Source organism: Prionailurus bengalensis, chromosome D4 (genome assembly GCF_016509475.1).
Source record: "Prionailurus bengalensis isolate Pbe53 chromosome D4, Fcat_Pben_1.1_paternal_pri, whole genome shotgun sequence".
NCBI lineage: Eukaryota > Metazoa > Chordata > Mammalia > Carnivora > Felidae > Prionailurus > Prionailurus bengalensis.
In genome coordinates this window covers 52,239,348-52,383,526 of record NC_057359.1, presented here as the reverse complement: position 1 = coordinate 52,383,526, position 144,179 = coordinate 52,239,348, and the positions used below count along the sequence as shown (strand labels likewise).

At 38.3% G+C, this 144,179-nt stretch overlaps 1 protein-coding gene across 1 annotated transcript; it reads right to left on the bottom strand.

Annotated features, from left to right (window-relative positions):
• Positions 1-55,350: 55,350 nt before the first annotated feature.
• Positions 55,351-123,596, bottom strand: LOC122474399. The gene is given in 10 exon segments (XM_043565279.1): positions 55,351-55,371; positions 65,115-65,578; positions 65,581-65,751; positions 65,754-67,055; positions 67,058-67,211; positions 67,214-69,084; positions 69,087-69,302; positions 69,305-69,524; positions 85,435-85,525; positions 123,526-123,596. Coding segments are annotated over 10 exon segments (4,581 nt in total).
• Between the last annotated feature and the right edge of the window lie 20,583 nt (positions 123,597-144,179).

Here is a 144,179-nt window from a genome sequence, read left to right as displayed (position 1 = left end):
TGCCCTGGAAGCAAAACTTTTGATTAAAGACCATCTAGAAAATGATGATTTCCTGGCTCCAGTCAGTTGTCTGGCAAACTAATCAGAGCATGTTGAATTTTTAATTTTTATAAAATAAATCTAAAATCCACAGAAATTCTGTATTTAAACATTTTAAGATATTAGAAAACTTTGCTTCCATGGACATAAGATGTGTACAGATGAGAACATTTATAGTATACACATACTATATTTTGTGTGCAATCACATAACTTACATTGTCTACACGATAATGATGGAAATGCTGTCTTCAAAAGAGCTCCATAACAATCGTTTCCTTAAAAGAAAGTATTATTAGCTGTTTCACTTATTAAAACATCAAAGTTACCTCAAATAGGTTAAGCAATTTCAGTTTTAAAAAATTATTAATAGGTTTAAAATTAAAGAGAACCGTTTGACAGAAATGAGCACTTTTTTTTTTTGAAAAAGAAAACTTGGGAATCCACATTATGTACAATAATCCTCCGAAGAATTTTGCCATGTGTTAATGAGTAAAGTTTGGACATCAAGAAGATTTTGATCGTCACTGCCCATCTTATTTCCAAAGATTTAGAAACACTCGATTATGTAAAGCATTGTTTTTAAAAAGCCATCTCAATAAAACTTCAGTAAAAGAGAAAACCTATTGTTTTAAATATTTATTTATTTGGACAGAAAGAGACAGCAGGGGAGGGACAGAAAGAGAGGGACAGAGGGACTCCCAAGCAGATTCCACGCTGTCAGCGCAGAGCCTGATGTGGGCTGGATCCCAGGACGGTAAGATCGTGACCTGAGCTGAAATCAAGATTTGGGCGCTTAACTGACTGAGCCAGCCAGGTGACCCAAGAGTAAACCTAGTTGTTTTTGTTTTTGTTTTTGTTTTTACATTTATTCATTTTTGAGAGGGGGAGAGAGAGAGAGAGAGAGAGAGAGAGAGCGCACAAGCAGGGGAGGGGCAGAGAGAGAAAGGGAGACACAGAATCCGAAGCAGGCTCCAGGCTCCGAGCTGTCAGCACAGAGCCTTACGTGAGGCTTGAACTCACAAACCGTGAGATCATGACCTGAGCTGAAGTCAGACACTTAACCTATTGAGTCACCCAGGCACCCCAACCTATTGTTTTTAAAGAAAGCCTGTGTTGAATGAACTGCAGTGCTTTAAAATATTCTGGAAATTGACAGAAGAGTATAGTGAAGCCATCTAGCAGTCCAGGTTTTCAAGCACCTGCTCTTTCCCAGAGAGCTCCCCCACCCTGTGTTCGCGCACCCTCTGACCCGAGTACCAGGGCAGTAATCCCTACAGAAAATGTCATTGAAATCTACCTTAACACTTTTGTAGACGAAGGTAAATCAAATCCTAATATTTTCACCATTAACACAATGCAATATTATCTTGTGACACCCCCCCCCCCCACACACACACACACCCAGTGTTTTCCTTTATCTGTCTTTGTAGACCAAGTAAAGGAAAGTCAGGGAAGTTGGAGGGCAAAAAGCAAGGTGAGTGAGAGATGTGGCTGGTTGAGAAGGCAGGGCAGAATGTGCCCTGGTAGGACCCATTCAAGATTATGTCAGGAGCAATAGGAGCAACAATCAACTTCTGTATTTGGTGAAATTTTTAGAGAATTAACATGTACCTACCAGATTGTCCTTTATTTTGTATTTGTAGTATTATTATTAATATTAGTATTTGGTGTTAAATTTTTTGGATCAGTTATAATGTATTTGCTTTTTAATCTTATTGTGGTAAGAACACAAAACATGAGATCTACCTCTTTTAAATGTACAATACATTATTGTTGGTGATAGGTATAAAGTTGTACAGCATATCTCTAGAATTTATTTACCTTGTTTAACTGAAACTTGGTACCCATTTCCCCCTTCCTTCAGCTCCTGGCAATCATTATTCCACTATTTGATTCTATGAATTTGACCATTTTAGACACTCCATATAAGTGAAATCATACAGTATTTGCCTTCTGTGAGAGACTTATTTCACTTAGCATAATGTCTTTAAGGTTAATCCATGTTGTTCCATATTACAGAATACTTTTGTCTTTTTAAAGGCTAAGTAGTATTCCATTGTATGTACACACCACATTTTCTTTTTTGTTTGTTTGTTTTTTAAAGTTTATATATTTATTTTGAGAGCAAAAGAGAGAGACAGAGAGACAGAGAGAGAGGGAAAGAGACAGAATCCCAAGCAGGCCCCGTACTGTCAGCACAAAGCCTGACATAGGGGCTGAACCCACCAACTGTGGGATCATGACCTGAGCCAAAGTCAAATGCTTAACTGACTGGGCTACCCAGGCACCCCAACACATTTTCTTTATTCAATCATCTCTGCTTAAAGTGATTCCATGAAAGACTGACCAGTCTTTGTTCTCTTCCACCTCAAATGTTTTTGCTGTTGTTTTAAAGTTTCAATCTTCGTAATCCAAATGTCTGAGAACCACTAGTCTACATAAAACCTATGATCCCTTTTACTCTCTAAAATTCTGGGTTTATATACTTGACGGAAAAGATTGAAGTCCATTGTGGAATAAACTATAGCATTTTTGCTATGGCTAAGAATAGGAATAAACTTTCCTTGTATAAAATGATTACTTATCATTAAAGATGCCATATAAAGCTATCTGTATATCCCAAGGGTTTGGACAACCCACAGACTACACAGCTCTTCCTGGTCAGCTTTCTAGCAACTATTACTCTGGATATATTTTTATGTATCCTTCATCAAGTGTGCTGATAATTACTTGAAGCTTTTAGAAAAGCGTAGAGTAACAATATAAAATATTCCAAGAAATTGAAATATTTGTGTACATTTTTCATGTCTCCAAAAATTGATTATTCTAGGAGTTAGAAATCTTGGGAATTGAGTGAAAGCCAGATTTTACTTTTTGCACGTTTATTGTCAGATAGGCATGTCCTAAAAGGTAATGACTCTGAAAAGTGGAAACGTGTTTGTAGAACTCATTCTCTTGCATTATCCATGAGAATAAAACCTCAAACTTGCATAACTTGTTTTTACAGTAACTGATAGTTGTCAAATTGTCAACAAAAGCAAGAAAACCCAAAAACAAAACAAACAAAAAACCAAAATATAATGTTTGATTGGGTTTTGTTTCAACAAATCCATGAATATGATACTTCTTAGAATGAACTTAGATTTTAATATTAGCATTAGTACTTGGTGTTAAATATTTCAGATTAGTTATAGTAGTGTAGTAACATAATAATCTCAGGTAGGAAGATTTCATTTACACATAGATAGAATGAGGTCTCATGCAACAAAGACCTCATTATTTTTTCCAACTTATCTGTGACAGGTCCTTATCTAAATGATATCAGAGATAATTAAAAGTAAACTTCACTTGTCAAAAAAAGATATTCAGAGTATAGTGTGTCATAGGAACAAATATAGGAACCACTGTGAATTGCATTTTTTACAGGTGCTTATGTTTATCTTAAACTGCCTTTCACCAAGCTTTTGCAGTTCCCGGCTAAGGTTGTCCAGAAACTGTGCCATGACTAAAATATAAACACTCAAATTTTTAAAAGGAGCACAAATTTGTGGTACAAAGAAATCTTAAAAACAATAAATGCATGTATTATTATTAGGTACAATAATAAGATATAATAGGGCTATATCTGGACAAATAGGTAAAAACAGAGTAAGCTGTGAGCCTTATTGATGCTTTCCATTTCAAATATCACTTTTTTAAAAAGTTACCAAAGAAAAAGTAATTTTTCCTTCTATATAATTATGGACTCAGAAGACATTGCTTTATTAGCTTGGAGTAATAAAATACTTTAAATATACTAAATAAGAATTCCTTTAAAATATCAAGCATTGTAGAAGTAGTAATGCATGTTTTATTGCTGGAGTCCATTCTTCAAAGCATACAGTTGGAAATCTCAAATTCTGTTATGAAAAAGCCCTTGAATATTCTAACTTTTCTAATGGAGAAGTCAATAGAACCAACAGTTTCTACTGGAAAATGAATAGATTTTATTCATAATTTCATTAATGCAACTGAATTTATAATTACCCAGTTCATGGGCTATACTCACTGTTATAGGTTCCATTTCCCAGGGAGATGAACCATTAGTCTACTCACTGGCAAACTCAATAGTTCCCTTTCACCTAAATTTCACTTTTAAAGTTTTTGTTTTTAATTTGAGAAAGAGAGAGAGAGCGCCCATGAGCAGGGGAGAGGGACAGAGAGAGAGAGAGAGAGAGAGAGAGAGAAAATCTTAAGCAGACTCCACACTCAGCACAGAACCCAATGTGGGGCTCAATCCTCTGACCCCCAGATCATGACCTGAGCCAAAATCAAGAGTTCAGTGCTCAACAGAGCCACCCGTGCACCCCTAAATTTCCCTTTTAAATTGAATATTTCAACATATTATAAACATATAGGTAAGTATGTGGTTACGGATAAGAATACCTGTGAAAAAGTATTTAATAAGCAAATCTCAAATTCTACAGCATTTGAGTCATTAGATTTTTTAAAAATTCATATCCACAATAGCAAAGGTCACTTTTTCTGAGGTTGGGTCTGGCCCTAACGAGGTTATGGAAACTAAGGAGAGGAAGTACATTCTACTAAGGAGAATGGACATTTAAATGCTGAGTTTTTAAATGTTCTTCTATAGTCTTAATATAAAATTGGTCTTGCCCTTGGATCATTGTATTTTTCCAAAATTTTAGGTACATTCTCCATCTAGTTCCACACAATACTGAAATTGTCCTTCTGTTTGGTCATATTGATCTTTGCGTCTTCTTAGTACAGTATTTTGAAGGACAATTGAGGGACCAATGCTGCTTGAGGACCAGAAGATTGCTTAGTAGTAAATTAGGTCTTTTTCAAAGTCAACAAAATATTAGCCATAAATAGGTTAAATTTCCACTCTTTTTTAAAAAAAAATTTTGTAAGGTTTATTTGTTTTTGAGAAAGACAGAGCATGAGTTGGAGAGGGGCAGAGAGAGAAGGAGACACAGAATCTGAAGGAGTCTTCAGGCTCTGAGCTGTCAGCACAGAGCCCATTGTGGAGCCCAAACCCACAAATCATGAGGTCATGACCTGAGTCAAAGTCGGATGCTTAACCAACTGAGCCACCCAGGTGCCCCTAAATTTCCATTCTTGATGATGCAGGCATTTGAACCAGTCAACTCTGATGTTTGTAAATATAGTATATCACCAGTAATTGTAAATTAAGGTGGACACGGAGTCTGTATAATTTATAATATAATCTGGGAATTCAGTCCCCAGAGAGAAATACTTAGGGCTCTTAACACCAGATATATGATACTCCCCTGGTTCTGAGAATATAAGAGCTTCTTAACTTTTGTCCATGTTTTAAGAAATAAATGTCATTGCTCAAATTGAACTGCCTTCTCTGGATTTTCTATTCTTTTCCATTGATCTCTGTATTTATTTTTGGGCCAGTACCATCCTATTTTGATCACTACAGCTTTGTAGTATAGCTTGAAGTCTGAAATTGTGATACCTCTAGTTTTGTTCTTTTTCAAAAATGTTTTATGGCAGTATTATTTACAACAGCCATATTATGAAAGCAACCAAAGTGTCCATCAATTGATGAATGGATAAAGAAGATTTGGTATATATATACAAGAGAATTTTATTCCGCCATAAAAAAGTATGTGACCTTGCCATTTACAATAAAATAGAAGGACCTAGAGATCATAATGCTAAATGAAATAAGTCAGTCAGAGAAAGAAAAATCCCATATGATCTCATTCATATGTGGAATTTGAGAAATAAAATAGATGAGCAAAAAGAAAGAAAAAGAGAGAAAGTCAAATCAAGAAACAGATTCTTAATTATAGAGAACAAACTGATGATTACCACATGGGAGTTGGATGGGGGGATGGGTTAAATAGGTGACAGGGATTAAGGAGGGCACCTGTGATGAGCACTGGATGATATATGGAAGTGTTGAATCACTATATCATACACCTGGAGATAATATAGCAGTTTATGTTAACTAACTAAAATAAAAACAAAGGTTTAATAATTTTTTTTAAAGTAACTGTCTTCTCAAAATTGAAAACAATTTTTTGATGGTTAAACCTAGTAACTTCTTACCAACATTCCTCTTTCTTGGTCTCTCTGAAGGCTCTGGCATTATTGATCACCTCATCTTTTGGAAACTCTCTTGGCTTACAGGATGTTACCATCTTCTATTCCTTTTTCTTCTTTGAACATTCTTCCTTACTTTCCTCTATTATCACCTTATTCTCTATATATCTATTGAATTATATTTTCCCCATTTTTCTGCATTAGACCTTAGTTTCTGCTAGCCCCATACATTCTCCCTGGGTGTGTACATAAATGCTGACAACTTTAAGTTATAGGTACACACATTTTATAGAATATACTACTTGAATATATTATAGGCACTTGTAATTCAATAGAACACAGACTTGGCACATTATTCTCTTTCTCAAAAGCTCTTCTTTCTGAAAATTCTTTGAAGACATTATCAAGCATCTAGCAGGTTTTCATGATCTTTTTTTTTTTCTAGTCAATACAAAAAAAATTACATGCTGTCTGTATCTCTAATCCTCCCGGACAATCTTATTCTCTGCAACCAGGGGGATTTTTCTAAAATATAAATCTAATCTTGTCACACATCTACTTAAAATTTTCAATTGGTCATCAGAATATAAAGATTTCTGAAATCTTTAGCATGGAATTCAAGGCTTTCATGATGAAGCTCTACTTCTCTTGATCACATTCATTCACTCATTCATTCATCAGTTTGGTTGCACCTGTCAATCTATTAGGCACTAAGAATATGAGGTCAAAAACATTACACACAGTCCTTTTCCCCCTAGATCTTTTAGACTTATCCACTTCCACTGTACCCATATGGACTTTTCTACCTCTAAGAATGTCTTGATCTTTTGCGCATCAGACCTTTGCCCCTGGAATTTTCACTTACTTGATTTTCTTTGTATTCTTTGGTCATCTCACAGTGTCCCACCCATCCTTGAAGTAACTAAAACTGCAACATCTTTCTTCAAGTTTTAAATAATTTCTCCTGTTGGAGACACCTCCTGTCCAATAAAATGTTCTCCAAACTGTCCATTAATTATAATTGTAATTATTTAATATTACACAGAAACTAATATATAATATTAAATTAATGTACACAACTATGTATTACAGGGACTAAAAGAAGGGCTTTGGAGTTAGTAAAATTCAGTCTCAAGAACCGATTCCATCATCTATTATCTGTGTGATTTATTCTAGGAAAATTACTTAGGCTGCCTGTGCTTCCCTTTCTTGGTATATGAAAAAGGCTTAATAGATCTAGTTATATATCTTAATCTAGATGCCTAAGTTTATGTCTCTCTCTCTAAAAACCCATTTACTGCTGTAATGTGTCTTTGATCAATGCATTTTATTTAAGGGCAGCGATTCTGATATGTAGATAATATATACACAGTTGATTCAATGCATCTTATAAAATGCATACCAATATCCACATATGAATATGCCCAAGTGCCTGTGCTCAACATTGTCCACTTTTCTTGATTAAGGTGCAGACATTAATAGGAATGGTTGTGTTAAATAAACAGCAGTGTTTATAACTAAACAGAACATGTGCTTATGTGGCATTTTAAGCAATGCCTATATGACATTAGGCAAGTCATTTAGCTACTCTGAACTTCAGTGTCTGAATTTATAGAATGAGAATGTAGTAGTATAGTTCTTTTTAGTTCCATATTCTCATTCTGATACTTAATTCCCTAATCTATGGAACTCTGGTTCTAAAAGTACTGTAATAATGATACCAGAAACTCTGTGCTTCATTGATTTAAATTTTTATATGATTTACCTATTTTATTCTAACAATTTTGTGAGATGAGCAAGTTGTTACTATTATCTTTTAAGATGAGAAAACCAATGATAGCACTCAAATGATGCAGACACATCAGATAGCTAGTTAAAATTATTTCTTTTGTAGGGGTGCCTGGGTGGCTCAGTTGGTTAAGCATCCGACTTCGGCTCAGGTCATGATCTCATGGTCCGTGTGTTTGAGCCCCGCATCGGGCTCTGTGCTCACCGCTCAGAGCCTGGAGCCTGTTTCAGATTCTGTGTCTCCCTCTCTTTCTGACCCTCCGCCATTCATGCTCTGTCTCTCTCTGTCTCAAAAATAAATAAACGTTAAAAAAATTATTTCTTTTGTTTTCCCTCTGTCATGCTAGCAGTTTCCAATAGGTGAACTCGGGACCCATTGGAGGTCTCAGGGATCTAAATTTTAGATTTCATAAGCCTTAGTAAAAGCAGTCTTTGCATTCATTCTTCTAGGACTTATTTTTAACACACTGGTTTATTCAATCATAAGAAAAATCTACCTATTCATCTATCTATCTACCACTGACATTTGCTTTATAATTTTATGACAAGTGACACAATGTAGTTTGAAAATGTAGAAAGAAAATCAACAGATGAAGCATCCAAGCCTTTGAGTTTCCATCTCTGTTCTTCCTCCTACTTACATAGGCTGCCTTTTATCTACATCAAATTCCCCATGTGTAGAACAGAAAATAGCAACCACTCAATGAATTCTCCATGATGATACATACATACATAACAGGAAATTAGAGCAATCCCAAAGTCCTATTTGGCCATTAATTTCAATCTTCTAACTTTTTTCCAAGACTTTTCTTAAGCAGCTTACAAGCAGTAAAGATGCTAATTTATTATGTAAATTAAGGTTCTTACCAATTCTGAAAATGCAAAACCAGACAAGGAACTACAGAGAAAAGCTGTGGCAGGAAATGGAGCAGCCTGGATTACAAACTGCAGAATGTGGCTGTGCCACCAGCACATCTAGTAGAGACATGGATGTCCTCATAAACAGGAGATTTCTGAGTTGTTGTTCCAATAGACCGTGATTTCCTTAAGTAAGAATCTTCTTTTAATTCATCTTTATGTCCACAATATTCCATTCTAGGAAACAGAATAGGTACCTAATTAATATTTTGTAAAAGTGGAAAGAATATGGGATGTGTGAACTTGGGTGAAATACTTAATTGTATCCATTGTAACATGGTACTAATAATAGTTAATTCACAGGATTATCTTAATTTTTAAATGCGCTTGGCATTTGTCTAATGCTCAGTAAATGTTAATTTCCCTTCCACTAATCTTTAATGAGTTAAAGAATAATTGCTATTTTAGTTAGGACATTTTTGAGCAAAGGCCGTAATCTATTAGTGTGCACAGAATATACTGGAAATAGCAAAAAATGTTTGTGATTACAGTGCAAAATAATTTAAAAGGGTCATTGATGTAAAGAAATAGGCTGAGGATAAAACTACATGAATTGAGTGAGGTCATGCTGTTAAAGACTTCAAATTCCGTACTCAATAATTTCAACTTTTCCTTTTAAAAAATGGGAAAGTATTGTAGTTGGCCAGTGCCATACTTAAATTTATGATTCAGAAATAATCCATGAGCAACAGTTTAAAGTTAGACTTCAGAGGTGTCTATGCTCAAACAGGTCCAGACAAGAAATGATGAGCTTTCTTGATGGAGGCACCGGTGTTGGGGACGGAGCAGAGTAGATGGAGGTAAAGCAAATTTAGGTACTATTCTGGTAGGACTTGGTAGGACTTACAGATTAGATGTAAGGAATGCAAGCGACAGATCTGAGGATGGCTCCAATATTTCCAATTTTAAAATTAGGTGAACAACTGTGGTTGATATTCTCCAAGATAGGAATAACCTCTATGACCATATAACTGGAAGAAGGGTCATTGGAAAACAGTGATAATAATTGCTGAAATACAACTGTCATTTATTAAGCACCTAAACTGTCTCATGCTTAAATTATTTAACCTTCATACTGCTTCTTTGAGATAGATATTATATTCAACATTCAACATGAAAGAAAAATGAGGCTCACACATACCAAGTGACTTGTCCAAATTCACCAAACTGCACAAGAATTTGAGTACATGTCTGATTCTAAAGATTATGTCTGTAAACTATATGCTACTTTGTGTGTCATTAAAGATTTGGAAAACTAGTTTAAAGAGGAAAAAGCAAAGCATTTGGCATTTTTTAGCCCAGAGAAGTAAGGACTGTTGTGCCCAGAATTCATGATCCCCAAAGACCACCAGGGAGCCAAGTCCGATGCAAAAGCAAAAGAGCCTTTATTCGAGCTAGCTCGAGCTCAGTCCCCTACCTGCACCGACGCAGCGGTGAGATACCAGGGAGAGAGAGCGAGTTTCAAAAGCACAAAGGTTTTATAGGGGTCTAGGGGCAGCTGATTGGCTGGGGAAGGGGCGTGGCCTCAGCCAATTGGCTGGGGAAGGGGCGTGTTTTGATCAGGAAGCTTGAATGGGTGAGCGGGAGGTCACTCAAAGGAAGGAGGCGTGGTCTAGGTGAAGGACACAGAACAAGATGGAGCCGGCAGGCCTAGGCCCGCCCTTTCAGGACATGTTAATAGCAGGAAACCTTTTTAAAGGGAAGATGGAAAACTGCCTTTTTTTATAGAACACCAAAAAAAAAAAAAAAAACCCACAAACAAAACAAAACAAAACAAAAAACAGTACTTTGTTGTTAGATTGAGCCCAAAGCAACACAGATAAGTTATTTAAAAGAATTCACTAAGTCAAAGAGATCTAAGACATTAGAATTGAAATGATAATTAAAAAGGTTGAAAATCACATCTTTGGGGAATGGTGTATACCAGTGTATGAAATGTCCTACTAGATTCACATCCTGAGAATAGTACTGTAGAAAATGTCTGAAGAAACGTTTGGCTATTTTTGTTTTGGAAATTGTTTAACATTGTATACATTTTGCTTAAAAACATGCCAGCAGTGATTGTCCTATTTGACAGGAAATAAGCAGCTCTTACACAGATTAATAAGTAAATTAAAAATTGCAGCAGCAAGGAGCACCTGGGTGGCTCAGTCGGTTAAGCGTCCAACTTCGGGTCAGGTCATGATCTCACGGTTGGTGGGTTCGAGCCCCACTTCAGGCTCTGTGCTGATAGCTCATAGCCTGGAGCCTGCTTGGGATTCTGTGTCTCCTTCTGTCTCTGCCACACCCCCACTCATGCTCTGTCTCTCTCATTCTCTCTCTCTCAAAAATAAACATTTAAAAACATAGCTACAGCAAAATAAGCCAAATAAACCAAGAGAACCTGTGACCAAGCAAGGCATAGGGAAAGAATACAAATGGCTAATACCCATATGGTAAACACCTTACTATTATTAATCAAATAAAGGAAAATTAAAAAATAATAATACAACATTATTCATGAAATTTTCAAATGTATCTGATACTATTTTCATATAGTGTAAGGGAAAATAGCTTTTGATGGGAATGTTCATTGGAAATAATAATGACAATAATAATACTAAACACTTCTAAGAGTTTCCTCTTTGGCAGATATTCTTATGATTATTTTGCCTACTTTATCTATTAAATCTTCACAGCCATCATATGGAGTATGATGATAAGGTATCCCACTGCACAGATAAGAAAACTCAGCCACAGAGAATCAGCCTGTTGTTACACAGGCAGCTTGACCTCAGAGCCTGCATTCTACTCTCCAAAAAGCTACATTCTAACTGAAGTTAATTTAAATAATTAGTTAAATGTGCAAACCCTTTAACTCAGCAATTCAAGAATTTCTTTTAAAGAAATTATTAAGGCTTTGACAAAAATTGATGTTCAAGAGTAGACAGTATAGCATTTTATATAATAGTAAGAAATCAGAAACAATCCAGTGCCCAGCAATTGAATTGAGAATGAATAATTATAAATCAATACTGCAGATGCAGGGTATTATAATACTTAGAAGATTATTTAATTTCATGGAAGATGATTGTAATATGTTTAGTAAGCAAATTGCAGAAGAGTCTATATACTATAATTACAATCTTTAAGAACACAAACCTATATAAACACATACACACACACCCCTGAAATATTGGGATGTTTCCTCATAGAAATGTTAACATGTTTTACCCTGAATAGTTAGTGATTTTTAATTGCATGTCTGTATGTTCCAACTTTTCCATGGTATGTTAAAACAGTCTCTTTTCACAATAACAAGCTCAACACATGTGACTCTTCATGATACACGGGAACTGAACAAATCCAGCAGAAACAGGAAGGGCAAAAAAAAATCCGTAACTCAATCAACAGAATCAAAATCTGCATCTTTCAACAAACATCGGAAACATATCTCAAGGACAAAGGAGACTTCCTCTAAGTTGTATTGACAGGAGTAAACAATGGAAAGGCCACTGTCTTCATTTCCCACTAATGTATCTGCTAACATTTGCTTTTAGTGGTTCTGAGAGTCTGTCTAATCCCTGTGTCCTAAATGATGGCACTTTCACAGCTTCCTGTGGTAGATAGATTATTCTAAAAACTTACAGTTTTTGTAGTCAGAGGACTCTTTCCTGAGAATCCACTCTAAAGGTTCTCTCCCTCAATTTCCTCTTGCTCAGTCTTCCTTGCCTCTTAGTAATTATTGATTGTTTCTAACTTCTGCACCCTGGCTCATCCTTCAGGTGTTTATGGCAGAAAACCTGTATTGTCAGATATTTCCTTTGTAGTATCATTCATTTGTATCCTCATCACCTTAGTGTGACTTCTCTGTATTTCCTACAATTGGAGTCAAAACCATATGGTTTTCCATCATGCTGAAAACTCATTTGTGGTGTCAAGAATTAAAAAATATCATTTTAGAAAACATAATAGCTAGTCAGACTATGATTTACACACTCCTAACTTTTTGGCACAGAGAAAATTTATCCAAAATATGAATATAATGAGTTAGCCTTCACTTTGTATAGTAAGCAGAAATATGAGCAATTTATTTTCCGTGGATGATTAGAACGCTTTACTGTGAAGCTTATTGACCTTTTAAGCTGATGTTCTGGCAGACACTGTGACATTCTGCCCAAGCCCTTGATCCATGAGTTTTTCCCCATAGGTTGCTGTTAGGAGGAGGAGGAAGGATAATGTGCTGATGGCACCCAGGGATTGTTTTGCCTACTTTTTGCTGGACTATGTGAAATCTGTCTTATTAGGAAATACAGCACAGGCTTTGGAACCAGACAAGCCTGGTGATAAAGCCAAATCTGCCCTTCAGAAGCTGTATGATCATAGGGGTGTTGGGTAAAGTCTCAAACCTTTGTTTCTTTATTTATAAGAAAAGGATACTAATATATACCATATAGTATTTCTCTGAAGATTAAAGTAATAAAGTATTTTTTTATTCAGAAGATCTTCCATGAAAGTTTTTTGAATAAATTAAGGATGCAATTAGCTTTTGCACTTCATAGTCTTTTGAAGGGTAAAATGACAGCCCTTAAACATGGATTCAGATCTTCTTGATAAGTGTTCCAGTGATGCTCAGTTTCTTTTTCAATTTTCCATGACTTTAAATGTTCACTTCAATCCAAACGAACAGTATTTCTCAACCAGAAATTACTTCATTTGTTACTAGAATTCATCACGACAACAGCTGCCATTCAATAAATCTTACTAAGAAAATGATTTCTTATAAACAAAAATAGAAGTACCCCTGGGGACTCAGCTATCTCTCTTAATTAGTGGGCACATGTCCCTGTTTATAGACCTGCCACCTGATATTCTCTCACTGTCCTTTAACACAGATTCATCTGTTTGCTTTCTAAATGTTGTCATTAATAAGTCAAATTATACAGAAGTATCTAACTTGACAGTATTCCTTCACTTTCCCTAGACTTTCTTTTTTTAAGTTTATTTATTTTGACAGAAAGAGAAAGAGACAGCAAGAGAGAGAGCACAAGTAGAGGAGGGGCAGAGAGAGAGGAAGAGTCCCAAGTAGGCTCCACGCTGCCAATGCAGAGCCCGATTTGGCGCTCAAATTGAAGAACCATGAGATCATGACCTGAGCCAAAACCAAAAGTCAGACGCTTAATGATGGAGTCACCTGGGCGCCCCTTCCTAGACTTTCTTATTTTAGATCATTGTTGACCATTTTGTGACTTTTTATAATATTTTATTCTAGTTACATCCATGGACTTTGTGTTAGGAATACTGGGGTATTTATTCCTAAAGTTATCATATATGTTGTACACATGGATAAGTTACTTAACCTGTCTATATTTAAATTCTTTATCCATGGGGCGCCTGGGTGGCGCAGTCGGTTAAGCGTCCAACTTCAGCTAGGTCACGATCTCGCGGTCCGTGAGTTCGAGCCCCGCGTCAGGCTCTGGGCTGATGGCTCGGAGCCTGGAGCCTGTTTCCGATTCTGTGTCTCCCTCTCTCTCTCTGCCCCTCCCCCATTCATGCTCTGTCTCTCTCTGTCCCCAAAATAAATAAACATTGAAAAAAAAATTTTTTTAAAATAAATAAATTCTTTATCCATAATAATAATATCTAAGTGATTATTTGAAGTATTTGTTTAGATAATGTTGAAAAAGCATTTAGTACAAACCTTGCCATATTTTAAGTCCTCAATTTAACTGTTGTAATATTATTAAAATTCAATTTAAAAAATCATTATATATATATATATATATATATATATATGTAATTTTGAGACTATGTCACTAAAAGCTCAGGAAATCCTGCCAATTGTGACAGTATCAATGGACCTGAAAGACATTATGCTAAGTAAAATAAGCCAGACATAGAAGGGCACATACTATATGATTGCACTTCTTTTTGGACTCTAAAATAGTCCAACTAAAAGAAACAGTAAAATGGTGGCTCCCAAGGGCTTGGAGGAAGTGGGTAGGGGAGATAATGATCAAAGGATACATGGTTTCAGTAATCTGGAGAGCTATTATAGAGCATAGTGCCTATAGCTAATGATAAGCTATTACACACTTAAAAGTTGCTTTACTCATGGGCCTCCTTAACAAAGCCTTAGCAGTGCCGATGTAATCTGCTAACCATACCAGTGTTTTTGCCAACTCTACGACATTCTCCACCTTAGACTGTTTCTCTTTCGCTTGTCTGCAATACAGGTTCCCAGCCTGATAGCATTTCCTCTCCCACTTTCTTTCTATTTGCTCTGAGTTTCAGCTGCATAGGTTTTTTTAATGGGAAAAAAAATGAAAACCATTTTTATTCCCAGTGATCTATTCAAGATTTTCATGAATGGCAGTTGCTCCCATAAATATGAGACAGTCTCGTCCCAGGTTCTCTTTTCCTTTCTTACCAGCTATTTGTCACAAATATTGACACATTCTCTTTTGTTGTGCATTTAGTTTTCTCTTCTCTCAGCAAATAATCTTGATTTTATGTAACAAAAGTGACAGTAGATAGCCAATCCAGGAAACAAAATTTTTTACCCTTGGAATCCTGGATAGGCTTGAAGAGACTGTATATATCCACTAATTAAAAATAGATATGTGTTATTTCTTGTCACATATACATCCATTCTGCTATGGGTGCTTTCCACTATCTTGTGATGATATCATTCCTCATGGAGGATCTTGCCCAGTGTCTCCTTCCTCCTCAAGCCTTCACTCTTCTCAAGTCTTCCATCACTTACTGATTCACAGAGAGTAAGGCTATTTAATATGATACTGTAATTTAATTTGTACATATTCTGACATATGATTACATGTATTTTTCAGTGCTTTCTCTAGCCTTAGAGAAAATGTATTTTCTTTAAACTTACATCCTCCCATAAATTATCTCTCAGCCTTAGCCTGAACCAAAAAGATGATTGCAAAGAGAAATAGAGAATTAACAGGATGAAGATGAAGAAGTCATCTTAAAGGATGAGCAAAAGTTAGCCAGGTTGCCTTAGTTTTAGATCCATCAAAAGCAGAGCCTGAGACTGAGGCTTATTTTCAGGTAGTTTGTTTGGGAACTGACCCTAAGCAGCACAGGTAAGGGAAAGCAGGAACAAAGCAGAGAAGGTAGGAAAGCCATATGTTATAAGCATTTGTTATTGGGTTGGACACAAAGACAAGTGACTCGTGTTTGATTATGTGGAACTTTCTCAGGAACTTTTTATAATATTCTCAAAACTATCCACCCAGTGGGTGAAAGAGGAAACATTTATTTTTGTCCCCTATTAATCAAGAATGGCTATTTACCCAAAATATACAAAAACACTAATTTAAAGGGATACATGCACCCCATGTTTATTGCAGCTTTATTTATGATAGCCAAGATATGGAAGCAGCCCAGGCGTCCATCAATTAATGAATGGATAAAGAACATATATTTTCATCAATTGATGAATGGATAAATGAACATAGTTAGTCATAGTAAAGAATGAAATTTTGACATCTGTGATGGCATGGACGGAGCTAGAGACTATTATGCTAAGCAAAATAAGTCAGTTGGAGAAAGACAGATATCATATGTTTTCACTCATGTGGAATATGAGAAACTTAACAGAAGACCATGGGAAGGGAAGGGGAAAAAGTAGTTTCAGAGAGGGAGGCAAACCATAAAAGACTTAAATACAGAGAACACTTCAGGAGGGCACTTATTGGGATGAACACTGGGTGTTGTATGTAAACAATGAATCATGGGAATCTACTCCCAAAGCCAAGAGCACTGTATATACACTGTATGTTACCTAACTTGACAATAATTTTTTTTTAAATGAGAGGAAAAAGAGAAATAGAGAAACAAAAACACAAAGCAGCTGCTTAATCGTAGGGAACAAACTAATGGTTAGCAGAGGGGAGAAAATAGGGGCATGGGTTAAATAGGTGACAGGTATTAAGGAGGGCATTTGTCTTGATGAGCACTGGGTGTTGTACTGAATTGTTGAATCACTATAGTTTACACCTGAAACTAATATAATACTGTGTGTTGACTAAGTGGAATTAAAAAGAAAAACTTAAGAAGCCAAAAAATGATGAAAAAGGAAAAAAAAGAAAAAAAAGAATGGTCTCATAGGCATCGATTTCTCCTGTACTAATTCATTACCATCAAGCAAATTTCCACAAGCATCTCACATGGTGACATCAGAGAAACCCATGGTAGGATATTAAAGGTACACAAACAACCCCACATTGGAGTCAAACTCCTTGAAGTCACAACAAAACTGTTGGCACACAGTGTCTCAAGTCAGAAGTGGAGCCAACAGGGTTTGAAGAGACACATAAGAAATATCTAATTCACAGGTCAAGGGAAGAAAGGTAGCAGAGACATAATGAAAAACAATACAGTGCTGTGGGCCAAGATTGATAAAAACAAACAAACAAAAAAGTAATGCAGAAAGAATACTCATCTGAAACAAGGTAAGGTGAAACAAGAAACTGGAGGGGTACATGGAGTTTTTATGCCATGCTAAGAAACTAAGAAATAATTCTATAATTAATGGGAAATAAATGAAAGATTTAAAGGGATATAATCATTGCAAGTGTTTCATTCTGTAATAAAGCAGTTGGCAAGAATCAAGATAAAAAATAAAGTTTAAAAACAATAAATGGAATGACAGGAAGAAAAATATTTGAGAACTTGGGGTTTTTTGTTTCAACAAATGATATGTCAGGTCAGTGTTTTTAAACTGGGGGAACTTTTGCTTTGTGAGGGACAGTTAGCAATGACTAGACATTCTTGTTTGTCACAACTTGGAGGTTGCTGCCATCTGGATGGAAGATAAGGACGCTGATACATATTCAACACACAGAACAGCCTCCAAAATCAAAAAATTATCCAGCCCCAGTGTCAATAATACCAAGGTGGAGAAGCCTTAGTTTAGGTACTTTATTTTAGTACAGCCAAAGGATTTAAGTATACATATACATACACATATACATATACATAGCTTGATGGCATTGAAGAAATAACAAAGTAATAAGGAATTATTAGAGCAAGATCCAATGGCAGAAGAAAAACCAAAGAAGGTAAGTTTTTGTTTTTCTTTTTATGATGCTGTTGAAGTAAATTTGGTGAGAACATGTATCTTAATAATACGAGTTTTTTCACCCAATGAACATGATAGATTTCTAACTTATTTATGCTTTTTGAAATCTCTGTTAAGAAATTATTTGCAGCTTTCAAGAGAGAAGGGTTTCATGTCTTTTACAAAATGTAGTCCTAAATATTTTGGGTTTTATGATGCTCTTATAAATACTTTTTTTATTTCATCTTCCAATTGTTTGTTATTCACATGTGAATAAAATTGACTTTTTGTATTGACCTTAGTAAATTCACCTATTAATTGTAGAATTAAAAACCTTATAAATTTAATTTTCTTCAGTAGATTATTTTTATAATTTTATAATTGGATAATTGAAAGCACTCTGTTGCATCATAAAATTACTTATTCTGATTGTCCAGTTATTTTCAGACATTTTTAGCGGCAAAAACCTTTATTCAAATGAAATTTTAACTGGTGCCCAAACAAACATATCAGTTACATCACAGTTTCTCTGGCTGAAATTGGTTTAAAGAGTTTTTGTGAGATGAGGGAAAGAATATCTTGCCCGCTGAGCCCAGCAACCACCAATGTGGATTATGTGGGAACTTGTCAGAGCCCCCAAGGGCTCCACAGAACATAGCTGGGAAAGCAATGCATTTTCTGGGGCCCTTACATATATAATAATAATTTAAACTTGAGGAAACAGTTCAAATTTATTGAATAATACATTTTTATTGAAAGACAATGTAACATAAACAGAGAAAGAGAAGCATAACTCTGCATATGGGGCTACTTTAAAAACTTGGAAAGTGGGGTAACTTTGAGTATAGGCAAACCCAGAATGGGAATCAGAGATCCAGAGATAGTCTGTTTCTGTTATCCCTAGAAAATCCAAATGTCAAATTAAAGGCGTGGAAAAGCAAAGAAAATAAGAAGGGAATACACCACACACACACACACACACACACACACACACACACACCTCTGTCCCTAGAGAGACAGAATAGTGGAAGGTTTTGAGCCCAGTGGTAAAAATTTGAATCCTTGCTCAAATTGATACTACCATCTGGCCTTGGCCAAGCTCCTTCGACTAACACTTAATTGGTTTATCTATAAAATAAGCTTTTTTGAAGTGATGGAAGTAAAGTACTTTCCACCAGCAAGAGCTTAATTATGGATTTCTTAAAAAAGAAAAGTCTTCCCCCACCCGTCCATTCAGCACCATTCTATATCAGGCCACCTCTTCCAAAAGTGTACATGTATAAACTAAATAGTAATGGTGACCTTGTGCACATTTGATTTTTAGAAATTATGGCATAATAGCAAGAGCATTCATGCCAAATAAAAAAATCAATTCCAGGTAGATTAAAAACCTAAATGTGAAAGGGAAAACCATAAAGCTCTTAGCAGATAATACTGAAGAATATATTAATATATTTGGTAGAATAGCATTTCTTAAACAAAACACAAAAAGCAGTAAGCATGAAGAAAAAGATTAATAAATTCAATGGTGTTAAAATTATGATCATAATTTCACCTTATTCAAAAAGATGTCATTTTTAAAAAATGAAGAAGCACCATAGAATGGAAAAAGGTATTTGCAATACATATAGCTGATAAAGGAATTTTATCCAGATTATTTATGATAAGGAAGAAAACTCTAAAAAGTCAAACGACCAGAGAGAAAAACAAGTAAAAGACTTAAAAGGGCATTTCACAAAAGAGGGAACCAAATTACTAATAAGCATGTATAAAGGCACTAAACTTCAGAAGTCAAGGAAATGCTAAATAATTTCATTTTGTTTAATATTAATCTATGTTAAGGATATAGAGCTACAAGAATTCTCATACATGACTGGAGGGATTGCAATTTGGCACCTCTTTGGTAAAGTTCTTTGTTTACCTCTTTGATAAACAGTATACTATAATCTAGAAATGTTGAAGGTATTATTCCTGGTAGTCAGACATTTCACCCTTGGAACCTGAGGGAGGAGCCAAGATGGCAGAGCAGCATGGAAAGTGTCTGTTTCTTTCATCCCTGAAATGCATCTAAATCAGCCCAAAACCATTTTGCACACCTAGAAAATTTATCTGAGGACTGACACAACAATCTGCACAACTTAAGCCTCAGAACTCAGCAAGTCTGCATGGAGAGGTGTACTGGGAGAGAGAGAAGGAACTGAATAAGAAAGGGAGAAAGGAGAAAGGAGAGAGTTCAATACCATTATAACAACGGGAGCACAGAGTCAGAAACTTCATAGCTTTGAACCTGGCAGACCTCTGGTGGGAAGGGCAAATCCCCAGGTGCAGAGAGCAAGGTCCTTGGGGTCTGCAGGCCACACAGGGAGAGGGGGTTCCTCTGCTGGGAGGACATTTGATAGAGGCCATGCAGCCTACACACAAGCAAAGGTCCCAGTGGACCCCAGATAACAGCCACATTTGCTGGCCTTGGAACAAAGACTCTAGGGTGAGGTGAAGCCTGGCACGAGATGTGTGTTGTGATTTACCATAGTCCCTGAATCCCTGCTAACACACGATCAGACAAAATTTTTCTGGGGTGGCCTGGCTGCCTGCCTCAGTCTCCAGGCCTTTGCAGCATGAGCATTCCCAGGGGAAGACGGGTACCCAGACATTGCTCAGAAAGATAATCCCTCAGAGGATCTGAGTGGGTTCAAGTCACAGGGCCCTCAGAAGAGAGGGGTTTGGAAATAACCCTATCTGAGATAAATATTCAGGAGGGAGGTGCCATTTGCCAGGCTGACAGCTTAGTTGCTGACAGTGTAGAAGTGGGGGGTTGATGGAAGCTAGAGACAAAGGAAGGGTACTGATTGTCAGTTGGCAAGAGCAGAGTTCTGAAGCTAGAGACTGGAAAGCTGGGTGATGCCATTTTCACCTCTCCCGTGCATGCACATACACATGCACTCGCCACACTGATCCATCACAGTAAGCCAAGCAGAACCAACTAGTGGAGAATGGAACCATTACACCAAGTCTCATCCAACTGCACAAACCAAGCCCTAGAGGACAACCATAAGTCTCCCACCACCCTCACATCTGATTAGTGTACAGATATAAAGTGATTCATATTTTGACTTCTAGAGTAAATTGGATGTAATTTCTGTTCACTGGTCCATCTGTCCATTTTTTATTGTCTTATTCTCGGATACAGAAAGAGAAAAAAATTATTTTTATTTTTTCTGTTTTTATAAAAAGATTTTTCTTTTAATTTTTTCTACTGTATTTTTTATTACTTTCTATAAATTTTTTGAGTCTATCTTACTTTCTTCATTTCATTTTATTCTATTTTATTATATACATTTTTTTAATTTTTAAACATTTTCTTAATTTTTTTATCTTTTCTTTTTCTTTTTCTTTTCTTTCCCTTTGTTCTGTATTCTATCAATTTTATTTCAACAACCAGACCAAACCACACCTAGGATCTAGCTTCCTTTATCTGAATTTTTTGTGTTACTTTTAATTTTTAAAATTTTATTTTTTAGTTATTATCTTTCTTCCTCAAAAATGGTGAAATGAAGGAATTCACCCCAAAAGAAAGAACAGGAAGAAATGACATCCAGGGACTTAATCAACACAGATATAAGCAACATGTCTGAACCAGAATTTAGAATGACCATAATAAGAATACTAACTGGGGTTGAAAAAAAAACATCGAACCCCTTTCTGTGGAGATAAAAGAGGTAAAATCTAGTCAGGACGAAATTAAAAATTCAATAACTGAGATGCCATCTAGAATGGATGCCATGCAGGCAAGGATGTATGAAGTAGAGCAGTGAATCAGCAATATAGAAGACAAAATTATTAAGAATAATGAAGCAGAAAAAAAAAGAGGGAAACTAAGGTAAAAGAGCATGATATAAGAATTAGAGGACTCTTGGGGCGCCTGGGTGGCGCAGTCGGTTAAGCGTCCGACTTCAGCCAGGTCACGATCTCGCGGTCCGGGAGTTCGAGCCCCGCGTCAGGCTCTGGGCTGATGGCTCAGAGCCTGGAGCCTGTTTCCGATTCTGTGTCTCCCTCTCTCTCTGCCCCTCCCCCGTTCATGCTCTGTCTCTCTCTGTCCCAAAAATAAATAAACGTTGAAAAAAAATTTTTTTTAAAAAAAAAAAGAATTAGAGGACTCAGTGGCTCATTAAAAATTTGTAGATCACAAATTGGGACACAAATCAATCATCAACAAGTACAAAAAGATCCATATCATACAGCACATATTTTCAGACCACAACACTATGAAACTCTAAATCAACCACAAGAAAACATTTGGAAAGACATCAAACACTTGGAGACTAAAGAATGAATGGATTAACTAAGAAGGTAAAGAGGAAATTAAAAAGTATATGGAATCCAATGAAAATGGTAACACTAAATCGCAAAACCTCTGGGATGCAGCAAAGGTGGTCATAGGAGGGAAGTATATAGCAATCCAGGCCTTCCAAAAGAATGAAAAAGTTCTCAGATACACAACCTAACCTTATACCTTAAACAGCTAGAGAAAGAACAGCAAAGAAAGCCCAAAACCAGCAGAAGAAGGGCAATAAAAGATTAGAATGGAAATCAATGCTATCGAAATAAAAGAAAGAAAAATAGTAGAACAGATCAATGAAACCAGGAGCTGGTTATTTGAAAGAATTAGCAAAATTGAAAACCCCCTTGCCAGTTTGATCAAAAAGAAAAAGGAAAGAACCCAAGTAAATAAAACCAAGAATGAAAGAGGAGAGATCACAACCAACACAGCAGAAATAAAAACAATAATAAGAGAATATCATGAGCAATTATACACCAATAAAATGAGCAATCTGGAAGAAAGGGAGAAATTCCTAGAAACATATACACTACCAAAACTGAAGCATGGAGAAATCAAAAATTTGAACAGACCCATAACAGTAAACAAATGGAATTAGTAATCAAAAGTCTTCCAAAAAACAATAGTCCAGGGCCAGATGGCTTTCCAGGGGAATTCTACCAAACATTTAAAGAAGAGTTAACACCCATTCTTTCAAAGCATTTCCAAAAAATAGAAGTGGAAGGAAAACTTCTAAACTCATTCTATAAGGCCAACATTACCTTGACTCCAAAACCAGATGAAGACCTCCCCCCACTAAAAAAGGAGAACTACAGAACAATTTCTCTGATGAACATGGATGCAAAAATTCTCAACAAGATACTAGGCAACCAGATCCAACAGTACATTAAAAGAATTATTCACCACGACCAAGAGGGATTTATACCCAGGATGCAGGGCTGGTTCAATATCTGCAAAACAATCAGTGTGATACATCACATCAATAAAAGAAGGGACAAGAACCACATAACCCACTCAATAGATGCAGGCAAAACATGTGACAAAATACAGCATCTTTTCTTGAAAAAAAAAACCCTCAAGAAAGCAGGGATAGAAGGATCATACCTCAAGATCGTAAAAGCCATATATGAAAGACCCACCACTAATATCATCTTCAATGGGGAAAAACTGAGAGCTTTTCCCCCTAAGGTCAAGAACACGACAAAGATGTCCATTCTCACCACTGTTATTTAACATAGTATTGGAAGTCTTAGCCTCAGCAATCAGATAACACAAAGAAATAAAAGGCACCCAGATCATTCATGAGGATTCACTCTTTCACTCTTCACAGATGAAATGATACTCTATATGGAAAACTCAAAAGATTCTACCAAAAAACTTCTAGAACTGATACATGAATTCAGCAAAGTCACAGGATATAAAATCAATGCACAGAAATCAGTTGCCTTTCTATACTCCAATAATGAAGACACATAAAGAGAAATCAAGGAATTGATCTGCTTACAATTGCACCAAAAACCATAAAATACCTAGGAATAAACCTAACCAATGAGGTGAAAAATCTATACACAGAAAACTAAAGAAAGCTTATGAAAGAAATTGAAGAAGTCACAAAAAAAGGAAAAATATCCCATGCTCCTGGATTGAAAGAACAAATATTGTTAAAATGTCTATACTACCTGAAGCAATCTACGTATTCAATGAAATCCCTGTCATAATAACACCAGCACTCTTCACAGAGCTAGAACAAACAGTCCTAAAATTTGTATGGGCCCAGAAAAGACCCCAAATAGCCAAAGCAATCCTGAAAAAGAAAACCATACCTGGAGGCATCACAATTCTGGGCTTCAAGTTGCATTGTAAAGCTGTAATCATCAAGACAGTATGGTACTGTCACAAAAACAGACACTCAGATCAATGGAACAGAATAGAGAACCCAGAAATGGACCCACAACTGTATGGCCAACTAATCTTTGACAATGCAGGAAAGAATATCCAATGGAATAAAATAATCTCCAGCAAACGGTGTTGGGAAAACTGGAGAGCAACATGCAGAAGAATGAACCCAGCCCACTTTCTTACACCATACAAAAATATAAATTCAAATGGATGAAAGACCTAAACGTAACACAGGATGCCTTCAAACTCCTACAGGAGAAAATAGGCAAAAACCTCTTTGATCTCAGCCTCAGCAACTTCTTACTCAACACGTCTCTGGAGGCAAGGGGAAAAAAAAGCAAAAAGTGAACTCTTGGGATCTCATCTAAATAAAAAGCTTCTGCACAGTGAATGAAACAATCAGCAAAACTAAAAGGCAACTAACAGAATGGGAGAAGATATTTACAAATGACATATCGGAAAAAGGGTTAGGATCCAAAATCTATAAAGAACTTACCAAACTCAACACACGAAAAACAAATAATCCAGTGAAGAAATGGGCAGAAGACATGAATATACACTTTTTCAAAGAAGACATCCATATGGCCAATAGACACATGAAAAGATGCTCAACATCATTCATCATCAGGGAAATGCAAATCAAAACCACATTGATATACCGCCTCATACCAGTCAGAGTGTATAAAATTAATAATTCAGGAAACAACAGATGTTGGTGAGGATGTGGAGAAAAGGAAACACTCTTGCACTGTAGGTGGGAATGCAAACTAGTACATCTTCTCTGGAAAACATTGTGGAGGTTCCTCAAAAAATTGAAAATAGAACTACCCTACAACCCAGTAGTTTCAGTACTAGGTATTTATCTAAAGGATAGAGGTGCTGGTTCAAAGGGACACATGCACCCCAATGTTTATAACAGTGCTATCGATATCCAAATTATGGAAAGGGCCCAAATGTCCATCAACAGATGAATGGATAAAGAAGATGTGGTATATATATATACGATGAAGTATTACGCGGCAATCACAAATAATGAAATCTTGCCATTTGCAACAACATGGATGTTACTAGAGTATATCACGCTAAGTGAAATTAGTCAGAAAAAGACAAGTATCATATGACTTCACCCATAAGTGGAATCTAAGATACAAAACAGGTGAACATAGGGGAAGGGAAGCAAAAATCATATGAAAACAGGGAAGGGGATGAAACATAAGAGACTCTTAAATATAGAGAACAAACTGCTAGAGGGGTTGTGGTTGGGAGGATGGGCTAAATGGGCAAAGGACATGAAGGAGACATTTGTTGGGATGAGCACTGGGTATTTTACATAGGGGATGAATCACTGTATTCTACTCCTGAAATCATTATTGTACTATATGCTAACTAACTGGGATATAAATTAAAAAATAAAAGTAAATAATAAAAAAGTTTTAAACACAGAAAAAATAAATAAATAAAAGAACCTGTGGAAACAAATAAACAAAAAAACAAAAACAAAAATAAAAACTTGTGCTAGGGACTATTGACAATAGCCAAATTATGGAAAGAGCCCAAATGTTCATTGACTGATGAATGCATAAAGAAGATTTGCTATATATACACAATGGAATATTACTCAGTGATCAAAAAGGATGAAATCTTGCCATTTGCAACAACATGGGTGGAACTAGAGTGTATTTAATCCTAAGTAAAATAAGTCAGAGAAATATAAATGTTCTATGATTTCACTCATATGTGGAATTTAAGAAACAAAACAGATGAAAATAGGGGAAAGAAGCAAACCATAAGAGACTTTTAAATATAGAAAACAAACTGAGGGTTCCTAAAGGGGTGTTGGGTGGAGAGATGGGCTAAATGGGTGATGGGCATTAAGGAGGGCACTTGTTGGGATTAGTACTGGATGTTATATGTAGGTGATGAATCACTAAATTGTATTCCTGAAATCATTATTACCCTATATGTTAACTAACTTGGATTTAAATTAAAAAAAAAATAAATTTCACCCCTGTGTATAGTCCATAGAGATAAACATACTTACTTGCAATATACAAGAATGTGAGAGTGTGATTGTTCATAATCGCCAAATATTATAAGCCATCCAATACCAAGAAACTTTAGATTGGGAAACACCCTAAGGATATATAAATGAAGCAGACCATAGGTACAGCAATATTATTGCTTTAAAAGATGTCTTTAAAAAAATTATTTAATCTTGAGAGAGTAAAACCTGGAGATGGGCAGAGAGAGGGAGAGAGAGAATCCCAAGCAGGCTATGCGCTGTCAGCATGGAGCCAGATGTGGGCTTAAACTCGAAAACCTTGAGATCATGACCTGAACCCAAATTAAGAGTCCAATGCTTAACAGACTGAGCCACCCAGGCACCCCTAAAAGGCCTCGTTTTGAATAAAAGAGAGCAAGTAACAAATGATTATAGACACTGTGTTTACATAAAGTTCTAAAAAATGAAACTATGTTTAAAAATGTGATGAAATCCAATACCCAGCCATCCCCACCAAGAGAAAGGAAACTCCTCACCTCACCATGCCTCAGCTGGAGTCAGTCTTTCCAGCTTAGGAGCTAGAGCTCCCTCTATAGAGATCCTCCTTGCTCCCATTCAGCCACACACCTGCACACACAGACACGTGTGCACAGTTACAACAAGGAAACACACCCATACCACACCGCAGTGCATGTGACCCCTAACAGTGCAAGTATAGGCAAGCTCAGTTGCCCTCTGTTTTGCAGGTGTCTACTCATGTGTAAACACATGTTCATTACCAGTATTGCCCATATGCATCCCTCCCACCCACTTGCACTGGCAGAGAATTTTTCAAACTTGTTCATCATTAAAAAAAAAAGTGTATACATGAGTAAAATTATAAATAGAACTCCAGGTAATCATTTAAAATGAATTAGGAGATGGGGCGCAAGGATGGCTCAGTGGGTTAATCATTGGACATCGGTTTAGGTCACAATCTCAGGGTCTGTGAGTTCGAACCGTATGTCAGGCTCTGTGCTGACAGCTCAGAGTCTGGAGCTTGCTTCAGATTCTGTGTCACTCCAAGCTCTCTGCCCCCCCCCCCCCACTCACGCTCTGTCTCTCAAAAATAATAAATGTGAAAAAGAAATTTAATAATAAAATAAAATGAATTAGAAGAGGGGCGCCGAGATGGCCTAGTCAGTTGAAGGTCCAACTCTTGATTCTGGCTCAGGTCAGGATTTCATGGTTCATGAGTTCAAGTCCCAAGTTGGGCTCCTTGCTGACAGTGCAGACCTGTATTGGGATTCTCTCTCTTTCCCTCTCTCTGTGCCCCTCCTCTGTTCGTGCTCTCTCGTGCTCTCTCTCTCAAAAGAAATAAATAAACTTAAAAAAATAAAATCAGTTTGCAGAGTAGCTGCCTCTGAGGAGGAGTGAAAAATCTCTGATTTGTAAGGTGTTTCACTCCCAGTCCCAAACAGAGAAATTGCAAACAGCATCACAAAGTTCACTTGGTTATCCTGGCCAAAGCTGGTTCACAGTCACTGGACAAGCAGGAAACATCTCTCTGGGGTGCAGGAGGGTGAAGGTTGACTGATAGACACAGATAAAGTTAGGACATCACCTCGTTGAGAATCCTGCATCAGCAATGGGACACATACTTACAGATCATACATGCCAAAGGCAACACATTGGAATCAGAGAACCCCTTCCTCTTGCAAAAGTCCCTCTATACGCCCCCTACTGACAACACTTAATACTGCATTGGCAGAAAAAAAAAAAGTGAGTTTCAAGGTGAGAGAGGCAATCAAGTGATAACTGGCACAGAGGAGATAGCCTTCTGTGATGCCAGTAATGTTTTAATACTTCATGGCTGTGACAATCACACAGGTGTTCTCATTACAACTATTTTTAAACTGAACAAATGTTATGCATGTTTCTATATGTATATTTCACAATAAGATGTTGATTTTAAAAATCGAATAAACATAGGATTAGCATTTAGCTAACTTAAATTGTACTATATCTCCTGTTGTTAGCTAACCACAACATCTTTGCTAAGCCATCTAATTTTTCTTCATATTGAATCGTTGTCCTTAAAATGGAGATGGTAACACTTGTCCAGTTATATATATCAAGTGATTCCCATTTTCTAACAAAAGACAAAAAAAGGAAAAAATAAGGTAATATGTACAAAAGTGTTTTTGAATGACATATAAACATGTATAATTAAAAATAAGAACTTTTAATTTGTCAATAATTTTGGAAACTCTACTTTTTGAAAAGGAAAGTGTATTGCTCAGGATTCTCCAGAAAAACAGAACCCATGAAATATATACCTGAAATAAGTGATTGGCTCACATGACTATGGAGGCTGAGGATTCCAATAACGTGTCTTCTTCAAGCTGGATACCCATGAAAGCCAGCAGGGTAATTTTAGTCCAAATCTGAAAGCCTGAGAGCCGGGAAAACCAATGGTGTAATCCCAGTTTAAGGGCAGGAAAAGACCACTGTGTCACCTCAATAGCCAAGCAAACCTTTCCGCCACCTCTTTGTTCTATACATTCTCTCAACTGATTAGGTGATGCCCACTACATCGGTGAGGACCATCTACTTTAGTCTGTTCACAAAGTCAAGTGCTAATCACTTCCAGAAGTTGCATCAATACCATAGAAGACACACCTAGAAATGTTTATCCAAATATCTGAGCACCTCAGTCAAGTTGGCACATAATATAAACCATCATAAAAAGCACATATTTATTTTAAAAGTGATATTACTACCAAAAAGACCAAGAAAAATTCTATTGCTATTCTTCTGATTGAGAATCAAGAGCATATAGACAATTATTTACACAAAAAGTAAATGTTTCTTATTGTCTGAAGCATATTTTTCAAGCTGAAAATGCAGTAGAAATTATCTAGTCCATTCCTTAGTTTGTAGAAATGAAAATATCAGTGTCCAAAATATTCATGTTTTCAGTTAATGAATTCCAGAGTTAGAATTAGAAACCAGTCTCCTAACATACAATTTATGTTCATCCCAGAATATTACACTGAGGGTCTTAACAAATCCCCTAAAGTTGCAGAAAATCTATGAGTATGAAAGGAAACAGCAGCTATGGTCTACTTCCTTCTTTACTCATTTGATTTCTCCTCTTTTGAGTAGGTTTGAAGCTGAGATTTATTACCAATCAGTAGCCTCCAGTGGTGTGAGGAGAAGATGAGCCTGCCATAATGGAATAAAAAATGAAAAGTGTGATAAGATGTAATGAAGTGAAATAGAATCTCTGCTCAATGCCCAAATAAGACCATCACTGTTTGGGTCCTGTAGCCTGTTGGGCTGTGCTTAGGTGGGCACACGTGAAATCAGGACTATGCTGAGTGAACATGCTGTCATTTGAGTCTCTGGAATCACACACTTCTATGAGTTGATGTGAAGAATGAATGGCAAAGCAATGTACATGTTACTATGATGTTCAATCTTGGTGGAAATCCAGTTCAAAGAAAATCATTGAAGCAAAGTTGGGCTCTGCCTTGTAATGACTGAGATATTTAAACAATAAGTTCTGAACCAATTCTACCACAGAGTTCATTAATAGGTTATAAAATACACCCACAGTTCTCATTGCAGAGGGGAGGCTGGCTATGGGGGGAACTGGGGCAGAGAAAGCGTTTCTTGCCTACAATCAGAAACCCTGAGTTTTTGTTAAGTTTTCACTTGTGTAAGAGTTGAAATAGCTCTGACATCTTCCATTACCTGTGGAATGTAAACTGCAGCCATTCTGCAGCCGGATGACAGTGATAAAGTGCAAACTAATGGTGTTCACCCTCTGCCCAGACCCTGATGTACCTGGCCTTTTCAAAACAGGGAGGCTAATGTCTAACAAGTCATGTAAAAGTCACAGTGAATGAACCCTAAAGTAAATGCAACATAACACCCCTTTGCATTTCAGTTTTCCTTGAAATATCATCACTTTCAGTTCAGAGTCAAAGCCAAAAGCCAACGATTCTGGGTGAGTTTTGAAATGTGTGTTAACTTAACCAGAAAACAATCCAGGAAAAAGAAGGTTGAATCACATGCTGTTGCTTGACAGTTTCAGCACTCACTTTTCGCTTTGGTAATCAAGGTGCTGGAATTGGATTCAAGATACTTTCCCTGAAATTAGAATTCAATCATTTTTTAGTCAAAACCTAAAACAGAAGATTTATGAAAGTATAAATTAGTTTCATCATAGAAAATACTGGAAACAGAGGCTTGCTTTTTGAATTCCTACTATTGGAATTGAATTCCTACTATTTGGAATTGTTTTTGCATATGTTATAAATATACATAACCTACTGGATATATATATATATATATATATATATATATATATATATATATATCTCGATGTGGCAACTGACTTCAGAAAGGTAAAAGAATTGTTCAGTCATGAATTCAGTAGGTGACAGATCATAACAAAGCCCCAGATTTGTTCACAATTTTTTTGTTTGTTTTAAATATATAACACAACTCCTGATGAAAATGAGATATTGTGTTAATCACTATATTTAGAGCCATAAGAACTGCATAGGATGTGTTTGGTTGATTAGTTTAACCTGTATGCATCCCCTTGTGTAGTAACATACTGGGCTTACATCACCCTTCTAAGACTAGATCAGGGATAGGAAGCAAGGATATCAGAGAGGAGGTATGAGAAAAGAAAAAGTGATTGAAAAAAATGGCGCACATGACCAGTGAAGTAGAAACTAAGGTGATTTGACTTCCAAGGCACACTACCATAAGAAAATAAAATTAAGAAAAAAAGATTAAGCCTTCAGAAAGAAAATAAAATGCTTCCTCAGCTCTGACCTAATCAGCCTAGGGGTTTTATAGTTGTGATTTGTGTCTCTCCACTTCCTCCTTTTAGAGATGTCTTAAATATTTAAAGGCTTGGTGCATTCTCCTTTAAGCAGAAACCTCAATAGAGAAAAGGTTATGGCTTGATCCTTCAATAATTATGAGTTACAGTTTGTGGCCCACATATTTTTCAAACTTTATTGAAATATGATTGACTCATAAAAATCACATATATTGAAGGTGTACGTGATACTTTAGTATGCATGTACATTGTGGAGTGATTACCACAATCAAGCTACATAACATATTCAACACCCCACTTCGTTACTGTGTGTGTGTGTGTGTGTGTGTGTGTGTAGCTAGAACACTTAAAATCTAAGAAGATAAGATCTAAGAAGGTCTAATAAGAAAGATAAGCCTACAGGCTTCTACTCCTCACTGGCACTGAGATTCAGCAAAAGTAAGAACAACTGAGAAGGTAATTGGTGTAATATAGATAGAGATTGTTGTCACAAGGTATACACCTGCCCTGACCAACTCATGGTCAAATTGAGATCGTATAAATTCAGAATGAAGGCTCCAATTTAATTTCAGGATAAGACTGTTTTAGAAAGCTGCCTTCGGGGCGCCTGGGTGGCGCAGTCGGTTAAGCGTCCGACTTCAGCCAGGTCACGATCTCACGGTCCGTGAGTTCGAGCCCCGCGTCGGGCTCTGGGCTGATGGCTCAGAGCCTGGAGCCTGTTTCCGATTCTGTGTCTCCCTCTCTCTCTGCCCCTCCCCTGTTCATGCTCTGTCTCTCTCTGTCCCAAAATAATAAATAAACGTTGAAAAAAAAATTTAAAAAAAAGAAAGCTGCCTTCATCTTGCTACTTCTCTAACATGAAAAATAAAGCAATATTCTCTTCTCATTGGAAGTACTCTGTACAATAAATAGGTAGTCTAATATGTATAAATATACACTTTCCCCTTGGGATTCAATAAAGTAAAATAGGATGAATGTGTTTTTGTTACCTGTTGAATGACACTCTCCTCTGGGTGTTAGTCATATTTTATTTAATTGTTTGGTGAGTTAAAATTACCATTTATCACCTTCTTAAAGATATATATTTTCAAAACTTTGTATTAAAAGTCAAAAAGTGGAGGTTGCGGCAAGATGGCGGCATAGGAGGACGCTGGGCTCACCGCACGTCCTGCTGATCACTTAGATTCCATCTACACCTGCCTAAATAACCCAGAAAACCGCCAGAGGATTAGCAGAACAGTGTCACCGGAGCAAAACGCAGACGAGAGGCCCACGGAAGAGGGTAGGAAGGGCGGCGAGGCGGTGTGCGCTCCACAGACTGGCGGGAGGGAGCCGGGGCGGAGGGGCGGCTCGCCGGCCAAGCAGAGCCCCCGAGTCTGGCTTGCAAAAGCGGAGGGGCCGGGCGGACTGTGTTCCGACAGCAAGCGCGACTTAGCGTCTGGGAGGTCATAAGTTAACAGCTCTGCTCGGAAAGCGGGAAGGCTGGAGGACAAAGGGAGGGAGAGCTGCTGAGCCCCCTGACAACAGAGCTCAGTTTGGTGGGGAACAAAGGCGCTCGCCAGCGCCATCTCCCCCGCCCATCCCCCAGCCGAAATCCCAAAGGGAACCGGTTCCTGCCAGGGAACTTGCTCGCTCCGGGCAAACACCCAACTCTGCGCTTCTGCGGAGCCAAACCTCCGGCAGCGGATCTGACTCCCTCCCGCTGCCACAGGGCCCCTCCTGAAGTGGATCACCTAAGGAGAAGTGATCTAAGCCTGCCCCTCCTGCCCCCGAGCACCTTGCCTACCCACCCCAGCTAATACGCCAGATCCCCAGCATCACAAGCCTGGCAGGGTGCAAGTAGCCCAGACGAGCCACACCACCCCACAGTGAATCCCGCCCCTAGGAGAGGGGAAGAGAAGGCACACACCAGTCTGACTGTGGCCCCAGCGGTGGGCTGGGGGCAGACATCAGGTCTGACTGCGGCCCCGCCCACCAACTCCAGTTATACACCACAGCACGGGGGAAGTGCCCTGCAGGTCCTCACCACGCCAGGGACTATCCAAAATGACCAAGCGGAAGAACTCCCCTCAGAAGAATCTCCAGGAAATAACAACAGCTAATGAGCTGATCAAAAAGGATTTAAATAATATAACAGAAAGTGAATTTAGAATAATAGTCGTAAAATTAATCGCTGGGCTTGAAAACAGTATACAGGACAGCAGAGAATCTCTTGCTACAGAGATCAAGGGACTAAGGAACAGTCACGAGGAGCTGAAAAACGCTTTAAACGAAATGCATAACAAAATGGAAACCACCACAGCTCGGCTTGAAGAGGCAGAGGAGAGAATAGGTGAACTAGAAGATAAAGTTATGGAAAAAGAGGAAGCTGAGAAAAAGAGAGATAAAAAAATCCAGGAGTATGAGGGAAAAATTAGAGAATTAAGTGATACACTAAAAAGAAATAATATACGCATAATTGGTATCCCAGAGGAGGAAGAGAGAGGGAAAGGTGCTGAAGGGGTACTTGAAGAAATAATAGCTGAGAACTTCCCTGAACTGGGGAAGGAAAAAGGCATTGAAATCCAAGAGGCACAGAGAACTCCCTTCAGACGTAACTTGAATCGATCTTCTGCACGACATATCATAGTGAAACTGGCAAAATACAAGGATAGGGAGAAAATTCTGAAAGCAGCAAGGGGTAAACGTGCCCTCACATATAAAGGGAGACCTATAAGACTCGTGACTGATCTCTCTTTTGAAACTTGGCAGGCCAGAAAGAATTGGCACGAGATTTTCAGGGTGCTAGACAGAAAAAATATGCAGCCAAGAATCCTTTATCCAGCAAGTCTGTCATTTAGAATAGAAGGAGAGATAAAGGTCTTCCCAAACAAACAAAAACTGAAGGAATTTGTCACCACTAAACCAGCCCTACAAGAGATCCTAAGGGGGACCCTGTGAGACAAAGTCCCAGAGACATCACTATAAGCATAAAACATACAGACATCACAATGACTCTAAACCCGTATCTTTCTATAATAACACTGAATGTAAATGGATTAAATGCGCCAACCAAAAGACATAGGGTATCAGAATGGATAAAAAAACAAGACCCATCTATTTGCTGTCTACAAGAGACTCATTTTAGACCTGAGGACACCTTTAGATTGAGAGTGAGGGGATGGAGAACTATTTATCATGCGACTGGAAGCCAAAAGAAAGCTGGAGTAGCCATACTTATATCAGACAAACTAGACTTTAAATTAAAGGCTGTAACAAGAGATGAAGAAGGACATTATATAATAGTTACAGGGTCTATCCATCAGGAAGAGCTAACAATTATAAATGTCTATGCACCGAATACCGGAGCCCCCAAATATATAAAACAATTACTCATAAACATAAGCAACCTTATTGATAAGAATGTGGTAATTGCAGGGGATTTTAATACACCACTTACAGAAATGGATAGATCATCTAGACACACGGTCAATAAAGAAACAAGGGCCCTGAATGAGACATTGGATCAGATGGACTTGACAGATATATTTAGAACTCTGCATCCCAAAGCAACAGAATATACTTTCTTCTCGAGTGCACATGAAACATTCTCCAAGATAGATCATATACTGGGTCACAAAACAGCCCTTCATAAGTTTACAAGAATTGAAATTATACCATGCTTACTTTCAGACCACAATGCTATGAAGCTTGAAATCAACCACAGAAAAAAGTCTGGAAAACCTCCAAAAGCATGGAGGTTAAAGAACACCCTACTAACGAATGAGTGGGTCAACCAGGCAATTAGAGAAGAAATTAAAAAATATATGGAAACAAACGAAAATGAAAATACAACAATCCAAACGCTTTGGGACGCAGCAAAGGCAGTCCTGAGAGGAAAATACATTGCAATCCAGGCCTATCTCAAGAAACAAGAAAAATCCCAAATACAAAATCTAACAGCACACCTAAAGGAACTAGAAGCAGAACAGCAAAGGCAGCCTAAGCCCAGCAGAAGAAGAGAAATAATAAAGATCAGAGCAGAAATAAACAATATAGAAACTAAAAAAACTGTAGAGCAGATCAACGAAACCAAGAGTTGTTTTTTTGAAAAAATAAACAAAATTGACAAACCTCTAGCCAGGCTTCTCAAAAAGAAAAGGGAGATGACCCAAATAGATAAAATCATGAATGAAAATGGAATTATTACAACCAATCCCTCAGAGATACAAACAATTATCAGGGAATACTATGAAAACTTATATGCCAACAAATTGGACAACCTGGAAGAAATGGACAAATTCCTGAACACCCACACTCTTCCAAAACTCAATCAGGAGGAAATAGAAAGCTTGAACAGACCCATAACCAGCGAAGAAATTGAATCGGTTATCAAAAATCTCCCAACAAATAAGAGTCCAGGACCCGATGGCTTCCCAGGGGAGTTCTACCAGACGTTTAAAGCAGAGATAATACCTATCCTTCTCAAGCTATTCCAAGAAAGAGAAAGGGAAGGAAAACTTCCAGACTCATTCTATGAAGCCAGTATTACTTTGATTCCTAAACCAGACAGAGACCCAGTAAAAAAAGAGAACTACAGGCCAATATCCCTGATGAATATGGATGCAAAAATTCTCAATAAGATACTAGCAAATCGAATTCAACGGCATATAAAAAGAATTATTCACCATGATCAAGTGGGATTCATTCCTGGGATGCAGGGCTGGTTCAACATTCGCAAATCAATCAACGTGATACATCACATTAACAAAAAAAAGAGAGAAGAACCATATGATCCTGTCAATCGATGCAGAAAAGGCCTTCGACAAAATCCAGCACCCTTTCTTAATAAAAACCCTTGAGAAAGTCGGGATAGAAGGAACATACTTAAAGATCATAAAAGCCATTTATGAAAAGCCCACAGCTAACATCATCCTCAACGGGGAAAAACTGAAAGCTTTTTCCCTGAGATCAGGAACACGACAAGGATGCCCACTCTCACCGCTGCTGTTTAACATAGTGCTGGAAGTTCTAGCATCAGCAATCAGACAACAAAAGGAAATCAAAGGCATCAAAATTGGCAAAGATGAAGTCAAGCTTTCGCTTTTTGCAGATGACATGATATTATACATGGAAAATCCAATAGACTCCACCAAAAGTCTGCTAGAACTGATACAGGAATTCAGCAAAGTTGCAGGATACAAAATCAATGTACAGAAATCAGTTGCATTCTTATACACTAACAATGAAGCAACAGAAAGACAAATAAAGAAACTGATCCCATTCACAATTGCACCAAGAAGCATAAAATACCTAGGAATAAATCTAACCAAAGATGTAAAGGATCTGTATGCTGAAAACTATAGAAAGCTTATGAAGGAAATTGAAGAAGATTTAAAGAAATGGAAAGACATTCCCTGCTCATGGATTGGAAAAATAAATATTGTCAAAATGTCAATACTACCCAAAGCTATCTACACATTCAATGCAATCCCAATCAAAATTGCACCAGCATTCTTCTCGAAACTAGAACAAGCAATCCTAAAATTCATATGGAACCACAAAAGGCCCCGAATAGCCAAAGGAATTTTGAAGAAGAAGCCCAAAGCAGGAGGCATCACAATCCCAGACTTTAGCCTCTACTACAAAGCTGTCATCATCAAGACAGCATGGTATTGGCACCAAAACAGACACATAGACCAATGGAATAGAATAGAAACCCCAGAACTAGACCCACAAACGTATGGCCAACTCATCTTTGACAAAGCAGGAAAGAACATCCAATGGAAAAAAGACAGCCTCTTTAACAAATGGTGCTGGGAGAACTGGACAGCAACATGCAGAAGGTTGAAACTAGACCACTTTCTCACACCATTCACAAAAATAAACTCAAAATGGATAAAGGACCTGAATGTGAGACAGGAAACCATCAAAACCTTAGAGGAGAAAGCAGGAAAAGACCTCTCTGACCTCAGCCGTAGCAATCTCTTCCTCGACACATCCCCAAAGGCAAGGGAATTAAAAGCAAAAGTGAATTACTGGGACCTTATGAAGATAAAAAGCTTCTGCACAGCAAAGGAAACAACCAACAAAACTAAAAGGCAACCAACGGAATGGGAAAAGATATTCGCAAATGACATATCGGACAAAGGGCTAGTATCCAAAATCTATAAAGAGCTCACCAAACTCCACACCCAAAAAACAAATAACCCAGTGAAGAAATGGGCAGAAAACATGAATAGACACTTCTCTAAAGAAGACATCCGGATGGCCAACAGGCACATGAAAAGATGTTCAGCGTCGCTCCTTATCAGGGAAATACAAATCAAAACCACACTCAGGTATCACCTCACGCCAGTCAGAGTGGCCAAAATGAACAAATCAGGAGATTATAGATGCTGGAGAGGATGTGGAGAAACGGGAACCCTCTTGCACTGTTGGTGGGAATGCAAACTGGTGCAGCCGCTCTGGAAAGCAGTGTGGAGGTTCCTCAGAAAATTAAAAATAGACCTACCCTATGACCCAGCAATAGCACTGCTAGGAATTTATCCAAGGGATACAGGAGCACTGATGCATAGGGCCACTTGTACCCCAATGTTCATAGCAGCACTCTCAACAATAGCCAAATTATGGAAAGAGCCTAAATGTCCATCAACTGATGAATGGATAAAGAAATTGTGGTTTATATACACAATGGAATATTACGTGGCAATGAGAAAAAATGAATTATGGCCTTTTGTAGCAACGTGGATGGGACTGGAGAGTGTGATGCTAAGTGAAATAAGCCATACAGAGAAAGACAGATACCATATGGTTTCACTCTTATGTGGATCCTGAGAAACTTAACAGGAACCCATGGGGGAGGGGAAGGAACAAAAAAAAAAAGAGGTTAGAATGGGAGAGAGCCAAAGTATAAGAGACTGTTAAAAACTGAGAACAAACTGAGGGTTGATGGGGGGTGGGAGGGAGGAGAGGGTGGGTGATGGGTATTGAGGAGGGCACCTTTTGGGATGAGCACTGGGTGTTGTATGGAAACCAATTTGTCAATAAATTTCAGAAAAAAAAAAACACTAAAATAAAGTTTTCCTAAGGAAAAAGTTAAAAATAAATAAATAAATAAAATAAAAGTCAAAAAGTTAGGGGAATCTAGGTGGCTCAGTCAGTTAAGCATCTGACTCTTGATTTCAGCTCAGGTCATGATCTCAGCGTGGTGAGATGCCCATGTCAGGCTCCTCATGGAACATGGAACCTGCTTAAGATTCTCTCTCTTTCCCACTACTGATTGGGCTCTCTCTCTCTCTCTCTCTCTCTCTCTCTCTCTATATATATATATAGTCACTAAATATCTCTAGTTTCCATAAATCGGTTCACATGCAAAATAAAAATACTAAGTAAGTGGGGCACCTGGGTGGCTCAGTCGGTTGAGTGTCTGACTTTGGCTCATATCATGATCTCACAGTTTGTGAGTTCAAGCCCCACGTCAGGCTCTGTGCTGACAGCTCAGAGCCTGAAGCCTGCTTCAGATTCTGTGTCTCCTTCTCTTTCTGTCCCTCTCCCACTTGTGCTCTGTCTCTCTCAAAGAAATAAATAAACAAATGTAAAAAAAAAATAAAACTACTAAATAAGAGTATAAATAATTAAGTGGGCCATTTAGGAGGGCGGGCCACTCCAGATCTGGATAATAAATTAATCCAGTTTAGTGATAGTCATAAATTAGCATTTCCTGGAAAGTTCCAACATCTTCATAGCATTTTTGTAATGTTTCCTAACTTTTGATCAATGCTATTTTTCTTTAGAATTACAGATACTGCTATGGAGGAACAGCTTCAGGTTATATCATGATACAAAGTACATATTCCAAGGTGGTTTTATTTCAGAGAGAAGTGTTTGAATTGTTCTGTTTAGTTAGCTTAGTTTAGTTGAGTTTTATTTGTTTTCAATTGAAGAGAAAGAAAATATATAGATTGCTGTTCCAAAAAAGCACAGGGAAAAAAATACAGAGAGATAGTAACAAGTGCTTGTCAATGGAGGTTTGAGGGATCCAAGTGAATCACCAGCCACAGCCACAGCCTAGCACGTTTTCTACTGCTTTGACAGGGATAGACAAAGCATTAGTGAAAAGGATCACACAGTTACACTCAGGGTTGTTGATACCTCTTCAAGAAATAAAAATAAACTTATTCTTTGTTTCCTCAGTTAATCATTTTCAGTTTGATGTATTGGCTTCCAAACACATACAGGTCCACTGAGAATCTGTTTCTACAGGTTGTTTTCTAGAGTAAAGAGGATCTTGAATCCAGCCTATCGTAGGTAGAAAATTAGGTTTTCAAAGCTCAGAACAAAACTGAATTTGACAATTACAATTGTCAAATGTTGATTTCTTACTTTGGGCTAAGTGCCTTGTATTATTTCATTTAATACCGTAAGCATATTAAAACTATTAGATTTGTACTGTTGCTATTATTTTATTGATTTTACATAAGAGGAAGCCAAGACATAGAAAATTTAGGCTACTTGCTTTGCACCAAATAGCTACTAAGTTACAGACCTAGAATATGAACCCAGGCCCAACTGATTGCTAAACTTACACCTTCCAATGTTTGCTTTCTACTACCTCTCAAGCAACAAGCATGACCATGGATTTCAGTACAAGAAAATAGTCTGGATGATATCTAACAGCTAATGAATTCATTGGAGCAGTAGTTTAGTTTTAATCTTTATTAATCAATTCTATCAAAGAAATTATAGTGATTGCTATGTGAAATTCTTAGGAAATGATGTCTATATAATTGTATTATCAAAGAAGCAAACAATTTCAAGTTAAAACTGGGTTCTGTGTATATTAGGGCAAATTTATCTGCTATAAAAAGCTTTAGGCAAAGCTAGAATCAAAGATTATCTATCTAAATTGTTAGATAAATAAATGGAATCTAACCAGTGAAAGTTAGTTACATTAATTGGCATTCTGACTTTTTTCTGCTTTGGCCCTTTGGTATACCAAACTTTCTGCTTTACCCTGGATTCTGACAAAGTGAACATCAGGAGGAAGAATAAAGAATATTCTGTCCCTTCAAAATCCTTTTGGCTGGACCAACCATCAGACTGACTGAGACAGATTAACAGGAGAAAATCAAATGCAATAGTATATATACAGGGAATCCACACAGACATGGAAATTCCAAAGACAGACAGCAAAATGAAGAATGAAGTAGGAGAATGAAGTAGGGGTCTGGGACATTAAAGGGAAAGATTGCAATTCACAGGAAAATGAAAAATACTAAAGGTTTGATAAACAAATGTTGGCAGGGACACTCAGAAACAATGGGACAGAGGCGTGCCTGGGTGTCTCAGTCTGTTAAGCATCCGACTTCGGCTCAGGTCATGATCTTACAGTTTGTGGGTTCGAGCCCCGCATCAGGCTATGTGCTGACTGCTCCGAGCCTGGAGCCTGCTTTGGATTCTATGTCTCCCTCTCTCTCTGCTTCTCCCCCACTCATGCTCTGTCTCTCTCTGTCTCTCAAAAATAAATAAACGTTAAGAAAGAAAGAAAGAAAGAAAGAAAGAAAGAAAGAAAGAAAGAAAGAAAGAAAGAAAGAAAGGGACAGAGAGGATTTTGATCAAACAGACCTTGCTAGGTTCCTCTCTGTCTGTCATGCCTACTATCATAATGTAGTTACCTATGGTGATAATTCTCTTCCTGGAGCAAATCTTTCATCTAAAGAGCTTTTTCTGATTCTGCTGGGTTTTTATTGCTTTTTAACTCAAAATAATCTTCATGCGAAGAGGCCCATTTTGGGCAGCCTGACCCTGTCCCCTACAAGAATATCTGTTCCTACTCTGCACTTCTTTCTTCCTCCACCCCTTAGTCTGTCTTAGAACCCCCAGAAACTACAAACAGATATTACTCCTATCTGCAAGCATCCCCATGTACACCATGAAAATTCCAGATTATCTGTTATTTTCTCACTATGTATTAACAGTAAATAGCAGGCAAAAAGTCACATAAATCTCTTTATTTGTCTGATAAACTTTCACATATCATGGCAATAGTAATGCATGTCTCCACTGAAAATATTATAAATACACACTAGTGTTAGGACATGCCAATAAAGCTTCATCTAGATTTTGTAGGAGGCATAGAGCCTTAGCATAGAAAGACATGTGACTTTTGAAATTTTAAATGATATCAAGGGATCAGACATGAATAGATCATCATCCATCTGGTCTACTTGTGGCCTTCTTTTGTGTATTGTCTAAATTTATGTCCCTGGATTGTATGTTTACTTTAATTTAATAAACATATGTGAATATACCACTCAAAATGAAAGCCAGATTATTTTTTAAAAAAAATTTTTGGGGGCGCCTGGGTGGCGCAGTCGGTTAAGCGTCCGACTTCAGCCAGGTCACGATCTCGCGGTCCATGAGTTCGAGCCCCGCGTCGGGCTCTGGGCTGACGGCTCAGAGCCTGGAGCCTGTTTCCGATTCTGTGTCTCCCTCTCTATCTGCCCCTCCCCCGTTCATGCTCTGTCTCTCTCTGTCCCAAAAATAAATAAACGTAAAAAAAAAAAAATTTTGGGGGGCGCCTGGGTGGCTCAGTCAGTTAAGCGTCCGACTTCAGCTCAGGTCATGATCTTGAGGTTTGTGAGTTCCAACCCCGCGTTGGACTCTATGCTGACAGCTCAGAGCCTGGAGGCTGCTCCCAATTCTGTGTCTCCCTCTTTCTCTCTCCCTCCCCTGTTCATGCTCTGTATCTCTAATAAATAAACATTAAAAATTTTTTTTAAATTTTTTTGCCAATTTTATTGAGGTATGTTTCATACAAAATAAAGTGTATCCACTCTAAACATACAGTTGGATAAATTTTGACAAACACATGGTCTTGGGTAACTACCTCCACAATCTAGAAATAGAACACAGCCTCAAACCTGAATAGTTCCTCAGAGCTCCTTTGCAAGATAAAACACTTTGCTCAACCCACCCTGCGCTCTGACTTATCTGCTTCTCTCACTACAGTTTAGACTCTTTTAAGAGTTTCATGTAAATGGAATCACATACTAGGTACTTTTTCCCATTTTTTTAAGTTTATTTATTTATTGTGTGTGTGTGTGTGTGTGTGTGTGTGAGAGAGAGAGAGAGAGAGAGACAGAGAGAGAGAGAGAGAGAGAGAGAGAGAGAGCATACATGAGTGGAAGGAGCAGAGGGGCAGAGAGAGAGAATCCTGAGCAGGTTCCACGCTGTCAGCACAGAGCCTGACACAGAGGCTTGAACTCACGAACCAGGAGCTCATGACCTGAGTTGTAATCAACAGTCAGATGCTTGGATGCTCAACTGACTGAGCCACCCAGGAGCCCCTCTAGGAACTTGTTTTAATTTATTTCCTGTACCGCAATTTTTTTCTAGATCTAATCATTCTGTTACAGGTATCAGTGATTCTAGGTTTCACACCCCTACCAGCAATATATAAGAGATATAAGGTGTGTGTCACTTCCAACACTGGGCACAAACTGTCTTAAAATTTTGCCAGTTTTGCTTTACATGGCCCTGACAATAAATGATATCAAACATCTTCTAATATATTGACTAGCTATATGTATTTGTTTCATTGTGAAATGCATTTCCATGTGCATTGCTGCATTGTTTTCTTTAAGTTGTTGTTACTACCTACTAATTTTAAAGGAGTTTGTAAGCTAATCTTGATAAAAATTTTGTTGACTGGGTCTACTACCGATAACATTTTCCCTTTTACAACACATGATTTTACATAGGAGTATTTTTTTGCTGAACCAAGAATTAAATTTTTATATTGTCAAATATTGTTAATTTCTCTGCCTAATATATGTTCACCAATATGTTCTACTAAGATGTTCACAGCTTTGTGGTTCTTTTGTTTTTTGTTTTTTGTTTTTTAATATATGAAATTTATTATCAAATTGGTTTCCATACAACACCCAGTGCTCGTCCCAAAAGAAGCCCTCTTCAATACCCATCACCTGCCATCCCCACCCTCCCACCCCCCATCAACCCTCAGTTTGTTCTCAGTTTTTAACAGTCTCTTATGCTTTGGCTCTCTTCCACTCTAACTTCTTTTTTTTTTCTTTCCTCTCCCCCATGGGTTTCTGTTAAGTTTCTCAGGATCCACATAAGAGTGAAAACATATGCTATCTGTCTTTCTCTGTATGGCTTATTTCACTTAGCATCACACTCTCCAGTCCCATCCACGTTGCTACAAAGGGCCATATTTCATTTTTTCTCATTGCCATGTAGTACTCCATTGTGTATATAAACCAAAACTTCTTTATCCATTCATCAGTTGATGGACATTTAGGCTCTTTCCATAATTTGGCTATTGTTGAGAGTGCTGCTATAAACATTGGGGTACAAGTGCCCCTATGCATCAGTACTCCTGTATCCCTTGGGTAAATTATTAGCAGTGCTACTGCTGGGTCATAGGTTAGGTCTATTTTTAATTTTTTGGGGAACCTCCACACTGTTTTCCAGAGCGGCTGTACCAGTTTGCATTCCCACCAACAGTACAAGAGGGTTCCCGTTTCTCCACATCCTCTCCAGCATCTATAGTCTCCTGATTTGTTCATTTTGGCCACTCTGACTGGCGTGAGGTGATATCTGAGTGTGGTTTTGATTTGTATTTCCCTGATGAGGAGCGACGTTGAGCATCTTTTCATGTGTCTGTTGGCCATCCAATGTCTTCCTTAGAGAAGTGTCTATTCATGTTGTCAGCCCATTTCTTCACTGGGTTAATTGTTTTTAATGTATGGAGTTTGGTAAGCTCTTTATAGATTTTTGGATACTAGCCCTTTGTCTGATATGTCATTTGCAAATCTCTTTTCCCATTCCGTTGGTTGCCTTTTAGTTTTGTTGGTTGTTTCCTTTGCTGTGTGGAAGCTTTTTATCTTCATGAGGTCCCAATAGTTCATTTTTGCTTTTAATTCCCTTGACTTTAGGGATGTGTCAAGTAAGAAATTGCTGCGGCTGAGGTCGGAGAGGCCTTTTCCTGCTTTCTCCTCTAGGGTTTTGATGGTTTCCTGTCTCACATTCAGGTCCTTTATCCATTTTGAGTTTATTTTTGTGAATGGTGTGAGAAAGTGGTCTAGTTTCCACCTTCTGCATGTTGCTGTCCAGTTCTCCCAGCACCATTTGTTAAAGAGACTGTCTTTTTCCCACTGGATATTCTTTCCTGCTTTGTCAAAGATGAGTTGGCCATACGTTTGTGGGTCTAGTTCTGGGGTTTCTATTCTATTCCATTGGTCTATGTGTCTGTGTTTGTGCCAATACCATGCTGTCTTGATGATGACAGCTTTGTAGTAGAGGCTAAAGTCTGGGATTGTGATGCCTCCCACTTTGGTCTTCTTCTTCAAAATTCCTTTGGCTATTCGGGGCCTTTTGTGGTTCCATATGAATTTTAGGATTGCTTGTTCTAGCTTCGAGAAGAATGCTGGTGCAATTTTGATTGGGATTGCATTGAATGTGTAGATACCTGTGGGTAGTATTTTTTATTTTTTTTATTTTTTAAAGAATTTTTTTTTCCAACGTTTATTTATTTTTGGGACAGAGAGAGACAGATCATGAACGGGGGAGGGGCAGAGAGAGAGGGAGACACAGAATCGGAAACAGGCTCTAGGCTCTGAGCCATCAGCCCAGAGCCTGACACGGGGCTCGAACTCATGGACCGCGAGATCGTGACCTGGCTGAAGTCGGACGCTTAACCGACTGCGCCACCCAGGCGCCCCCCTGTGGGTAGTATTGACATTTTGACAATATTTATTTTTCCAACCCATGAGCATGGAATGTTTTTCCATTTCTTTATATCTTCTTCAATTCCTTCATAAGCTTTCTGTAATTTTGAGCATACAGATCTTTTACATTTTTGGTCAGGTTTATTCCTAGGTATTTTATGCTTCTTGGTGCAATTGTGAATGGGATCAGTTTCTTTATTTGTCTTTCTGTTGCTTCATTATTAGTGTATAAGAATGCAACTGATTTCTGTACATTGATTTTGTATCCTGCAACTTTGCTGAATTCATGTATCAGTTCGAGCAGACTTCTGGTGGAGTCTATTGGATTTTCCATGTATAATATCATGTCATCTGCAAAAAGTGAAAGCTTGACTTCATCTTTGCCAATTTTGATGAGTTTCATTTCCCTTTGTTGTCTGATTGCTGATGCTAGCACTTCCAACACTATGTTAAACAACAGCGGTGAGAGTGGACATCCCTGTCGCGTTCCTGATCTCAGGGAGAAAGCTCTCAGTTTTTCCCCATTGAGGATGATGTTAGCTGTGGGCTTTTCATAAATGGCTTTTAGGATTTTAAGTATGTTCCTTCTATTCCGACTTTCTCGAGGGTTTTTATTAAGAAAGGATGCTGAATTTTGTCAAATGCTTTTTCTGCATCGATTGACAGGATCATATGGTTCTTATATTTTCTTTTATTAGTGTGATATATCACATTGATTGATTTGCAAATGTTGAACCCGCCCTGCATCCCAGGAATGAATCCCACTTGATCATGGTGAATAATTCTTTGTATATGCTGTTGAATTCCATTTGCTAGTATCTTTGAGAATTTTTGCATCCATATTAATCAGGGATATTGGCCTATAGTTCTCTTTTTTTACTGGGTCTCTGTCTGGTTTAGGAATCAAAGTAATACTGGCTTCATAGAATGAGTCTGGTAGTTTTCCTTCCCTTTCTATTTTTGGAATAGCTTGAGAAGGTTAGGTATTATCTCTGCTATAAATGTCTGGTAGAATTCCCCAGGGAAGCCATGTGGTCCTGGACTCTTATTTGTTGGGAGATTTTTGAAAACTGATTTAATATCTTCACTGGTTATGGTCTGTTCAAGCTTTCTATTCCCTCCTGATCGAGTTTTGGAAGTGTGTAGGTATTTAGGCATTTGTCTTTTTCTTCCAGGTTGTCCATTTTGTTGGCATATAATTTTTCATAGTATTCCCTGATAATTGCTTGTATTTCCGAGGGATTGGTTGTAATAATTCCCTTTTCATTCATGATTTCATCTATTTGGGTCATCTCCCTTTTCTTTTTGAGAAGCCTGGCTAGAGGTTTATCAATTTTGTTTATTTTTTCAAAAAACCAACTCTGGGCTTCATTGATCTGCTCTACAGTTTTTTTAGATTCTATATTGTTTATTTATGCTCTGATATCTATTATTTCTCTTCTTCTGCTGGGTTTGGGGTGTCTTTGCTGCTCTGCTTCTATTTCCTTTAGGTGTGCTGTTAGATTTTGTATTGAGATTTTTCTTGTTTCTTGAGATAGGCCTGGATTGCAATGTATTTTCCTCTCAAGACTGCCTTCGCTGCATCCCAAAGCATTTGGATTGCTGTATTTTCATTTTCACTTGTTTCCATATATTTTTTAATTTCTATTCTAACTGCCTGGTTGACCCATTCATTCTTAAGTAGGGTGTTCTTTAACCTCCACACTTTTGGAGGTTTTCCAGACTTTTTCCTGTGGTTGATTTCAAGCTTCATAGCATTGTGGTCCAAAAGTATGCATGGTATGATCTCAATTCTTGTATACTTATGAAGAGCTGTTTGTGACCCAGTATGTGATCTCTCCTCGAAAATGTTTCATGTGCACTCGAGAAGAACGTATATTCTGTTGCTTTAGGATGCAGAGTTCTAAATATATCTGTCAAGTCCATCTGATCCAATGTGTCATTCAGGGCCCTTGTTTCTTTATTGACAATGTGTCTAGGTGATCTATCCATTGTTGTAAGTGGGGTATTAAAGTCCCCTGCAATTACCACATTCTTGTCATAAGGTTGCTTATGTTTGTGAGTAATTTTCTAAATTTGGGGGCTTCCGTATTCGGTGCATAGACATTATAATTATTAGTTCTTCTTGATGGATAGACCCTGTAATTATTATATATGCCTTTCTTCATCTCTTGTTATAGACTTTAATTTAAAGTCTAGTTTGTCTGATATAAGTATGGTTAGTCCAGCTTTCTTTTGATTTCCAGTGGCATGATAAATAGTTCTCCATCCCCTCACTTTCAATCTGAAAGTGTCCTCAGGTCTAAAAAGAGTATTGTAGACAGAAAATAGATGGGTCTTGCTTTTTTATCCATTCTGTTACCCTATGTCTTTTGGTTGGCACATTTAGTACATTTACATTCAGTGTTATTATAGAAAGATATGGGTTTAGAGTCATTTGATGTCTGTAGGTTTCATGCTTGTAGCAATGTCTCAGGTACTTTGTCTCACAGGATCCCCCTTAGGATCTCTTGTAAGGCTGGTTTAGTGGTCATGAATTCCTTCAGTTTTTGTTTTTTGGGAAGACCTTTATCTGTCCTTCTATTCTAAATGACAGATTTGTTGGATAAAGGATTCTCAGCTGCATATTTTTTCTGTTCATCACATTGAAGATTTCCTGCCATTCCTTTCTGGCCTGCCAAGTTTCAGTAGAGAGATCGGTCAGGAGTCTTGTAGGTCTCCCTTTATATGTTAGAGCGTGTTTATCTCTAGCTGCTTTCAGAATTTTCTCTTTATCCTTGTATTTTGCCAGTTTCACTATGATATGTTGTGCAGAAGATCAATTCAAGTTACGTCTGAAGGGAGTTCTCTGTGCCTCTTGGATTTCAGTGCCTTTTTCCTTCCCCAGATCAGGGAAGTTCTCAGCTATTATTTCTTCAAGTACACCTTCAGCACCTTTCCCTCTCTCTTCCTCTTCTGGAATACCCATATGCGTAGATTATTTCTCTTAATGCATCACTTAGTTCTCTGATTTTCCCCTCATGCTCCTGGAATTTTTTATCTCTCTTTTTCTCAGCTTCTTTTTTCCATAATTTTATCTTCTAGTTCACCTATTCTCTCCTCTGCCTCTTCAATCTGATCTGTGGTCATCTCCATTTTGTTTTGCAGCTCATTAATAGCATTTTTAGCTCCTCCTGACTGTTCGTTAGTCCTTTGATCTCTGTAGCAATAGGTTCTCTACTGTCCTTTAAACTGTTTTCAAGCCCAGCAATTAATTTTATGACTATTATTCTAAATTCACTTTCTGTTATATTGTTTAAATCATTTTTGATCAGTTCACTAGCTGTCGTTATTTCCTGGAGATTCTTTTGAGGGGAATTCTTCCGTTTCGTCATTTTGGATAGTCCCTGGAGTGGTGCGGGACTGCGGTACACTTCCCCTGTGCTGTCTTGAATAACTTGCGTTGGTGGGCTGGGCCGCAGTCAGACCTGATGTCTGCCCCCAGCCCACCGCTGGGGCCACAGTCAGACTGGTGTGTGCCTTCTCTTCCCCTCTCCTAGGGGCAGGATTCACTGTGGAGTGGCGTGGCCCGTCTGGGCTACTTGCACACTGCCAGGCTTTTAGTGCTGGGGATCTGGCGTATTAGCTGGGGTGGATCGGCAAGGTGCACAGGGGTGGGAGGGGCAGGCTCAACTCTCTTTTCCTTTGGAGATCTGCTTTGGGAGGGGCCCTGCAGCACAAGGAGGGAGTCAGACCCGCCAGAGGGATGGATCCGCAGAAGCACAGCATTGGGTGTTTTGCGGTGCAAGCAAGCTCCCTGGCAGGAACTGGTTCCCTTTGGGATTTTGTCTGGGGGATGGGCGAGAAGGATGGCGCTGGTAGCGCCTTTGTTCCCCGCCAAGCTGAGCTCTGTTGTCCAGGGCTCAACCACTTTCCCTCCCGTTGTCCTCCAGCCCTCCCGTTCTCCGAGCAGAAATGTTAGCTTATAACCTTTCAGATGTCAAGTCCCGCTTGCTGTCGGAACATACTCCATCCGGCCCCTCCGCTTTTGCAAGCCAGACTCGGGGGTTCTGCTTTGCCAGAGGGCCGCCCCTCCGCCCCGTCTACCTCCCGCCAGTCTGTGGAGCGTGCACCGCCTCTCCGCCCTTCCTACCCTCTTCCGTGGGCCTCTCATTTGCGCTTGGCTCCGGAGACTCTGTTCTGGTAGTCTTCCGGTGGTTTTCTGGGTTATTTAGGCAGGTGTAGGTGGAATCTAAGTGATCAGCAGGTCGCGCAGTGAGCCCAGCATCCTCCTACGCTGCCATCTTTGGTCGAGACCCACAGTTTTTTCTTTTTTAAATAATAAAATCTTTAATCTATCTGGTGATGATTTTATTTTTGTGGATATCCAATTTTCCAGTTTCATTTATCAAATCTTAACACCCCTCCTTAGTTTTGAGACAGGCCACCTCTGATGTACCTAAATTTCTATGAATTTATGAGTCTAGTTCTTGGTTCTCTGTTTGATTCCATTGGTTAATTTTCTATCCCTGTGCCAGTTACAGACTGTCTTAATTATTATGGCTTATAAAAAGTCTCAATAATAGATATGAATAAGCAGATAATAAATTTTTTATTTTCAAAGTGAAATATGAATCAATGGTCAAAATGAATGAATTATAGCTAACTACAGTAATATGTGTGAACATTAACAATAGATTATTTACAGAAAAAAAAACATAAATTATTGCATATAGCATCATATACTTCTTAATAAAGTTAAAAACAATGGAGAAATATTTCTTTATGGATAAATATAACAATTAAAATAAATTATATAAAAAGAAAATGTGTAAGACTCTTCTTCAGTATTATATCAGAAAATCCATAACTATAATTCACCACATTAAGACATTTAAGAGAAAAACAATATGACTATTCAAATAGACACAGGGAAAGCATCTGATAAAATTCAATCTAAATTCATGATTAAAAAAAAAAACTCTTATTAATTCAGAAATGGAGGAGAACACCATTGATCTGATGAAAATATTTTTGAAAGAAAAAAAAGGAAGAGATTACTAAGCCCCGTCCATCTTCTACCAGCCACTTTAGACAAAAAGGAAAAAACTTAGGCTGAAATAAAAGCAAAATTGACCAAGTGGACTAAGCAATATAATGACACAGCATCCTGCATCCTGTCTGTAATTGAGCAAGGAGCTGAATTATCTCCAATGAGGAGAGTAATCTTTTCTCAGTTACTTGTAAAAAAATGTTATAAGAAGCCATATATCATTTTGGAGAGTCATTTCAAGTCCTGAACTAAAGACAAGATGCTGGGGGCGTAGGGGGGAAGATTTTTCATTGTACAGAGAGAAACCAAGCTTAGAATACATCTGCAATAATGCACTATCTCTTTTCGAGAAATTCTTGATCACAGTGCTTCACAAGCATAGAGCAAAGTCTTCTATTTGAAAGTGAATAGAGACTATTATGGTTATGTGGCTGAGGTTTCTGTTGGTGTCTACAGGAGAGGGATTGTGGATCAGTCACCATAAGCATAGCAACAAACTTTGAAATCAGCAGAAAGGAAATGTCAGTGGACTCATCCTATCAGATGGAGTCTTGTCCTTAACTTTCTTGTATTCCACTATGAGTTCTGAACTCTTCTGAGAAAGCCTGCTCTCTTACGAAGAAAACATGAAATGAAACTATTGCTGACCTTGAAATACTGAGTGAGGGGTCATACAAAGACATTGGGCTTTGTATGTATGACTAAGAGGCAATTTGACCTTGCAGACAGACATTGGATACCCAAGAAGACAAGCACGAGAAAGGGGGAGGAAACCAACTAGCCTTCCAACTTTCATATACCTCATTCTAAAATTTACACAGTAGACTGTTTGACATCCATGCTATCCCACAGATTGTTTTTTGTTTATGATTTGCAAAATGTTTATGTTACTTCTATTTGAATTTTTATCTTTCTCAATATTAGAGGAGCAGAACCAGTTAACTTTTAGGGAGTTGTCTCTTTTTGGTTTGTATTTATTTATTTTTAATTAAGTTTTTATTTTAATTCTAGTTTACTTGACATAGGGAGTTCTATTAGTTTCAGGTGTACAATATACTGATTCAACAATTCCATACATCACCCTGGGCTCATCATGACAAGTGCGCTCCTTGGGAGGTATTTGTTTTTATTCTGAGGTGCTCACTATAAGGATGTGCAATTTTTTTATACAACTTATGTTTGGCATAGTATACAGTGACTTCATAGGGGCCAGTGTTAAATCTGCCTCCATTTCTAAACATACTGCCTAGTGATTTGTTTGCTGACAGATGTTGTGGCTGTCATAGAAATAGATATCTCAAGAGATATTACATGCTGAATGGAGTGTATTTGTGGAATACACAATCTCAGTGTGCACACTCTTCTTGAGTACAGTTGACACACAATGCTACAGTTGTGTCAGGTATACAGCATAGTGACAACTCCAGACATTATACTACGTTCATCACAAGTGTTGCTACCATCTGTTGCCATCCAACTCTATTACAATACCATTGACTATATTCCCCATGCGGTACCTTTTTTTCAATGTGCACACTTTTGACTACAGCTACAGAAGTGTTCCTCTACAGAAAGTTGTGACCCATTTTGCTCTGGATAAGGGCAGAAAAGGTTCATATTTCATACTTTGTAAAGTTACCTGCTGTATACCTTCATTATTTTTGCTACACTTACATGCATCCAAAAATTTTAAACAACCTGAGAACAAATGTAGAAGAAAAGAGGGTGTAAAATTGAATTTCCTGATATCCATTATTTCATGTATGTCAACCACCAGTAAAACTAACAAACCACATGTTTAACTTAGGGCTTTTTCTTTTTTGTGCTGTACATGCATGACTATAAAAAATAGTTAAGAGAGAAATAACTTAAGATGATGGATAGGTGTGTTTAATTTTTCATGAAATTTTCCATATCAGTTCAAGCGTAATTGTTAAGAACATGTATATTAAGATGATGTAAGTGGACTAAAAGTTTTATGACTTGACTCTAAAAAAAGAAAGGATGGCCCACCATCATCCCTTTATTCACTTTTATTTGACATCACAGCCAATATAATAAGATGAATAATTATGGGGATAAGAGAGGAGGATAAAACTGTGTTTCTTTACAAATGATGTTACTGTCACACAAAAAACTCAAAACAATCTAAAAATGATTAGAAAGCATTAAAGTGTTGTCAGGATAACTGGATAATGGTTAGTATGTAAAAGCCAATTGCATTTCCAAACACCTTCCACAAATAAGTCGGATTGTAATTAAGGTTTCTAACAATAATGTTAAAAATATTTAATAACTTAGAGATAATTTTAGTAAAGCCAGGCAGGCCTTTTACTGTGAAAAATATACAGCTTTATTAGGAAATGTCAAAGAAGAGCCTACAAAAATGGAGAGATGCAGCATATTCACAGATAGAAAGACAAATTCATTTGTAGATTCAATGTAACTTCAATAATAATCTGATTTTTTTCTTCAGAGAACTTGATACACTTATTCCAACATTTAGTTTGGAAAAGTAACATGCCAAGAACAGCCTGAGCACTCATATTCTGCTAGGGAGATTTACTACTTTGTCAGGCAAAAATGATCTGGCTAATAGGGCCAGATTCTATTGTGTGTCAAGCCTGTGAGTTCATGGATGGCAAAGATAGAGGGGTCCTAGGTTGAAGAGACTGAAGCCCCAAAATACCCACCAAAAGAATTTTCAGCCCAAGGCTTTACCCTCACCGCCCAGGAGAAGCAGCCTTCGCTAAGAGGAGTTGCTTCTTAGGTTGTAATTCACCAGCCATGGGAATTTAGTAGTGGGAAGTAGGAAAGGGACTTTCTGACACTAATTAATCTCTACCTATTTTTCTCCACTCTTCGTTTACTCCTGAAAACATCTAAACCAGCAAATGTGTCACCAGGTGAGGGAGTAGGCATTTATTGTCTCAAGACAACTAATGGCAGAAGCACCAGCAGAATTCTAAGGACCCTTTATTTTATCTTGTCCATGCTTCCTTCCCTCCTCAGGATTTGAAAGATAAATAGGTTATGGCTTATGGGCATTTAAGAGATTCCTAAATCAAGAGGAATAATAATTCTTCATTATGTTCCTAATGGCAAATGATATAGAGTACAATACACAAAATTATGGGGACTTCCTGGAGTGGGAACAATTCCCAATAAATTGCCTGCAACCCTCCCTCCTACTTCCTCTCAATCAAGAAGGCTTATCAGAATACAAAAAAAAAAAAAAGAACAAGAAGAAGAAGAAGAAGAAGAAGAAAGTATTTAAGGGAGAATCTTGATTCCAGTCCATTCTTACAAAGTAACTCACAGACAAAGTCAAGTATTTTAATTATTTTTAATGTGATAGGGTCATAATATACACACAACTCAGGAGAAAAATTGCTTATTTTCAATCACTTCAATTTCATCTTCATTCTGGAGCTCCCATTCTCATTTGGTAATGAAAAAGAAAACTTAAATTTCCATTTGAGATAACGTCACTTCTTCCAGTTTGAAACACCTCAATGTTTTACTTAAACAGTCCACCAACAGTAATGGGATTTCATCTCTTTGACTCTTTTTTCTTATTGTGATATAATACAACAGAAGTATGAATATGTATGTGAGTGTGTATATAGATAGATATAATATACAGATATATGGATATAGGTATATTCAGATAGATTTAGCCATCGATAATAAAATTGAACCTCAATTTCACCAAACAACATATACCGCTATGTGGAAAGCACTTGCATATTTTTATGTTATGCTATAGTTAACCCCCAAACTGATTTCAAGATACACTAGTATCTTATGACCAGCTGTTTAAAAGACAGTGATAATGAAACCCTGATATACAGCAATTTATTTTAATGTAAATTAATTCTGGATTTCTATTTCCCTTTTCTCTCGTCTTTTTTTCTTTCCTGGAATAAATTCACATTCTCAAGATGTGGTAACAGCGAGACATAAGTACTAAGCCTTGTTACAGTTGTTAACAGACTACACCTGAGAAGCGAGGTATTACCCCCAAACTTAGAACTATACTTCTACCCCTCCATCCCCCAAATTTAACACCAAGGAATGGTGGAAGATCAATTCGCTAAGACACTGGGTCCAGCTACTTGGCACCCTCTCTCATTCTCTCTCCTCTAATTTCTTCCCCCAGCACAAAAAAGAGCATTCTACTTCCCATTTTTATCCAGGAGAAATTTCCCTTAAGTCTTATCTTTTATCCTATCTTGGTAGTATTTGGTCTTCCCATTGCTGAGTCAACAAGTCCTATGCTCAAAAACCAGTCATCATGGCGGAGACAAAATATTAATAAGGAAAAAATCTTATAATATTTCAAAAGGTGATCCCACTACTGCGAAAATACATTTTTTTGCAATACATATAACAACTGCTTATGATATGGTCTATGCAAAAAGCTTATAATTGAAAATCACTAAAATCCAACACCTTCATTTTCTAATGAGTTAATTAGGAGCCTCAGAGGGAGTGATTTTCCCAAGCCTGCTTAATTGATTCTGTATTGTCTACCTTCCCCTCTGAGAGGTGTGTCCAGATATGTGTCTCTGGGCCAATTAGAGGCAAAACAATAAGATAGATAAAATAAAATGTAAATATGACCAGTCTTCCCACTCCATCAGCTCTCCATCCCTTCTACTTTTTCATCTCTACCAGTGACTTGTGCTCTCAACCTCTGACAACACTTCCCATCACTTTGCCTTCAAAGCATCACGCTAGGGTTAATTCAGTCTTACCATATCACTCCCACAAACCGGAATATATTTGTCAACACCCTGTATCCTAAAAATTCACATTAAATATCCAGGCCTGGCTTAAAACTGAAGGTAGTGAAAAAATATTTACTGAAGCACAGAGATTTTTGTATTCATTTTCTGGTTGTACTCACTTTTCTAACATGATACATTAGCACCACAGATTCAACATAGCCAATTCTAATAAAATAGGAAGTTTCATAATATATTTAATTACATTAATTAAATTGATACTGCCCCAATTAAAATAATATTATTCTTGAAATATGAGAAAGTTCATTTAGAAAACAAATATATCTGATTTGGAGATAATAGAAAGTACTGTGAATGCTTATAAATTATCTTTTTAATTAATAAATATCTATAAACAAGAAAGTAAGTGGATCTGATTTTACAATAATTACACTAATGAACAAAGCATCTCTACCCTCTTAGACACCCACATGTTTAGGAAATAATTGTTTTTGTGAATGGCTGTGTGTTAATGAAAGAACTAGAGAGCACATTAAATGTGGTGCCTTATAAACATACATTTTAATTTCTCCTTTTCTCACTTTGTCATGTTAATATGATAATCACCAGAAGGAGTCACATAAAAAGCTTAGTCTAATAGCCAAAGTCAAATCAGGCTAAATCAAATATACCCATAATTCCTTAAAAACCTGATTTATGCTGTCTCATATGTAAAAAAGAAGAGTTAAAAAACACTTGCCCATTGCTTTTTCACCCTTCTCTTTCCATCATTAGAAATCAGGACCAGTCACGGTGATTGCACTTGTGATTGCACTTCTGAAAGTTGCAGGGGATAAAAGCACTTGACCTACATTTTCCTTTAGGTTCTTTTTTCTGTAACCTGGAAGAAAAAAAATCAGAGTTCACAGTGAGAACAATAATCTTTCCTGCACCACCTACACCTTTATTCGCAGGGTTCTATAATCAACTGTGACAGCATTTGAAGACACTAATCAGTCAGACTCTAAGATTATTGATCTCAGAAAAAAAAAGCGCATGAATGACTTCCTTTCCGATTCTTCATATCTGTGAGTAGCTCCAAACAGAAAACTCAGTAACATTAATGACTCAAAACCTCCTACAAATCGATGTGCTAAGTCATAATACATAATAAAAGTAAAAGGCATAATGGGATTTGTGTGATACTATTAACATTTACGTTTGCTTTTGAGAGCGGTTCTGGTTCAAGGCTTATTGTGTACAACTGCTCTTCCCTACAAAGGACTAAACAGAATGAGGACTGGAAAGGGTTTAGCTATAAACACTGCAATGCCTTCTTCTGGTTAGATTCTTCAATATGTCATATCTTGAGCCCTACAAGCACCAATCTTTAGCTCTAAAGAGACAACAGGAATTCATGTTTGATTATGTAGATGAGGATAATGTACCCAAATAAATATAAGATACAAAGAATCCAGATAATGAGGTTTTGTTGCTTCCATATGCATGCTAAAAGCCCAGCTTAATTTCAAACACTGCATCCCCATAAGTAGCTAATAATGTGTTATTCACATGTCTCATTTATCTGTGTATCTCCAGCCCCTAATATAAGCCTGTCACACTGAAAGGACATTAAAATATGGGCTGAACTGAACAAAATAGAGATGGTTTCACATTCTATTGAACTGTGGAGAGTTAAAAATCACAAATATTTCTGCATTACAAAATGCCACCCAATCAATGTAATTATATTTCTAAAACTCAATGTAAAAAATTCTTGACACCAGCATCCTCCCTAAGGGCAGAATGGGTTATGATTTTTGAGATACTTGTAAGTTAATATCAAACATGAAACAATAATACATAGTATCTGAGACTAAAGTCTAAAATAGAAAGAAAGGAAACCACATGGAAATTCATACAGTCTACCATTTTAAGTTAATTTATTTTTGGTTCTTTGACCTTTTCTCTGCACAGAATCTGTGTTCCATTTGGTAGGGTTGTTACCTATCTTTAAGGCAGGAACTTCATGGTGTTTTTAAAAGAAAGATTATCTGTAGGCGTTTCTAGTGCTTGGCTTGCCAAGATGGTTGACCTAATAATAAAAGTCTTGTGAATTACACTCATCATGCATTCAGTCATATAATTTTCTGCATCATCAGGGAGGAAAAATAAGTGTTTTCAGAATGGCTTTTCAAAAACGTTGTTTCTTTCTACCTAGCATAGTTTTAGCCAGCACAGTTTTGAAATAAAAGGTAATAGGAAGGCTTGGAATTTCCTTTTTTTAAAAGTTTATTTATTTATTTTGAGAGAGAGCAAGAAAGAGAGAGAGAGGGAGAGAGAGAATCCCAAGCATTGATCCAGGGCTGACAGCATGGAGCCCGACAGGAGGCTCGATCTCAGGAACCATTAGATCATGACCTGAGCCAAAATCAAGAAACAGATGCTTAACCTACTGAGCCACCCAGGCATTTCTAGAATTTCCTTTATTAAGGTCCTTTAGAGTTAAGATAGTCTCTCATCTATCTGGCTTTTTTTGAAGAAGAAAAGTGATATTTCCTTTAGAAAAACCTTTCTACCCCCATAGTAGACATGAAACTGTACCACCCAGATCCCCCTTCCACATAACATTGCTCAGGTACAGAGTACAGTGTGCAGATAGTTTCCAGGTGTCAGTTCCTTCAGGGTCTACTTTAGCTGCAGTGAGCCACTTCAGCGTGAGGGGGAGCAACTCAAACAGGCTCTACTCAATCCAAAGTTCCCTACTCGATTAGCCAAGTCTTTCCTGGGCACTTCCAATGCAATTCCTCCCTCTGTCCAACACACTTCCTTCCTCCTTCCTTTCATGGGTCTCAATCAACAATAAACTTATACCCTACTTTATCTTAGAATCTACTTCAGAGGAATCCAGACTGAGGCAATACATACTAAGACTGGTCCAAGAATGTGGGAAATTAAATAGAGTTCTGGATTACTTACTGTCCTAGTAGAGGAGGCCTCAGTTACTAGGGGTTTGGGTGGGGAGGGTGAGAACACACAAACTGTCCTTGACACAAGGTGGAAGTCCAATTGTTAAGACATGAAGTGGAATGGTATACCAATAGGAGGGGACTAATGAGTTTGAGTATTGGGTTATTATTGCTGAAGGCCACTGATGCATTACAGAAGGATAAAGAACAGCTAAAGATGAGTATCAGGCAATTGAAAAACAAATGTGAAAAACATGATTTCCTTGGTTTCATTACAAAGCTCTCATCTTCTACAGCAGAAGGACAGAGGAAGTTAAGGAGCAGGCCCATTATTTAATGGTCTGAGTGACTTAACTACAAAGAAAATTAAATGCCAGGCCAAAGCAGGTCTGTTATGACATAGTCAGGGCCTTAGCTGGGAAAATTTGAGACTGACATCTAGGTGGATGCCCCTGCATGGGATGATGGTATTTGGGTGGATACTCCTATGTATTCTGACCTTCCACCCTACTCTCAAACTTCTGAGCCTAAAGAAGTGCCCTGTTTTTTATCATACACAACCCTCTATAGACATAGACACACAAAAACAGTATCTCCTGTTTCCATGGTAGAGAAAAATGCTGAGGGTTCTATCTTAAAAGCTAATAGGTCACTTTATCAGAATTTGACCTCATCTCTTGTCTTGGTCACTATGCCAATAACTGGGATTAATTTACAATGTAATTTTCCTGGGGCATTGCTAGTTCTGATATGAAGAAAGGAGATTATATCTCAAAGTAGCTGCAAGACCTAACCAGCACATAATGGCAGGAGCCAAGAGAGTAAAGACACAGCCAGATTCTGAAGGTGCTTGATAACAGTTATTAGAACACACACTTGGGTAGGAAAGAAATTGGGAGTGCACTCACAGGACAGCAGATTTAGCACTGGCAAAGAGCAGATGCTGCAACTTGCTGCTAGGATGATACTTAGAAACTTAAAAGAAGTGGTGCCTGCATTGTAGCAAGTAGAAAGGATAGAATTGCTATGGTAAATGGTGAAAGAAGGGATTAAAAGGTTTGGGGAAGTGGCTATTTGGGAATGGGTATGCAATATATGCTCTAAACATCCTCCAGATGATAACATTCCCCAGGAAAGCCCAGAGGACACACTACCCACCAAGACCATAAGGAATGGTGTGGCTTATGGCTTAAGCACCAGGGGGCAAGGGGTTGCTATTGTAATGACCTGGAAGTCGGGAGTTGCAGCCAATGGGAGCCTGATCTGTAGAAAGCTACCGACATGATGAAAAGAAAACATTCTACCTAAGAGAAAAATCGGTGTGTACCTTTCTCTTCAGAAGAAATAAGGATGGGTGACTCAGTAGCTGATGTCAGTCACCCCAATTTAAAAAAAAAAGTCATGATTCCTTGCCTTATTTTAGAAGACAACCAGATTTCAGATGTGGAAATCATTGACTGAAAATGTATCCAAGTTCCTAGGAAGAAGGACATCATGGCAAGTACACCAGTAATGATTTTTATGATACTTTCCAAAGTGATTTATGGCCATTTGCTCAAGTAACTGTAAAGTCTGAAAAAGAGAGATACTCAGAAATTTTGAGAAATGTTTGACACAGTGTCTGAGTTGGCATTGGTAACCAGAACCCTGTCTATCATTAGGGCTCCTATAATAAAGGTATCATATACAAACCAAACAGTAAATGAAGTCAGCCTTGTGATCCCATTGGGTCTACAGACCTACCCAGTGGCACTTCCCTGGTCACCCACCGTATGTGTATTTTGGAGTGACATGTTTGGCAGCTGGTACAAGCCCCACATTGATATTACAGAGAATGGAAGATAATCCTATAAAAGTGAAAATCTCAACAACATCTATGCAAATTTTTTAATGTTTATTTATTTTTGAGAGAGACAGAGTGGAAGTGGGAGAGAGAGGGAGACATAGAATCCGAAGCAGGCTCCAGGCTCCAAGCTTTCAGCAAAGAGCTCTACATGGGGCTTGAACCCATGACCCATGAGATCATGACCTGAGTGGAAGATAGCTGCTTAACCAACTGAGCCACCCAGGGGCCCCTCTTGCAACCTTTAAAGACCCAGTGGTCAGGTGCATGCTGGATTATCTCCTTCACAAGTAGGAGACAGATAATTGCATTTTTCATATCCTACCATCTAAAAAAATTACAGTGCATTTTTTCAGATTCTGGTAGCATTTCTCCGTATGTTTCTTCAGATTATGGTAGCAGCATGTTCCACACCTAAGCATATTCCACTAAGAATACTTCTCAGGCCCATATACTGAATAAAGTGAAAAGCTTCCTGCTTTGAAAGAATCCCAGAACAGAAAGGGCTCTGCAGCTGATCCATGTTACAGTGCAAGAAGCTCTGATACTCAAGCCACATGATTTTACAGGCCCTATGGTGTTGGAGATATCATGGTTAAAAAAGATGAAATGTACAATATGTGGCAAATCCCAGTGTAAAATTCACAATTCAGGACCCTGGGATTCTGCAACAAGGCCATGCCATTCACCAGACAAAATCATGTTTTCTGAAAAACCCCAAGGGTTCTGGAGCAAGATCATGCTAAATAAGGCAGACAATTATACACCTTAAAAAACAGCCTGTGGAATTCTTGTGGTCTAGTAGAGACGGAACACTTGGCCATGGTCATTAAGTGAGCATGGATCTGGAACTACCCATTCAGAACAGGATCTGTCAGCCAACAAATCATAAGTTTAAGTGGTCTCAGCAGCAATTTGACATAATATAGAAGAGGCACATCCCAAATTGACCATAAAATGGACCAAAGGGCACAAAAAAAGCTGCATAGACAGGAAACCCAGACTACAATGGCATCCATCACTGTTGCACTACTGCCTACCCTTAAGCTTACAACTGTGGTCATATCATGTTCCCCATATGACCTGCTAAAGGAGAAAAAAGTCCAAACTTGCATCATGAGTATGTTGGCTCAATGTATGGGTCCAAGCCCAAATTAAATATTAGTTGCATTATAACCTCACTTAGGATGGCCTTGTAAGATTGCTATGAGGAAAAAGCCTTCTAATGGGCAGAGTTTGGGGCAGTACCACTGGTCATCCACTTTGTGTTGAAAATAAATGACATGAGATTAGAATATTTAAAGCCTATGGGGTAAGTAAATGGACTGGACAACTTATTAGGGTTGACAAAGGGGAAAATGCAAGGTTAGGGATAGGCAGATTTTGTGTAGAGGAATGTGATTAAACATAGGGAAATGGACATAAAGCTTGACGATCTTTATATTACATACTGATGCCACCAGAAAACATTCACCATGGAAAAACTAAATAAGCACCTGACAATGTCAATGATTTCTGTCAACAGCCACCTCAAAGTAGATATGATGGGCATTTCATGAAGTTGCCATCATGGCAGATATAGAAGGCTCCATTCAGGCTGATATAGCAAAAGGCCATGGACTGGGTGACTTACAACAGCAAAAAATTATTTCTCACTGTTCTGGAGACTGAAAGTCTGAGATCAGGGTGCCAAGATTGTCAATTGAGAGCTCTCTTCTATGTCACAGACTTCTCATTGTATTTTCACAGAGCAAGTTAATTCTCTGGAGCCTCTTTTATAAGGGCACTGATCCCATTCATGAGATCTCTACCTTCATTATCCAACCACCATTCAAAGACCCCACTTCTAATGCCATAACATTGGGTGTTATATTTTTAAATTATTAATTTTGAGGGGACACAAACATTCAGAAGGTATGCATACACCCAAAAATATAGACTTCCATTTATCAAGGCTTATCTAGCTATTGCCAGAACCTAATGGTCAACCTACTGGCAATAGAAAACAGCTCAGTTCCCACTATGGCACTATTTTTCAAGGACACCAATTGGGCTCCTTGTACACTGGAAGGCCGAGATATTTGCTCTCAAGGAAACAGATACATATTCTGATTTTTTCTCATTTGTCCCAGAACTTAGCACAACTCTGTAAGGTCTTACAAAGTGTATTTATATTGGCATGGAATCCCACAGCATCTCATCAGACCAGGGAATCATTACAGCAAACAAGGTATGAAAGTGGGTTCGTGACCACAGGATTCACTGGATGATTCACTGGATGTATCATTTACCCCACTCCCCAGAACCTGTTGGCCTGATAGAGCATTGGAATGGCTATGAAGGTAGAGATGAAGAGCCATTATTCTTTAAGGATAAAGTATCCTCCCCCACAAGGCATTGAAAGAAAGAACTGCATATGGAATGATGTCACCAAACAGAATGAATATATAAGCCCAGAAATCAAGTGATAGAAGTATGAGTGGTCTCACTTACCTTCTACTCCCAATAACTCACTGGTGGACTTTGTGCTCTCTGTAACTGTAATTCACACTATGAAGGGTTAAAAATCCCACACTACAAAGAGAGCGCACTTTCACCAGCAAATACAGCAAGAGCCCCATTGAGTATAAACTAGATGCTCTGATTCTGTCAATACATTTATTTCTATCAGAGTCTGAAAAGAAGCATACATATTGATCTCTCTGTTTCCAAAGACCACCACTTTCTCCTCAGGAAGAGAAGCTCACAGAAATCCTGGAGAAGCTGTGCTCTGGATGTATATGAAGAAGTGGAACTTAGCACCAGTGAGGAGTATGGTAGATATCGGGGACAACTACCAAAATTCCTATTCAAGGAAGGGCTTGCTGTCCAGCTATAAGGAGACAGTCAATAGGCAGACACCAGCTGTCATCTCCTTCAAGGTCTGCCTCTGCTAGAGAAGACATTTGAGGTCACACCATTTTCACTAGTAGCCATCTGGTAACTAAGCTAGGTGGATATATAAAGACCTAGCAATTCTGACACACTTCTCATATTTCTCCATCAGGACTCTCCATCAAAGCCAAGGCTTTGTCAGACCTGCTTCACAATTCAACTGCTCCCTTGGTCCATTTCTTCTTTCTCTCCCTTCTTTCACAGGCAATGATAACCTAATAGATATCTAGCACCCCAAACTCTGTCTCATCTTCTGCTTACCAAGATTCAATCTTCAAAATGCCAACCCCAATCCTCCATTTCTGGTAACTAGCATTACCATTCTTCCATTTGCTGACTCATCATTTCCCAAAATATCATCCTAAGAAATAAAATCTTATCAAGATATTAACTTTCATTCTACCATAGTAGAAATGCATGATCAAATGCTGGGTAAGACTAAGTTAAATGTTTTCTTACTGCATGACCAGACCAGACAGTTTAACCTGCAAAGGAACTTATAAATATATATATATATATATATATATATATATATATATATATATTTTTTTTTTTTTTTTTCCATCTTGCGAATCCCTAAGACATCAATCTCCCACCCATTGCCAATAATAAAATCTATGGAAAATAAGTAGCCATGTGGTGACCTTTTTCATATATTTTTCCAGGAGCAGAAATAAGACATCATAAGTACTGTAAATCATCAAACATAAAATTAAAAACATCATTTGTAACAAGACTTATAAGGTTCCTTATGGCAGCTGTGATTTTTTACCCTTTGGAAACTGAACAGAGAGAATCAATGAGCATACAGAAAGTTTGAAGGATACATGAACGTTTAGTTTTTCACAATTTTTAATATCATCTATCTTCATTAATATTATTAGATCATTTTTGAAACATGTTTGAGATATTTAATCAAATCTAATTTACTCAAGGATTTTAAAATCACATCTTAAAAAATAAAATCATGTTTGAGAATGTGCGTAACAGTAATTTTTCGGTGGAAGATTACCATTTTTCATATGCTCATTAAAAAAATGGAAATGAGATAATTTGTATGTTACTTTTTTCTCAAGTGAAATTGACCTCTCTCCTTTAGCTTTAAAAGAGTATAAGATAGAAATTTTTACTTAAAAAAATCTAGCTCTTTGTATACATTTTTCTGCCAAAATAGTCTTGGTTGACTAAATGATTAGTCTAAACCAATTACATTCCCCTTGCCACTATATATTTAGAAAAGGGCATGCAATGGGGGCATCTGGGTTGCCCAGTTGCTTAAGCGTCTTGATCTCAGGGGCCTGAGGTCAAACTCTGCATTGGGCCCTGCATTGAGCTCCACCCTGGGCATGAAGCCTACTTAAAAACAAAACAAACGAAACTAAACGATAGTACATGTAACCAAATCCAGGACAATGAGAAGTGAGAGAAGTTTTCTGTGAATCTTCTGTGAGTAGGTTCCTGCTGCTTAGAAGTCACAAGAAAGGATGAACACCTCCTTCCAATGGACACTCCCAACCCTATATACAATGCCTGGAAGTTCTAGAGTTGTCTTTCCACTAATTAGCATGAGTATAAAGTCAAGACCTGGAGGGTAGAGCCAAGAGAAACTGAGCCACAGCCTACCTATGTCACACCTTGATTCCATCCTGCACCTAGACTTGCTTTTATGTGAGATAAAACTTATTAAGATTGTTTGCATTGCTTTAAATTACATGAAGTGTACAACATCCTTACTTATAGAAGATTTCTAATTCCTCTAGGAAAAAAAATCATAATAACCAAACGCTATTTAATTTCCCACTATGGGGATCCTGGGAAGATGGCGGCGTAGGAGGACGCTGGGCTCACCGCGCATCCTGCTGATCACTTAGATTCCACCTACACCTGCCTAAATAACCCAGAAAACCACCAGAAGACTAGCAGAACGGAGTTTCCAGAGCCAAGCGCAAACGAGAGGCCCACGGAAGAGGGTAGGAAGGGCGGAGAGGCGGTGCACACTCCACAGACTGGCGGGAGGTAGACGGGGTGGAGGGGCGGCCCTCCGGCAAAGCAGAACCCCCGAGTCTGGCTTGCAAAAGCGGAGGGGCCTGATGGAGTGTGTTCTGACAGCAAGCAGTGTTATGCCCAGAATTCGTGATCCCCAAAGACCACTAGGGAGCCGAGTCTGATGCAAAAGCAAAAGAGCCTTTATTCAAGCTAGCTCGAGCTCAATCCCCTACCCGCACCGACGCAGCGGTGAGATACCAGGGAGAGAGAGCGAGTTTCAAAAGCACAAAGGTTTTATAGGGGTCTAGGGGCAGTTGGTGAGGTAATGGCTGTGGCCTCAGCCGATTGGCTGGGGAAGGGTCGGAGTCCTGTTACACAGGTCTCTGGGCGTGTTTTGATCAGGAAGTTTGAACAGGTGAGCGGGAGGTTACTCAAGGGGAGGAGGCGCGGTCTGAGGTTTCTGCGATTTTCCCGGGAAAGGGGTCATGTCGGGGACATAGTCACTCAAGGTGGAGGACACAGAACAAGATGGAGTCGGCTGGCATAGCCTTGCCCTTTCATCCCCCCCTTGTCATGTAGCTTACAGACCCAATCATGGGACCGGCTGCATTTATGGTGACAAGGGGAACAGAGTTTGGAGGTTTACGCTAAGTTCTGGGAAGCATGCGTCCCTGGGGTGGCTCTGGGAGGTCTGATTAAGTATTGTCCCCGAGCTGGTGTCTATGATCTGCCAGGTGATGTTTTGGGGGGCGTGGGGACTCCCGGCAGCATGAGCAATGACAAGCAGAGTTAACAGAATTACCAATATTAGGTGGGTCGAATGCGCTGTAGCTTGAGCTTGAGCGGGTTGTGTTGGTTCCGACTGATGGCCCATCGCGTGATGAAGTCCTTCCGGATCGAGGAGGGATCTGCTGGCCGAACATGGGTGTGATGGACCCAGGTCGCGATGCCATCTACTTTGAGAGCGGTGGGGGTTGTCAGCACCACGATGTAGGGTCCCTTCCAGCGCGGCTCGAGGGTCTCTCAGTGGTGCCTCTTGACATAGACCCAGTCTCCCGGCCTGTACTGATGAGGTGTCGGGGTCGGGCCAGCCTCCTAGATGGCACGGAGGCGCAGCCAAATGTCCTCATGCGCCCTCTGGAGGCCTCTCAAGGAAAGAAAAAGTTCTTGATCTTTAAACTCAGCAATAAGTTCAGCTCGAAGGCTGGGAATAACAGGGGGTGGCCTGCCAAACATGATCTCGTAGGGAGTAAAACCCAGAGTGTAAGGAGTGTTTCTAACCTGGTAAAGGGTGTACAGTAGGAGAGTCACCCAGTCCCCGCCAGTCTCCATGGTTAATTTGGTAAGGGTCTCTTTTAGGGTTCTATTCATTCTACCTGTCCTGAGCTCTGGGGCCTATAAGCACAATGTAATTTCCAGTTTACCCCCACTGCCTTGGCTACTGCCTGTATTACCTGCGAGATAAAAGCTGGTCCATTGTCTGATCCTACCATGGCAGGAAAACCATACCTGGGTAAAATGTCTTCTAGTAGCTTCTTAGCCACCGTCTGGCCGTTTCATGCTTGGTTGGGTATGCCTCCACCCAGCCAGAGAAGGTGTCTGTAAATACTAAAAGATATTTATAACCATACTTTCCTGGTTTGACTTCAGTGAAGTCGACTTCCCATTGGGCTCCCGGTCTGGTGCCTCTGAGCCTGGTTCCTTTTTTATTTGATGTGGCTCTCGCGTTGGTGAGTTGGCAGGTCTTGCAGGCAGATACAACTTGCTCTATTTTGGTGTCCTGTTGGTGAATCTTGATTCTGGCATGTCGGATTAAGTCTTTTAATTTTCGGGCCCCCATGTGAGTAGACGGATGCATGTGCTCTAATATTGAGACTCCGAGCCGGTCTGGCAGCACGAGCTCCTTGTTAGGTGTATACCACCATCCCTTTATCTCCTGGGCCATTCGGAGTTTCTTGATCTGCTGTAAGTCCTCCTGGGAGTATTTGGGCTGGTCTGGTAAAACTGGGTCTCCCGGGTCCGGTAGTTGTATGGTCATGGTGGGGACTGGAGTAAGGGCGACTGCCTTGGCTTCCTGGTCAGCCTTTCGATTGCCTCTAGCTAGTGGGTTATCAGCTTTTTGGTGCCCTTGGCAGTGGGTAATGGCTAGCTTGGCAGGAAGCCGTAAGGCCGTAAGCAGGTTAAGTATCTCCTGCTTATTTTTTATAGTCCGTCCTTCTGCCGCCAGGAATCCCCTCTCCTGATAAATTGCCCCATGAATATGAGCTGTGGCAAACGCATGACAGCTGTCTGTGTAGATGTTAAGCCGTTTTCCAGCTCCCAGCATCAGCGCCTTGGTGAGGGCTATGAGCTCTGCTCGTTGGGCTGACGTTCCGGAGGGTAGAGCCTCCGCCCATACGGTGTCCGTTTCAGTGACCACCGCTGCACCCGCATACCTGTGTCCGTCTCGCACAAAGCTGCTGCCATCAGCGAACCAAGTAGCCTCGGCATCGGGGAGGGGCCGGTCGGTCAGGTCCGTCTGGAATCCATGTACTTGTTCCAGGATTCCCGCACAGTCATGTAATGGAACACCTAGGTCAGGGTCGGGCAGCAGGGTTGCAGGATTGAGGGCTGCACTGGGGTGGAACCACACTCGTGGAGGGTTGAATAGGAGGCTCTGGTAATGAGTCACACGTGTGTTGCTCATCCATCTATCAGGAGGCTGTTCCAGGACCCCTTCAATGGCGTGTGGGGTCGTGATCCAGATCTCCTGTCCTAGGGTCAGCTTGTCTGCATCCTTGACTAGGAGTGCTGTTGCCGCAATAATTCTTAGGCATGGCGGCCAGCCGGCAGCCACTGGGTTTAATTTCTTAGGTAAGCCACTGGGCAGTTCCAGGGGCCTAAGGCTTGAGTTAGAACCCCTTTTGCTATTCCCTTATGTTCGTCTACAAAGAGGTGGAAGGGTTTCGTAATGTCTGGTAGGCCCAGGGCTGGGGCACTTAGGAGGGCCTTTTTTAACTGATTAAAGGCAATTTTTTTTCTTTTTCAGTCCATTTAAATGTTTTCCCCTCTTTGGTAGCTTCATATAGGGGCCTGGCAATCTCAGCAAAACCTGGAACCCAGAGGCGGCAGTAGCCTGCTGATCCTAGGAATTCCCTCACTTCTCTTCGGGAGGTGGGAGTAGGGATCTTTAGGACAGTTTCTTTTCTGGCATCTGATAACCGCCGCTGTCCGCCCTCCAGGATATATCCCAGGTAACTTACCCTCTCCCTGCATATCTGAGCCTTCTTCGCGGATGCCCGGTACCCTAAGGCCCCCAGGGTAGCCAGCAGGTCCTGGGTCCCTCGCTCACAGTCTTTGGCCATGTCGGCAGCAATCAGGATGTCATCTACGTACTGTAGAAGGGTGAGGCCAGGGTGCTCCCTTCTGTACTCACCCAGGTCCTCGTGTAGTGCCTCGTCGAAGATGGTGGGTGAATTTTTGAATCCCTGAGGTAGCCGTGTCCAGGTGAGTTGCCCACTGTAGCCCTCCTCCGGATCATGCCACTCGAAGGCGAACAAGGGTTGGCTCTGGGGTGCCAGCGGCAGACTGAAGAAGGCATCCTTTAAATCTAGTACAATATACCAGACCCTGGAGGGCGCCAAGGAGCTCAAGAGAGTGTACGTGTTGGGAACAGTTGGGTGTATGTCCGCGACCCTCTTATTTACTTCCCGGAGGTCTTGTACTGGTCGGTAGTCATTTGTGTGAGGCTTTTTGACCGTCAGTAGAGGGGTGTTCCAGGGAGACTGGCAAGGAACTAGTACCCCTAAGCTTAGTAGTCTCCGGATGTGTGGCTGGATCCCCTTCCGAGCCTCCTGAGACATGGGGTATTGTTTGATCCTTACCGGACTCTCTCCTGGCTTGAGCTCTACAAGGACTGGGGTCCTCTGTGCGGCTAGTCCCATTCCCCCCGTCTCTGCCCAAACCCAGGGGAATTCTTGTAGCCATCTGTCTATATTATCCTCTCTCGGGAGCGCCTCCTGGTGGAGGCAGTATTCATCCTCCAGTTTCATGGTCAGTACCTGGATGGGGTGGCCCTTGCCATCGGTAACCTGAGGCCCCCCTTGTCTGAAAGTTATCTGAGCTCCAATTTTGGTCAGTAAGTCCCATCCTAACAGCGGGTAGGGGCATTCTGGTATTACCATAAAGGAGTGGGATACCCGGCCCATTCCCAAATCTACTGTTCTTCGGGTAGTCCATGAATACTGGCTCATACCAGTTGCCCCTTGTACCCAGGACTTCTTGCTGGCTAGTTTTCCTTGTGGGGTGCAGAGGACCGAATGTTGTGCTCCGGTGTCGACAAGGAAGTCAACAGGGGTCCCCTCCACTTTAAGAGTTACCCTGGGTTCGGGGAGAGGGTCCGAACCCCGACTCCCCTAATCACTTAGTTCATCTAGCTCTAGGACTTTTACTCGATCAGTCTTGCTTCCCTTCCCGCCGGCCCCTTTTGGACAATCTCGGGGCCAATGCCCTATCTCCTTGCAGTATGCGCACTGATCCTTCTGCAGCCTCTGCTTCCCCACCTTGGTGGTTCTTTTACCTTTTCTTGCGTCGTCTGCCAGCTGCCGGAGACGGCAGTCTCGTTCCTCGGGGGAGTTAGCAGTGGTAGCTAGTAGTATTCTGGCCAGGTCTCGAGTCTGCTTACTGCTGGCAGCCACCATGGTGCAAGCCTGCTTGTCCTCAGGAAGCTCCCGGTTATTATATACCTTTTCGGCTACCACCAGTAAGTCCTGCAGACTTTTTTCCCCTAGTCTATCTATTTTCTGTAATTTTCTCCTAATGTCTATGGCCGATTGGTTTACAAAGGCCATGATAACAGCTGCCTTGCTTTCCGGAGCCTCTGGATCCATGGGGGTATAGGCACGAATACCTCCATGATCTGTTCTAAAAAGGCAGCCGGAGATTCATCTTTTTCCTGTTGCACATTTCCTACCTTGGCCAAATTGGTTGGCTTCCTAGCAGCCATTCGGAGACCCCCCATTAGAGTCCGGCGGTAGACCCGGAGCCTCTCCTTACCTTCTGCCGTGTTGAAATCCCACTGGGGCTGAGTTAAGGGGAAGGAGGCATCTGAGCCTAGTTGGTGGTGGGATTCCCGTCTGCACCTGGAACTAGTTTTCGGGCCCCATTGAGGATTCTTTCTCTTTCTTCAGTTGTGAACAGGACCTGCAAAAGCTGCTGGCAATCGTCCCACGTGGGCTGATGGGTAAAAAGAACAGAGTCTAATAAATCAATAAGCCCTGCCGGTTTCTCGGAAAACTTAGGATTCTGAGCTTTCCAATTGTAGAGGTCACTAGTGGCGAAAAGCCAATAGTGATGGGGCTGATTCCCCTCCGTGTCTGGGTGTCCAGTGGCTTGCAGGGGCAGAATAGTGGAGTCGGCGGCAGAGGCGGATTGCTCCCTCTGAGCCCTTTGTCTGGTAAAGGGCGGGCTTCCCACTGGAGTGTTTCCGCCTCCAGCTCTCAGAACAGCGTCTGCCTCCCCTGGATGGGGAGGATGGTGTTCTTCCGGCATCCTAGAGGGGTTAAATGGGGGAGGAAAAATTAATTCTTCTTCAGTACCCCCCTGTAAGAAAGTACCCTTTCAGGGGTGCTGAAGGCTGGATAAGACTTTTCTTCTTCTTTGTCCCCTGCAAAGCAAGAATGGGTTTTGGCTCCGGAGGGAGCGGGGCTAGGAAGGGCTTAAGCCAAGAGGGTGGTAGAGGGGTAGTCTGAGCCTGTCCCATAACGTCCGTCCAGTAAGTCCACAGAGCAAAACAGAGAAACACAAAAACAGACAAACAGAGGGCCCCTAGAAAGTCTTCCAGCTCCATGGAAGCAAAACTGAAAGCTAGCTTAGACCTTTGAGGGGATTCCACGTCCCTCCAGAAGGGAGAATCGGAACGTCTTCTGAAACTCCCAGCCCGTGGTCCTCCTGCGCGTCCACTTAGACCGCGTCGGGCACTACCAGAATTCCAGAAATGAGCTTACACAGAAAAGACAGAACAAACTGACAGACACTAACCGTGGCCAGTCGGACTCTCCGGGTCGGGGGTCCCTCGGGGGTCTTGGGGATCCCAGGACGAGCCCCCAAATGTTATGCCCAGAATTCATGATCCCCAAAGACCACTAGGGAGCCGAGTCTGATGCAAAAGCAAAAGAGCCTTTATTCGAGCTAGCTCGAGCTCAATCCCCTACCTGCACCGACGCAGCGGTGAGATACCAGGGAGAGAGAGCGAGTTTCAAAAGCACAAAGGTTTTATAGGGGTCTAGGAGCAGTTGGTGAGGTAATGGCTGTGGCCTCAGCCGATTGGCTGGGGAAGCGTCGTTGGCTGGGGAAGGGTCGGAGTCCTGTTACGCAGGTCGCTGGGCATGTTTTGATCAGGAAGTTTGAATGGGTGAGCGGGAGGTTACTCAAGGGGAGGAGGCGCGGTCTGAGGTTTCTGCGATTTTCCCGGGAAAGGGGTCATGTCGGGGACATAGTCACTCAAGGTGGAGGACACAGAACAAGATGGAGTCGGCTGGCATAGGCTCGCCCTTTCAAGCAGGACGTGACATCTGGAAGGTTATATGCTAACATTTCTGCTCCGAGAATGGGAGGGCTGGAGGACAACAGGAGGGAGAGTTGTTGAGCCCTGGACAACAGAGCTCAGCTTGGCGGGGAACAAAGGCGCTCGCCAGCGCCATCTCCCTCACCCATCCCCCAGCCAAAATCCCAAAGGGAACCGGTTCCTGCCAGGGAGCTTGCTTGCACCGCACAAACACCCAACGCTGTGCTTCTGCGGATCCATCCCTCCTGTGGGTCTGACTCCATCCTGGTGCCGCAGGGCCCCTCCCAAAGCGGATCTCCGGATCTCCGAAGGAAAAGCGAGGTGAGCCTGCCCCTCCCACCCCTGTGCACCTTGCCGATCCACCCCAGCTAATATGCCAGATCCCCAGCACCAAAAGCCTGGCAGTGTGCAAGTAGCCCAGATGGGCCACACCACCCCACAGTGAATCCCGCCCCTAGGAGAGGGGAAGAGAAGACACACACCAGTCTGACTGTGGCCCCAGCGGTGGGCTGGGGGCAGATATCAGGTCTGACTGCGGCCCCTCCCACCAACGCAAGTTATTCAAGACAGCACAGGGGAAGTGCCCCACAGTCCCGCACCACTCCAGGGACTATCCAAAATGACGAAACGGAAGAATTCCCCTCAGAAAAATGTCCAGGAAATAACAACAGCTAAAGAACTGATCAAAAATATTTTAAACAATATAACAGAAAGTGAATTTAGAATAATAGTCATAAAATGAATTGCTGGGCTTGAAAACAGTATAAAGGACAGCAGAGAACTCTTGCTACAGAGATCAAGAGACTAAGGAACAGCCAGGAGGAGCTAAAAAATGCTATCATTGAACTGCAAAATAAAATGGAGACAACTACGGCTTGGATTGAAGAGGCAGAGGAGAGAATAGGTGAACTAGAAGATAAAATTATGGAAAAAGAAGAAGCTGAGAAGAAGAGAGATAAAAAAAATTCAGGAGTATGAGAAGAAAATTAGAGAACTAAGTGATGCACTAAAGAGAAATACTCTACGCATAAGTGGTATTCCAGAGGAGAAAGAGAGAGGGAAAGGTGCTGAAGGTGTACTTGAAGAAATAATAGCTGAGATCTTCCCAGATCTGGGGAAAGAAAAAGGCATTGAAATCCAAGAGGCACAGAGAATTCCCTTCAGACCCAACTTGAATTGATCTTTTGCATGACATAGTGAAACTGGCAAAATACAGGATAAAGAGAAAATTCTGAAAGCAGCTAGAGATAAACGTGCTCTAACATATAAAGGGAGACTATAAGACTTGTGACTGATCTCTCTTCTGAAACTTGGCAGGCCAGAAAGGAATGGCAGGAGATCTTCAATGTGATGAACAGAAAAAATATGCAGCCAAGAATCCTTTATCCAGCAAGTCTGTCATTTAGAATAGAAGGAGAGATAAAGGTCTTCCCAAACAAACAAAAACTGAAGGAATTTGCCACCACTAAACCAGCCCTACAAGAGATCCTAACGGGGATCCTGTGAGACAAAGTACCAGAGACATCACTACAAGTATATATCATACAGACATCACAATGACTCTAAACCCATATCTTTCTATAATAACACTGAATGTAAATGGACTAAATGCGCCAACCAAAAGACATAGGGTATCAGAATGGATAAAAAAACAAGACCCAGTTATTTTCTGTCTACAAGAGACTCATTTTAGACCTGAGGAAACTTTCAGATTGAAAGTGAGGGAATGGAGAACTATTTATCATGCCACTGGAAGTTAAAAGAAAGCTGGAATAGCCATACTTACATCAGACAAACTAGATTTTAAATTAAAGGCTGTAACAAGAGATGTAGAAGGGCATTATATAATAATTACAGGATCTATCCATCAGGAAGAGCTAACAATTATAAATGTCTATGCGCCGAATACAGGAGTATTCTTCATAAGTGTACAAGAATTGAAATCATACCATGCATACTTTCAGACCACAATGCTATGAAGTTTGAAATCAACCACAGGAAAACGTCTGGAAAACCTCCAAAAGCATGGAGGTTAAAGAACACCCTACTTAAGAATGAATGGGTCAACCAGGCAATGAGAAGAAATTTAAAAAATATATGGAAACAAATGAAAATGAAAATACAACAATCCAAACGCTTTCGGATGCAGCGAAGGCAGTCCTGAGAGGAAAATACATTGCAATCCAGGCCTATCTCAAGAAACAAGAAAAATCCCCAATACAAAATCTAACAGCAAACCTAAAGGAAATAGAAGCAGAACAGCAAAGACAGCCTAAATCCAGCAGAAGAAGAGAAATAATAAAGATCAGAGCAGAAATAAACAATATAGAATCTAAAAAAACTGTAGATGAGATCAACGAAACCAAGAGTTGGTTTTTTGAAAAAATAAACAAAATTGACAAACCTCTAGCCAGGCTTCTCAAAAAGAAAAGGGAGATGACCCAAATAGATAAAATCATGAATGAAAATGGAATTACAACAACCAATCCCTCAGAAATACAAGCAATTATCAGGGAATACTATGAAAAATTATATGCCAACAAACTGCACAACCTGGAAGAAATGGACAAATTCCTAAACACCCACACTCTTCCAAAACTCAATCAGGAGGAAATAGAAAGCTTGAACAGACCCATAACCAGCGAAGAAATTGAATCGGTTATCAAAAATCTCCCAACAAATAAGAGTCCAGGACCAGATGGGTTCCCAGGGGAGTTCTAACAGACATTTAAAGCAGAGATAATACCTATCCTTCTCAAGCTATTCCAAAAAATAGAAAGGGAAGGAAAACTTACTCATTCTATGAAGCCAGTATTACTTTGATTGCTAAACCAGACAGAGACCCAGTAAAAAAAGAGAACTATAGGCCAATATCCCTGATGAATATGGATGCAAAAATTCTCAATAAGATACTAGCAAATCGAATTCAACAGCATATAAAAAGAATTATTCACCATGATCAAGTGGGATTCATTCCTGGGATGCAGGGCTGGTTCAACATTCGCAAATCAATCAATGTGATACATCACATTAATAAAAGAAAAGATAAGAACCCTATGATCCTGTCAATCGATGCAGAAAAAGCATTTGACAAAATTCAGCACCCTTTCTTAATAAAAACCCTCAAGAAAGTCGGAATAGAAGGAACATACTTAAAGATCATCAGCTAACAACATCCTCAATGGGGAGAAACTGAGAGCTTTTTCCCTGAGATCAGGAACACGACAGGGATGTCCACTCTCACCGCTGTTGTTTAACATAGTGTTGGAAGTGCTAGCACCAGCAATCAGACAACAAAAGGAAATCAAAGGCACCAAAATTGGCAAAGATGAGGTCAAGCTTTCACTTTTTGCAGATGACATGATATTATACATGGAAAATCCAATAGACTCCACCAGAAGTCTGCTAGAACTGATACATGAATTCAGCAAAGTCGCAGGATACAAAATCAATGTACAGAAATCAGTTGCATTCTTATACACTAATAATGAAGCAACAGAAAGACAAATAAAGAAACTGATCCCATTCACAATTGCACCAAGAAGCATAAAATACCTAGGAATAAACCTGACCAAAGATGTAAAAGATCTGTATGCTGAAAACTATAGAAATCTTATGAAGGAAATTGAAGAAGATATAAGGAAATGGAAAAACATTCCGTGCTCATGGGTTGGAAAAATAAATATTATCAAAATGTCAATACTACCCAAAGGTATCTACACCTTCAATGCAATCCCAATCAAAATTGCACCAGCATTCTTCTCGAAACTAGAACAAGCAATCCTAAAATTCATATGGAACCACAAAAAGCCCCGAATAGCCAAAGGAATTTTGAAGAAGAAAACCAAAGCAGAAGACATCACAATCCCAGACTTTAGCCTCTACTACAAAGCTGTCATCATCAAGACAGCATGGTATTGGCACCAAAACAGACACATAGACCAATGGAATAGAATAGAAACCCCAGAACTAGACCCACAAACGTATGGCCAACTAATCTTTGACAAAGCAGGAAAGAACATCCAATGGAAAAAAGACAGTCTCTTTAACAAATGGTGCTGGGAGAACTGGACAGCAACATACAGAAGATTGAAACTAGACCACTTTCTCACACCATTCACAAAAATAAACTCAAAATGGATAAAGGACCTAAATGTGAGACAGGAAACCATCAAAATCCTAGAGGAGAAAGCAGGAAAAGACCTCTCTGACCTCAGCCGTAGCAATTACTTACTTGACACATCCCCAAAGGCAACTACTGGGACTACTTTTTATGAAGATAAAAAGCTTCCACACAGCAAAGGAAACAAGCAACAAAACTATAAGGTAACCAACGGAATGGGAAAAGAGATTTGCAAATGACATATCAGACAAAGGGCTAGTATCCAAAATCTATAAAGAGCTCACCAAACTCCACACACGAAAAACAAATAATCCAGTGAAGAAATGGGCAGAAAACATGAATAGACACTTCTCTAAAGAAGACATCCGGATGGCCAACAGGCACATGAAAAGATGCTCAACGTTGCTTCTCATCAGGGATATACAAATCAATACCACACTCAGATATCACCTCACACCAGTCAGAGTGGCCAAAATGAACAAATCAGGAGACTATAGATGCTGGAGAGGATGTGGAGAAACGGGAACCCTCTTGCACTGTTGGTGGGAATGCAAACCGGTACAGCCGCTCTGGAAAACAGTGTGGAGTTTCCTCAAAAAATTAAAAATTGACCTACCCTATGACCCAGCAATAGCACTGCTAGGAATTTACCCAAGGGATACAGGAGTACTGATGCATAGGGGTACTTATACCCCAATGTTTAGAGCAGCACTTTCAACAATAGCCTAATTATGGAAAGAACCTAAATGTCCATCAACTGATGAATGGATAAAGAAATTGTGGCTTATATACACAATGGAGTACTACTTGGCAATGAGAAAGAATGAAATATGGCCCTTTGTAGCAATGTGGATGGAACTGGAGAGTGTGATGCTACGTGAAATAAGCCATACAGAGAAAGACAGATAGCATATGTTTTCACTCTTATGTGGATCCTGAGAAACTTAACAGAAACCCATGTAGGAGGGGAAGGAAAAAAAACCAAAAAGAGGTTAAAGTTGAAGAGAGCCAAAGCATAAGAGACTTCTAAAAACTGAGAACAAACTGAGGGTTGATGGGGGGTGGTAGGGAGGGGACGGTGGGTGATGGGTATTGAGGTGGGCACCTTTTGGGATGAGCACTGGGTGTTGTATGGAAACCAATTTGACAATAAACTTCATATACTGAAAAAAAATAAAAATAAAAAAAATAAAAGAAAATAATTTCCCACTATGAAAATTGATATATTCCATTATAAAGAATAGAATTATTGAATTTTGATGTAAACATATGACATAAATTACTGATTAAAAAGTACAGCTTTCATAAGAAGTAATCAAACTTAAATAAGTGACCTGTTGTTGTTCTTCCCTTACAAAAAAAACAAAAAAGTAGATAGATAGATGAACAGAACAAATTTGGGATATTTATCATTTTAAGAAGCCCTTGGTGACATCTTATTTAAAGTGTGCTATTGTCTTGCTTCATGTATGAAGCATATATTTCTTTCATATATCATAAAGGTAGGGTTGATCCAGCTTCTGAGCTAGTGTCGTGACAAATTGTGGATGATTTAAAACTAGTGATTGTTACTTGAAGATGACAGAATAGGGATTTCAAAGTGGTCAGTAGCACCACCCCTGACTTTCTAATACAATTCTGCATCCTATTTCTGAACTACAGATCTTCATTCTGATTTAAGAAAGAAAAGACAGGGGCACCTGGGTGGCTCAATCTGTTGAGCATCCAATCGGCTCAGGTCATGATCTCGCTGTCCATGAGTTCAAGCCCCATGTCGGGCTCTGTGCTGACAGCTCAGAGCCTGGAGCTTGTTTCAGATTCTGTGTCTCCCTCTCTCTCTGCCCCTCCCCCACTCATGCTCTGTATCTCTCTCTGTCAATAATAAATAAACATTTAAAAAATAAAAAAAAGAAAGAACGAAAAGACACAATACAGAACAAAAGGGGAAAATGTTATATATAAAATTTTCTTCTCCAAATGGAAGAATGTGATTTGCCATTGCCCTAGAATACATTTAACCTAGACTATAGTGGATCTGAATAAAGAGTGTGGATGTTGAAATCTTCAATTAGTAGAAGGCTGTAGGTTCTTTGACTAGTGAAATGTCAGACTGACTGGTGAAAGTCCTCAAGAGACTGTATAGGTAGTCAGAAGTATTATACTAGAGATAGTTCAAAGTAATGTATTAATATAGAAGTAATCAAAAATTTTATAGGAGAAAATAGTCTTGGTTTATCCACTAAAAACACGGGAAATAGATTCTACTGTTATGATTTGGCAATGCTCCTTGAAGAGCAGGTGGACAGAGCAATCACTGAGTCTGACATGAATCTAAAAGCCAGCACCTTCAGTAAAAAACAAAAACAAGCAAACAAAAAACAAATAGCAAATAACAACTACTGGAACCACTTCAGCAGTCCAACAATTGAAATTAACTTTGTAAAGGAGGCAATGAGACCTTCAAAGTAGACATCTCTAAAAGCATCATTATGGCCAGAGATGCATTGTAGATAATTCTACAAATCCAGCTGATTTGTTAAGACAAGAATGTTCTTTATGAGTTTGTGTGCTCCAAACATACTCTGAAGTGGGCCTCTGGCATATCTAGGATGATCAGAGCATGCTGTGTTACCATTAATAAAGAAGGCTTTGCAGTTAAATCAATAGATCCATTCCATCAGTAGTTCTTGGAAATGCTCTTGGTCTAAACCTGTGGTCTTCATTAAGTTCTTATAATTGAATACCCCCTGGAGGGATGTGTGTGTGTGTGTGTGTGTGTGTGTGTGTGTGTGTTCATGTGTGTGTGTGTGTGTGTTCATGTGTAAGTAATCTTTGAATAAGTATATAGTGTGTTCAGCTAATTTCCATTGTTAGAAATAGAAGTGCTGGATCCAGTTTCATGATTTTTATATTGATTTTCTCTCCTCTCACCTTCTCCTTTGAAAATAAGCTAAGAGGGGCGCCTGGGTGGCACAGTCGGTTAAGCGTCCGACTTCAACCAGGTCACGATCTCGCGGTCCGTGAGTTCGAGCCCCGCATCAGGCTCTGGGCCGATGGCTCAGAGCCTGGAGCCTGTTTCCGATTCTGTGTCTCCCTCTCTCTCTGCCCCTCCCCCATTCATGCTCTGTCTCTCTCTGTCCCAAAAATAAATAAACGTTGAAAAAAAATTTAAAGAAAATAAGCTAAGAATGTTAGCCATCAGCCAAGACTTATTGGCCACCTATATCAGGACTACATCATGCAAAAGTACAAGAGGGCATACTATCATATTTCTTACTCTGTGTAATCCTCCTAAAATGGGGGAGTAAACCCCCTCAACTTTGTGTCTGTTGTCCCTGGCATACAGAGGTATTTCACACATGCAGAAACTAATGAAACATTTCCTTTTCTCTGTATGCGGTATAGGTCAATTGAGAAGGACGTATGTGTTCTGTAAGGTTATTATATATATGTCCAGTCATCCAGCTACTAATAAATATCCTTATTGTTCTCCTGCATTGATGTGATCTCACATTCTCTCCTCACTCTTTATTTCTGAAGATGGTTATAGGCACACAGAACAAATAGGCTGCAGAATTTCAAAGGCATACTAGGTTGGTAAGACACAGAAATGGGTGACCTAGGTCCTGAAGGAAGGATGGGATCTTGACCGAGAATATAGGAGCAGAGGCCATTAGGTCTCCTGGAGGTGTCAGCTGATGTTGAATTGGAGAATTATGAGAAATTCGTGGAGGACCAGCTACAGATGTCAGCAGAAATTATTAAATCTGAAGAAATATCTGGTGAAGATTTTCTTCACTGGACATTTCTGCACTCATGTGTTCCTTCATTTTTGTGAGCAACCTAATAAAAGACATATTCATATTCCCGTTTAAAAGAGTACAAGGAATAAAAATATATATTCCATTTTTCCCCAAATTAGAATTCCCTTCCTAAATTTCATATTAAATTCAGATAATTAAATCTCTATACTTGGAGATAATTAAATCAAATACTTGGAGACTGAAGAACATCCCACTAAAGAATGAATGGGCTAACCAAGAAGTTAAAGAGTAAATTAAAAGTATATGGAAGCCAATGAAAATGATAATACCACAAACCAAAACCTCTGGGACAAGCAAAGGTGGTCGTAAGAGGAAAGTATATAGCAATCCAGGCCTTCCTAAAGAAGGAAGAAAGACCTCAGATATACAACCTAACCTTACGCCTTAAGGAGCTGGAAAAGGAACAGCAAATAAAACCCAAAACCAGCAGAAGATAGGGAATAATAAAGATTAGAGCAGAAATTAATGCTATCGAAACCAAAAAAACCAGTAGAACAGATCAACGAAACCAGAAGCTGGTTCTTTGAAAAAATTAACAAAATTGATAAACCACTAGCCAGTTTGATCACAATGAAAAAGGAAAGGACCCAAATAAATAAAATCAAGAATGAAAGAGGAGAGATCACAACCAACACAGCAGAAATAAAAACAATAATAAGAGAATATTATAAGCTATTATATGCCAATAAAATGGGCAATCTGGAAAAAAGGGACGAATACCTAGAAACATATACACTACCAAAACTGAAACAGGAAGAAATATAAAATTTGAACAGACCCATAACAAGTAAGGGAATCGAATTAGTAACCAAAAATCTGCCAAAAACAAGAAGCCAGGGCCAGATTGCTTTCCAGGGGAATTCTACCAAACATTTAAGGAAGAGTTAACACCTATTCTCTAGAAGCTGTTCCGAAAAATAGAAATGGAGGGAAAACTTCCAAACTCTTTCTACGAGGCCAGCATTCCAAACCAGACAGAGGCCCCACTAAAAGGGAGAACTATAGACCAATTTCCCTGATGAACATGGATGCAAAAATCCTCAACAAGATATTAGCCAACTGGGTCCAACAATACGTTAAAAAAATTATTCACCACGACCAAGTGGGATTTATGCTTGGGATGCAGGGCTGGTTCAATATCCACAAAACAATCAATGTGATTCATCACATCAGTGAAAGAAAGGACAAGAACCATATGATCCTCAATAGATGCGGAGAAAGCATTTGACAAAATACAGCATCTTTCTTGATAAAAACCCTCAAGAAAGTAGGGTTAGAAGGATCATACCTCACGGTCATAAAAGCCATATGCAAAAGACCCAACGCTAATATCATCCTCAATAGGGAAAAATTGAGAGCTTTCCCCCTAAGGTCAGGAACAAGACAGGGGTGTCCACTCTTGCCACTGTTACTTAACATAGTATTGGAAGTCTTAGCTTCTGCAATCAGACAACACACAGAAATAAAATGCATCTAAATCAGCCAGGAGGAGGTCAAATTTTCACTTTTCACAGATGCCATGATACTCTTTATGGAAAACCAAAAGATTCCACCAAAAAACTGCTCGAACTGATTCACGATTTCAGCAAAGTTGCAGGATATAAAATCAATGCACAGAAATCGGTTGCATTCCTATACACCAACAATGAAGCAACAGAAAGAGAAATCAAGGAATCAATCCCACTTACGGTTTCACAAAAAACTATAAAATACCTAGGAATAAATCTAACCAAAGAAGTAAAAAATCTATACACTGAAAACTATACAAAGCTTATGAAAGAAATTGAAGAAGACACACAAAAAAAGGAAAAATATTCCATGCTCCTGGATAGGAAGAACAAATATTGTTAAAATGTCAATACTCCCAAAACAATCTACATATTCAATGCAATCCCTATCAAGATAATGCCAGCATTCTTCACAGAGCTAGAACAAATAATCCTAAAATTTGTATGGAACCAGAAAACACCTCGAATAGCCAAAGCAATCTTGAAAAAGAAAACCAAATCAGGAGGCATCACAATCCCAGACTTCAACCTATACTACAAATCTGTAATCATCAAAACAGTATGCTACTGGCACAAAAACAGACACTCAGATCAATGAAACAAAATAGACAACCCAAAAATGGACCCATAAACAGATGGCCAACTAATCTTTGACAAAGCAGGAAAGAATATCCAGTGGAATAAAGACAGTCTCTTCAAGTGTTGCTGGGAAAACTGGACAGCGACATGCAGAAAAATGAACCTGGACTACTTTCTTACACCATACACAAAAATAAACTCAAAATGGATGAAAGCCCTCAAAGTAAGACAGGAAGCCATCAAAATCCTCGAGGAGAAAACAGGCAAAAACCTCTTTGATCTTGGCCGCAGCAACTTCTTACTCAACATGTCTCCGGAGGCAAGGGAAACAAAAGCAAAAATGAACTATTGGGACCTTATTAAAATAAAAAGCTTCTGCACAATGAAGGAGATAATCAGCAAAACTAAAAGGCAACCAACGGAATAGGAGAGGATATTCACAAACGACACATCAGACAAAGGGTTAGTATCCAAAATCTATAAAGAACTGATCAAACACAACACTCAAAAAACAAATAATCCACTGAAGAAATGGGAAAAAGACATGAATAGACATTTCTCCAAAGAAGACATCCAGACGGCCAACCAACACATGAAAAAATGTTTAACTTCACTCATAATCAGGGAAATACAAATCCTAACCACAATGAGATACCACCTCACCCCTGTCAGAATGGCTAACATTGACAACTCAGGCAAGAACAGATCTTGGTGAGGATGCAGAAAAAGAGGATCTCTTTTGCATTGTTGGTGGGAATGCAAGCTGGTACTGCCACTCTGGAAAATGGTATTAATGAAAAAATTAAAAATAGAACTACCCTATGACCCAGCAATTGCACTACTAGGTATTTATCCAAGGGATACAGGGATTCTGTTTCAAAGGGGCATATGCACCCCAATGTTTATAGCAGCACTATCAACAATAGCCACAGTATGGGAAGAGCACAAATGTCCATCGATAGATGAATGGATAAAGACACACACAATGGAGTATTACTCAGCAATCAAAAAAAATGAAATCTTGCCATTTGCAACTACATGGATGGAACTAGAGGGTATTATGCTAAGTGAAATTAGTCAGTCAGAGAAAGACAAATATCATATGACTTCACTCACATGAGGACTTTAAGACACAGAACAAACATAGTGAAGGGAAGCAAAAATAATATAAAAACAGGGAGGAGAACAAAACATAAGAGACTCTTAAATATGGAGAACAAACAGAGGGTTAATGGAGGGGTTGTGGGAGGGGGAATGGGCTAAATGGGTAAGGAGCATTAAGGAATCTACTCTTGAAATCATTGTTGGACTATATGCTAGCTAATTTGGATGTAAATTTAAAAAATAAAGTTAAAAAAATAAACAAACATTAAGAAAATAATAAAACTTCTAGTCCTTTCATATTACAACTTTTGGTATTTTTTTATTACATGGAGAATCCAATAAATTGCTTCTTAAGAACTTGGAGATGTTATGGTCTACAATACATATTTGGTTAGAACATAAAGATATAGATTCACTTAACACACTTAAATCTGTACAACTAGACTAAAATGTCATTAAATGTATTTGCAGACAATGTAACAATCACAAGGGGATTTTACCATGCAGTGCAGGTCTGACCATCAAAGAGAGAGGCAAGAAAGATTAACAGGAAAATGATCATGCAGGTGTAAGAAAGTTTTGTCCAGGCCAATGAAAGATCTGTCAGAAGAATCTTTCATGTCATGGGAATTGCCCTAGTATCCTTCACACTGATTCAATGACTCCTCAGAGTGGATTAATATATACAAGGTGATGGAATCAGAGTGTTGCAGCTAGAGTCGTCAGTCAACTACAGTCTCCCAAATAGGAGCTCTGAAAGGTACATTTTCATGGCCACCATGCCAAGTCATGTGGACTTTGAGTATATACATGTGATGTTTGCTTTTCAATTTAAATGAATATATTGGCATTCTTAAGTTAATACAAAGGACGAGAATGAATTAGCCATGTACTCCTCAGTAATCTGGTTTTTCTTATATGCATCAATGATAATTAATTAATTTTATATTTGTCATTTGAAATTGTTCAAATGTGTGCTTTCAAAAGATCCAGGGGCACCTGTGTGTCTCAGTCAGTTGAGTGTCCGACTGGCTCAGGTCATGATCTCACGGCTTTGAACTCGAGCCCCGCATCAGGCTCTGTGCTGACAGCTCAGAATCTGGAGCCTCTTCAGATTCTATGTCTTTCTCTCTCTTTCTCTGCCCCTCTCCTGCTTGCACTCTGTCTCTATTTGTCTCTCAAAAATAAATAAACATTAAAAAAATTTTAAAAATATAAAAGATCCATTCTACCTGAACTTTGACAAAATGTAATATCTGGGCGTGAAAAGCTAAGGAATAGATTGTAGATAATGATTTACCAGGATTACTGTTAGTACCCTGTGAGCCCTCCTAGAAGAGATGATGATGATAACCTTTTCATGGTGCATATCTTTGCTGTGATATTGACCAATTGTGAAGATTGCTTGTTTTTCTTGTTAGAATTTTTATACCCCAGACTGCCATAGAATCATTGTATCAACTTTAGAAAAAGCCAACGATATAATTGAGCCTGGCCTTCTAGTTGTAGGGGAGAGACCCAAAGAGCTTCACTTATTAAATCAGTTATACAGTGAATTGGGGGCAGAAGTGTCACTAAAACTCATAACTCCTATTTCCTGGCCTGATACCCTTTCTGGTACAGACCTTACTGTAATTCCTTTGTCATTCTAGTTAACCTTCTCAAATTTATGAGTTTTGAATACTGTTTCCTCATAATTCTTATACTTTTATTCTTCATTGATGCATTCATTTAACAAGATTCCCAATTATCAGTTATTTGTGACAGTTCTTTACTGCCACTGAAGCAGCCATAAGCCATGTGTGGTTTTTTATGCTTTCAAAATGTGACTCATTAAAATTAAGATGTATTCTAAGTGTTTAATGTTAAGAATGAAGGCTTAGCTCCCCCTAAAATGTAAAATATCTAAAAATACTATAGATTACTCAAATGATAATATTTTTTATATATTGGATTAAACAAAATGGATTCTTAAAATTATGGGGCTCCTAGGTGGCTCAGTTGGCTAAGTGTCCGACTTTGGCTCAGGTCACGATCTCACAGTCCATGGGTTTGAGCTCTGCGTCCAGCTCTGTGCTGGCATCTCAGAGCCTGGAGCCTGCTTTGGATTCTGGGTCTCCCTCTCTTTTTGTTCTTCCCCTACTCATGCTCTGTCTCTCTCTGTCTCTCAAAAATAAATAAAAGTTAAAAAAATTTTAAATTAAGTTTACCTGCTTATTTTTAATGTTTAATGTGACTACTAGAAAATTTAAAAATAAATATGTGGAGCACCTGGGTGGCTCAGTTCGTTGATATCAACTCAGATCTTGATCTCAGGGTCGTGAGTTCAGGCCCCGCATTGGGCTCTGCACTGGGCATGAGGCCCACTTAAAATAATAATAACAATTAATAATAATAATAATGATAAATATGTGCCTCACATTTTTATTGAACAGAGCTAGTATAGAATATTGCCATGGGTCATTTATTCATTGATTCAGTGAGTATGCAGTAAAGCCCCCCAAGTTGTTAAGTACTGTGCATACACAAAATGTCTTCTATTGTATAAATGTGATGTTTTGTTCTTCTCATTTTAGGTGAGATGATTTAAGATATTTTAGAATGGGAAAATTATTCTCATCATCATTAATTTTACGTAGTTTTAGATAAGGTTGGAACTCAAAGGCATGCTATCATCCCTCTTGGAGCTAAAGTTATCTGAGAAATTAGATCAGGTTTACACAATACTATTGAATTTCTTTTCTTGAGGAAAGTATGGGTCGGCCAGGTCTACAAATGCCTGACTTTTTATTTGTGGACTAAAAATAGTTTCCTTGCTTCTCTGATACCAAGTCAAGCTATGAGCGCGATTTTGGATTATTGTCTTGTTTGTGGCTGCTATGTCACTTGTTCTAGTTCTTTCCTTCCTTTTCAGTGAAGGTTTCCCTCTTCCAGAGATATCACTTTTAGGAAGAGTAAACAGGGATGAACTAAGGACAACTAAGTTGCCCAGATGGAGGAGATAATAGAAAACTGTTCTACTATATTTTTATCATCTGGATTTTTCCATAATATTTTTATGATGGCATATATGAAATCACAGTCATATAGTTATCCTTAGGAGGACATTAAACTTTTAAGAACAGTTAATAAAAAAATGCCTGATGTAGAAATCCATAATAAACTATGAATTGTTGAAATTAAGCACCTTGCAAAGGGAAAAACGTTGAGGAAAAAAATGAAGAACATATAATGCAATTCTCTCCATAAAATTAGAGAAAAGCCTATTAGATTTTGAAACTGAATTAAAGAAATTGTCACTTCAAGAGGAAAGACCCCTATGTAGCAAGTCTTCTTACTCTTTTTGAACTTATGACATAGAGCTTATAAAAAGCTAGCAGATGACATGACAAAATACTCTATTTACTTGTTTCAAATATATATGGTGATGGAAGAAGAATCCAGAAACTTTGTGCTCCTAAATAGGATAAATCAGAAGACTAAATAAGCTGACCACAAAAAATGAATATTAAAAAAGTGATTGAGTGCTTTACTTAGTCATATGGCTCACCTCGGTGACACTTGAAGAGACAATCTCACTTTTGAAACAACGGGTTAATTGAATTTCTCTGTTATGAGCGTTTTGTAACTCAAGTAGCTCCCTGTGACAGATAAAACCAAAAGTCATAAGTCTCTTAAGATAAATTCCATGGTTATTCTGTTTATTATGTACCTTAAGGGGTTAGAAATATTTCTCTGTGATAGCTTTACATTTAAAAAAAAAGAAGGAAATGGAAAGGTATGCTGCTAGTTTTGTGGTCATAGTAATATGAATCATACAAAGTTTTTTGATTTCCCCTTACTTCTTTGGAAAGTTATTCACGGTGCTACTTTACTTGTAGGCTAGTCTGCCTTATGCTAGAAGATTGTCCCGCAAAAGTGATAACAGACTAGTTTGTTTGTTCAGTGCACATATGGTATTGAGGGCATGTTTTAAGTCTATGAAAATCAATATAGTTTCTTCTTGTCTTACCAGCACTGCTAAGAACAAAACATTGGAATGAGTCACCATGATCAGAGGTGCTGCCACCTAGTGAATGGAGTCTGAAGTGAGGAAGGTCCTATTTCTTGAACAAATGGTGATAGAAATCTGGACAATGATATGCAAAAAATAAAATAAAATAAAATAAAATAAAATAAAATAAAATAAAATAAAATCTAAGCACAGACCTTATACTCTTTCCAAAGTTAACTTAAAATGATTCATAGATCTGACTGCAAAATGCAAACTTTAAAATTCCTACAAAATAATAATGGGGAGCAGAATATACTGCCCCCAAATATGTCATTTTGACATATTGATTATTTTAAATTAAAGTTACCTGAGAAACAGCTGGTGGAAGAAGGACATTCTGACTCCCCTCCTTTGTTCCCTTGAAAGCAGGAAATAAATGTCTGTGAAAGGTGCCCTCTGTAACAGGAGAGTAAAAGGTATTCTTATCGCTAGAGATAGGGAATTCAAGTTTGTGAAGGCTATATAAACAAACCTTGTTACTTCTTCATTAATTTGCTACCCCAAGCCCAAAGCCCTTTGTTCTTTCAATTTTTCATAAGTGTATTCTTTATTTGTCTAAGAAGTATAAAAGCTTCCTGCTTTGGTCACTTCTTTGAGCCTCATATACATATGAAATGAAATTTGTTTTTCTCTTGTTAGTCTGTCTTATGTCAACTTAATAAATAGACCAGCCAAAGAACATAAAAAAGAAGAAAGGAAATGTTTTCCTTCTCTACAGTGACATAGGAGAAAATCTAGATGATTTTGGTATGTTGATGCATTTTTACATACAATACTAAAGACATGCTCCATGAGAGAAATAATTGATAAACAGGCCACCATTAAAATAAAAAAACTTCTCTGCAAAAGACAATATTGAGAGAATTTGAAGACAAGTCATAGACAGGGAGAAGATATTTGCAAAACTCGTATCTGAAGAACTGTTACCCAAAATATACAAATAAATCTTAAAACTCAACAATAAGAAAGCAAAAAATTTAATTAAAAAATAAGCCAAAGGCTGTACAGACGCCTCATCAAAGAAGATATCGACATGGCAACATGCAGAAGAGAACATGCTCCCCAAAAAATGTCACTAGGAAAATGATAGCTAAAACAATAAGATACCATTATACAGATTTTAGAATGCCCCAAATCTGGAACACTGACAGCACCAAATGCTGGCGAGGATGTACAACAATACAAACTCTCATTCATTGCAGGTGGGAATATGAAATGGTAGAGCCACTTTGGAAAACAGCCTGGCAGTTGTTTTTACAAAACTGAACATACTCTTACCATACATTCCAGCAATCATGCTCTTTGGTATTTACACAAAGGAGCTGAAAGCTTATGCCCACACAAAATCTACACCAGGCAGCTTTATTCATTATTGCCAAAACTTGGAAGCAACCAAGATGTCCTTCAGTAAACAAATGGATAAATAAACTGTGGTAACTTCAGACAATGAAATATCATTTAGCACTAAAAATAAATGAGCTATTAAGACATGAAAAGAAGCTTAAACACATATTACTAAGTGAAAGAAATCAATCTGAAAAGGCTACATGCTGTGTGATTCCAACTATATGACATTCTGAGAAAGGCATAAATACGGAGACAATAAAAATAACAATTGTTGCCAGGGGTAGGGAGGAGGTGAGAGAGATGAACAGGCAGAACACAGAGAATTTTCAGGACAATTAAAATATTCTGTATGATATTATAATAATGACTGTATGTCATACATTTGTCCAATCCATAGAATGTAGGAGTGAAACATAAGGTAAAAGCTATGGACTTTAGGTGATTATGATGTATCACTGTAGATTCATCTTTGGTTAAAAAAAAATAAAGGCAGTTCTAGGGAGTGATGTTGATAATAGAGGAGATTATGCATATGTGGAGTCAGAGGGCATATGGAAAATCTTTTTACTGCCTTCCCAATTTTGTTGTAAACCTAAAACTACTCTAAAAAATAGTTTGAAAATATAATAAAAATAAAATAACAAATATATAAAATAAGAAGGAACCATCAAAGCCCTAAAGCCCAATTTTCAAAGTTAACCCATTCTCCAACATCAAGCCCATTAAAAAAACTAATAATGAAGATACAGATCTCCCACTATTAAACTTTCCCTTCAAGTTCCAGAAAAGTCTTTTTAATTCCTGGGGGGCAGGGGGAGGTCATGTTGAGAAAAATCATAAAGAAATATCCTCTAAATTGGCATAGTTAATAAAGATGGACCTTGCTGCAAACTAATGGGGCCCTCCTTTATGAAGAAAATATAAATTCCCTTCTTTTTGCTCATTAATGGAAATTGAGCTATGCCAATTTTTTTTGTCAGGGGAATCAAGATTTTATTATTTCTGTCATACCAAGGATTTATTTCTCCAAAGTATAGGATAGTTTCCTCCAAAGCAACTCATTTCTGAAGTGCTGGGTGTAGCTTGGCAAGGTTTTGGCTTTTGCTCAGAACATGTTGCCTCACTGCTCAAATTAAGGCACCAAGGGATGAAAGGGAGGGTTTGAAGTGGGAAGAGAAGCCCAGTTACATGCCATATCCTATCTGGCACATAAATACTGAAATTCAGTTTGGCTACTGTAGTTAATCTGACCAATACAATAATTTGAACACATAGTTGGTACAATAGCTTTTATGCCCTACTCTTCCAACAATCTGAGATCTTGCCAACAAGCTAAGGGAAACTTTTGGAAAATTCACTTATCTGTAAATTGGGGCCCACCTGTAATCTTAGTACGGACATGCACTATGCTGGCATTGACATAGCTGTGGCGTGGACCCTAGTGTCAAACAGAGCTAACTGGCTTCAAGTCTCAGCAATGCCACTCTAGGATTTGCCAACTAGCCAAGTTTATGTAACTTCTAAACACTAGTTTGTTCATCTGATAATTAATCATAAGAACAGATACACAATCTAATGAGTCACTGTGAGGACAAAATCAGGTATTTGTTATTTAAGCCCCTCTATAAAAAGTAGTTATCCTGGGGCACCTGGGTGGCTTAGTCAGTTAAGCATCTGACTTTTGTTCAGGTCATGATCTCATAGTTCATGAGTCCGAGCCCCACATTGGGCTCTCTGCTGTCAGCACAGAGCTTGCTTCAGATCCTCTCGCTCCACCTCTCTATGCCCCTCCTCTGCTCGTTCTCTCTCTCTCTCAAAAATAAATGTTAAAAAAGTAGTTTTTCTAAAAGGAAAAGACAGTGTCTGTTTTTTATTATTATTTATCTTGAATATAGCTGTATTCTGTATAAGAAAGATATTCAATGAACATTTGTTTCGTGTCAGCTACTCTTTAATCCATGTATCCACAAAGGCAGTCACAGTAGTCACATCATTGCTCTGACTTTGAGGAATCTATTTTTGAGGAAATAGGTAGCATGGTCTTCTTCATAGACATGAAAATATCTTAAATTAAATAATCTGGCAGCAACATAAAGCTCACTAATGACAAGTTTATATGGTTATAGTGTCAATATGAGATTGCAAGCAGAAGCATTTAATTTTTGAACTTGTCATCAAAAGAGGTGTTGATGAAAATATTGAATAGTTAGATTTTATAACAATACTTCCCTGATAGAAGACAACCCAAATAAAATGCTTATTGTCTGCCAAAATTTCAAAATAGTTTAGGTGAAAAGAGTGAATAAAATTAAATGCCCTGGGATTGCAGATGCTATTTTTCAAACTGAATGTAGGTCATATTGCCTCTGTCTGTGTTGATGCTGTGACTCTAAGGGCAACTTGGTAATCAGAGATGGAGATAGAGGAAGGTGCTTTTAACTGGTCCCAACTACCTGCCACACTTCAAAAATGCAGTAAGCCTGTTCTGGAACCTACAAGTAATTCGTTCTGCTGAGTTCTCCCACACATCGTTTTGTAAAGCATTTCATGGGAAAACAAAATAAGAATTTTTTTTAATATTGCTTTTTTTTAAACTGAGAGGGCAAAAAAATAAAAATAAAAATAAATTTTTAAAAAAGAGAAAAAAATTAAAAATAAACTGAAAGGGCATAGACAAAATTTTGATATGTTTCATATTTTTTTCTTTGTATTCTTAGAGATGAGATGGTCATACTTTTCTCTTGCCTTTTTAGGTACCAAGAACTGTGCCCCCACCAATGGAAAAAAATGTGAATTTTCTTTCCATATTCCTGATTGAAGTGCAAAGGGCTTTACTGAAGGGATTCCAAGGGATAAATCATGGTCTTAAACTTTATCTAAGGTAATCAATTTGCATGTGTTATCCTAGAAAAAAAGTGCCTGTCGATGGATATAACCATATGCCATCCATCCTTGTGGGGGCATGGGGGTGAAATGCCTAGAAGTCTATCTTGGTAATATAGCAGGCTTTTATAGGTACACTTTAATTGTTTTAGCCTAGAGAAATTTCAGTGCTGCTTCATCTTGAAAGAAAAGATATAATAAAACCTTATACTTTAGAGTGCTTTCTTCTCATAATATTGGATGATATGGCACAAATATGACCTGGTTGTGCTTCACAGAGTCATTGAGCTTTAAGTATCAAATACTTTATTCCCCTATTATAGATGGTGAAAAATCATAACTGTAATAACCTCTCATAAGGGGACACAATAAGTTGATAGAGAAACTTAAAACTGAACTCAGATAAGACCAGACATTCTGACTTTTCTTCCATGTGTCAAAAAATGCCTTAATGTATATTTCAGAATTCAGCTTTAAATAATTGGTGTTATTGATTCCTTTGCTTTCTTTTGTGAATAAGAGAGAGAAGGGGGGGGGAGGACAGGGAGAGGGAAAGAGAAATAGACAAAGAGAAATCTAGTTCCATAAGAAATTAAGTACAATTATTATATACATATTTCATCATTCTACAATTGTGCAAATTCTATTTACTTAGATTTTCAATTATGAGAACTGAGTTACCTTAGTTACAAATGCCTCTCATTCCACAAGGCTTTTGCGGGGGTGTGTGCAGGGATGGAGAAGAAATACATTCAGTTGAATATAACTTAGTTTTGTTTAACTGGTAGTTGCACCGATATCTCATAATTATTATAATAAACTTTGAAATATATGAAAATCACCTTATATAAGGGAATTTCCATTAAATGAGCTCATTTATATTACTGTACCAAACAATCACAAAATTGTGAATGTGTGGGAGAGAGAAAATAATTTTTGTAGGTTTAACACTTAAAACATCATTTATTGTATGTTACTTTGTGTGTAAATATACATATTCAATTCACACTGTTTAAGTAGGTTTGTCTTCATGAACTTGACCAAATTCTACATATGGCAGTATTTCTGATTCCTGACTTTGGAAAGGAGGTGAGTGTAAGGAAAGTAGCCCAAATCTCTATGATTTACAGTTAGTCTTGGAATCAGTTTCCAGGGAGGGACTAGGATTAGTTTCTTTAATCCAATGAGCAGCAGGTTATACATTCCTGAAGGCCTCTTGGGAAAAGAGCTGGTTCAGAGAAACTCAAAACTAAGGATTGCTAATGAATTTCTCTTAGTTTTGATGTTCTAAAAGTATTACCTTATTTGTATAATAATGTTGAAAAATAGTCCCCACGACTGAGTGGCTCAGTCGGTTAAGCGTCCGACTTCAGCTCAGGTCACGATCTCGCGGTCCGTTGAGTTTGAGCCCCGCGTTGGGCTCTGGGCTGATGGCTCAGAGCCTGGAGCCTGCTTCGGATTCTGTGTCTCCCTTTCTCTCTGCCCCTCCCCCATTCACGCTCTGTCTCTGTCTCAAAAATAAATAAAACGTTAAAAAAATGTTTAAAAAAAAGAAAAATAGTCCCCATTATATTTGATTCATTAAGACCTTGTTAAGTTATAAATGTCTATATTTTCAAATACTATTCTGAATGCAAAGTTTCTGGAGTACAACAGGTAATTATTTACTAACAGTAAATCCTTACTCCAGTTCCTTATGCACCAATTTCCTCCTTTTAGGACACTACAATGAGATCCAGATGAGACATCATGCTACCCGCAATGAGGTTTTTACTGCAGGCAAGGAACTCCAGAAATATAAATTTGGGTGCTTATAAAAGAAAGGGGCAGGGAGAGCTATCCCTTCTCCCTTATTGCATCCAATTTGAAAAGTTCAAAGACATAATAAAATACAATTACTAAATGGAGGACACTAAAACCAGTACTTTTTGATTAATTCTAGGTATAACAAAGCATTATCGATTTTTTTTTATCTTCCTTCCTTCCTTCCTTCCTTCCTTCCTTCCTTCCTTCCTCCCTTCCTCTTTACCTTTTTCCCCTCCTTTCCTTCCTACCTTTTCTCATCCCTTCCTTCCTTCTTTCCTTCCTCCCTTCCTTCTTTTCTTCCTTCCTTTATTTTTCTTTCTTTCCTTCCTACTTACCTTTTTTTTCCTTCCTTCCTTCCTTCTTTCCTTCCTTCCTTCCTTCCTTCCTTCCTTCCTTCCTTCCTTCCTTCTCTCCTCCCTTCTTTTGCTTGCTCTCTCTTTCTCTCTACTTTCTCTCTACTTTCTCTCTACATTTCTTCTCTCTACTCTCTTTTTTATAGAAGTAAATATGTGTTTACTGCAACTTAAATATTCTCGAATGAAAATTCAGTTATGTCACTAAAGATATGGATAAGCATTCCTGAACATAAACATCATAAGTTTCAAACCAATTTGAGGTGCTATAAAGTAGTTTCAAATATAGTATACCAATTCATAGAAGATATTCATGATATTATTCATCCCTACCATTACCACAAAATATGGAGTCATAGATGAGATCCCAAGTTTTATGCATTAATATTTGTGACCTGAGGAAAATTGAATGTTCCTTGTGATTTTTGATTTTGATCTGAGTTTTCCTGTCTAAACATAACTTCCCCCAAGGTTTTTATTTCATTCACCCAAAGGACCCCGCTGCTTCTCCTGTAGGAACAATTCTCTAAACCAACCAATAAACTGTTCCAATTACACTCTCAATTCCTAGGCTGTTAAAATAGAAACCAATTTATTTGGGGTGCAGCAGTCAAACAGTGCAACATAGTCACCTCCTCACTATATTTTTTCCAAAGTAGGATATTTTTAACCAACTAAACAGCATGGGACCCTGGATTCTCTGAAGCAGAAAAGAGCAAATGTGAAGGCATCTGCTCCTTACCAGACACATCCAGGATTTCTGTACTTCCCAAGTCAGCAACTATTGTCTCAGTGAAGGCACAAAAAACCTGACCCCATAACTCTTGTATAGTCTGCAACAGCTCTGTCAGCTGATATGGTGCATTAAATATGTACTTTTAAATATTAGAAATTGAGAAAGTTCAGCACTTGGTCAAATCCCAGCATGATATGACTACATAGTGTAGATTAGCAATGACACTTGGGAAGTTCCTTTCCTTATTCTTTATTAGAACTGTCCTTTGTAGACTGTTTCAGTGAGGATTCGTTTGATATCAGCCATATCAAAGAAGCAGCACTAACATGAGCAATATGAGATAAGGGAGTTATTAAAAGGAATTAAATCTTACTCAACTCATGGAAGTTGCTTGCCTCTGCATATGGTGACCCACCTGAAGTACCTATATAGGTTATGAAGAATAGCAATCAGAAAGAGAAAATGAGCATGCAGCAACACAAAGTAATAGCAAAGGGGAAGCCACAAGGACAAACTGAAACCACCTTCAATCTCAATGGCACGGAGTAACCTGTAGAAAATCTAGAAACCTCACCATGGAGCTGCACAGGTACCTGGCCCAGAGATAAAAGATGCTCGAGGAGATCCGGTGGAAGCACAGCATTACATGAAAAGGGTGAGTCAGTAACACAGTGATAATTTGCATGAGTTGCAGAGTGTCTGGTGTCCTAAACAAACCTTCAGTATTGATGCTTCACTTCCACCTTTCACACTCATGCACATTTTCCTTTGGCCAACCCTAACCTGAGACCGTACAGAGAAAGGGACTTTAGAAAAAGTTTTGGCTTAGCAAGGCTGATACAGCACAAAACATCTGGAGTCCAACCTGGTCAAATTGACATCCATGCAAACATCTTTTGTCTATATCTAATTCCAAGTAAAGACATTAATATAAACCTTGCTTCTGCCCAACTTGACCCAACCATCCTTATACAATGAAATGTATGACTCTTCATGGTGAGAAATTAAATTCCTTATGTCATTATAACAAATTCTGGAGGTTGTTCATTTCTCTTCTAGCAAAAGCACACACACCCCTTTTCTTAGTGAAACTTCTTTCTGATCAGTGCTTAATTCCAACATAAGGGCAACTGGGAAGCTGTGAATTCAATTTACTTGAATCAAATCCATTTACCCACAGACTCTGAATTTGGTTTTCATTTTGTTTCAAATTTTGACCCTGCAGCTACAAGAGATAAGAGGTTTGTTTTTATTTTTATTTATTTAGTTTTTTTCCTTAAGGGCAGTCATAGGAGGTTTCTGTTCCTTTCTGTGGACCTTGTTCTGGGAATTGAAAGCATTGAGTTGACCATTTTCTTTCCCCAAGTGCTCCAGCACATTTAGAAATAACTAACTAATGCCATCATTGTTCTATTCTTTACCTGTGGCAGCAAATACTTGGTTACCCAAAGACTTTCCTTTCATAGGCACTCGATTTCAGGTATCTCCGGGTTATAATTTAAGTAACTTTTTTGTCGCTGCATGTCATAAATTCTCAGTGTCCCCTTTGTCAGTGGCAACAGGGTCACTGATGCCTTTAACTCTGATCTGATCAAAAATTTCCATTCCAGATAGCCCAGAATTAATTCACATAACCCACCCATAAATATTCTTTCCCCTGGAACCACTTTGCTTATCAGTTTCTGTACCAGCTAAGCTTTGATCAGGGAAGCACAATCATTAGAATGGTAAGGAATAAGCAATTTATTAGAGATTAGATTTTACAAAATTGTGGGAATTGGTGAAGTATTCTGCAGGATGCTCTTCTTTCGGTGCCTGGGTGTAGCCCTAAAACACTAAAGGCCTGCAGGGCCAATTCTCAGGAAGCATACCTAGACAGAAAGCAGGAAGGAGAGAATAAGACAAAGTAGAACCCATGAAGACAAAGTGACACCCGTGTCTATCTCTCACCAGCTCCAATCTAAATAACACAGATCTGCAAAAGAAGCTGGAGATTTTTGCCACAGAACTTCATTCAAGCCTGGTGCAGGATGCAGGTAAGCTGCAGAAGGAGTCCAGGCAGGAGTTGAATTGTGCTCTCCTTCCTTTCTTCCCTTCTATTTCTATTGTTTTTCTCTAGGCCATTGCTCTCAGAGGATGACAGCATAAATAGTGAAGAGTCTAAGCTCTTAAACCACCTTACTTTCATTGAAGTTTTCTGTCCTTGTTTCAAATCCAAAATCAAATAACCTATCTGCCTTTTCTAACATTTGCTAAGAAAACAGGACCTTGCATGGTTTGGATGGTTATGATTTTGAGATTCTAGTATTTACATGCTGAAATCCCAAAGGAATATGAACTAAAGCATACTTGTGGAGAAATGCTGCCTGTTTCTCACAATGTAAAAAATAATTTTACCTTTTTCACTATAGAGCACCGGTATGAACTTGAAAGAAAAAGGGGCTTCTGAGGCATTTAAAGAAACTAGTAAAGTTTATTTTCAAAGGATTTTAAGTAATTTGATGGTCTGTAAGGGTCCTGAAAGTAAAGTTGTTAAAACTTCTACACATAAAATTCATCACAAGGGGTCCAGAATGCCAGATTTATCATTGAATGGAATTGTAGGTGTGACATAAAATATAATAAATTGTTATGATTAAAGCCATCTTTGAAAAATCTACCTACTAAAGGGGAAATAAAGCAAGAAAGTACTTGTCAAGTTTAAATCCATAAACTTAATTAATAAATCAAACAACTAAAGTATTAACTTAGCACTGAAATTACTAATATATGGTATTGTGTGAGAATTTACAAAAGTCCTAGACATAGTTCCTGCCTTCAAGCTGGCTCCAATCCACACAGGAAGCAAGATGCTTCCAGGAAGCAACATAGCAACAAAATACACTGTAATGTGTTCCTTTCTTGAACATCCCAATTTATTTGCTAGCTGGATGATTCCCTTGTCTGTTTTGGTGCTGATGGAATTTTCACTGAAGACAAGATATCTCTTTTATTCTATGTCAGAAAAGAGTCTTAGTTTTGTTTGCTCTTTGAAATAAAGCAGTGAGGATTCAACTTTGCAAAAACAACACATACTTGAGCTTATATATATATAAAAAAAAATATTTTCTTTTTCCTTAAAGGGATGGAAGGACTCAAGATAAAAAGAAGTGGTTTCTGTATAAATAGTTGGGCTGCACAGCCACAGATCAAGACTTGGCCTCTTAGGTCTCAGCACTAACAAAGTGACACCACTGGCCTTTCATGATTTGTGACAGTCATTGCATTTAAATTGTCTGAAACCAACACTACCCTCCGGCATCCTCCTCTTAAACATGAAAAGCCATTTATCAGCTCTGCCTGATGAGGCCTGATGATGCAAATCTTCCGCTGGCTTGTAGACCTCTTGGCGCCTGGATCTGTTCAGTGCCCCTACTCAGCCAATTTTCAGCACAGTTTAGTGTTAGCTGCACACTCTCATTCTTTGGACAGTTCAGACAATAATTTTTAGTGCACTTATGTTTACATATACCTGAGCCAAACCAATGTTGAATGCAAACTTCTAGTGCAACAGTTCATGTAAGGCCCATGAGTTTCCCAAGTATTGTACAATAGAGCAGCAGTGGGAAACTGAGAAAGAAAAATGCATTGTGTTAAAATATAAGGATGGTGTCAGAGATAAGAGGCCCGAAAACTCAAATAAGTGTTAAAATGTTGTTTTTGTGTGTGCTTGGAGAATAGCAGGTAGTATCCTTCAGATTTTTACTATCTGTACGGGTTGAAGTTAATTTATATTTTATATGTTACTTCAGTGTGGTTACTTCTGTTTTAAGCAGGGAAGTGGAAAAACTCCTGATAGAATCAAAGAAATCAATTTAGCAAGTTTTTTAGATTATATACTATTTTTCCAACACTGTGATAGATTCTAAAGGGGATATAATCACAGTATACATGTAAAAATCCTCCTGGATTTTAAAAAGCCTATGAACCTGGTAGACACTCAAGGTTAATAAACATCAACGTGCAGAGTTAAAAACAATAAAGGACCAAAATACATGGTTCTGAGAAAATACATGCTTTTCTCAGAGAAGGTTTCCACTAGGACATGGGCCTTGAACTTATACTGACCTGGAAGCTGCAAGGTCAGATCAAGGATGACAAAGGTCCACATGTTACTTCCATTTTGGAGTTGCCATGCCACAGGTATCCAGAGTGAGCTGAGCAGACAAAGAAGCAATCAAGAGAATGCCCCAGCAACAGAATGGAGCATGAGGTGGGGGCATAGGTCTCTTTCATTGCTATGGCTTTCTTTGTTCATGACAACCCCCAACTTTGGGTCTTGTGCTGGACTCATGTCCTCTTAGCACCACCGGTCTCCTCCCTTCAGGCATGTGACCAGTCCCTGGAGGTTCCTCCATGAGTGTACTTCCTCAGAAGGCCTCCTCCAGATTGTGGGCAACTACTATTGTCCATTTTCAATCCCTCTTCTGTCTTCTCCTTAGAAACCCTAAATAGAGAATTCCCTGCCCCCTAGTATTCAGATGGTGCCTAATAAATATTTACTGAACAAGGTGTTTAAAGGAACGATGAGTCTATGGTATTTTTTATTTTATTTTATTTTATTTAAAAAAATTTAATGTTTATTTATTATTGAGAGAGAGAGAGAGTGGGAGCTGGGGAGGGGCAAAGAAAGAGAAGGAGACACAGAATCCAAAACAGGGGCCAGGGTCTGAACTGTCAGCACAGGAGCTCAAGCTCACAAACTTTGAGATCATGACCTGAGCTGAGTCGGACGCCCAACCAACCGAGTCATCCAGGCACCCCTTTCTGGTATTCTAATTAAATTTTTATTCTATGTTCTTCCCTTTGGGGCCCACAGTGCTCTAGGCTTAAAAATGTCATTTTGAATTAGGGATTAGAATGCAGTTTGGAAAAGAGGACGGAGCGAAGAAGTAACTGACCTCAGAGTTAGAGTCTTTGATGCCTGGAAGACCTCCTACAACTCTGGATCTAAGATTGTGGCAAAACCTCTTCTATCCACACAAAACCCGTTTGGCAAAATATATGATTGTGCTAGATGTTGCTGAAGTCCAGTTACATGCTCTTCACCACATGGATGTGACCATCTCCAGCTCCTAAAAATTTGGGCAATCCACATTTATCCACAGTTGCATATTTCCCTTGAGAATGGTCCATGCATCTCAGCCACCTGTTAGACAAATGCTTGGGAAGCTATGCATTTCTCCCAATAGGAGGTCTGCAAGCAATACTAAGTCACAAAGAGTGCAAACATTGCCCCTATTGCCTGAAAGAGGGCCAGTCTGCAGTGCCTTTCATGCTCCATGGTTCTCTGTATGATCAGGTGGAGGCTAGACTTCAGCTGGACCAGTGATGGTCACATTTTAGTGAGTAACAGAATCCCCTGTGGGGCTTGTGAAAACACCAATTACTGGACCCCACACCCAGAGTGTCTGATTCTGTAGATCTGGGCCTGAGAATATACATTTTAGCAGGTTCTCACATAATGTCAATGTTGTCGATCTGGGGGCCACAGTTTGCAAATCGCTGAGCTGAACCTGTATCTTTATCTTCCTCCTTCCCTGGTCTTTACCTGCTTCACTAACTCTCTTCTTGTTTTCTCCTAAGAGCACTTTCTCAGTGATTCAGTAGCATAGGAATCCCTATCTCAGGCTCTACTTTTAAGGAATCTGACCAAAAAAATAATCTATGTTGTATTAGACATGTGAGACTTTAAAACAATGTCCTTTTGCATATGTATGTATGTACACATGATGAAAAGCAGGATTGGGACCTGGAAAAAAAGTGTCACCTAAATTTATTGAAGGCTACATGGGCTCTTTGTACACATGAAGTCACATTAGCAGTAATAGCCAGGTTTCTTTAGCTTAACAGTTCTTCCTGGAATTGCTTCTGTGACTCTTGCTCAGCAGGCATCAGCACCAGTGCACTGAGGCATCTGTAGTTGCTAAAGGACATGAAGCTTAAAGAAAAGTATGGGAAAGAGAGATAGGAGTGAAAGCCTCTCTCCCATTTGTGTTAACCCTGTTAGAAGGATCACAAAGCACTGTTACAGGTGACTCCACGTTTCATAGAGCTTATTGAAACTGTTCTTGCAGAAATGAATGTCAGTCCCCTTTTCCTCAAACCCGGAGCTCAATCAATGCAAGAACGTAGAAAAGTCACAGTACTGTTCTCAAAATGCTTCTTGCCTCTCACAAATCAGCCTTCCTTCCTGGGTCATGCTTATTTGACTTCTCTCTTTTTAATCTCAGGTTGTGGTTTCATAGAAGTCCCTCATTGCTCATGTAAACGCATGTGGTGTGGACTTACCCTTATGATTTCTCTAAGTCTCTCTGAGATTCAGGCTGGGAACCACTGTACAAACTTGATTTGTACCAGACATGGGACTTCATAGCTTCTTTTCTGTTAAGTATTGCCTTATGCTGATTCTCCTGATTAAAATATCTATCTATCTATCTATCTATCTATCTATCTATCTATCTATCTATATATATCGATAGATATCTCTAGAGATATCTATAGATATCTCTATCTATCTATCGATATATATAGATAGATATGTAGATAGATACATAGATAAATAGAGCACCTGGGTGGCTCAGTTGGTTAAGCGTCTGACTTTGGCTCAGGTCATAATCTCACAGTTCATGAGTTCAAGCCCTGCATCAGTCTCTGTGCTAACGTCTCAGAGCCTGGAGCCCACGTCAGATTCTGTGTCTGCCTCTCTCTCTGCCCCTCCACCACTCACACTGTCTCTCTCTCAAAAATAAATAAACATTAAAAATTTAAAAAAATATATAATAAAATAAAAAAATCTAGATATAAAGTAACAAGAGAGTAAAACTTATTATATGTATTTGTATGTATATAATTATGTGTGCATACATATATATGGATATATATATGTATACATATGGGCATATACTCATGTGTATATGGGTATATAAGTGTGTGTATAGATATATACATATATACATATATAATATAGATATAGAATTATATAGAGTTAGTGAAATGTGAATGAGTCAAACCCCACAAGGCACCTCACTATTTCTTTTTCCTTCTTATATGACTACCCAAAGCTCTGAGTCCACTCCAAGGGTTCAGTGCTAAGAAAGCAAATCTCCTACTCCTCACATGTCAAGAACTCTTAAAAATTACTGCCCTACTTTAAGGAGGGGCACAAAGCAGCAGAAATATGACCTGGGTTCATAGAGGGTATGGAGGAATTATTGAAATCTAAAAATAGAAAGGTAAATCCCCACAATGTTAGTATGTTTCTGTTTCGTTGTGTGGCTGGTTTTTTAACTTCACTTTTTGCAACTTTCTATAAACTTTCTTCTGGACAAACATTTAGGAACCAGTATACCATCAGTTAATATCCCAATTAATTCACATATATTTGGTTGCAGAACTTTCAAAGCTGAAAACCATTTCCCCTGGGGGAACCATTCCACTCTAAGAAATCCACTGAAATCACTAAGATAGGCTTGCTACCAGACAAAAGGAGCCTTGGGACTGATGTATTGGTACAATTCAGAACTTGATTACATATAATTTTGTTGCCATCATTTTTAAGCCTTGGCCAGGATTGGAAGACCCAGGCATTCTGTGATATTTAAAGGCTCTAATCAGGTAACAAAAGACTAACCCTCCTGAATAATCTGCTATATGAATGAGAACAATTTAACTACTTGTGACATTTAGCAAGTTTTTATGTCTTAACCACCAGCAGGAGTCTTGCCCTGTTTAAAAGTAATTTGTGATCACATCCTCCCTTTATAGAGTGAATATTCTATCCTGTAGTAGGTGACTATGCCCTCACACAGATTATAAACCTCCACAATTTAGGATCTGGAGGAGCGATGTTAGGGTGTCATGGAGTAGTTTATAAAATAAAAGTAAATATTTGATAAAATATGATACTGACAAATAAGTCTTCTTTCACATCGTCAGAAAGTTTGTGAAAACCTCTGCATCTCCCAAAAACGTGCGTGAACACAAGGGTGTGACTTTAAGTCTTCACAGTCTCAGACTCTTTCCGTATTAAGTACAAATCTAAACCATACTGCACCTGTTACCTAATGTTGTTACTTTATTTTGTCTTTCAGAGACTGTTTTGAAGGGGCCATGCTTTATTTAATTGAATTAAATTCTAAATCGAGCTTCTGTATGAACTGCTGACAGATTATGATGTGCTACCTCATAGGCTTTATCTGAGAAGAAACAGGATTAAATTATGAAAAGTATTAGGAAGTAATTTAACATGTCAAGTTAGTTCTAGTTGCTTTGGGAAATATTTTGATGTTTCAGTTTACTGGTTCAGTGAAAACATATTTGATGTTCATCATGACTGTTCATAAGCACAGTGCAGGAAAACATGAATTTTCCCTTTTACGGAACAGGATCAAGGGAAAAGATCTCTGGTCTGGGCAGGTGGTAGTGAGACATTATTATCTCATGGCATGCCATCAGTCTGGTCTGAATATCACCAAATGTGGCAAAAACTATTCCCTAAATTTGGAAACTAGCTTAATTTCGCTTAATGTCATTTTTTTTGTGTGTGTTGTTACATAAGATAATGTGCAAAGATTTTTTTATTACCTCTCTTCTTCTTTCCATTAGTAAATGGATTTAGGAAATCTCTCAAGTGCAAGAAAGGCCCTTCAACTAGTTCATTCCTCTGAGAATTTGCAAGTATAATAAGCAGGATTCTCACCACAAACTTGAGAACACAATAGCTTTTTTACATAGGAATCTATAAAGATTAGTGAGCAATTGTTTGTATCAAAGAAAATGAGAGTCTGTTGAAGTCAAATCAGACATTGACCTGTTACTGGTTGGTCACGTTATTAGTCTTTCAATAAGCCCGACTATGGTGGTACTCTTTTACAAATTGATCTAGTTCATATACAGGAATTTCAATAGCATCATATTGAACATGACATAATATCTATCAATACTATTCAACAATGTCTGTCTTTTAGACTCATAGTTAATAAAATGGAACATAACAAGCTTGCTCAAAGAAAGCACTTCCTTTTTTAAAATTGTCTAAAACCCTAAACTGCTATTTAGAATGTTAATTTTCAAGCCATATGTAATGCCCAAAATAACTAATTGTGAATCTGATGACTTTATAATGCAGCTCATAACTTTGTTATTTTAGGAGATATTTAAATATTTTCAAGATAACAAATGTATCATCCTTCTGAAAAGATTATAATTTTATAAATAGCGGTATATATTTTATTTAATTCTAAGGGCAACTTATGACTGATAAAAATAAATACCATTGACATGTATTATTCCCTATCATTGTACTAACTATTTCCTTGAAAATTATAGAACCAAATAGTTAAAGATGATAAATAAATCATACAATTGTTTCAAGGATTGGAGTTCTATTTCTAAAAACATGTAAAATGTTTTCATATATCTGCAAAATGTTTAAAAAAACATATTCAACAGTCATGAATAAAATATTGACCATGTACCAAGTACTGATATAGGTATTCATGGTCTCTACTTTCAAGGTTTCAGTTTAGTAAAAAAGAGTAAAATAGACTTAAAATGGAACAAGTTAATGAATAAAAGAGACTAATATAAAGTGACATACAGAAGATAGAACCATTACAGATTTTCTGGTAAATTTAGAGAGCACTTCACAAAGGAAAGGAATGGCATTTGCGCTTAGAGAAGCAATATGCTTTATGGTTATGGTTTTGGCCACTTAGGTTACATTTCCAGGTTTACCACTTATAAGCTATACAGTGAACCAAGTAACAATCTTTCTGTCACTCAGAAACTGAGATGACATTAATAGCACCTTTCTCGTGGGTTTTGTAGGATTAAATGCATCCAAACACATAAAATACTTAGGACTGTGGTTGACACATAGTGTCATTTAAATGCTTAACAATAATATTTGGACAATGAGGAATGTTTTTTTTTTGTGAGATAAACATGGGAAGAATACCTCAAACAAAGTCAACAGTATCAACAAAGGTGAGGAGTTAAGTGGCTCCTTAATTCATGAAGGCTCTTTAATCCATAGAGTAGTATGAGAATTTTGTCTGATAGGTATATAGGTGTCCAGGAATCATTAAACAATTTTCTGGCATGTTAAGAAGCTTATCCTTGAGCCTTTTTGCAGCAAAAATTTGGGGGATGTTTAGATTTCAGGCAGACAGACTAATTTGGAAACTGTTGTGATAGTACAGGGGTCCGAATTAAGGGAGTAAGAAGGATGAAAAATTAAGGAAAGTAAAAGGGAGATTTTATAGGTGGAATAAATTCAAGATGATGACTCTTCAGAGTTAGGGGTAAAAAAAATGCAGGAAATATATATTTATTTCCTGCCTACATTCATTTTAAAACTATAAACAATGGGATGAAATTTTATTTATTAAAATAATTATGATAAAGGATGGAACTGTGACTTCAAAATGTTTCAAAAGAAAATATTTAAAAGATGGCATATTAGTCAGCCCAAGCTGCTATTAAAAAAATACCACAGCCAAGTGGCTTAACAACAGAAACTTATTTATTCATAGTTCTGGGGGCTGAAAATTCCAAGATCAAAGTTCTGGCCAATGTGGTTTCTGCTGAGAAGACTCCTCCTGGCTGGCAGATGGCTGGCTGCCTTCTCAATGTGTTCTCACTTGGTAGAGTGAGAGGATGCACTGGTGTCTCTTCTTCTTATAAGGACACCAGTCCTATCAGATTAGAGTTCCACTTCTATGACCTCATTTAACCTTTGTCAAATCTTCACAGGCCATTTTCCCGAGAACAGTGACACTGGAGGTTAGGGCTTCAACCTATAAATTTTGGGAAGACACCATCCAGTCCACAACAAAAGGGTTGGCTGAATTACCTTTTTAAAGTTAAAGTTTCTTTTTTAATAGTTAGTGTTTAGGAAAGGAAGAATGCATTGGATGGAAACTTCATCCTGGAATCAGATTGGAGTTTTGTAACTTAATATTTTGTTCATACAGTTCATTAATTTGCATGAGTTCCATCATGTAAGTTGAAAAATTGTACTACTTATCATATTGTACAATTGGGACATTGCAAAGAATGAAAGTTAAAATGTTTCTTTATAAATTCAAATTTTTTTAAGCTAGCCACAAAGAAAGAATTTATAAGTAAATGCTATGATTCATAAATGTAAGGCATTTTGAACTGGAAAGGACAATTGGGTGTGTTAATTTAAATTAATGCTGTCTACCATTTTACAAGAGGAGAAAGGGAAGCATAGAGAGATTAGGTCACGATCTAATCACATGGTCAATGGCAGCATGAGATCCAACCCTGGAACCAGAATTCCTTGTCTCTGTCCTGTGCTTTGGCCAGCACACGTCATGCAGCTCTAGCTAAATTACGGATATTTTGATGTGAAATTCCTATTTCCTGCTAATCAAGCATTTCAAGTACTACCTAAAATATTCATTTTAAATGCTCTTTCCATCTCATTCCATCTGTGTTTGAATGTTTTAAAAACCAAATAGAGTCATTAGAATGTTGACTTACTTATTTCTTTTAACATCATTACCAGGAGATTCTACATTTCTCTTATAATGGGAGATATTAGGCCTTCTCCACCAATAACATTGACGTTAATATGGGTTATATTTATAGGCTTGGGGAAGTAACAAAATATATGGCTTCACACCACTGTCATCTATCATGGGAATAAAATCAAGATTATGTTTTATGTAGTCCCTACATTTGCTGACACAACCCGTTGGGAATTAGTGTTCCTCAATAAAGAATCCACTGAGGCAGTCCTCTGTCCTTTATGGTGTTCTTTCTGGAGGAATCCTGCAGCTAGAATTACATTCTACTCATTTTCCCCCTCTTTAGAGACAGAGGGAAGAGGCAAATGCATTTTGTTTTAAAGTCATAACCATTTCAACCTGGAAACATTGAATTTTTCATTTTTCCTTCCAAATATAAATGAAAATAAATAGGTGGAATTCATGCTTTAAATCAAATATTTTACAAGCCTATGGAAATGAAGGCAGAGCATAAGCACTTCTATTATGTGTATTTTCTTAATTGCTTAAACTGACCAGATATCAAAACAAATGCCAATGGTCCATCAGAAGTTTGCTGGAGCCAGTGACTCTCACTGCCTTTGGAGAAATGATTGTTTATCATCTCCTCCCACCCCTTCTCTTCCCAAGCATGCTTTCACTGAAGTCACAGTGGCCCCTGAGATTAGCTGTAGTGGGAGTACCTAGTCCATGGACATCTGCAGTTGCTATTAATTAAGATTGTATTATTATCATCATCATCACCATCAACATCATCAACATTCTTATTACTTAATTTTGAGGAGAGCTGGTCTACCAGCACACCACTGCCCCCAATCCATAGTACCTGGCACAATGTGCACATATTCTGTCTCACCTTGACAAAGGGCTCAGAATTCCATCATGTAACACAACATGTGTGTTAAATACGTAAAAGAGAAAAGTTTCATCTGCTTATGATGCTATGATAGAAACCAGAGCTGTAGAAGCTTTGCTCTGAGACTCAGCAAACAGTACCAAGATTCTTATCTTACTGCACTGTCTATAGCCATCCATTTTATTGGAACAAGAGGATGAATGTGGAAGATAAAGACCATTTGAACTTTATTTTATTTTTATTTAAAGAAGATATTTTTAAGAAGGTTCATGAGTCCTATTTATACCTATTATATCTATATTAAGAATAATACCTAATATTTGTAGGTAGCTTTGTTCTCTACAGTAGTTAAGATAAACTTTCCTTGTTTAATATTCAGAACAGTCTTGTGAGCCAGATATTACTGTTCCCATTTCATATATGAATATATAGAGACTCATTAAATGATATACAACATCAAATTCAGAATTTCTATCTTGATGTCCAGTGTTTTTTTCCACCACAGCACAATAATCAATTGCATACGTTATGTAAATTATGTTATTCAGGGTGTACAAAAAGATTAGTCAAACTCTTACTAATTGGGTGCCTGATTCAGTCGGTTAAGTGTCCAAATCTTGATTTCGGCTTAGGTCATGATCTCACAATTGGTGAGATTGAGCCCCATGTTGGGTTCCTTGTGCTGACATCATGGACCCTTCTTGGGATTCTTTCTCTCCCTCTTTTTCTGCCCCTCCCCTATTTGTGTATGCTCTCTCTCTGAAAATAAATAAATTAATTAAAAAAAACTCTTACTAATAACTGGCACTATCTTTCCTATTCAACAATATTCTGCAAGACTAAAACAAAATACATAAAATAAGCAGCCCTTCTCCGAGAGTCCTCATCAGAGTAAAATTTGCTCTTGCTAAAATTTCACAAAGTATTGGCATTGTCAAAGCATAACTGAAATGTGTGTGTGTGTGTGTGTGTGTGTGTGTGTGTGTGTGTAACAACTGGTGTATAGGCATTTTTTGGACATATTAGAAATAGGACTCATAGTTTCTAATTTGAAATATTTCAGATCTTTATAGTTTAATCTGTTTTGAGACAAATTTCAAAACTCAACTGACCCTCTGTGTTCTGCCATAATATGAAGGATGTGTGCCTCTTATACTCCTCCTTGTAACTAACTGTTGTATGTTATTTACAGATTAACCTATGTGACTGAATGTTTGCATTTCTTGGGAATTCAGAAGAAGAAGAAGAAGAAAAAGAAAAAGAAGAAGAAGAAGAAGAAGAAGAAGAAGAAGAAAGAGAAGAGGGTGGGGAGGTAGGGGGAGGGGAAGAAGAGAAAGAAAGAAAGAAAGAAAGAAAGAAAGAAAGAAAGAAAGAAAGAAAGAAAGAAAGAAAGAAGAATCAAATAAGGTTATCAAAATTCAAGAGAAATATAAAAATTTCTGACAACAGAAACATCTGTGAATCTATAGTCTCTATAATAGAGAACAATCCTTGCCACTGTATAGTTATGCAAAACAATTTAAACCAGGTATTATGACCCCGGGAATTCTTAGATCATGAAAGAGAGTCTTTGGGAATATAAAAAACTCTGGCATTCAGAAAAGTTTTAGTACACCTGACATTTAATATATTTAGATATTAAAAATGTATAATATTGCCAATTATCTATTATGATGATTTACATCACAACTTAAGAGTAGACCATTAGTGACTTTGGAGGTCACTTGGTCTTTCCTCCAGATTTACAGTGAGAATACTGAGGCAAAGAGTGGCTGAAAGTCATAAAGTTTATTTAGTTAAGTGAGGCTCCATTCTTCCTTAATTCAGTGCTCCTTCATCATTACCAAATGCGACAAGACTGTCCTATTCATGATGTATCTGATGTAAGAAATGCAGAAAAATTGATTAGTTAGTTATCAGTTAAGTCAGATAATTTCTCTAGCCAAGAAGAGACTTCTAAAGTGAGTATAATTTTTTGGAATTATAATGAAATTTTATTTGTTTAAGTTTATTTATTTATTTTGAGAAACAGAGAGAGTTCTCTATTGTGCTCACACTAGCAAGTAGGGGAGGGTCAGAGAGAAAGGAAGAGAGAGAATCCCAAGCATGCTTGGCACCCTTAGCGCAGAGCCTAACATAGGACTTGGTCTCATGAACTGTGGGATCACAACTTGAGCCGAAATCCACTTGGACGCTTAACCAACTGAGCCATTCAGGCGCTCCTGAACTGTAATGAAATTTGACAGACATAGGCCTGCCAATCAGAAAATCTGAATTTGGTCTTGGCCTTTCTAATTATAAGCTAGGCTCTGAAGCTGTTGAACAATACTAGCTCTGAGGATTGTGAAAATCCAATAAGAAAATGTATATTATGTTGGAAAATTGTTAAGTGCTATCTAGACAAAGGATTATTGCTGATATGATTGCTTTAAAATGTTAGATATTGGGTAAACATTAACACCTACAAAAATACTTGCTAGAAGTGGTCTCTAGAAGCTTTTCATTAGGAGTGGGAAGCCAGTACTTACTCTCCTTTTAGATCCTTAGACAAGCAATGAATTATTATTGGGAAACCAAACATCAGTCAAAATAAGCTAACAACTAGGAGACTTTTGGAACTTTTGTCTCTTGTATATAGGTGTCTAAATATTACATTTATCCAAATCATGCATTTAATTACCATTTATAAAACAAATGCTGCCATACTGTTGCTGTTTCAATCCGTTTTTGAAAGAAACTGGTAAGGGAAGGTGGATAATCTAGGTCCCCAGCTTGAGCTTCCCAGGTGATTGTTCCCAGTCTATATAGAATTTGAATAACTTAAAGTGGGACATAGGACTTCTTGGTCAGAGCACACATGCAGCACTATTTCCTTTCCATTCCCATTAGATGGTGTGAGACCTGATAGGGACATATGCTTTCCATATTTCCATCTGACTGAGCTCTGACGTCACTGGTGCATGGAGCTAGAGTAGCCCAAGGAGCTAACTGTCTCCTGTCAAGTTAATTGGCAAAAGGCAAGGGGAGTCAGGTCCCAGGCCAGGCAAATACTATGTCTCCCAGTGGATGCTAATGTCATCATGTGCCCTTTGCCAATCATTCAGTATGAACTCTCCCATTCCTCTTTTGTTCATATGCTGGCTTATTTCATTGTATTCTTACCTTGAATATATATCCAGCAAAGTTCTGGTTTCTCTAGCAACTAACCTTCCAAGGAGAATGCAGTTTGTATCCTCAAAGTCTAGTAAAGAAAATATTGAAAGAAGAGACATGGTAACAGGGATTAAGAGCACAGACCTGGGAGTAAGACCCCTAATGCTTTATTACTCTGCTTTCTGGGTAGCTCAGTGGTGAGGAGGTCTCTGAGAAAAGTAGAGATTTAACCTCTTGTTGCCTTGGTTTCCTCAGGTGAAAGTGTGGTTAATAATAGTTCCTACCACATTAGGTAATAATGCACACAAAGCTCTTTTTATAAAGTGAGGGACATCTAAACCAATGCTCTACAATGTCATTTTGAAACCTTTTAGATTTCATAGTGTAATACACAGTGCATTAGGCAATCTTCTAGATCAAATTGCTAATTTGTATATTGTTCAACTTATGAAATTCTGAAGACAGGGTTTGCAAAATAACTTTGTACTATGAATGGCATACTTATTAATATTTAGGCATGTCTAGTTTTTCATCCTTACAAGGTAATGTCCTTGAAAAGCACCTCCTGTAAATATGTGCTAGGAAGGTTGGTTTCTAGACTAAAGTAATTTACACAATAATGCATCTTACTTAATATGTCTTGTGTGCTGCTTATGGAAAATCTATACAATTATTAAAGTGATGAAATGCTTTAGCCATACTGTAGTTACCTTAGCAACTTGTTGCAATGTAGGTTGTAAATAACTGCCTCTTTTAAATTCTGAAGCAATTAAAAAAATGATCATAACATATAGGCTACTTTAAAATGACTTGAAGAACCCATGTTTTGGCAGTTTAGCTTCATTATAGTAATATTAAGTTAGCTGTAACATACTGTAATTATGGTAATTTAATAGTTACCTTTTCTAAAAACAATTTTCCTAACTCAATTACTTTTTAAAAAGTAAACTCTTATGTATTCATTTGTTGAAAAATATAATACCTAGCATGCTTTGCTCTACAAAGGCACTACTCTAAGAAAAATAATAAAGTGACAACAAACTCCCTGCCCTCTTGAGTTTAGATTCCATTGGAGGAGATAGACCAAAAAATATTCCAAATACATATTAAACACAGTGATATAAAATCATAGACAGTGACCTGGGGTTTGGAAGTAGGGATGCAGGAAGGTTTACATGGAGGTTTACAAGGGGAATGATGGGAGGTTTATTTAGAGAATGCATCAGAAAGTCCCCTCTGTAGAGGTGATATCTGGGCATAGATTTGAACAAGGTGAGCAGGTCATCAGAACATGTTGGGGAAAATTACTTCAGACAGAGGAATAAGATATTACAATATCAGGAACAAAATGAAGGCCAGGATAGCTAGAGGTTACTATAAGTTGACTAGATGTGGCATAATCTGGTGTAGTTTCCAAAATTTGTGCTAGTTGTGTGCATAAAGATGGAGTAGGATGGGAGCAGTGAAGGAAAGAAAGGCAAGTGTGGAAATTTGAGACCAGTTAGGAAGAAACTGCTAGAATCTAAAGAGATATGCTGGTAATCCAGTCCAGGATCATAACAAAAGTTATAGTAATTAGCCTTTGTCAAGGTATGTTTGGGAAGAAAAATTCACATGTCTTGAGGACTTCCTTAAATCTAGGAGCATGGGATATCTGGAGATCTCCTTTACAAATGACAGCAGGTAGTGTTTCCTGGAGCAAATATCATCAATTTGAGTGTTGACATTGACTTCAAAATCATATTACCCAATTCATCAGCATCCTACCTGCAGGTGGTTATTCAGTCTTTTTGAATACAGTTGTATTACAGTAATACAGTTGTATATTAAACCTAAAATTGACTAACTGGTTCTCCCTTGCAAAAAGGGACTGGAACAAATTTTCTACTTCTTTACAACCATCATTTCTTCTCACTGTGTTATATTTCTTGGCCAGGGTTTTTTAAAAGGTATTCTGTGAAACACTATGGTTGTATCATTTGGGAAAATGCTGCATACATAAACTTCTCCAAAAAAGTCACCAGTCACCTTAGCAAAAATTTGAGATGTTCTTCAGTAAAAAAATCTTTCTATTTTGATTAACACTGCATTCCTAAAACATATTCTACCATGGAACACTTAGATACTTTTCTTTTTAGCATGGGACTCATTCATATTTCAGAAAACTTGTGTATATGTCATATTCTTTGTAATTGACAGTATACATCTAAAAATATGGCAGATAATTTAACAAAACAATTCTGATGTGGTCTCAAGTAGCAGTTTTTTCTCCGTGGCTTTTTTTTTCTCATGTAAACCTGAATCTGTGTTCCTTTTGAAGCAACTGAAGACTATGTTAAATGTGTTGTAACCATATCACATCATCAGTCAGGATAAACACAGATGTCCCCTCTAGTGAAAAGTTGCCAAAGCATTTCTTCCCTATGTAGCTGATGTTTTTAGCATACAGGCTGGCCCTAGAATTCTCATTGGATTTCGACAGGAAAGAAGATATTACCAAATATCTCATTCTTGATTCCAGTTTTTATTGGCAATTTCTTTGTGCCATCTATCTCCTTTATAGGTTTTGTATTATCTGCATTCCTTATATATGTTGATTCCAGGAAATGAATGGAATTTGAGCCAGAGGAGGAGGAGGAGGAGGAGGAGGAAGAAGAAGAAGAAGAAGAAGAAGGAGGGGGAGGGGAGGGGAGGGGGAGGGGGGAGGAGGAGGAGGAGGAGGAGAAGGAGAAGGAGGAGAAGGAGAAGAAGGAGAGGAGGAAGGAGGAGGAGGAGGAAGAGGAAGAGGGGGAGGAAGGGGAGGAGAAGGGGAAAAGTTAAAGACAAATGTACGTCAATTTACTAGAGCCCTCTGCTGATATTGATATTGGGTCATTAACAAATCAGTAACACTGAGCATGGTAACACTACCAGTTTTAAACCCAGACAAAATTTAGCCATGTGACGCCAAATGAGGTAACTGGGATTGCTTTTTTCAAAATATAATATTACCTTATTATGTTTTAACCTGATATGTCAGTCACTCTCTTATTTCAAAATGTTTACTCATTGTTAGACAGTATATATACATATTTAATGCTCTCTACACTTTTCTAAGTTTTCTTTTAAATCATTAAATAAAATCATTTTTTTCTATGATAGTGACCTCTGTTAACCAACTTGTATTTTTCAGGATTCCCCCCTGCTTCCTTTTACCAAAGCAAAACATTTGCTAATTTTCCTTTTTAATCTCTCTCAGGTCTCTATGATTTCTCAGAGTTTTCCAAGGGTAGCCCTGAAGTCACATTTACAAGTGCTTTGATAATGTAATTCTATGAACTTACAGTTTAAATCCCTTTACAACTGAAGCTGGTATTCTGCATGTTGCTATAGTAGTGGTGGAAGGAACATGCACAGCTAGGCAGAAGTGGAAAGGCAATTAGAAGTGAGTCATAATTAAATGATTGCAAGATGAGAACAAAAGATGGACACTTTAAAAGAAAGAAGAAACTGATTAATGTAACTGTTCAGATTTTCACAATGCCAATTATGAGTGAGATAGGCATATCTCATGCAAAGTCTAATAAGGTTTGAGAAAACTCTGCATACAAAATATCGTTCTGCCTTACCTGAGCTGTAAGATCACTAGCAGCGCATTAAGTGTATTATTTTTAGGCCCTGCCATGTTCTTCATCTAAATGCACAATAAGCAATGAAGGAATAAGAGATTATAAAGAATGGTGTTTGAAGGGAGGTCTTCCCAGTCTGAATGGTATTAGGAACCATTAGAAGATTTACCAATTCATAAATTGCTGTATATAAATGAATGTTAGTCACCCAAATCATGACATATAAGACTCTTCTAATCATGTGTGGCTCTGACACTTCCAATTAGTATAGGTTAGTGATGTGATTGGATACAATAAAAGAGAGGTTTTGATCATGAGAAATTATCTCTATTAATGTGAATAAATTAAAAATGTCAGCACTGTATGTATTAGAATGATGAAAACAAATCTACCTATAAAATAGCAGATAAACATCCATTTGGTAGGTTGTTTAAATATTCTCCAAGCTCCTACTAAGTGCCAAGAATTTTTTTGGGAACTGGACAAACAAATGTAGTTTTATCTCTACCTTCACAGAATTCAACAAGCAATCTTGTCTAGGAATCAGACATTTAAGCAAGTGCATTGTAATAGTAAATGGCAAGAATAGCAAGAGATGCCTGGGTAAGATACAGAGGTAGTATTTGTGGAACATGATCAAGTCTATCAAGTAAGGCAGGGATATTGTAAGAAAGAATATGCTGCATTTGCATTCCTGTAGGGAAGCATACAATTTCAAACAAAATAAAGCAATAATCTCCTTTTAAATGGGTAGTATTTTAAATAGAGGAGTGATATTATGTTATTATAGTTAAAATAAAAGGAAAATGGGAAAAATTGAGTTTTTAATAAATTAGAAAGTAACCCTTAAGTTAACTGAACCACAAGTATTAAGGCCAGAAAAATTAGTGTTTGCTAATCATGAATTTTCATTTAAGAGCATGGAACCGATATTTCACATTTCTCTTTCCTACTTAATGTTTTTTTTTCCAAAAAACCCCATGATGTCATGGCTTCGTGGATTCAGGCCCTGTATCAGGCTCTGTGCTGGCAGCATGGGGCCTGCTTGGGATTGTCTCTCTTCCACTCTCTCTGCCCCCCCCCCCAACCTGTGCTATCTCTGTCTCTCTCAAAAAATAAACTTTAAAAAATAAATAAATTCCTTCATGAAATTTTAAGATATTGAAAAAGAAAATTAATGTAAATCTTAATGCAGTTTGGATGAGGAACCTAGAAATTTTATAAGTTGGGATTTCTGATGATCTAGGTAAGCACGAAATCAATGGTAGATGTAAAGATGGGGAAAGAAATCTTAGGCGTGGAAGAAAGTGGAGATGTAGGTAACAGGGAGGAGATTGTCCTGAAATGTACAAACATTTTTTTGAGTAGGATTTTGGCACACTTTTTCAAATTACTTTTCGAAAGACCTAAATATTTAATGGCCCAAGAAGAAATATTTTAAATAGTAGAAGATACATTTCCAAATCCCAAACTAAACCCAAAAGACTTCTTTTCTAATGTTGTGGTTAAGGAAAACAGTACAAAATCATCAATGCTGTTTGCAAATATTACTGTGTGCAGGTGCTATATTTCGGGGGTTCTAATTATCTACAATAAGCAGTAACATAAGCAATGTTCTACGATAGAAGCAATGAACATATATCCTTTCCAAAGATGTTTTATTTGGAGGAAAACTGTACAGGTTAGCCTAATAGTAGTAACATTCTTAAGCTACTGATACAATCTTAACTTTTAGCATTTATACATGTTTCCTGCTTGAGTCGGCAGCTGGCAATGATTGATTTCTATTTATCATAGCACTAATCGTCCTTTGATCATCTCTCAGGTAAATAAAACATACAATGTCACACGGTATGTTTTACATTTGCTATGTTTTTTTTAAGACTGATAAAACAGATTAGGAGGTGTCCCATTCATAGGAGGTACAATGAATTTAGTGGTTTAGTTACTTTTCAGTAAAGCGTTCATAATTTTATCAAGGACATTTCAGGGTAACAAAAGATTAAACATGAAGAAGAATAAAGTCACAGGTGAAACCTACAAATGAGGAGATTTATTTTTGTGCTGACAAAACAACAATAACAAAAAGCAGATCTAAGAACACATAAAGAACTACAAATCAATAAGAAGAGTACAAACAACCTACTAAAAAAATGATCAAGGTACATAAGTAGGCATTTCACAGAAAAGGGAATACTCATGCTATGAAACACGTAGAGATGATGAGAATCATAATTGATCAAAGGAATGAATTCCATACAAAAATATCATTATATATCATTTTGATTGACAAAAATGAAACTCTGACAATGCCTCATATTGCAGATGCTGTATATTCACATGATATCTTGTATATCGCTGCTATAAATACAAATTTGTGCAAACATTTTGGAAAGGAATTCAATAAGTTCTTCTATTGTTGAACAAGCCTATCCTCTATGATTAAACAATCCACTTGTACAAGCATAGCAGCAGATATATACAAGAATATTCATAGAGAAATTATTCATGATAGCAAAAATAGAGAAATCACCTAAATGCATGGGAAAGTAGATAAATTGTAGTATATTCATATAAAACAGCAGTCAAAACAAATGAACTAGAGCCAGACTGCAGTATATATACAGTATAATAATACATGAAAAATATAAGCTCCAAAAGCTTAAATACAGCATGATAATTTTTCCATAAAATTAAACAAATAGATTAAATTATCTTTAGAATAAATATGGATATAGAAAAACAAATAACAAGGAAAGTAAATGATGAACATAATATTTAAGATTATATTTGGGAAAGGTAGGAAGATAGGTTAATTATAGGATGAGATGACAAAGGGTTAGAGGTAAATTATTTCTAAGATCCAAACTTCTGTTATACATAATGGATTTATGGTTGTCTATTACATTCTTAAGGGGAAAAATTGTAATTACATTTTTAAGTACGTCTTTTTTAGAACAATGACAAGGGTATGTCATGAGCCAAGGATTAATATTAATAAAATTATATGAAACTGTGATCTTGTGTATATACAGATATATAATAATGAGAACATATGACGCTGATAAATATTCTAGACCCAGCAAATAAATTTATTTGTTAAATTTCTGCTGTTTGGCTGATTTTCCTCTTTTTGATATTCCTGAATATCAATGTTTGATATTCCTGAATATTACTGAATAATTAATTTATTATTAATTCATTTCTGGATTCATTTCTGGATAATTAATTCATTTCTGGATAATTTAGATTGTTCTGTATTTCATATATCAACCACTAACCTCTCTCTCACATGTCATACCAATTCTTGATGGAAATTATCTGAGTACTGTTAGAGAGACCGACCTGTCTTATTATTATTTTGATGGATGAAAGAAAGAGTAAACCACAATCTCTTTAGTAATAAGGTTTCCTATCATTTAAAACTTTGTGGATTATGTTGCCATTCAACAATTTGAAGTATTGTGAGAAACAAAGGAAAATAAATGGTCTCTAGGATACTGTTGATCAACTTGGCCATGAAGCTAAAACAAGTATCCTCTCTATATCTATTATTTATACCACAGAAACCCACTCAGCATTCCTTTGAGGAGCTTAGGAAAAAGGAAACTAGTATCCCAGAAAAATAAATAAAAAGCATTCACTGAAATTTTACCATGTGTTCATTTTTACTTCCAAAACAATCACTGGGTCAGGCAAGTGGGTCATTGCTTTCTTGATATTTGTCAACACAGTCAGTAACTGAGTCCATCACTATGTTGCTTTATCTCCCCACTAAGAACACTTGTGAGTTGGCACTCTTTCAGAAAGACTCACATTCATCTTACTGTCAGTACACTTCTTGGAATAGAAGCTATCCTTTGTCTTCCTGATGTTTGCAAAGCTTTAGAAAACCCAGCGTCCACAGGCAGAAGGTTAAGGCACGTTATACAACATTCAATTTAATGGTGAAATTTTTCATTGATGCTTTACGCTAAGTTACTGGTTTTAGGACAAAATTTTAGCTACAATTTCTTCAGAATTATATTCCACTAAGAGACCTAATTCTGTGGACACAGGAATATGAAATCAGTTAGAATATTTTAGAAACTACAAATTTTCAAGGTGACAAAACCTCACTTTTGTACCCCTTTGTAACATTATCACCTGTTCTATGCGGCATTGCCACATGAAGATTTCATTATTTTAGACTTCAGATTATATTGTTCATATAATCATACTTTATCGATGAAAACATTTCAAAATCTATTTTTTTGCACTTACATGTATGCAAAACCAAAATACTCTAGTATATTAATATTGGGTACCAGTTAGGAAAGATAAAATTTAAGGACAAAAATGTTTATAATCTGAGACAAAAGAACACAAAAAGTAAAAAAGAAAAAAATCTGGGAAAATTTAAGAACAATAATAAGAAAATGCCTCTTCTATTATTCTGTAAAAATGAACTCAAGCAAAAAATAACCAGTGGCCCACAATGGATCTCTAACTTGAATATTCACTCTCTTTAGCTTTCTGTAAGTGATCTCCAATTAACTAGGCATGTTGCCACATGGCTGAAAGGGAACATTTCCCTTACTCTGCCTTATTGTTTTGGTGACCGAGTGGCTAAAATCTGGGTGAAGATATGTCAGCCAAAGTATTGTGCGGGAACATCCTTGGAGTTGCCTTTTCACCTTTCTCCATCCTACTCTATTTGATGACTGGAGTTTCAGCTGACTTCTTAGATCACAAAATGACCTTAAGAATGGAAGCTAGGTATAGCAGAACAACCACCATAGGGCACACAGTGGAGACACTGCACAGACCGTGACTGCACACAGACTTCTTTCCTACAAGAGAAATAAAGTATTATATTGCTTAAGAATGATGTTATTCACAACTGAGGCTAGCCATTACTAATGCATGGCCCAATGACAATAATTTATGCGTCCCCAATATAAACAGGATAAAATAATCCCCATATTCATCCCCAAATTCAAAACTCCTTATAGTGTCGTTCACATGTAGTTGCAAAAACACTTCCAATTATATTCCTTCACTAATTGTTTTGTCCAACCTCTGTTTCACTTCCTGTGCATGAGTAACCATTGTATGGTCTCACTGTATCTTGGTTCATCTAATCTTTGCTCATTTTCTCTATCTCTCCCTTCACTTTCATATTCTTAAATACCACATCCTTGAGAAACCAGTTGCAATCACTTCTCTAAAGTGATTTTATGAGAATGGGCTTATTAATAATACCCCAAGACTTTGAAAATAATGTATCCATGATTTTTGCAATATGTTGTTCTTATCACCTAATTGCAGCTACCAAGTCTTATCAATAGCCAGCTTCAAGCTGACATTTCTAATCCCACGTCTTTGATGATCTTCCCTTCTGTATTAGCTTGTTGGGGCTTCCATAACAAAATAACCACAGACTGGGTATCTTAAACTATAGAAATGCTTTTTTTTTTCTTGTTCTTCAGGCTAAAAACCCAAGATCAAAGTTGTTTTTGTTTTTGTTGTTGTTGTTGTTGTTGTTTTTCTGAGACCTTGTTCCTTCCTTGCCTTGAAAATGGTTGCAATCTTGTGATTCCGTGCATATGAGCCCCCGATGTCTCTCTCTGTGTCATGATCTCCACTTCTTACATGGGTATCAGAGAGATTGGATCACGTTCTGCCCTACCAGCTTCATTTTAACTTAATTCCTTTTATCTTCAAATGTAGCAACATTCTGAGGTACTTGGGGATAGTTGTTGCTTAAGCTTAAGTTTATACCTTTGTCTGTAGTTACCCCAAAGGTAACAAACTCTCTCTCCTTCCTGTGTCTTTTCCTACATCCTTTCAGCCCTCAATCGATTTTTGAAAACTTTGCATAGGTTAGTGCCTCTCAGTTCATATTTGGGCTACTGCCAAAACTTGTCCTTTATGCTTCTGCTTAGGATGATATTCCTCTGTGTAGGAGCCCCAGACCTTTCCTGACCTTTTCTTTTCTTGTGTTTCCTAAAATGATTTACAGTGTCCTCCTATGTGCCCCTGTGGGACCCTTGATTTTCCTTGGAAGACTCTGAACAACTAGCAAGTCTCAGAGCCAAAAATCAAACCCAAGAGGTTTAACTGCAGACTCTGCAGATTTAACCACTACACACAAATGCATGAACCCAGAGACAAATTGTTTATAAGATGACCATTACTGTCAGGGTTAATTTCAAACTCCTTGGCCTGGTATATGTGCCCCACCGACAGCTGGTCTCTGGGCAACAACTCTGGCTCATCTCTCAACTCCCATTCCAAGCACTGCTTTATGTTTAGGATTTAGGGAAAAGACAAATTTGAATTAGGGTAGAAATAAAAGTTCTCTATCGGTTATTTCCTTTTTCTGATGTGCAATGGAGAATGCCATTTTGACATTTGATGTGGTGGCTTTATGAATCCACTGACAGACCAAGAGACAGTGTAGGAAAATAAACACTGCTTCTGTGTAAGAAATAACATGGGCAAAAGTTGTGCAAAGAGAGGACTTTATTTTCCTGACCACATTCCCTTGTCTGATTTCCTCCCTTTTCAAAAATAAAATAAAATAAATTAAAGTCACAAGGGTACCTGTTTATCTTCAGAGGATGGCAAGTGGCAAATCACTGACTGTTAGGTAGTTTCATCAGCAAAACACTCCAACTGCTTAGAGAAACATTTATTCCAAGTCTGTGTTTAGTTTCCATTTTATTGTTGCATGTGTTTTGAATTAGAAAAGCTAGAATGGTTATTCAATTTTAAGCAAGTGACTTTGTTGCAAACAGAGCATTGTAGTTTAAAATAATGACATTAAGTTAAAGGCAATGTGACACAATGGTTGAAAGCAATAGGTCTGGGTTAAATCCTGGACCGATACTTAATGGGTGTGAGACTTTGAGGAATTGATTAGCTTAGCATTGATTATTAGGAAAACAGTAATATTGCCCAATGTATGTTTCTTTTTCTGAAAATTTAATAGGATAATGTATATTATGTAACTAGCACAGGGCATGGCACACAGAGGATATTTGGTTAATGTTATTGCCATTTGTACAGCTCTCTCTTCTGCATTTTTTTCCCCAATCAAGAGTCATGTACAATTTGTGGCCCAAGAGTCTATGATGAACAGTATATCCGAGTCCTGCTCTAACAGACCTTACAGCCTATACCGAACATTCTAGTGCAGTTTAAGGAGCTGGGCTCCAAATCAAGACAGTCAAGGTTCAAAACTTGCATGCACTACTTAATCAGCAGTGTAACCATGGCAAGGTCACTTGCCCTCTTTGTGACTGTTTTCTCATCTGTAGAATGGAGATGATAATAACTAATACTTTTGCTGTTAGTATGAAATGAAGCCATAAATTTAGTTCCTTTAGGATCGTGCCCGGTACATAAAAGATGTTCAGTAAAGTTGGATATAATTTGAATTAAGCCCACAACTTTTTGAGCAATTCATAGGACTGGACTTTTCAAATCAGACTGCTATGAATCAGAGACCATAAGCAGTATCAACCTAAACTAAATAATTTCAAGGATATGAATAAGAGGTTCACCAAGAATGGCTTGCTCTCCAGGTCTTTCCTTCCTGTAACAGTTGCTTTACTCTAGCCCAGAATAGAGAAGTAAGGTGTGCATGGCTTCTCACACTGTGGGCAGCATTTAAATTATGAAACATCTCTATTTTATATTTCAGAGTTAGATAGCCGATATGACATTCTCCAGGGAGCCATGCCTTGGTTCTATTCATTATAGGTAATTCTTAGAGCAATCTAACTAAAGACACTTCACTGATAGACCTCTTCTTCCTAGCAAATATCATCAGTCTATTTATCCAGAGGATGTCCAATTGACAAGGACATTAGACTTGGTCATTTCCTATTGTACACTGAATGTTTGCGACTCTCCTCCAAATTCATACGTTGAATCCCTAATTTCCAAGGTAATAGTATTTGGAGATAGGGCATTCAGGAGGTGATTAGGCTTACTTAGGGGGCCTCATGATGGGATTAGTGGCTTTTATAAGAAGAGGGGACTCTTCCTCTCTCCCCATATGTGCTCATCAAGGAAATTCCATGAGAACACATAAAGAAGGAGACAGTGTAAAGGTCAGGCAGAGAGCTCTTACCAGGAAATGAATCAGTTGACACCTTGATCTTGGACTTCTCAGACTTCAAAACCATGAGAAATACATTTCTGCTGTTTAAGCCACCTAGTCTGTTATATTTTGTTATGGCAACCTATGCTAAGACACTTCTCTTCACTCTTTGCCCCAAGGTCTCTCTCTAATAAAGAGAGTGAATGAGAAAATGTACCATAGGCCAGATTCTCATCTTTTTCTCTTTCAGTAATGGAGGAGATGCATTTGTTATATTCTTATTTCCATGCAATTCCTCAAGAACACTCTTTTTTTTCTTTTGAGAGGTGAAACTTTCACATGGTTCCAGATACATACATACATACATACATGAAGTCTTTCCTCAACCCTTGACACCATTTGCCCATTTACTTCTCAACCCTAACTACTTTTACTAATTTCTGGTGTTTTCTCACTGCACCTTGCAATTTTCACCTAAAAAATATCATGAAGCCTTTTCCACATCAGTATGAAGATAACTTTCTTATTCTTTTCCACAGCAACATAGTCTCCTGTGGAATGGAGGTACTGTATCTGTACTGTAATGATACAAGGCTTAAAAAATGTTTTGTAACGTGAGTCTCTGGAAGTGATAATTACATCTCTGTAGTATGTTTCTATGCCATTCTATATCCAACGTCCTCTGTGTTCCCAGACTCTTATTTTTTAATTGGAGTTGAAACGCCCAACATGAGAGCTACTCTCTTAAATTTGTAAGTGTACAATATAGTATTATTAACTATAGGCACAATATTTTGCCGATCTCTAGAATTTATTCATCTTGCATTACTGAAATTTTCTAACAGCTTTCCCTTCTTTTTTTAACATAAGGAAATCAACATGGAAATGAACAATGAAAAGTTTTCTATAACTTTAAATTCATGGTGTCCCAATCCCCTTCCCTCAAAAAACTAAACAAAACTTGTATTTGGCATTCTTGTGGGAATAATTCCTAGAAGACAGTATCATATTTTAACATGAGAACTACACTGTTTCAATGTTCCACACTTAAACTGATATTGATTATATTGCATTAGTGCTAAGGAATTTATTCTAAATTTGACATATTCTTATATTCCACATTAAATACATATACATATATATATATATATATATATATATATATATATATAGAACATGTGGTTCCTGGCTATTTGAATAGAGCAAAGTTGTTAATAGTCCAGGCTTCAGAGTCAAGCGCATATAGATTCTAATCCCACCTCGTTTGTGAAAATAGCTTTGTGATCTTGGGTAAATTTACATATGCATCAATTTCCCCACAATTTGAGAATACACAATTTAGATCAGAGGGTTATAAAGAGGATCAACTGAGAAAATGTACATCAATTACATCATATAGTAGTTACTCAGTAAATGGTAGCTTTCATTATCATCCCCAACATTATTATATGCATCTATTCTGAGATAGATTCTGTACTGGATGTTGGGGGACAGCAATGTATACAACACCATCCTTGTTCCTGGGGCTTATAGTATAGTGGGAAAGGCATGCCAGTAAGCAAAGAATAACTTTAATTTATAACAAGCAATACACCAGTAGATTAAATGCTATCTCCTGGGAAGAAAAGTGATCTGAAAATACATTTTTCCCAGCAATTATCTCGAAGAAATAAAAGGTTCAAGAAAGTCTCCACTGGAAGAGATACCATATACCAACTTCAATTTTCACTTGTCACAGAATATAGGGAAATATATAACACCGGAACAATGAAGTAGTTATTTTAATTTACTGGTGGGATTTGGAGGGCTCCTGGAGTACCTTTGAGCCTCAATAATTTTTTCTTGATAATGTAGACTCATCTGAAGTATAGGGAATGAAGTGAATCCACTAACCTTGAGATTTGATTCTTTTGTTTATTGTCAACTATTTTTCCTCATAAAAGCATAGTGTGAAAAGTGGGAGGGAAAAGTGATTCACACCCTCACATCCTGTTTTGTTTTTTTGTTTTTGTTTTTTGTATAACAATAAATGTGAGTTTGGTTTTGCAATAATCAAGTTATTGAGGAAACTGCACTTTTTGAGGAGAAGTGGATGCTTCTTGAAGAGTTCATAAATCCACAGACCTTTTTATTTCATTGAAGGTGCTTAAATGTCAAGAATATCATACCTCTGACTACCACTGTTGCCTACACATCTTGTAAACCAAAAGCTCAAGGTAAGTGAAAAATACTCCTCGGACCTTCCACAACATTTTCCAAAACTATAAGACAACTTTTCAGGTACGAAATGTGTAAAAGTCCCGTTTACTTATTTTAAAGAGAGCCCCTTAGTAGCAGACAGGAGCCTGCACAAAAACAGCAACCAGGAAAGTAATTACAAGCCAGGATCTTTATGAAGAGGAGTAAACTCTGAATTCCAAATTTTCTTTCAAGTCCCTCCACTAAGTTCTGCAATTCTTGTCTAATAGCCACAGTATTTTACTATTAATCTGTAGGCTTATGTCAACAGAAATCACAAGCTAGATGGCCTTTGTCGGAAATAGTTCATTATAACTATTACTGTCACTTCACTTCATTACCAGAAACAGTCGATTAGCACTTATTAATTATGAGTGAGAATCAAAACTCCTAGGAGCATCCAACCTTGTGGCAAGCTGACAATGTACAGATTTACACCGGGTTAAAAAACACTGGGAACATCCTCCACTTTCAATTCTGCAAAAAGTCGGTGTCTGTCCGTGATACATCTTGGAATACTAAACCTAAAAAGTCGCTCTGGGCAAACTAATTCACACAGAAATTAAACGCCTCTTTATCCTTTAGTATCTCACCACCAAATTCATTATTGACTTCTTCATGCAGGCTCCCGGGTTGAGCTTCAAGCTTTTCTCTTAACTGCATCAGAAGGGAAGCCAGTGCGTGGGACCTGCGCGCTCCGATTCCCCAAGCGTGACTGTGTGAGTAGCCTTTTGCACAGACGCAAGTTAGCGAGAAGGTGTTGCCAGAGGTTCCCTGGTTCCGAGGGACAGCATCGAATGATCCATCACCCTCTCAAATGGACAGTCTCCCTTGGTCTCTGCTTCCTCCAGAGTCGGCTCAAACCGAATCCAAAGCAGGTTCTTTCCTGAAATTGGTAGCTATTGGTCCACAGACTCTGCGCGCGGCAAGGCTCACCTTCGAACGCTCTGGATGGATTTCTGAGCTGTGAGTAGCGCCGCTAGGACTCCTATCAACACAAGTTTCATCTTTTGCACCAAATCATCCACTTGTTCCACTTTTGCGCCTCGGCAACCTTACCTTCGGCTTTGGCGTTCATGCGCTGTCTTCCCGGCAAAGTCGGCTGCCTTTCAACTCGAAGCGGATTCCCAGAGCCAGGCAAGAGCTACCTGAACGGAGACCTTGGCGGAGCCAGGCGCCCAGAGTGGGGGCAAGAGAAGCTCGCGCCATCTCCTCGCTGCGCAACTTTTTGTGTTTCCTTCCGTCAGGTCCCAAGCTGTAGAGATTCTCGAAGCTCTGGAGTGAAAAAAACCCACAGTAGTCCTCGGCCTGGCCAGCCCTTGGGGCGGCAGAGTAACGCTCTGCTGGTGTAGCGACCTCCCAGAGCACAAAGGCGAGCCACGGTTAAAAAAAAAAAACAAACAAACCAAGAAACAAAAAAACCCCAAAACCCGGAGGGTAAAAGTTTACTTTCGGAGAGCAATTCCAGAATCCCAGTCTGGGTAAGACAAACTCCCTCCCGCTGGGAGTCTCCTCCGGGGAGGAGTGAAAGAGCCTGGGGCGGTTCTGAGAGAGGAGTGTCTCCGGCTTGGGGCTCCCCAGCTGGGTGGCACCCAGTGATCCTTCCCGGCTGTCAGAGAAGAGGCAGAAGTTGGGAAAGGAGCTAGACCGAGAGCAGGACACCTACTCTTGGTGCGAAACGTCGGAAATGGCTGCTAAAGGGGCTGAGTCTCCAGACTCCTAATCCCTCCCCTTCTCCAGCTGAGCCCTTCACCTGCTACCGTCCACTTTACAATATAAGCGTAGACAGTGCATTAGCCCGGTTCCAAAAGCTGGGCGTCACAAATCCCTGGGCAGTTCCTTTTTGAACAATCTACCTGAGTTTCAGGGGCTCCTCGGAAAATGTTACGTGATGCAGTACGCAGGAAAGGGGGCATGAGAGGGGAATGTATATTCCAGGAAAATATGCGTTGGCTCCTCTATTCGAAAGACCTCGGGGAGCCCCTCGGCTCCCTCGCAGGCTGCGGCAGCCACTTCAGTGCTCCGCGAAAGGGGCGGAGGTGGCTCTGGAGGGTGGAGACCCGGACCGGGTTAATCTTTAGTCCGGCGACCTCACGCAGGCTGCCCCGAGAGTAACTGGCTTCGAGGAAGAGAGGCTGGGAGCCGAGATACCTGGGAGGACAGGGACCAGAGAGGCGGCCGAACGCACTTGAGGGCTGGCGGCGAGGAACTGCCTGCCAGCAGCAATCCGCTAACTAGGGAGGAGTGACTGAGTCTCCCCGGCTCCTGCATCCGGGGAGCCCCTGCCCCGCTTCGCTCCTCGCGACTTCTAGCTCGCCAGTGGCCTGGGGCCGCCGGCGCGGGGCTGGGCGTGCGTGTGTTGCTGCGCGCGCGCGCGGGGGTGTGTGTGCGCAGCCCGCGCGCCGAGCCCGGCCGCCGGGACCCAGCCGCCTGCCGCCCGCCTGCCGCCCGCCTGCCTGTTGTCCCACCTCCTCGCTGCCGCGTCCTCGCAGGCTCCTCACCTGGCGCCCGCCGCCGGCCGCCCGCTCAGCCCCGCTCGGCTGCCGCTGCCTCCCCTCAAAGTTTCCTCAGAGCGGGCACCTTGGCGAAGGGCTGCCCAGGGAGATGGATTTCTGAAGCTGTGCCTTGGAGTGGCTCTTCTTCCAGCACCTCTCAGCTGTGCTCTACCCCCCGCCCAAATCCGGGCAGAAGGTAGAAGCTTTCCCCAAATCGGGGGGAGAGGAGGGGGAGGGGTTTTCATCCAGAGAAAGGGAGGAGCGGCCACAGCTGAGGATAGGCGCTTCTCTCCTGCCTGATGCCGCGGAACTGACCGATGGGCCTGGAGGGCGAAAGAAGAAAATTAAATAGAAAAGCCAAGTTGACGGAGGAGGGGCTGGGAGGCTTCCGGACGCCGGAAAGGTTGTCCCCGTCCCCGTTTCCACGGGCGTGAAGATTTAGAGGCGCCTCCAGCGCGAGGGCTTTGAAACCGCCATCACCTCCCGATCCCTTCGGAAGGAAAAGCCGGCAGAACTGAGGCCAGGGGTGGGTGGGTGGGTGGGGGGCAAGTAAAAGCTTGGACTTGTGTGCAACGCATCCTTGGCTTTGGATTTTAAGGACGCGAACGAGAATTAACAGCGTTTCAAGGTAAGAGGCAGCACAAGCACCGCCAGGAAGAAGAATAACTTAAAATAGATGTCGGGGATGGGGTGGGGGCTTAAGCCAAGTTAGGATGATCTCTCCGGGCGTCGCCACGAGATTGCTCAAGCCGCGCGAGTGCCTTGGAGCGGACAAGTCAGGGAGTAGCCGGTGCCGCCGGTGCCCAGGTGGGAGGCAGCAACCGAAGGGAGTGTTCTGGTGTCCTGACCTTACACTTTTTGGAGCCTATTGGAAATAGGTGTGTAGCTGGGTCGACTTGTCTGGGCTGATTTACAGCGTGGATTCGTGCGTGTGTTTCCGGCGAGATTTTTTTTTTTTTTTAACCGCCGTTAGCACCGCAGACCCATCCCCTCGTGGCCACTCAGCGCTGTGGGCACCGGCGAACGCCGCCAGGACGCGGTGGCAGGTGAGCCTGGCGCAGGTGGGCAAGTGGGGGCGGCGGCATCCGGCCGGCAGATCGCGGGGCGCGCGAAGCCCACGCCGCCGCCTGGCTGGCTTCGTGCGGCGGGCGTCGGAGCCCAGGCGCCGCGGGTCTGCTGCGGTTCCCTTCGCCTCCGCTAGAGGCTCCCAGCGGGCGCCGCGGAGCGGGTGGGTGTGGGGGCGCCGGGAGGCGGAGGGGCGAGCGCGGGGAGCGAGCGTGCCCGCGGGGTGGCGGAGCGGGCGCGGCAGGGGGAGGCGAGCCCGGCTAGGGCGGGGGACGAGAGCCGGAGTCCTGGCGCGCCTCCTGGCCGAGCGCAGAGCTGCGGGGAACGCGGGTCCGAATCCGGGCTGAGCTCGGGAAAGCTGTGCCCCAGAGTCGGAGACACTTCGAGAGGGCGATCCTGGCCCGCGCCCTGAGGGCAGTCCCGGGAGGTAACGTCCCCTTTCTCCACTCCTTTCTCCCCGCGCTTCTCCGTCCCCCCTCAGCCTAACGCGCAAGGTGGGAGGGAGTGGAGGGTGCGGGTCTGTAGGGTCCATATCTAAAGGTGCCTTTCAGTCCTGTTCCGAGGAGCTCCGTAGAATGTGTATTCGAACTAGTCTCCAATTTCACCCCCCTCCCTCCCTCCCCCGAATATTTGACTGCTTTGAGGGAAGTTTTCTGCAGAGAGTGCGGGGTGGCTGGTTTGGGGCCGGGCTGCTCCAAGGAGAGCGAGGGGACCCGTTGTGCTCCCCTGAGCCGCAGTGGACTTGAGTGCGCGACTCCAGGGTTGGGGTGTGGTGAAGAAAAGAGTACCACACCCTCTTCTTTTCCTCCCCTGTCCTTCTCACCTGATGATGAGGTCTCCCCATCTCGCATTTAACTGATTTCTTTTCCCAAGGGTTTGGCTCTGAGAACGGATCAAAGCTGCTGAGAGACTTGGAGAGAGAGAGAGAGAGAGAGAGAGAGAGAGAGAGAGAGAGAGAGAGGGAGAGAGGAGAATGAGAGGGAAGTCATGGCCAGAACATCAGGGAAGGAAGGAGGGTGAAGTTAAGCTTGTGTATAGGGTGGGGGGTGCTGGGAAATAGCCTTGGAGTTCCAGATTATTTGATGAAGTCTGATTCAGCTCACATTTCACACTGTCTTTGACATAATCCTTGCTCAAGCTACTAACAGAAATCATTTCTGCCAGATATTGCCTTGGGCACGGTGGGCACAGAGTATGTTTGATGATTGTGTCTAGGCCAAAAAAAAAAAAAAAAAGCGGGTATTGTGTGTGCTTTGGCGTGATTACATCGTGTCTGTCAGGCAGCAGGAAATGTATGTGATTTTCATTGTGCTGTGTTGTGTTTGTGCATACCATATGTGGTCATTTTACATTCAGTAATGCAATTTCAGTCTTCCAAAGGTGGCTCTTCACAAACATGACTTGTGATAATAAACCTCCTGCAGAATAACACTGAAGGAAGGCAGGGAATGTGATGGGCCATGGACTGTCCTAGGAATACTGAATAAAACCTGAGATCCAGCGTTTGTGAAATATTGGGCCACATAGGGAGGGAGTGCCAAATATTTCTTTTTTCAGGGATGAAGCAGTGGGTAGCATTTTAAAAGAAGGGGATGTTCTGTAGTTACTACCATCCTCATCCTGTAGCTTGCATTACTTCCAATACAGTTAGTGTGAGGCAGAAAAACATGAAGCACTTCCTGCTGAAAAACAGTAAAATGTTTTGTGAGATACTGTCTGATATTTCACCCTAAGAATTTAAATGGAATGGACTGCCTATTGGTGAGGACCATAGTGGTTTGGTTATGTGTCGGGCATCCGTTACTTTTGATCAAGGTAAATATGCGAGTTAATATTATATAATAAGTGTAATTTAGTGCAAGTGAAAACAGGCCAATTTACTGATGTGTCTCATTCCAGAATAACACATGGCATGATCTCAAGGAAGATTTATATAAAGTTTGTCGTTAAATGTATTGCATTGTATGGAGCTCTGGGTAGAAGACAAGAATAAATATCTTGTTGAAATCTCAAAAAGGATGGCTTACATTCTTAAAATAAACTGTTGTAGAAATCTTATTGTGTGACGAAAAAATAGTTACTAATCTAAATGTAGTTATCTGCATGCATAGATAGATACAAATTATTTGTTGAATTGAATTAACCAAGACAAATACACAATAAGGGCTCAGCTTTCATTGTTTAAGAGATCTCTGAAACCAGAGGAAGATCTCCTAGTGTGAGGAATCTGTGTACATGATGAATAAAAAATGTGTTTCTTGACACTTAACTGAATCAAACTAGTGAGGCTGGTTTGTAACCTCAGATTCAGTTTTAGGACTCTATCTCCACAAAGAGGTTTTTCTGTCTCTAATAAATGTGATTTTAAAAGAGACCAAACACTGAAATGTTCCAGGGATGCTATGGACCTGAAAACTGTTTTTGAGTCCTCTGAAACTTCATGTCAAGAATAAGAGGTGATAGGATGTTGTCACAAATTAATTGGCTTGATGCTTCAATTAAAAACTGATTATTATCTGGCTCTGGTAGTCATTATGGTTGATTTCATTTGGTCTCTAGATATTCTGTGAAAGGACTCTAGGTGGAAATGTTTTCCTGTAGTACAAGGAGAGGAGGTCACTAGATGCAAAAAAAACAAAACAAACAAACAAACAAACAAAAAACAAGCTTGCCAGTTAGTGATTCTCCAATTTGGTTGCATTTTACCTATAAGGCAGGATGTGGGCTTGGGGGGGGGGGGATCCGTTTTCTGAATTTACATGAATGTTTCCCTCTTTGTCATAACCCTCAACCTGTGGGGACTCCATTTATAATTTTGATGAGGAACTATTTCACCAAGCCTTTTCTTTTTATGGTTTAGGGGCTATTTCAGTGTAAAGAACTTTAAGAACTATCTAATCATAAAAGATCATATTTCCTGAAAGAAAATCAGTTGAGCTTTAAAAAGATGTTTGATGAGGAAATGAAAAGAGGATAGGAGAGACAGGTTAAATACTCTAAATGCATGTATGTCTATTATTTCTTCTGTCAGTAACGTTTTTAAAAATTTAAACTTAAATGTAATATTAATATTTTTCATTCTGCCCTTCTTCCTTCCTTCTACCCTCCCTCCCTTCTTTCTTTCATTCTTTTCTTTTTTCTTTCTTTTGGTTAAATATTTTCTTCAGAAACAAATCCATGCCAAAATTATAGTTAGTTTACAATGATCAGTTCATAAATTCTTTAATGGGATGTAGTTTTAAAATATTGACTGTTCTATTTAGTTTTAAAATTTATATAGAAGAAACCTGCTAGAGTGTGGGGTTGATTCTTTAAGGAGTAGAAGTCATCAGCTGGTGGTTCTCTCTTACTTTGTTGGTACTTCTTGTGTCTGGTTCTAGCTCCTTGTTTCTCCACAAGCCTGGATAGTAGTCCCTGGAGGTGGATGGGCTGCCTTGAAACATGGTGCATTTATGCTTTGAGTGACTTAGTTCCATGTAGCTGATACTTTCTCCATGTGCATCTGGCCAATGCAATCAAATATGAAATGTTCACAGTAAGCAAATAGTTGAGTTATACCTGTCAATTTATACCTGGTCAGAAATTAGTAATCCATTTCAGAAAATCCTTAACTCCATCTAAGTCTTTACTAAATGTAACTCTCTTTGTGTCATTCATCAAATACCAGTTGCTAAACAGTTTTTAAATGTCCTCCAAGAGAAAATCTAGTATCCAAAAATCTCCCAAGAGAAACTAATTCAGTGCCACCAGGAGGCAGCATGAAGAAGTAGGAAAATCACCGCATTTGGTTTTAGAAGGCTTGAATTCTGCTTCTCTCTTGCCACTAATGGTGTCACTTTTGAAAAGCTGCCTTATTTTTCTAAGGCTCAGTGTTGAATTCTGCAAAATGGGGAAAATTAAAAGCTACACACTTTCTTCTTGTATTTAAAACTTGACCACACCTAGCTTTAAGCTTTGAAAAGAGAAGAAAAAAAAAACAAAAAACAAAAACCAAAGAAAACTCCCAAATCTTTCAGGTGCCAAGTAAATATCAGACATTGTAACACTTGATAGAAAAGTAAATTAACTCTATTTAAAGAATATCTATCAAACTTCCATAATGAAGCATGGATTTTGAAACGCCTTTGATGAGAGTTGTTGTTGTCCCCCACCCCACCCCCCCAGGGGACTATTAATGAGTATCATGAAAGTAAAATTTACATTAATATGTATGTATGTGAGATGCTTTCCTCAAAGTTATTATTAATATGGCAAAAATTATGTGATGCCTACTGTGAGAGATATCTGAGCATTCGAGTTGCTTTTAAAGAGGTATGATGATAAAAGAAGAAAAGAAGAGGAAACTATTTTTGAATAAATAAGGTTTAAATGGAGCCCCCCCCCCCGCCTTTTTAAAGCATTCTACATTTTTCTTCTTGTGAATACTTAATGGAATGCAGGTAGCAATTTCCATTGATTTCATTATTATCAGGTTAGTTACCCATTTTGTATGAGCAGTTTAAAAATATTTTGCTTTGAAATGTTGATTCAATGGTTTAATTTGTGATGTTCGACACAAAACTAATACAGTGTCTTCGTTTTTACAATGGAATTTTCTCAGGAATGCTGATAGTCCATTTGTCTTATTGAAAACTGGTAATATTATTTATAGATTATTTTAATCAGGTGAATTAGTAAGAAAGTAAATGATAGATATTACATGACTCATTGATTTGAATAAAACTTTAAAAGCCCCATTGAAATAATTATGTGCTCTTTTGATAAAGTATGGTGCCTGCTAGAATTTGGACTAGAATAATTTTTGTTGCTTTTCTGCATGTAAACACTAGTTAATATTAGGAACAGCTTATCTGTACCAGTTGCAAGGATAAGACAGATACCATTTCTTTCCCTAGAATTTTAGTTTCATTGTTAATATAAACTACAAGTGTATTTTCTCTAATGGTATTAGTAAGACTAAATGTAAACCTAGGAACTTAGCCTAAAAAACAAATTACATTTTTTATTGCAGATGTAATAGAACATAATATCAAATTTTCTGTAGAAAAAAGAATTATTGTCTTTTCAAAAATCTTTGCCCAAATCCAGTGTAACGGAAATATATGCAAAAATCTAAGATTCCCAGCACATTTCAGTTTCTAGGTATAGCACTAGAGAGCTTTTGAAATGGATTCTAAATTGGACTGCATAAGAGGATTTTGTGTCTTCATACAATCTCATTCTATTATAATGTAACTATGGTTAGCTGCAAGATATCTATCTAGTAGCCAGCATGAAGGGAAATAATTAGCATAAAAACTGTATTGCTCCTGGTGTACCAGGGGAGCCAACAACAGTGCCTTGTGATAAATGTTGATTTTGAAACGGTGGGCTTCATTTGTCAAAGAGAAAGAGTCTTTATCTTCTCAACTATTTTTTTATTGGACTTTTCTATATATTTTTCTCTCTCTCCCCTCTTTCTATCTCTCTCTGTATATATACTTTGCATACTATACTTCATATATACTATGCTCTTATATACATTGTATTATATGTATTATATAGTGTATATTACATATGATATATTCATAGAATATTTTACATATATTAGATAGTATACTGCATATTATAGATTATGTATTGTGTATAATATGTATTAATATAGATTATTATGTGTAATATGTATTATAGATACTTAAATCTCCTTTTAAAAGCAGTTAATAGTCCTTGTGTAATTATATTCTTGACTATTACCCATTGGTTAAGTATATGATTATGGCTTGCAGATGGTTTTTCTTTATGGTTTGCCATTAATTTCATTGCAGGTAATGAAAAACCCTAGCTTTGGCCTCAGTTAGTTACATTCACATCAATTAATTCTCAAATACTTACTGACATTAAAGTGATTTTATTTATGATATTCAGGATTGAATGGTGTATGTATATTATATTTTGTGCTTAAGAATCTTGTAATCTTGTTAAAGACAGAAGGCAAAAAGTGAGCTGTACGAATAACCACAATTCCAAACAAAACAGTACTCCACAAAGTCTTCCCACAAAGTAAACCCCAGGTGCAGATGACCTCACTAATAAAATGTCTGAACACTTAAGGAAGAAATAATACTAATTCTGCACAATCTCTTCCAGGATGTTGTAGAGGAGGAAACACTTTATATTTTATCCCATGAAGCTAGTATTGCCCTGATACCAATACCATGAGAAGGGAATATAAAGAAAGGAAAGTACAGACCAGTACCCTTCATGAACATGATGTCAACGGTATTAATAAAATTTTAACAAATATAAATGAACAGTATATGAAAAGGTAATACATCGTGACCAAGTTGGGTTCATCTCCCAAATGCAGTGGTAGTTAAACATTAGAAAATCAATCCATGTAGTTCAGATTAACAGAATGAGAAATAAAAAGTACATGATCATCTCAGTAGATGCAATGAAAGTATTTGAGAACATCCACCATTTATTCTTGATAAAAACTCTTAGCACATACTCTAGGTATATAAGAGAAGTTCCTCAGCTTGATATAGAATATCTGCAATAAGCCTGTAGCTGATACGATATTTAATGGCAAAAGACCAACTGCTTTTGCTGTAATCTGAGAAGGAAGACAAGAATATCTGCTCTCATCAGTTCTACTCAATGTTATATTGGAAATTCTGTCCAATCAAGGCAAGAAAAAACTCAAAAAGGCAGATAGATTGCCAAGGAAGAGGAAGACATGCTCAACTGCTTACTTACTGAAGAACTGAAAAACAAAAGAAAACAAAACAACAACAACAAAAACCCCAGACATCCCTTGGGAATATAGTTCAATAAACTTTGAAGTATGAATACAATGGATTGTGTTGCTGGTTTAATAAGGTAAACGGAGTGTTACAGTTCTTTAAATGTCATCAGAGAAAAATCTGCATTATATATTAGAGATTAAGAAGAACAATGTGGTTGTAGAACAATGCTTAGTCTATGGTAGGTTGATTGATATAGTCAACAGGTATTTATATCTCCTCTGTGTTAAGCACTAGGATAGGCCTTCTGTATATATTATTTGTGGGAAGGGGCAGATATAATTCTTTTGAAAGACTTATAGGCTATTGTGGGAGAGAACTATAATGAAACTGAAATAAATTGAATATGTAACGAGAAATTATGTTTTATGCAGAAAAGAAACTGAGTAGAATGGTGTGGATTTACCCATGAGGGTTAGGAGAGGGATGGGAATATTTAAGATATGTCTGGTACCTAGTGAGCACTTGGTAGAGAACCTTGTAATAAACTAATTCAAACCATTCTTCTTTCCCACCTCACTTTATTTCCTTTCATATCCAGTAACTTGCCTATCCAGTGTTTAAGAAATACAGGGCACCTGGGTGGCTCAGTCGGTTAAGCATTGGACTTCGAATCAGGTCATGATCTTGCGGTTCTTGGGTTCAAGCCCCACATCGGGCTCTGTGCTGACAGCTCAGAGCCTGGAGCCTGCTTCAGATTCTATGTGTCCCTCTCTCTCTGCCCCTCCCCTGCTCATGCTCTGTCTCGATCTCAAAAATTAAATATAAAACATTAAAAAAAAAAGAAATACATACTCGGGCGCCTGGGTGGTTCAGTCGTTTAAGTGTCCGACTTCAGCTCAGGTCATGATCTCATGGTTTGTGGGTTCGAGCCCCACGTCAGGCTTTGTGCTGACAGCTCAGAGCCTGGAGGCTGCTTTGGATTCTGTGTGTCTCTCTCTCTGCCCCTCCCCTGCTTGTGCTCTGTCTCTCTCTCTCTCTCAAAAATTAATAAACATTAAAAAAATTAAAAATAAATAAATACATACTCTACTTTCTTATCACATTAACTTCCCATGTGTTGTTACATGAATCTCTCACGTGCAATAATTTTCATACCACAGTCAGCATTCATTGAGCACCCACTATGACAAATGCATCGCCTTAAATGCTAGGGATTCACAGTTGCTTGAAGCATATCCTTGTTTTTTAGTTAACCTAATTGATGTCTTTTTCTCCATATGTAATTTTAAATCATTTTTCTTTCTTTCTGATTATAAAAGTAAAATACATCATTGGAAGATTCAGCATTACAGAAATAACATAATTTCAAAGTGAAAGAGCTACCTGGGGTCCCCTTTCACAAAGTAGGAAACTATATTGCATAAGAAATGAGAGAAGAGTGAGACTGTGTACTGTGTGGGTAACAGGCAAGAGGATTAAGTGGTCAGGGACCAGAAAAGATTTGAGAAGACAGATGGTACATGGGAATTTTAAAAATACAGTGTTAAACCTTGTGCAGTGGCACTGCTTCCTGTGATCTCCAAATCTTTAGAGTCGCGTAAGTCTTAGTAACATTAATGCAACTGGATGCCTAGTACAGACTGACAACAGAGTTCATTTTTGTGTCAGAATTGGGGCAGCGAGGCAAAAGAGCCATCCTGTGTGGGTAAGAGGGTACTAGCAGATACACCACAGATGCCCCTCCCTTCATCTTTTCTTTGAGGGGACTTACCCATCTAATGCATTTACCTGTGTCTTGGATATATGCCTTCCAGCATACCTCCTCCAAGTAATTGTCTAACATGCCTTTAAGTAGTGGAGCCTATATGGGTTGTTTTATGATTCTGTACATGGCTTTAATTGATATTTTTTTATTGTTTGCCATAAAAACTCATTCTACGTAACCAAATTAGATTGATGGCATTCCATCTTTTTTTTTTAAGTTTATTTACTTATTTTGAGAGAGAAAGACAAGAGACAGCATGAGTGGGTGAGGAGTAGAGAGAGAGAGAGAGAGAGACAGACAGAGAGACAGAGAGGGAGAGAAAGAACTCCAAGCAGGCCCTGCCCTGTCAGTGCAGATCGCAACTCAGGGCTTGAATTCATGAACCCTGAGATCTTGACCAGAGCTGAAACCGAGGGCCAGATGCTTAACCAACTGAGCCACCCGGATGCCCTGTTGCCTGTTCTTTCCTAAAGAACTTTTTGACTAAAATTACTGGAGAGCATTCTAGAACATATTCATATGTTAATGATCTTATTTTTGTAGATGCTAAAATTAAGAGGGAAGCATTTATGGTTGGTTCAGTATTCAAGATTCTTGCAGGGTACTATGTAAACTTTGAACAAAAATGTAGTGTATCTTTGGCAGAGAAATTATAATCAATATAAAAAAATGGATTATTTTGTCATTCATTCTTCTTGAAAATATGTATGAATGAGACTGATAAAATTAATGTGAAATATGATATGAAATGAATTGTGCATGTTATTATAGGTGCTTATGGAGCTTAGCAAAAGCTGTTGAGTAGAGGTACATTGGATGACTGTCTTGTTGGACCTGGAACTTTTATTTCTCTTTTCTGTCTACAGAGGAACCTACTGTGCATTTTATAGAGAGAGGGATGAGGGGAGCAAAGCTTAGAAAAAGAACATTCAATGATTATGTTAATGTAAAGTTCAAGGGAGGGCACACAGTTTGATTCAATAGAAATTAATGATTTAAAATTGTAGCTTTAGAATATGGATGATAATCAGAAGTTTTATCACTAGTAATGGTAGAAAAACATGGAGAAGTTTTTGCATTTGGGGGAGATAATCACTCATCTTACCATTTAGTTCTTGTGGGAGAAGAAAGAATGTAGAATCAAGTGTACTAATTGCTTTATAAGAATAAAGTGCTAATGAATTTAATTAATAATTCATACTGAGTTTTGATATGTTGGAAATAGTATTTAAAAGTAAAATAATCTAGTACTTACTGATAAAACTATTTAATTTTTAATGTATCTGCATAGTTTTGCACATTGGGAGCCCCCTACATGAAATATCCTTTTCCAGAATATCCAGGCAGGATCAATAGATCTTTTGAAAACTAGCCTATATCATATTCTCAATAAGGCATTCCAGAAGCCTCAGACAAAATGCAATCTTTCTTTTTTTATAAGCTTCTGTTATTATATGTATTTTTAAAATTTATTATTATTATTATTATTATTATTATTATTAATTATTCACTGCTCTGTGTATCTTTCCAAACCATGATGGGTCCTTGATGGTAAAAATTATACCTTATTTGTCACCATTTTAAAAAATAATTTAGAATACCATCAGTTTTTATTCAATATTTTTGGAATGGATTGAAATCTGATTTTTAGAACATCCTAGACAGTTTTAAAATGTATCCCAAACTATCATAATACTATTCCCAGTTGGTAAAGGAGATAGTGTACAGTGGTTAAAAGTTTAAAGATTTGTTTTCAAACCTGATTCTGCCATTGACACTAATTGTTGGACGTCAAGCAATCTCTTAGTCTCGTGAAGTGTTAATTTCCTAATGTGAAATAGGTGTGATAACACCTTTCTGCCATACACATTTTATAAGGAGTTTATGGTAATAGAATAGTGAGTGAAAATAAACTTGTATACTCTGTACCTGTACAAATGACGTCATTATTGAATTAAATATATATTTAAAAGCCATTGATAAAACATCAAATGCAGTAATGTGAATCACTTTTAGAAACAAAGTGGAGGATTTATATAGAAAACCAAAACCCAAACTTGACATTGATTTCTTTCTATTGCCTTTTTGTAATATTTCATCAAATTTTCATATACCAATTGTATTTTATAGATTACGAAGCAAAGGTAACAATACAGATTGGACAAGGGTTGTTTAACACTGGTTATAGATGGATTAGTGGATAACTTTCATGCAGTCATTTACAGTTGGAATGAAGACTGTTGAATAACTCTTTTGGTGAATAATCGCTCCAGTGTTTTACCCTCTTTTGAAATTACAATTTAACGTAAATAATCTGTATTTTATTTCTTTATTTTGAACATTTGACCTCTTCAAGCACTTGTGTCTTATTTTCTTATTTGTTACTTTCTAGATCACTGATAGAAAATTCAAAGAGCAAATAGTTACTGATTTAATAGTAGCTTGCTCTGGGAGATCCACTATTAATGTGTTCTGATAGTAATAAGGGGTTATCACTCTATGCCTAAATCTAGTTTGTTGGAAATAAATTATGTTTTTCGTCTCTGCCCAGCATTCCTATTTGGCCGATGTTACAGAGTCTAATCAGATTTTCTGCCATTCATTTTGCTGTGATGGAGCATTTTCGTAGGTATTTTTGACTTAAGTCAGATTCTTAGAGCATTTTTAGCTTTAACTTGGGTTTCATGTACCTGAGAAAAACTCCAAGGTAGATTAGCCTGATTTCTAAACTTTATTCCCATTTCTGCAATAGCTTTTTATCTTAATGCTTTTGAGATTGTCTTGGTTATATATGATATTTTTCTCTGATTTTCTAAAGGTGTATTGATAGTTTTGTTTTTATTCGGATTCACTTTGAAGTGTCTTTTTCTTTTCTCACTCGTATTCTTGCTGACCATAGCATTCAGTGAAAATGCATTCACCTAGCACAAACTTGTTTTTTTCATAAGTGTTTTTAAGCAAATGGGTATTTATCCCCTTTGTCTCTACTGCTCTCCATTTAAAACTGCTCAGCGGGCCTAATCTTTTCATTGCTTGTGAATAAAATCTCAAATAGGGCTCATATCTTAACTTATTTACTATTAGAAAAAAAAATGCTCTGTGATCAGTTCTAATCATGGGAATAGTCTCATTTCTGTTATAACCTATTCATTTAGTAAGGAAGTCTTGAACAAAGAAAGAAAGAAGACAGACTATTAAATACAGAGAACAAATTAGTGGTTGCCTCTGGAGAGGTGAGTAGGGGGATGGGCAAAATAGACAAAGGGGATTAAGAGGTACAGACTTCCAGTTATAAAATACATAAGTCTCAGAGATTAAAAGTACAGCATAGGGAATATAATCAATAATCTTACAATAATATTGTATGGCAACAGTTGGTGACTACATTTATTGTGGTTAGCATTGAGTAATATGTAGAATTACCAAATCAATATGCTATACCCCTGAAATTAATATAACATTTTATGCTGATTATACTTCAATAGAAAATCAAAACATTGCACACCATTAAAAAATCATGTAGAGTGTAAATATATACAATATTTGTTTGTCAACCACACCTCAATAAAGCTGAAAAAAAAGTTGGTTATTAAAAAAAAAAAAAGAAGGAAGTCCTAAATTCATTTAGTGATAAAGTTTTCCCTACCTTAGCTGCTGCTGTTTTTCTCCTGGCCATTTGTCATGGGAAAAAGAGGAAGTTGGTCAGCCTCTCCTGTGTTTCCCCTAGCTGACTTCCATGTTTTTTGTCCTGTTCAAATAGGGTGCCTATGACCCCTTTAAAGCTGAGTTTCAGAAAAGTAGAAGAGGTAAAGGTGAGGTCTGATTTATTGGATGTGAATGTCACCTTGGAAATGTTTTTTCAGGGCTTGGTGGACTCCTTGTTTTACCTTAGGATGTCATGGTAGACATTAATGTTGCTTATCAAAAGTTTCTGTGCCTCTTGAGCACATGGTAGGGTAGAATTTATAGGCTTTCTGTGTTTAGGTGAGGCCCTCTGAGCAAGGAGTTTTGAGCAGAAGTGGCAAGTGTCACTGATAGGGTGAACTGGTGCAAGCATCTCCAGAGATCTTTTCCTTCTGACACTGCAGTCAGGAGCTTTAGAGTTGGTGGCTGTTCTATCCTCTTGAGCCACTGAAACTTTAATGAAAAGACCCAGTCTCTGCCCACTGCTGACACACAACAACCATGTTGTAGGAGCAAGAAACTAATATCTGTGGTTTTAAGCTACTAAATTACTGGGTTGTTTGTTACCACAGTGTAACATAAGCTATCAAAACAGAAAGATACATGACTTTCTCAGAGGGAGTGGGAGTATTTGTCTGTATTTTCTATGATACAAGAAATGCTTTTCCTTTCAGCTAGATGCATAATATTTCTCTCCTACTTCCTGGAAATCCAGAAATCCATCTCTTCTGTTGGGATGACTTTATCCCTGTATGCATTCTTCTTGGGTTGGATTTGAAATGTCTTCTAAACAAGTTTTTCTTCTAAGTTGCCCACCTCTGGTCTTCTGGAAACATTTACACAATCTTGTGTCTCCTGGGAAAGTGTAGCTTGATCTCTCTCTACTGTGCCAGTTCAGGAGCATAGTCTTTCATTTTTAATGCCATTTATAAGTGGCTTAGAAAATATGAGATGACACAAACTGTGCTCTAATAATCCTGTGGAACACACCCTACAACAATGGTCTTAGAACAGTATTCTAAGACAGGATTGGGCTTTATTGTTTCCCTTAGGCATTTCAAGCTTTTGAAGTGGTTTCCTTAAAGCTTCTTCAAGGTGTGAGGTGAGGAGATGGTATTTATACTATATCAACAACTCAAAAAACTTTTTTTCTGTAGTTTCCAGCCTTTTGACCAATTGAACTTCAAGGGACATTGACCACAAAATGGGCTTTTGAGTTTCCAATGGAAGTTTTACATACATGACCTAGCACTTCCATTTAAAACGTGGGGTGGGGCGCCTGGGTGGCTCAGCCACAGTGTCTAACTCTTGATTTAAGCTCAGGTCATGATCTCATGGTTCGTGACTTCAAGTACCTTATCGTGCTCTCTGCTGTCAGTGCAGAGCCCACTTTGGATCTTCCGTCTTCCTCTTTCTCTTCCCCTCTGTGTATGCATGTGCTCCCTCTCTCTCAAAAACAAACACATATATATTTTTAAAAGTCTTATTAAAAAAAACTCATGGGGGTATTTTGGCTTTTGGGTCTTAACTGAAACCCACACAGAAAATGTGTGATTTTATATCCTGCCTAAGACTGTTGTTGTAGGGTATATTCAGAAGATGATTAGAATGTGGTATGTGTTATTCAGTATTTTTAAACCATTCATAAATTGAATTAAAAATACATGTGCCTACAACTGCAGAGTCATGTCATCCCTGTATCACAACATTATTTATGGGAAGCTTTGACAAGTTATTGTTTTGTTGTTAAAATCAATATGATGCTATGCATAAATAGTGTCCATTCACCCACTGGTCATTAAAGCGATTTGGTGTTTCTGCAGGTGTTGCTAAGTGGAATTTAGTGAGGAGACTTATGCAAAGTGTATTTATTCTTGCCATTTTAGGAGGACCTATACTGAAACTTCTGTTGTCAGTCACCACCCATTTATTCCAAAAGATTGTTCTGGCTAAAACAGTTAATGAATCAGTCTTTCAGAGTGGTTACTTATAAGTAATATGAAACCCTTTAGGTTTGAGGAGGGAGAGACTATGGAACTGTACAAAAGCATAATGTATATTATAGATTAATAGCATTATCCAGTGCTCACTATAAAATTTTAAACTTGATGAAACCATGAAAGGAGATGATACATTTTGCTACCCTGAAGTGAAACCCTGAATGATTTACCCTGAAGTAAATCATTTTAGTTAGCAAACAAATAAACAACACTTCTAGTGTATAAGTACCATTATAACTTTATAAGTATTATTTTATCTATTATTATTATTCTCTTTATTTTCTGAATCACAGTATTTCTTGTGACAAATTTATCATCAAATTTAGATCTAAGCCAAATGGATGAAGAGACGTAGACATTTCCATACAAAACATTTTTAGACTATTGGCTCTTGGCCTTCAGGATGATCTAAATAACAGGGTTTGAATAGTAAGATTTGGAGTATATGAAGAAAGGAACATTTTCATACTCTAGTCAAGGCTGGGTTATTGTATGGCTGATAATTATGCACTTTTGAGTTTCTGTTTTCCAGAGAATGCTAGCAATTTAAACTATGCATTTCTGAGCATCAGATGTTTCTTGGCAATGTTTGTGGAGTGTAACATCTTCTGTACAGATGATTTAAAGTTAGAACTGGACACTGCCACCTCCTGGTAGCCTTATAAAATGCTGTCACTTCAGTCTGCACTGTAAGCTTTTGGGGTATCTATTTAAAAGCTTAAGTGAGGTTAAATGCACTTGGAGGCAGGGGAAAAAAATGAAGAAAGAAAGGTATTTGTATTACCAATTGCAGCTGAGTATGCTTCACAGCTCCTGGTAGTGGATAAAAGAGTGAATTACCCAACCTGGGATAATAATGAGCAGGTGTGAAAAAGGTCACATTGTAATAGCCAATGACCGCATCTATGGGTCCTGAAATATTTCCTAGCACTTGTGGCATCTTCTTTCAAAGTCTTCTCTGCCCCAGCTCAGAAAATCAGGCATTTGTTTTCCACCATCTAGAAAAATTTCCGCATATTAGGCATTAGACCTCAATTACCTGTCTACACTTTCATAGCCTTTGTATTGCTTTTTAATTAGTTAATTTGGGTTAATCTTTTATCTCAAATTAGACCATGGGCTTCTTTAGGGCAAAGACATTATAGATTTATTTTGCATGCTTGAGACCTGGCACACTTAAGAGTGTGTTCTATCTTTGTTTAACACCTGGCAAAGGTTTTCTATCAATATAATGGTGGCATTAAGGAGGATCTTCCATCACAACAACAGTTGTACAAAGTGCTAAGAGGAAACCAAAACTTCTTATTTGTTAATTTTAGCATCTCTTTTTACCTTTAAAAAGCCCCAAGTTGCATGTGTTAAATATAGTGTCTGAGGAAGATGATGATGTTCTGAAGAATCGAATGAATACTGTGATACTGTAGACAATTCTTTACATATAAGAAATACAGCAGGAAGGAAGCTTATCAGTCAAATACGTATATTATAGGAACAAGAGAAATGCAGTGGAAAAAAAAGGTTTTTAATGAAATTAGGTAGTTAGAAACCATATGTAATTGAATGCTAGACAACATCTTCCTGGTTGGAAGGAGTTAGTCACAAGATGCATGAAAGTCCCAAGGAGCCAATATAGTTTGATAATTCAATGCCATTTGTTTGTGGGGGGAGCATTAAAGGAAAAATATATTGCACCACAATATATCTCAAAGGTGCAAAGCATCACCTGTCTTCCCCAGTCTTTCTTAACTGAATTTTCTCATCTAAACTGGAACACATAGAAATGATTTATGAGATTTTATTTTCTAAAATCTCCCAAGAATAGTGGATACCTAGTACCATGCTAGATGCAGAGAAGGGGAGTTAACTTATTACATACATTGATGGCTTAGGGCATTAGAGCTTTATCCAGGTATAAATTATTGTTGAGGTGAGGATATCTGCAGCATCAGGAGATGCTCAATTTATGTCTTTATGGCAGAGAGCTGCAAAGAAATGGATGCTCTCTTGAATATTTGCCTGTGACTGAATCTTGGTATGTTTAATACCATAGAGAATATCCAGATCAAATTTAGCTACTTGGCTAGTAACCGAAGTTTAATATGAGCAATGTATTTTTTCCAGGTGAAACTTTATGAATATTTCAGTGTTGCCCTTAACAAATTTTCCTAAATAGTAACTACACAAAGATTAAAAATTGCTAGTTAATTAAATAATTTTGCTCTTATTTTTCTAGATTGTTTTGTTTTAATAGGGATACCTTTTTTGTACTTTCTTTTTAATCTTTTGAGTCATCTAAGCCTGGTATAAATGCCACAGTTATTGGGGACAGTCACCTTAATGTGGCCATAGATCTTGAGAATAAATTCACTTTTTTTTGACTAAGTCCAAATGTGAGCATTCAGTAAATAAAAGCTCTGAATAATATATTTAAAAGTTATTTATGTGCTGGAACAATTGAACATCTATAGCCCAAAAATGAGCATTTAGCTAAACTTACCACCTTATCCAAAAATTAACACAATCTGAGTAGCTGACTGAAACACAAAGCATACAACTATGCAACTTTAAAGGAAATGAGAAAATATTCATACTTAGTACTAGGCAAAGAGTTCTTAGATTTGGCACCAAAGGTACAATCCATACAAAAAGCATAATTGATACGTTGGACCTCATCAGAATTAAAATCTTTTGCTCTGCAAAAGCCCATGTGAAGGGGATGAAAAAGCAAGTTAAAGACTAGGAGAAAATTTTTACAAACCATGTATTTGGCAAAGGACTAGTATATAGAGTAAATAAAGAATTTTCAAAGCTCAACAGTAACAATGTAAATAATCCAGTTAGAAAAGGAACAAAAGGTATGAAGAGACATTTCACCAAGTATATATAGATGTATGTATAGATGATGGAAACCCACATGAAAAGGTGTTTAACATCATTAGCCGTTAGGGATATGAAAATTTAAAATTCAATGAAGTATTGGTACCATCAGACTATGTAAAATAACATTAAATACTGGCAAGAAGGCAGAGAAATTGGATCACTCATACTTTGCTGTTGGGAATATAATATAGTTTAGCCAATCTAGAAGAAAGTTTGACATTTTCTTATGAAATTAAACCTGTCTCCAATATACCACCTAGAAATTGCATTATTAGGCATTTGTCAGAGAGAAATGAAAACATATATTCACACAAAAATTAATACACGAATGATCATAGCATTTTTATCCATGATAACTGCAAACTTAAAATAATCAAATGTTCCTCACTCAATAGGTGAAAATTTAAACTGTGGTATTCATAGCATAGAATGCAATTCAGTAATATATAGGAGTGGTCTAGAGATATATGTAACAATTTCTATGAATCTTCAGGGAATTATACTGAATCAAAATTGCCAATTTCAAAAGGTTATGTATTACATGGCTCCATATATTATAATATTTTTAAAATGACAAAATTATAGAAATGGAAAAAAATTAGTGGTTTCCAGGTTTGGGGGTAGGTTTGGAGGTGAGTGTAGTTATAAAAAGGCAGCACAGCATTTTCTGTGGTATTGGAACTATTCTGAATGTGGAGTGTAGTGATAGATATGTAGAACTTACTTATGGTATAAAATTGTGTACAACTAAAAAAATACACACTCAAAAATAAGTGCAAGAAGTACTGGGGAAATTTGAATATTATCAGTGGTTGGTTTCAGTGTCAATATCTTAATGATATTGTACTGTAGTTTTGCTAGGTGTTACCTTGGAGGAAATCTGAATAAAGGATGTATAGAATTGCTCAGGAGAGATTGGAAGTTTTATAGGAAGTTTTATAGGAAGACATCCTATAATCTTGTGTTGCAAAAC